This window comes from Cupressus sempervirens, chromosome 8 (genome assembly GCF_028749045.1).
Source record: "Cupressus sempervirens isolate cs-2001-9-10 chromosome 8, ASM2874904v1, whole genome shotgun sequence".
NCBI classification, from domain to species: domain Eukaryota; kingdom Viridiplantae; phylum Streptophyta; class Pinopsida; order Cupressales; family Cupressaceae; genus Cupressus; species Cupressus sempervirens.
This window is the reverse complement of record NC_143125.1, coordinates 666935763-667079941: the sequence shown is the minus strand read 5'-3', so window position 1 is coordinate 667079941 and position 144179 is coordinate 666935763. Positions and strand designations below refer to the sequence as shown.

The window sequence follows — 144179 nt, the reverse complement described above, 5'->3', positions numbered from 1 at the left end:
CCCTTGTTTTTGGTCACTTTTAATTTCAAAAACATAGGCTTTGATACTCTGTGTGGGAAAATGGTGAGAAATTATAGGATATAGATCACTCATTAAATACTTGGCCTATACATTAGGAATACAAATCCAACCTTAAATAAATGTGATTAGTGCAACCAAAAGCATGAATGGGTTCAAGTAAAATATGTAAAAGGAGTTATTCTACATACAAATGTATTGAAAATGTATCAAAGTAAGTGGAAAGGAAATGATGGTGGGTGTTGTTACAAAGGTTTACACCCTCATCCAAATTTTTTACCTAAGGACAACCTTGTGAAACATGGAAACAACCTCCAAGCTATGGGACTTGAACTATGAGGTTGAGTCTCCGAAGAAGGCTAGCTTCCTTTACTATCAGGGTGCACCTAACTACTCTTGGAGAGGAAAAGGGAGAAGAAATGCATGAAAATAAAATCTACCTATTCTAACCTAAGGGGGTGATGCACCAAAATAGAGTGTTCAAACCAATCTCTGCCCATACATGCACTATTGAACCTTCATGACACCAAAAGATATATACATTTAGACTTTCTTTACTCTAACAATCACATGCAGATCAAAAAACCCAAATGAATGACACAAGGAAAGAGAGGATTCACTTATATACCATTCATAGGCCAAAAGAGATATAGTCATGCAAAATTACAAATCTTTACAATACACCAATGAGAGGCAAATAGTTCTTGCACTTTACATCAATGGCTGAAGGAGATAAGGCAGAATGCCATACAGTTTAGAGGCAAAGGGAATTTACACATGAAATTGTAGAGCAATATCAAAGAAGTTAGAGAAGGGTCAACCTGAACAAAATCTACAAAAATTGCCTTTATAGTTTAAGCATAACTGAGATGTCCTCTAACTGAAATTACTCTACAACCACTCCCATTAAGCCCTTCAGAGAATAATCATGGAGATCTAAATAAAATTTGATCTGAGTACAGATCCAAGTGCAATGATATCTGATCTTGTTAGAACAAGGCCCTAAGAAGATAGAAATAGTGCCATAAATAGTTCTGACTAGGTAGATAGATTGGATCAGGGGTGGTAGAGTGTTCCTCTTTTTTTTGCATTCACTTGAAAGTGGTTGGAATCGATCATGACGGTCATATTCATGCAAAAATCCTAGTTCTCCTTAATTTATGTCTCGTGAATCAACAGGGTCAGCAAGTCAACTAAAATCTTTAAGCAGGGTAGGCCATGTGGACCAAAGAGTATTTTTCCTTTTACCACCTTGTGAGGTCCTCTCGAGTTGACCATGCCTTTTTAAATTAACGGCACCACCCCAAAGCCCTTACTGTGGCAGTCATATTAACTGTTTGCACCATTGATAACCTAGCCAAGCTGCTGAGACACATGTCTCTCTGACACTTTCTCACATTTTTTAACTTCCTCACAACTCCATAAAGTGGGAAAGCCTTGATCATTGATCTCTATGAGATCAACGATCGAGAAGATCTTCTATATTCTGTGCTTGTTCATATACCAGGCCCATGACACTTGGCACCACCTCAGCAACCCATACCACACTTAAAAACACCTAGCATCCAACTGGCAACACCTGATGACTCATGGAGAGACAAACCCCAAAGAGACACATGGCGGCAAAGTGCTTGCTTGCATTTCTTAAAGTCTTTGCATCTTGATAATGCAGGGAAGCCTCAGCCATGGATCTATTTGCATTGGATGGTCAAAACTCATCACATATCTCCCTGTGAGAACGGTGGGCCTGTGACATCATTTGGAATAGTTGTCACTAGGGCACTTGCCTACAATAATTAAAACTCTTGCACTTCCATCAAGTGAGAAAGCGCCAACCCTTGATCCTCGCAGATCTGACGATGGAATTTCCTCATGCATTATTCTTTGAACAAGGTGGGCTTGTGACATTGTTCCCTCCATGTGTCACAAGGAGGCATTCCCACAATAATTAAAACCCTCGCATCTTGATAATGCAGGGAAGCCTCGGCCATAGATCTGTGAAGATTTGATGGTGATCAAAACTCATGTCTTGCAGCTCACCGAGGGAAAAGGACCCACCATCCACGCGGTGAATGCTCACTATGTCACCATAAATAACCACCTTGCAGCTCTTTGAATGATGCAGTAACAACCATAGATCTTGGGAGATCTGATGGTGGGAAGGTTGTGAGCCAATGGAAAATGGGCTTTAGGAGGTATTAAATGATACAAGGTTTGATCGTTTATTTTTTAATATTTCCATGGCATTTAAATAATATTAAATATGGGAGCTAGTCGGTGGGCAGGCCGAATATTTGCATTCAAATTTGGCCAGGTTGAAATAAGATAATAGTGGACCTAATCTATGAAAGTAACTACAATAAAAAGGGGGAAAAAATATGTGTACCTTGAAACAAGATGAGGAGATTTGAATTTTTATCTAAATTGACTGCTATCATAATGTCAGAATCTATTGTAACTCTAAAGATAGGAACCTAATACCTCTAACCATCTATTGTACAATTTTTTGCCAAAAATAAGGGAATGGTTGATGGGTTGATTTGTCCTCTACTAGTCCAAATTTGATAAAAAATTGTGAGGAACTCTAATTTTATTTTACTTTTTTTCCAAATCAAAATTTGCAACTCCACAACTTGTTTCCATGCATAGAAAATAAGGGTAAAATTTTATGGAAAGTAGTTTTCCTTGTTCATATCCCTTGTTTAGTAATCACCTTTGAAATGAAGTTGAAATTGTATAAAGGAAAGTATTGTAAGAAATATAAAAGCTAGAATCACCTTGAATGAGAAACCCTCATAAAGAAATGTAGTAGTTTTTTAAATCCATGATGACACCTTAATGTATTGGGCTTGAAATGAGATGTAGAATCGAGGATGCCTTCACAAAAAATAGATCTTAATTGTCAAATCCTAAATCTTGAATGTATTTATTCTTGATAACCACATAAAGGAGAGAAAAAGAAGAATGGATGTGTGGATCTTCTTTCTTCAATTGAAAATTCCTCTACTTGGCAATAATGGGAGAGAAACCTGTATATATAAAATAATATTATATTTTCTAGAATTATTCTCCAATAAACAAAAATTGTAACTAGATGTTTTCCTTCAAATATTGAATCCAAATCCTTGGTGATATTTTTCACTTGGATAGCTCGCACTCTATTTGATATTGTTTTCATATAGTTGATATATATTATTTTCATAAGGGTTGTCATTTAAAAATGAAAGGATTAGATGTCATTTTATACTCATTTTAGGATTTAAATTAAATCTAGTGTAAGCACTAATAAAAGTCTTGAAGGAAAACCTCATCATCATGCTCCAACCTAAATCTAAGCTTAAAAACATAGGGATAAGTTGGTTGGTAGAATTTTTCTAGGAGAAATCACCTCAAAATTTACTAAGAACTTGGGTGGTGTGATAGGATATGGGAGAATAACATTTAGAATGTTGGGGTCAATCATAATAGACATTCAGACCTCAAAATAACCCAAATGGGGTCTAATAGGTCCTCAAGCCTTCAACTATGAGTACATATATAGTTTGGCATAGTTATCAAGGTTGGAGTTTGTAATGAAGTGATGCCCTTGTTGTTGAAGGGTGGACCCACAATAGGGGGTTATACATTTTTGCAAAAATTAACACTAAATAGTACATTTTTATTAAAAAAACTTCCACCTTTGGATGCATATTGTCATGTTAAGTTGTTACAATTTTGAAGATAAAGTAAAGGAGAGTCTTTCAAAAAAAATTTGTAGATTCTAAATATATTTTTTAATTTCTATTTTCTAACTTATTTTATTCAAATTTGTTTTCTCCCATAAAAATTGGTATGTTGGTGAAAACCTAATTTTTAAAGGGTGACACTATATTTGAATTTGATGCATGAAGGGATACTCATGTAATATAGGAATCTCACATATGGTAGAGTACACATATATAAACTAGAAGTAAATTTACACATATTTCAATGTAATAGAGAATATATGTTGATTTTATAAATGAATTGGATTTTGTGAATATCTATGAATTTATATGAAGTATGTTGCTAATAATGATAATTAGTGTGATGAGATACTTTTCAAGAGTAAACTTGCATCAATATGCCCAACTCCTAAAACTAATGGAGGTAGCATTGATAAAAGAAATAATCATGAAATGTGGGGTGGGAAAATCATTATTTTTACCACCCTTTGATGAATTTATTGATTAGGAGTAATTAAATCCATAAGATGGAGAATTTTATGAAGTGACATAACATTGCTCATAAGAGATCGTGTCATAGAGTTTTGTAGAGTGACATAACATAATTCATAAATCATCATTCCATGTTGTTGCATTTTTTTCCTTTATGATGCAAGAGTTTAAAGAGAATTGTGACACTCTTATCTCCACTCAATTAGATTCTTATTCTTGTTAAAAGTATATTAAGTCTTCTCCCCACTTTCACGGAATAATTGGCATTTGTAAATTAGTTATTTAGAGTTTACAAATAATGCAACTCTTGGAGTCCCATACATAAATATTGGATCCTAATATACTTTATCTCAGTTCCTAATTAGTCACTAGATTTTTTTGAATATCTTTAACAACAACAAGTTTTTTTAAAATTTACATAGACTCGTTTAATTTTCAATAGATTATGAATATTGATAATGAATCTCTTAGTTGAATATTGAATAATGGTCAAACAAGGGTAGCTTCAAGTTTTTTAATTTTCTTAATAGTTTTTATATTTTTTTTTTAATAATAGATTAGATCGTTGGATAGTTAATACAAAAATTTGTTAACTTATTTAGTTCATATTATTATGTTTAATTGTTAAGTAGTAAATTGTTCAAGATGAATGTGCATGAACATGTTGTAGTATAGTTAATCTCAATAGGAATAATTACCTACACGAAGTGTTGTAACAGTATAAAATTAGTTGGAACCATTGTTGTATAGTTATATTTTCTTTTAGCATAGTTATACTTTCAGTTAATTGTTTCATGGAGTTAATTTTAATATACAATCAATCAAATATATTAGTTTCTTCAATTGCACTTACATTAGCAACATCATCTAGAAAGAAGATATGCTTCCCTAGTTTATTGTTTATTGCAGTTCATGTAATATAATAAGTTAATATGTAAGGGATCTATTGGTCTATTGAAAAAGAAAATGTATCTTTTTGCATCAATATATTACTCTTAGAATTAGTCAAAGTGATTGTAGGGCATGTATTTAAAAGGTTTGTAGAAACTTTATCCTAACTAAAACTTGGGTCAATTTCAATACCATTTCTCCTAGTATAAAACTTGGGAGGACTTTAATAGCCTCTTGGACTTTCAAAGATGAATGAATCCTAATAACTTGTTAAGATGTTGAATGTGAGAGGAAAATGGTGACCTTTAAGAGAAGGAAATTGTTTAGTTCTTTTATTTTTTCTATTACCCTAGCCCATTACATTTTGACTTTTCTCTTAATATAAATTTAGAAATATGTTTCGTGTGTTTTTAGAGTCCTCTCTCTTCCATGCCCCATTTTTCATGTCATTTGCAATGTCTTTCCTAAGGTAGATTTCAATCTTTTACATGTTCTATCTGAAATAGAGCAAGGGTAGTGATATATTGTGTGTTATAACAATATACGCCTTAGTTTAATTACACAATTAAGTAATCCTATTTATTCATATCCTAAGGTATTATTGATTAAGAATTTAATATTAATTAACTTATGTCATCCCCTAGTCAATTAGTTCAATTAACTAACTATAGTCCAATTAATAATCAAATGGAAAACCTATAGCTTGATTTATTAATTTAGTCCCTTCCTTCTATTAAATTAAATAATTATATTAACAGATTTAATTTAATCTCATTTTCCTCTTTTGATTAAATAAATCAATCAATGAAATCCTCAAACAATAGCCTTAACCTCTAACCCAATCTTAACCCAAAGAATCTAACTTAACCCAACCCATTCACCCATACTAATCCATATTTTTAGCTAATTAAACCCACTTAATTAACCCACAAAATTATTTTCCTCTAACATACCCACTTTCTTCCTAATCCATTACCAATCCTAATCCTACCATAGTCATTTGCACAACTTTAAACATGGGATTAGCAATTTTGAAGCCAAACCTAAGCCCACCCCCTTGTCACATCACTCACATCCACTCTTACATATTTCTTACACACTCTAACCTTCTAATAACTCCTTTTTCTGTCATGCCCAAAATATAGGGCAAAAACACACCCAAAAAAAATTAAAGATTATTAATTCACTATATAAATGCATGTTACATTGAAAACCTTATGGAAAGTTTGACCAAGGATTAAAGTGAGTTTTGAATACACATCATAAGGATGTAGTGTTGGTATTCCAACACAATGCATAGGTTTGAAACCCCTAAGTCCTAATGTTACAAGAACACTTAGCTCGGGTTGAATGAGATGATTGATTAATATTTAGGTTCAATTTGCAAAGGTACTACTTTCAATTCAAATTACATTTTAGGGTTTCCAAGTTCATAATTTGACTACGATGTTATCCTTTTTAACACTATAGAAGATCAATCCTTAGGATAATCTAATTTTTCATTTAAAGGTTAATCTATCATGGCACACTAGTACTTAATTATGGATATTATTATAACCTATCTAGAACTAATTAAAAAAATTAAATATTTAACATGACATCGACCCATCTTCTAATTAAAACCCAAACCATTCTATCAAGCTATCTAGACAGCATTAAATCCATTACACATTTAAATCTTGATGTAGCCATTTGAACTAATTTAGAATTAAACACATAATATAACTTCTAAAGCATTTCTAGAATACTCAAAATAGAAAAATAGATAATTCAAATAATAATATTCTATAAAAAGATGTTTTAACTATACACCTAGTGATCAAACCACTAAACTTTACCAACAAATACAATTTGTTTCAAACATAAAATCTCAATCTTAATATAAATAAGTTAGTTAAACACTAACATTCGTATTCAACTTCAACCCATGACCCTATTCCATAACATAAGTACAATTTAATTATCCCCTAGCTAGAATAGTTTTAATTTTGAAAACTATAAAAGAAAAGAGATAATTCAAAATTATATAATACTTGAATTATATCCTAGTATATCTTAATCCATAATATTTATCTATAAAACCATATTATCAAACACTAACACTAACCTAGCCATATCAAAAAACATAAAACACTATAAGACCCTACTACTCAATAATACCTAAATGACTCAATAACTATATGAATAGTCACTAATAAAATAGTAATAACAAATATAATGTTACTAACCCAAAACAATTTCCTAATATTCTAATCTTTACTCTCCAAAATAATTTCCAACAAACTCTAATTACCTAATCCCCATCCCTTCCAAAGTGCTAAGCCTCATACTTTCCTTGGACAATGTGGAGGGGGCAAGGTTTGGGAACATGCACCTGTGTGGGAGGATGAGTGATGCCTAGGTAAGTGGGGGTTAGTTGGGGTTAGGACTTGTGGATAGGTGTTAGAGGTAGTTAGGTGCTAGGTGGAGTTAGTGTGTAGGTTAGATTTTATATGGTATTAACTTATTTATTAGGGGTAATTAAGGTTAGTTTAAATGGGTTTTCTAACTTAACCCTATCATTAAGGAAAACTTTATGGTGGAGTATAAACTTGTCAAACTCATGGTTCAGTTCCAATTTTCGCACTAAAGTAAAAATGGGATTTTTGGGTGGTGATAAAAGTCAACAAAAGGGGCTAGAGGGGTGAAAAATGCCCCCAACCCATACATATACCCCCTAGGCACTTGGTTTTCATAGTTTTTGGCCTCTAGGGCTAGTTGAGGACCTATTCATTTGCTTGAAATACTTGGAATTTCTAAAAAACCTAGGAGTACAAACTTACCACTAAACCCTAATTAGGGTAATTAATCCTTATTACCAACTAATTAGTATTAGGTTACTAACCTAGTCCATCACATAATATGAGGTTACTCGGCTAACCCTAATTTTTTCCCCTCACTTTCCTTCCATTTTTATCATCCTCTCACATCCTTTATCCTTGTGACACTTGTCACAAGGCTATGGATTTGAGAAATCATAATCCATGTGCTTTCATCCCATTGCATCCTAGCCCTCCCTCACAAATCCTCTACTTTTCATCTTTTCCCTCCATTTCACTACCCCTTGTATTATAAATTAGACCCTTCCCCTCTTAAAAATCATCCACCTTCATATGCAAACTTATGATGCTAATTTGAGATCTCAAATACTATAAAATTACCATTATTATGCCCATTTTCCTCCACAAATCCACACTTAAATCTATCACCCATCTTCATTGTTGAACCCATTGAAGTTGGAGCATATTTGAGCATACATCCACAATCTTGGACACATTCAAACATCAAGGTATTTCTTAGGTATTTTTATTTTGTTTGCATTCTTTGTTTTTCTCTCTTTGTCTTCTCATATATGTGGTTTCTTCTAAGTTTGTGAATGCTTAATTTAGCTTTGTATTCCTTTTGCACATAAAAAGTATATAATACAATTTAACATTTGATATTATGCTCATTTTTTATTTTTGGCAAAAAGTGGCATGCCACTGGAAATATATTTATTCATATAACCTAGTTCAATGGCTCATTTTTAATTTTAGTATGAAGTGTTTCATGTTTAATTCCCTTTCAAAAACAAGATTATTCCAATCGTAATGCTCTTGAGAGATGACTTTTAGAATTATAAGGTTTTTATCTCTTTGTGCATATTGTGTATTATTGTAGTTAATGCACAAGGAATGCCTTATCTAAAAAGATAATAAATTCTAAACCAAATGAAACTTTTCTTAGACTATTATTTTATTACATTCTATCACTCCCATATCCAAGAAAATGGCTACACAATACTTTTCTAGACTCAAATTGATTTAGATATTATTTATTTAATAATTCCATCAATGTAAATAGAATAAAATAATCACTTATTCCTCCAAATTTTTTAGGTTGGGATTCTTAAAAAATTTGGCTAATAGGCATGAGTGACCTAAACCATTTAGAAAATAGTTAAAAAATCTATTCTAAAATTGAAGCAATAGTTTGATGGTTCATGAACAAGCTCTGATTTATTAAAAAATGTTTTAACTTACTACTAGTTTGGATTTACTTCCTTGTATAATTTACCATTACATTGTGTTTCTACCTTGGGTTTAAATAAAAAATTCCATGTCACCTTCATATGCCTCCAATTAGCCTCAAACCACACACTTAGAATATTGATCACAAGACCTAGATGGTCCAGGATGCTTGAAAATTGTAAAGATGTTCATGTAATGTGCACTTGTTCTAGATATTTGCCAATGTGTAAAGTATCATTGAATCATATCAAATTTTAACCCTTGTAGTGTAACACCTCATTTTAGTACACAATGATGTCAAGCTTTGACCTTTTCCCATTATAGTTCCATTTTAAAGATTAATTTGGTCTTCTTCACAAATTTTCAAATTTTCTTACTTCCTTATCACTATCTTGTTATTTTATCCCTTGTATATTAACTTTACAATTTTCAATCACCTTTTATCATGTCTATATTAGTTTCACTATGGAGATAATACCAAAATAGGGATACAGTTGAGCCAAGTATCCAAATAGCCACCCAACTATTTTGTTTATCTTTATGTGTGTAGCTTGTTAAGAATAAAGTGATTTATTATTTATTTTACTCATATTCATTGTAATATCATTTATTTTCCTCTATTGGTTTAATTAAGTATTCCTATTTACACTTTACATAAGCTTACTATGGATAAACACTTAGGAATTTGTACCTTTACTTGTACATAGTGTAGTAAAAATTTCACTTCATGGGGTGATCTACTTTTTATTGTTAGAAACAATAGTCCACCAAGATAACTGAGAGGGGCCTGAATCAATTACCCAACAATTAAAACATTTATCAACCTTAAATAACCTTATACATTCAACCAAAGTAAATAGAAACCATAACAAAATGCTCATAGACAATTACACTAGATATGTTAACTAGGGGAACCCTTGATCAAAGGGAAAACCTCAATGGGAATGATGCCCACAAGATGGTATACCAATATAAATATTTCTTGTTAGAGGATGGACTCTGTAAGGATTCTATTACAATATTTAATACATATGAGTCCTTATTAGGAGACTGTGAATCCTTGTTAGAAGATTCTAACACTATTAGGAGTTCTGCCAACCATGTTAGGAGTTGTGCCAACCCTATTAAAAGTTGTAGTACGATGTATGCAAGAAGATCCCACTACCCAAATAATTACAAGAAGAGCTCACTGCCCAAACAAGAAATCTACTATTAAGTTTCTCTTTTCTCTATTCTATCAACTAAACCAATCAGTCTCAAACCTTGTAAACTAGGTCACAAACCTTAGCTCCAAATATTAAATCTCAGATCACATAATAGAACCTCATCAATGAATTTTCCTTCACTTATATTCTACTCTGCTCAACTTCACATTCTGCTCTCTCTACTACTTACAATTACTTCTCTTCAATTCCATTCCATACCACATGATAAAGGAAAATGACCTTCCTTTATATCGAGTCCATAAAAAAATTCCTTGAGTCAATTGTTAGACCTTCTCAATTAATTATTATAGGACGACATTAAGAACATGTTACACTTAGCGATAACATTAATCTTCCACCTTGAAACTTGAATTTGAGTTAGTGCAAGGTAGGAGAATCCCCAAAGGAGATGTCCTAGTCCTCATCAAATAAACACATAGTGGAAACACAATAACAATGCAAGATTTGAAGCCAAGTCACATTACATGCAATGTGCCAAATTGTAAGGCCTTCCCGATTACAACCAAATTCAAAGCAAGTAATAGTTCTATAAGATCCCTCAAGATCTAATCCAAACCCTAGCTAATCCAAATCCACACTCTAGTAGAAACCTCCAAGATCTCAACTTGTGCTTGCAAGCCCACCAAGCAATCTCCTTGTTTTCCAAGCCTCGGCTACTAGCCTTTCTCAAAATTCGCTCCTCTACCACCTCCTCTTTTCCAATATGGATGAATAATGACTAAAGACTCCACCACAACCCTACTCCACCACAACCCTACTTATACCAATCTAAGCCACAAGTTAGTGCAAAATGTGAAAAACTAAATAAACCTAACATTAAATACTTGAAGAGCCACAAGTTGGCCTCCAATAGAAATTAAATGTCAAATGCCTTTAAAGGCTTTCAATACTTATAAAATATATCAAAATTAACTACCCAAGACCCAAATAGGTCTACTCAACCCCACCAAAATCCCTTAAACATTCAGGATAGCCAACTACCCTAGGATGCTCCTACATCAAACTCCCCAGGTGCAAAAAGATGTTCTTAGTAGCTAGAAGAACATCTTCTAGGATTCAACATATAAATCCCAAATTGATTCTTCCATACATGTCCTCCAAGTCTTCAACTCATACACTCTTTCCCTTAGTCTTCTTCCACTTTTCCATCCTTGGTGCTCCACAAGTTTTCTATCCATACTGATTGTTAACCCTTTTAGAATCTACCAACTCAGCTTGGTTGCCAATACCCAAGTTCCTTCTACTGACCTCTTTATTCTAAAAAGGAATTAGAGAATGCTTCCTGCCACTTTTCTCAATTGTAAACACATTGTTAACACAATCATGCATAGCCTTGCAATCATACTACCAAGGTCTACCAAGAAACACATGACAATTGTTCATGTCAAAAATATCACAGAACACTTGATCCTTATACTCCCCAATCTCAAAATCAACAAGGCACTGCTCCTTCACTTCCAAAGAATGCTCACCTTACAACCAGCCAATCCTATAAGGATAAGGATGTCTCACTCTCTTCAAACCAAGTTTATGAACCATCTCCTCAACAAAAGGATTATTGGTACCACCACCATCCACAATCATGTTGCAGACTTTACCACTAGACTTACAATGAGTCCTAAAAAAATTACTCCTTTGACAAGATTCCCTTTGACCAACCAATACTTGTTGAGCCAATAAACTCTCTCCCTACTTAGTTTCAAGGTCTTCAACCTCATTTACAATAGCAACTCTTCTATTACCATCCTTCTGTAGACACTAATAAGATCTATGTCCTTCTTCATGACATCTAAAACAAGTATCCTTAAACTCACCTCTACCTATCCTTCTCTTCTACTCAATAGGCTTTGGTTCATCTTATACACTCAGTTTACCCTTTTCCAAGTAGTCCTACTTCTCCTTCCCTTGAGAATTACCTTGATTCTTCCTCTTCAACTTCTCCTCTTCTCTCAAAGCATATTGATAAGAATCCTCAACTGATGAAATATTCAGCATACCAAACTCATCCTAAAAATTGAATCTCAAACCATTAATGTACCACACTACCTTATCCTTTGACAACTCTTTATGCCCAGACTGAATAGTCAACTTGTAGAGCTCCTCAGTATAATATTTCATAGTCAAATCCATATGTTCCAGATTCCTCCTCTTAAACAACTCAAGTTCATAACCAGCAAGAATGAACTTAGCCTTCAACTTATTCACCATCAATCTCCATCTTCTAATCTTTATTTCACCTTCCTCTTCTCTATCCCTTTGCAGTTCCTTCAACCAAAAAGAAGCATGTCCCTTTAGCTTAGTTTGTGCCAACCTTACTTTAGGTGGATGTTCAATATCCTCAAGCTCAAATTAGTCTTCCAATTCACCAATTCAATCAATTAGGTATTTAGGATTCAAACTACCTAAGAAATTACAAACCTCCATCTTATGCTTCAACTTCAACTCCAAGTCTAGCAAAATGACCAACCCTAATTCCCATAGGTCTCACCACACAATTAGTTCTAGCCTCACCACTTGATTCAACAAATTCAAAGTCTTTAGTAGCTTCCTCATAACCATCTTCAGTACCCATATGTTGAGGTACACCACCTATAGCACTTATGATCTCAATGATCATATCACTCTTCATCAATGCCATCTTAGATTTGAAAGTGGCTTTAACCTCCTCTATTTCAGGTCTAAAAATCTTCTTTAACCCTCTCTGAGATCATTTCTTCCATAAAATAACTAATACCATCAATAGCCCTAGGTTCCAATGTTCTTGGAGGCATCTTGGCAAACCCTAATAAATCCCCTTCAGAAGATCCTGGTGCAAACTACCTCAACTTTAGTGCTTGGTCTACACATTTAGGAAAAACCTTCACTCTGATACCACCTGACATAGTGCAAGGTAGGAGAATCTCAAAAGGAGATGTCCTAGTCTCTAGCAAATGATCACACAATGGAAACACAACAATAATGCAAGATTTGAAGCCAAGTCACAATAATTTATTCATAGATATAACTAATTACATGCAATGTGTTAGGTTGTAAGGTCTTCCTAGTTATGGCCAAATACAAATCAAGTAATAGTTCTACAAGATCCCTCAAGATCCAATCCAAACCATAGCTAGTCCAAATCTACACTCTAGTAGAAACCTCCAAGATCTCAACTTGTGCTCACAAGCCCACCAAGTAATCTCCTTGTTTTCTAAGCCTCAACTACTATCCTTTCTCAAAATTTACTCCTCTACTACCTCCTCTTCTCCAAGATGGATGAATAATGACTAAAGACTCCAACACAACCCCTACTTATACCAATTTAACCCACAAGTTAGCCTAAAATGCTAAAAACTAAATAAGCCTAACATTAAATGCTTGAAGAGCTACAATTCAGCCTCCAATAGAAATTGAATGTCAAATTCTTTTGAAGGCTTACAATACTTATTAAATACATCAAAATTAACTACCCAAGACCCAAATAGGTCTACTCAACCCCACCAAAATCCCTTAACCATGCAGGATAGCCAACTACCCTAGGATGCTCCTGCATCAAAATTTCTCTTTGTACATATAACATTATGAGAAGAAAACTTAGCCACATCATCACCAACATGTCTTCTTCACATCCTCAACCTTTATTATCAAAATAATAATTTTTCTTAGAGATATAACAAGTTTACCAGAACATGCCTTTGTAAAATCGATCTATGAACAAACATCACCAAATTTTACACAAATTCTTCTAGACTTAACATTTCTTCATCCAAAGTTAAATGCTTATACTAGATACTCAAAAGTGTTTCCCATAACCTCAGATAGTGATAATACTCAACTAGCCATCCGTACCAACTTGATCTTTTTATTGTTCTTCCATCAGATACCACAGAAGACTGTTATATTGAAATCAATGAAAAACTTAATCATGAATTTAACATATCATCATATATAATATTCCCCCAAAAGAATATCATCATAATTCATGCTTCCAACAATCTCCCACTTTGGCATTAATGGAAACATAGATGAAAAAACATCTAGTTCCAGGAATACCAACTGCAAAAGATTGTTTATCTTTCTTTTCAAATCCTCTTCATCAATCATTCTCCCTTGTTGATATACCTCAATGCGGTTTCCATCAAACTATCATTTGATGTTGTACTTATTTTAAACATGTTGTACTTCTTCTTCATGCTAACTTATATTTTTCATGCTAACTTCTCCCCCATTGACATCAATGTCAAAAAATTTAGCAATCATCAAACTCTACAACAACTAATTCTTACTAGCTCAAGTGTCCAAAGGCACTATTCAAAACAACATCCAACAAGAGCCCTATATGACTCTATCCATCATAGATACTCCTCCACCTAGGAAGCATCAGCATTTAGTCCAAACAAACAATAGTACTCTAGTACACTGGACTAGGAAGGGGCATAGCCCCTAGCATACCTCGTAATACTCAAAAGTCTCTTTGGAAAGAGGCTTAGTGAAAATATCTTCAATCTTCTTTGAAGTGCTTACATACTTCAATCTAATTTCCTTTTCTACAACTTTCTCTCTCAACATGCGATACTTGATAGAAATGTGCTTGGTCTTAGAATGCAATACTAGTTTCTTAGACATATTTACTGTGCTTGTGTTGTCACAACATATGACAACAGGTTCACTGAATTCTATCCTTATATCCTTTAGCATATATTTCATCCAAACAACTTGATTACAATTGTTTGTTGCTGCAGCATATTCTACTTTTTTTGTACTTTGTGAGGCACAATCTTGCTTCTTGTTTAGCCAAGAAACCAATATTCCTCCAAGAAAGAAGGCTTCACCACTGGTGCTCTTTCTGTCATCCATATTGCCTAAATAATCAACATCAATATAAATATATAGAATGAAATCATCAAATTTCTCATACCACAATCCAAACTCTGATGTTCCTTTTAGGTATCTGAATATCTTGTTAAGTACTTCATAATGTGCTTCTCTAGGATTATCTTGGACTCTTGCAACAATTCCAACTACATTTACTATATGTGGGCTTGTGTGAGTTAGATATTACAAACCTCCAATCACTAATTTGTACTTCTTCTTAACAATGGGTGTCTCATCCTTTGTAGATAGCTTATGTCTAGTTACCATAGGTGTTCCAATAGGTTTACATGTTTCCAAACCAAACCTTTTCACTAAATCCTTCAAGTACTCAGTCTAACAAATAAAGATTCCTTCTTTTTCCTGTACAATCTATAATCCTAGAAAGTATTTCATTTCTCCTATAATACTCATTTCAAATTCCTTCTTCATTTTTTCTAAAAACTTGTCACTTTCATCATCATTTCCTCCAAATATGATATCATCAACAAATATTACCAAAATTATTAATCCATCATTAATTTCTTTCCAATAAAGATTGTTATCTGTCATACCTTTTCTATATCCAATCTTTGTCAAATTCTTGTCCAACATTGCATACCAAGTTCTAGGTGCTTGCTTTAAGCCATACAATATTTTCTTCAATTTGTATACTATATCCTTGTCATTTGTTAAAGGACAACCTTCAGACTACTCTATGTATACTTCCTCTTTAAGTTCTCCATTCAAAAATGATGATTTGACATCCATCTAATAGACTTTTCATTTCTTATATGTTGCATATGCTAAGAATGCCTATAGTAATTTCTTGTCACATGAGCATAAGTCTCATCACAGTCTATTTATTCTTCATGTGAGTAACATTTACATACCAATCTTGCCTTATTCCTTACAACTTCTCCTTGTTTATTTATCTTTTTTTCTAAATACTCATTTAGTTCCTATCACATTCTCATCTTCTAGTCTAGGGACCAATTCCCATGTCTTAGTCTTTACTATCTGGTCCAATTCCTCTTTCATAGCTTGCTTCCAATGATCATCTTTACATGCTTCATCTACATTCTTAGGTTCAATTTGAGATATCAAACATAGCTCTTCATTGACTCCTCTTTTTTTCATCACACATTTATCTCTGCTTCTAATGATTTGCTTAGGTGGATGATTCTTTGTCATATTTTTACCCAAAGTTGTTGTTGTTATCTCAACTCTTGGCTCTGTTGAAGGTTATGAGCTTTGTTTCTACCTTGGATCTCCTTTATTCTACAAATCATTGTTAGTCTCAAAAAATACTTCACCATTTTGTTTAAAAATTCCAAAATTTTCTTCTTCTTCAAAATCATCAATAACAGTTACCAAATTTTTCTCTTCTAATACTTCCTTTTTCAATTCACTCTTATCATCATAATCATTCAAGAATCTTTCCATACTTTCTTTAAATTCTTCATCTTCATCAGAAAGTGAACTCTTTCTAATTTTCCTTACTTTCTTGGGGCATGTAGATGAAAATGACCAAACTCATTACATGTCCAACAAGAAAAAATTTGTATACCTTCTTGTTCTCTTTTCATTAGAAGATCAATACCTTCCTTGATTTTCATGTCTTCTTCAAATCTGGATCTATCTTTACTTGTGCCTCTATCCAGAAACTCAATGCTCAATTCTGTACATAATTCAAATCTCTCACCAAGAAGATCCATCTTTTGGGTGTCAAAATTTCTTCCATCAGATTCAAGACTATCTTTTCTAAAATAACTTGCCATTGATCTCCCAAAGTTGTTAAGCTTTATCTTCAAGGACCTAATGCACTGATACCAATTGTTAGAAATAGTAGTCCACCAAGACAACTAAGAGATGGTGGGGGGGAGAGGGAGGAGGCAATGGTGAATCAGTCATCCAACAATTAAAACATTTATCAACCTTAAACAATCTTATCCATTGAACCAAAATAAAAAAACAACCATAACAAGATGCACATAGACAATTACATTAGATATGTTAACTAGGGAAACCATTGATTAGAGGGAAAACCCCAACGAGAATGATGCCCACAAGATGATGTGCTAATATAAATATTCCATGTTAGAGTATGGACCCTATTAGGAGTCTATTACAACATTTAGTACATATGAGTCCCTATTAGGAGACTTTGAATTCTTGTTAGGAGATTCCAACCATGTTAGGAGTTGTAGTATAATGTATGCAAGAAGAGCCCACTTCCCAAACATGCAATTTCAATTACAAAAAGAGCTCACTACCCAAACAAGTAATATAATGTGAATTTTAGCTTTCCTCTATTCTATCAACTAAACCAATCACTATCAAATCTTTTAGACTAGGTCACAAACCTTGGATCCAAATATCAAACCTCAGATCGCACAATAGAACCTCGGCAATGAAGTTTCCTTCACTTATGTTCTGCTCTGCTCAACTTTGCATTCCACTCTATCCATTGCTTATCACTTCTCTTTGATTCCATTCCATACACATGATAAAAGAAAATTTCCTTCCTTTATATCGAGTCCATAAAATAATTCCCTAAGTCAGCTATTAGACCTTCTCAATTAATTATTATAGGACCACATTAAGAACATGTTATACTTAGTGATAATATTATTCTTCCACCTTGCAACTTGAATATCTTTATGTACATGTAACAATATGATGAGTAAACTTAGCCATGTCATCACCAACATGTCTTCTTCATATCCTCAACCTCAATTCTTAGAATAACAACTCTGCTAAGAGATATAACAAGTTTACCAAAACATTCCTTTGTAAACTCTATCTTAGAATAGATATCACCAAAACTCATATTTCTTCTTCCAAACTTAACATTTCTTCATCTGAAATTAATTATATATACTAGATACTTAGAAGTATCTCCCATAAGCTCTAATAGTTATAATATTCAACTAGTTGTCCATACCAACTTGATCTTTCCATTGTTCTTCCTTCAGATACCACAGAAGATTGCTATGTTGACATCAATGAAAAACTCAGTCATGAATGTAACATATTATCATCTACAATATTCCCCCATAGGAATATCATCAGCATTCATTCTTCGAACAGTTATCACATCCGACTTTATATGTGAGATCTTCCTTTCATGCTCTTATCACATTATTGTCCTCCATATTTTGCACATACTTTTTATATAATGGAGAATGTTCCACCTTTGTTAGACATGTGAATCTACCTACTGTGGGTGAAAAGTTATGTCTTTTTTATCTCTTAGTTACTATGTCTTGTCTATATACAAGCACATCTTCATTGTACTTAATCATTATTATTATTCAATTAATCATACTGATGAGAATACAACTTATTCTTATCATATTATTTCTCCCTTTTGTACTATTCATTAGTATTTTGAATCCATTCATATTACCTTGGAAAATTATTACATCACATCAAGGATGCTATTACATGTGGCATCAAAGTCATTGGACCACCATTGTCCAATCTATTTGAAGATATTTTTCTTTGTTTATTGGAGGACTCAGACTCAGATTCATGGATCAAAATCTTTGGGAGCACCTAGAAAAAGACATGGACTCACAATTATATTTGATAGGTTCTTTTGATAAATTTTGACTATAAATTTACCTATTTGGGGAAACAGTCAAATATAAGGGAAACTTTTTTGTAAATTAGGTCATATGACCCAATCTATGTGTAATACCCACCAGTGGTTTTCTTTATATTATATATTTTGAACAGTTTTAGGTCTATCTCATTCATGTATTAATTTCAAAGATATATGGTATGATGTTATTTCATGACTTCAAAATATCATTTATGATTACAGAGTTGATTATATTTCACATGTTGTATAATGATTATGATTACTTACATGTTAATGTGGCTTTGATGATTCTTAGTTCGTAATTGGGATTTCTTTCATAGTGATGTGAGATGATATATCTTTAATGTTGATTTCTTTACATTCATAGTATTGCATTAATATATATGAGCATTTAATGAGTTGACTTGTGATTTGTTATGGTACTTACCCCATACTTGCATGTGTATGATGTGCGTGTCTATTTTACTTTTATGTTTGACATGGTTAAGGAAGGGAGTCGTAGTCACCTGCTAGTCAGCATCTACACGTTGTACCACTCCCTGACATTACATATTTTGTTTAGTTATATATATGGATATGTACATGCTCATCTTTTATGTAGGTTGCAGGTACTGGGCATTGAGTTCCCTAAATTAATAGGATGAGTGCGCCCCATCACAATAATTCAATGGTAAGAATGGAAAGTTAATGATCAGGTCCATTCTCATCCATAGCCTAAACACTTGTCTTGCAAGGAGGACTTCTATCTAACTTTGTACCCCTTTTTAAACCCGCAAGTTTATTTTTGTTTGTGTTGTTTGAGCTTGAGCTTTGAATGGTTTTACTTATGTGGATTTGACTATGTTATTTATTTGGTAAAAGGTTTAATTATAATATTTTGATCAATCACATAATATTAGAATTATTAAATATTATTTAAATAAATGAAAGATTTATAATATCATGATATTTAATTAATTGAGAATTAAATTAATTAAATGTTTATTTTTTATTTAAAAGACTTGATTTTAAAAGTCTAAATGAGAAAGTTGGAAAAAAAGATAAATTAAAACATTAAAGAGTAAATATTGATTTATCATGAATATTTAATCAATGATAATAAAAAAATTAGAGTTGCACATAATTAGTGGGCTTTAATTATTATTAATTATTAAACTAATTATTTGCAATTTAATTGCACATTAATTGATAAAATTAAAATAAGATTTTTGAGTGGGATATAAGTTATTTAATTTAAAAGAAAGGGTATTTATTTATTTTATTATAAAAAGATAAATCTATTTTGTGAAAAGAAAGTAAATAAATAAAGAGTATTTATTTATTTAATATTAAAAGAAATGGAGAAAAAAAAAATTATATTTTTTTTTTCTAAAAAAAAGTAAAGTGATTTAATTTTTTTTAAATATAAGAAAACAAAGAAAAATTATTATTTTATTTTACTTGAGTTACCTTCTTTTGTAAATTTACTCATTTTAGAAACTTTGGTTTCATTTATTTATTTATTTTGATTAAGAGGTGATTCTAGTCATTTTGAAAAAAAAAAAGATTTATGGAGAACAATTAAGATAATTTAGAACATAGATTTTATAAGACAAGTTACAAGTTATGCATTCAGATTTTGAAGTGCAAGATTTTTTCCAAAACTTGGGTTTTCTTCTTCTTCTTCTTAGCAAATCAACTAGGTGTTTGAAGGTAGGGGTTTTTAAATCTCTTTGCAATTTTTGTTGGAAAGAATGTATTTTCTGTATTTTCTTGATTGTGAATTTAGCTTTGAATTTGAATGATGATCTTTGATTTTCTGACAAATAGAGATTAGTAGAATTTTATTTAAATTTTGTGTTTGTGACACAATTGATATTCAAAAAAAGTTTGTTTGGAAACCCTAGGAAAGAAGATTTAAAATAAATTATGGTGCTATTATTTATAATCATTATTTTGTAATTTTTTATAAATTTAATTAAAATGTATGGTTATATTCTTGACTATGAATATATTTTTTGCAATTATTTGTGTCAATTTGATGGTTTGAAACATGTAATTTTTCTATAAATTTTATTTAATAGATTTTATCAAAAATGTAAAGATAGTTTTAAACACCCATTTGGATTTTATTTAACATATATAAAAAATCATATATGATTTTTTTGTACAAACATGGTCAAATATTGACTATCATGCTAAAACTACACCTATCTAAGCTTGATATTTCAATTAGAGACACGAATAGTCACTTCTAACTTTTACAAAATATATAGTTAGAAAAATATCTTCTTTTTGATTGGAGATAAGTTTATTATGAATACGTTTCTTAATTTTCATGAAGCTCCAATAGTTCAATCAAAAGTTATGCTCTTTCTTCTAAACTAGTAACCTTCAAATCTGAATAGTGTTGCTAGGAAGATTTATATTTTACATCATTCAAATGGAATTTTCTTTAGGAATGGTAATAAGTAAATAAATGCAAAATTGAATTATCTTTCCACAAATGTAGGTTGTGATCTATATCATTTCTTATGAGATTATAACATTGAAATTACCAACTGATTTACATAGAGAAAATGCATAAAGACTCACTTATTAGATAATTAACATACTAAATTTATCTACACTTATATACCCTTTATATAATCAAAGAAAACTTTTGAAACCAATCTAATCCAAATCATTCGATGGAACCTTGTATTATTTGATGTGTGTCTATTTGAGGTTTTGCAGTATTTTTTTTGTGATGGTTTTTGTAAATTTTAGTTTGATGTTTTATTTTATGATAACTTTTATGTGAACTATTTATTTGGCCAAAGTAGGATGTGCACCATAGGCTACTTTTAAGATTTCTTTTATGTTGGTTATTTGACTAGATGTCAAGATTTACTTTATGATTGGTGAGCACATATGATGACTTGAGTTTTAAGAACAAAATTATTTTTGGGTTGCCTATTAAGGAGCCAAGTTCTATCATTTTGGGTGCTATGATATGGGACACAACTATTATTTATGTTCTTAAGGGAGGTTTTTTGGGTACATGTCTTTGGGAGTGGCTTGCAATAGGGGTTTGAGACCCAAAGTGATCAATACTAGGGTAACCTATTGTTAGTTGTACAAGCTAAGGATGGGAATAGGATGATACCTAGTGAGAGGTATGAATAGTTTTCCTCATCTTCATGAGAGGGTATTTTAGTTCCACATGTGTCACGTTGACGATTTAGGGATCAAAGTGACCAATCTAGGGTAATTCAATGCTTGAGGGTTTGGGTTCTAATGAGAGACCAGTCTAGGGTAACTCAAGTAGCTTTTCCATGTGATGATACTCCCTAGTATGTAGTTTGAGTCTCTATAAAAAATTTATTTTTCTCTAGTGGTACAGCTATTGGTGTTGCACTTATTGTTGTATGTATTTATTGTTGGTGTTTACTTGCATTGATGGTGATTTGATGTATTTATTGTTGGTGTTTACTTTCATTGATGGTGATTGGTGATTCATGGTGATTTTACTTTTGACATGTGTCTTTTGACTTGAGGTGGATATCTTTTGTGGACTTTATCTCATGATTTTGGTATTCAATATATATATTTGGTATATGTATTTTGACTTGGTATGTGATGTCGGGATTGGATGAATGTTCTTTCAACTTTGGTTATCTTTTCTTCTTGAGTATTTTGTGTTTCTCTTGAGGTGGATTTGGCTATTAGAATTCTCTTCCTAGGAATGTTTTATGATTTGATTAGTTGTATGAGAATCATTCATTATCTTCCCTACATGGTGGAAGTGGAATCCTAACTAACCATGTGGTTGGGAGGTAGTGACTTCTTACCATTTGAGTCCCCCTCCGATTTACATATATTGGAAGATTGATGATGTAGTTGTACGTTTATCATTATTATCCCTATCTTGGAGACTTCTATTCAGTTTATGTATTTATATGCTATCATGTATCTTGTACTTTGATGTAATTATATCTATTCTTGCATACCTTGTGACATGTGCAGTGGATGCTATCAATTAGATGTATTTCATTAGATCTATTGTATTCATTCATTTTCTTATGAGATTCATATGTAATATTTTTATGATTATGGCCATTATACTTAAGATTTAAATAATTAATAATAATAAATTAAACATGACTTAACATGAAGGAACCCTTGAGGAATGAAATCTATACTGTAATTGCATGTGTAAATATTGTGTTTGTATATATTGCTTCGTCATTATTACTTTGATGTTGTATAAACTTTAGAAAAAAAATAGTTCAGTAAACTTTGTAATATATTAGGTTTATTTCTTTTAGGTTCTCGAGCAGGGCATTACACTACGCAAGAAATATGATTTTAGTTTTAAAAACTTTTTTGTAACATTTTAATTGACAATTTAGAATGGAGAAGACAAAGATACACTCATTTTGATTAGATTTGATTGATACAAAGAAAAACATTAATACAAAATCTAATGGACAAAAGAATGATGAACAACTCAAATTTATTTCTCTCTTGCCTCCAACTTAAGAGGATTTAGGTAAAGGTGTAAAGATAAAGTAGCGTTAGAATAGAAATTATGGAAATAGAAAGAAGAAGAGAATATCTTATGAAACAAAAACCTAAAAATATGCTTTGAATGATGTAGGAGACTATTGTTACCTAAGATTTGGGCTTAAATGTGCAAGGCAAACAAAACCCATAAATCTTTTGTCGATCTATCAAGGGAAAAATAATTCATCAATGGTGGAATAACTAATTAGGGGTGAATTTCGGCCTTGATTCATGGTGCCTATTGCTAATTTTGATTTTTTATTCTAATAAATAGAAAAAATGGTACGCTAATATGCAACCTATTTATCAATCCAAGATCTAAAATCTGCAAAATGAAAGGATTTGTTTTGTTTTTGTTGTGGGGTTTGCCTCAGTCAAACCTTGGTTTAAGAATTAACCATGAATTAAAATTGAATATTAGTAAGTATTAGGAAAATATCTAACATGAAATAATGTCAATCTATGAATATTCTCTTGAATTTGAAATATAATGAAGTGTGTTGGTGCAATGGCTTTGACTCAACTCCAAAACCCTAAAAAATGAAATCAAAGTAAGACAAAACCTTCTTGAATGTAAAAGCTTAAAAAATTTCTATGTATATATTGGAAGGATAGATGTATAATATGTAACAAAGGATCTTAAAAAATTTCAGTGGAGTAATTTCTTGAAGAATGCTTGAAGGCTTGAAGGCTTGAGTGCAAGTACTTGATCATATAATACTTGGGTATCTTCATGATGAGATGTGAAAATGGAGAAAATGTAATGGCATATAAAGGGCTCAGGATTAACTAACTCTCATAAAACAACCAACCTAGAAGTTAAAACTTAAACATCCTCGAACATGAGACCTAAAGAGAGGGGCCAAAACAGAGCCTTATTAGGGGAAAAATTTACCCTAATTGACCTATCAAAGTCTAACTTCACCCATGATGATCAGGAGTAGAAAACCATGAAGTTATCTCCAAGCTTCAGAACAGGTCTTGGAATTTTGAAATCATGTCAAAATTATGAGGAAAACCTATTTTCGTGTGAGGAGAAAATTCCAAGTGGATAGATTCATGAAAAGGAGGAACCTAGGGGAAATAGATCATACCTTGAGCTTAACACCATGAGAATAGAAGGTTTAAAGAGGATCTATTAGGTTTTACCCTAATTCCACCTAGGGGGAAGGACAAAAAAGGGAAGAAGAGATGAAAGAGAAGAGGAGATTGATGATATCACATGAAATAGGTGTTAAATCTTCATTAAATTAAATTTCTTCCTATTTAAGATAGTACATTTAGCCCCCAATTTGGTGAAAGTGTGAATCATCCCACACTTGCAATAAAGTAGAGAGAGGAAGAAGAAAGAAAGAAAGAGTTTGATGATTCTCATCAAGATAGGACATTACTTAATCAAAGAGAGAAATCCCCCAAGACTAAAGACCCTAACTCCACATACATGCGTGAGGGTACAAAATATGAAAGAAAAAAAGGTAAAATCACAACAAAGGGGTTAGTGCTAAATCCAAATCCACTAATAAGAAGAATATTAACTAAAGAAATATTTCTCCTACTAATATCATATTTTGAAATCCATTGTGAGATCATAAGTGATGTCATAAGAAATACAAGAATAATATCATTAATCAACATGGCTTCTAGATCTATCTCTACTAGCATGAAAGAAAAAGAGTTTTTTTTTTTTTTTAAAGGAAAAGAGAGTGATTATTGTTGGAATTACAATAGGAAAGGTAAACTTTTGGTGGGGTGAATCAGTGCTTCAAACTTTTAACCCATAAAATACTCACCACACATCCATCTTACATATTCAATAAGTAAACTAAAATACCATGTAAAGCATGTACATCTAAAGCATGTAAACAAGTAAGCATTCACACATATAACACAAGATATGATTACCCAAAAACCCTCCAATGAGAAGGTAAAACTGGGGTGGGGATGACACCCGCAAATCTTCACTACTACATTAATAAAGTGTATTCAATGAAGGTTACAATGTTTGATCATGAAACATGATCTACCCTGTGAAACCTCTTCCTTGTTAAAGGCTTACAAAGATTGTAAGGTCTTACCCTGTTAAAGGATTTCAAAACCATGTTAAGAGTGTGCCTTGTTAAAGGACTTCAAATCAAAATTAAGTAAGCACCTTGTTAGAGGATTTCAATATAGCCTATTAGGACTACTCCATTAAGAGATTTAATTGATTCACCACTTTGAATGTCTCAGCATTGATCTTGCAATCAGCACTTTGTTGCTTGATGAAAAATTACCTCTAAATTGATGTATACTTGATCCTTCTTGATTAGATGTCTCTCTATTATTCACTATTTTCTTTCTCTATTCTCTTTTAATTAATCCTATAATGTAATTTCAAATTATAATACCTTGGTCACCATGAATGTCTTGGTTTGTGCATGCAATACTCTCCTTGAACATTCATTCATTCCCCTTTCACTCTCTCTTGAAATTTAGGGTTGTTCCTCCTTGAATGTCTTGGTTTGTGCATGCAAAACTCTCCTTGAACATTCATTCATTCCCCTTTCATGCTCTCTTGAAATTTAGGGTTTTTCCTCCTTAATAAGACTAGCTAGGTGACTTATGGTTAGGTATGAATCAACAACTGTGATTCATCCATTTTTTTTCTTAAACCTTTCCTTTACCTGATTGGATGCATGTAATGCATTGGGATTCCAACTTAATATTTGTCCTTATCACCAAAATATCGTAATTCAATATATAAATTAGCTCAAAAATGGTTTACATAGTAGCTTGTGCCAATACAAACAACTATGACAAAATTGTGTTACTTGGCATCTGAATGACTCACCATGCATTGTTTGCTTGGTTCCTAAATCACTCGGCATATACTGTCTACTTAGCACTTAAGTGACTCAGCACATGAGTGACTCGGCATTCATTGTTGACTCGGGATGCTCAAACTTATACATGTTGTGCTCAGCATATACTACTTGTTCAGTATGAACTAAGTAAATGACTTAAGTGTACAAACACTCACTTGTCAAAACCAATCTGAGATCAAAAATCTCCCCCTTTGACATGAGTGTCAAAAACACTTGGTCATGCATTAATATTCTTATTCTTACTAGCATAACATAACTAATTGTTCAACTTCTATACAAAATTTCAAAATATCAAAACTTTGCAACAACTTATATACCTCAAAAATATTATAACTCCCCTTGATTTGTTTGATCTATTCTATTCAATCTCAATCTTACTTATGTTGTGTAGATTTGTTTCAACTGATACTCTATTTTTGGATTTTTCTACTCTTACTCCCCCTTTGCTCTTGCTCTCCCATGCTTGCTCCCCTATACTCTTATTCTCTCATGCTCTTACTCTCCCTTTTTGACACTGATGTTAATGGGTTATACACTAATAGTGTATTTGTCCAAAAAGGATTTATGGACCTCAAGAATAATTTTAAGAGTGGCATTCCAATTATCACAAGCTATCTCCAAAGAGTTAATTTGAATGGCCAACTCGGCAGCAAGGTGTACTAGGCCATCTAATGTAGAAAGATTGGGGTCTTTCTTCATAAATTTTTTGCATGGCCTAACTCCTTGTATAAAATCTCCATGGGAGGATTCAATATAGCCTAGGTGCTTGTTATTTTAGCCCTTATGTTGGCTTCATCTGTAGATAGTACTACTAACTAACTCTAGGTTTGCAATAGGGTCCTGAAGTGTTTCTCACTTTGAGTTGGAGTTATGGGAAATTTAGCTTTGGATGACTGCATTTGACTTTCCAAGCTCAAGACTATTCCTTATTTCTTGTGTGAATAGTGTAGGATTACATAGTTTGGTGTACAGATAGAAAATTCTCTCTAGTGCCTTCTTCACACTGTCTATCTTAGTTGCCAATGCAACTTGTGTAAGTTTTATATCATTAGATATCTTCTCATTCACTTTATGTTGAAACTTCATCTTAGGCCATTCTAATAATTTTGCATTAGTATCAAGGTCTGCATCACTTAGCTTTTCCATTATGTTTTTCAATTGTTCAATAATTGGCTTTGTTTCATCTAGAGTAGGTAGACTAAATGCATCCAAGAATATGTATTTAATATCAAGAAAATCTTGCTTCTACCTATGCTCCCTTCTAAGCAGTCCTTGGTGTTTCTTTCTTGCTAGGGCTTCTTGAAGTACACTCATGTACTTAATTGTTATCGTTGCAAGATCAAACTTGGGCAATATGATTTCTTCATCTAGGCTAACATCTCCATAGGTTATTATCTCTTTTTCCTTATATGAACTTGGACTCAAAATTGAGAATTGCAAAGGTGTTTCATCTATGCTCAGCCTCTAAAGAGTGTGACTGGAAGGAGTGCCAAATGCAGGTAAAGTTACTAGTGCTTCAATTTTTGCTTGCTCCTTTGGCTTAGGTGTCAACTCAATCTCTTTAAGCTTTTCCTTTTCTACCTCATTGATTTGAATTGCACCTTGAACTTTTGCGAGAGGTGTAGATGAATCTATCTGATCTATTTGACTCTATGGTTCATTAGTGACTTGTGTTTTCCATTTTATCTTTTCCAATTGTCTCAACCTTTTCTCGTGCAACTTCTGGTACATTTTCTAAAGGTTGTACACTAGTGACTTGAGGGGTGATTTTAGGTGGTTCTTGTGTTTTCACCTCCTCCCTTGTAGTTTTAGTCACTAATTTTTGAAGTTCATCTACACTCACCAATACAAAGTTGTTACACAATTTATCCTATAGTGTATATTGATCAAGTATCTTTTTCAAGTCTTCCTCTATTAAAGGATTGATGTTATAAATAGTGAGATTAGAAATATCCTTTGCTGTGATAATTTCAATACTTAAATTTATTATTTTTCGAGGCATAACATTCGGTATTTATGTATCTTGCACACTTAATTCTTGTTGCTATTCTTTCTCAATTTTTACTTGATCATCTACATTCATTTTAGTACCTCCCTCAATTGCTCCTTCATTATTGTCATCATATTCATCATCTTTAACCTCAATAGGCTCTTGTTCTCCTGCTTTGATTGTGGCTAGCCCATATTTAATTTTTCACATTTGTGTGGTCTTCTTTACAACATCTTCTATTTTATTCTGTAATATGTTGAATGCTCTATATTTAGGAACAAATCTAACAGCATATTTCTTTATGGCTTTAGCTATTTGTGCCTTGCTAAGTTCTGGCATAACTTGAGCGAGGGTTGTTTCTCTAATTTCCCTTTCTATATCTAAACAATAGTGTCATTTTTTCTCAACTCTCCCATATATTCTTTTGGGTATGGAGTTGGCAATCTATGGAGGAGCTCTCTAAAAGTAGCCATCATGGCATATATTGCCTCCTCCACTTGATTCTTTTCAACTTATCCAAGATTTTCAAAATCAATGTGAGAAAAACTTGATAAATCTACATTATTTTTAACATTCTCACATAATTTGTCTAGATCTGAGGATGGATTATGACTCACAACTTAGAATTAGTTGTTGTCATCAGATTTAGTTCTTTCCTCATTAGTTTCAGCCTAAGCAATATATTTTCTCCTTGGTCTTTTCTATGCTTCACCTTCTTACTTTATAGGCTTGGCTTTCGCTTTAGCCTTTTGTGCAATGACACATGTAATGGCCCTTGTGGTAGGTGATGTTAGTTTGGGATAGATTGTTTTAGCAACCTTCTTAGGTCTTGTCAATACTTGTACCTTAGCCTATCTCTTCTTCTAATTAGTAGGAATAGGTGCTTTCTTGGCTTCTTCTTCTTCGGCACCATTTGTAGTTTTTTTTCTTCCTCTTGCTAATCCTCACCCTATCCTTTTGTCAATGCAAGTGGTGCTTGAGTCTGAGTGTCTTCATCCTCTTCATCCTCTTCCTCTTCATCTTCCTACTCGATACCTTCACCAAATTTTTCTTTTAGTTTCTTTACCAATTTATCATTCTTTTTTATGATAGGGGTAGTCTTCAACTCCATAGCAATATTTGACTTTTCCATCTCATAGTTACCAAAGGCTTTGGCATCTTTGTCTACTTCTTATACAAGTAATGTTTTTATTATTGTAGAGGCCTCTTCAATATTAATTTCATAACCTAATGGCCTTAGCCATCTTACTCTAGGAATTTATGCATGAACAAATGTGTGATCAGCATCAACTAGCAAATAAACATCATCATAATATCTTTCCACTAATGATACTAGAATCCTTAGTCTCGTCTTCATGGATTGTTTGAAATCCTCAAAATAACTAATTATTTCTAACTCAAAATTTTCACCTAATTGTTCAATAAACTCTCCTATTTGAACTACCATAGACCTATTTGTCTTCCATGCAATAGTACCAAATGTAGGAAATGTGTTTTGTACATAAAAGAAGATACATATCAAATAGATCTATATTTACACTAAGTACTCTTTTTTTTCCTTATTGGTCCTAGGTTTCTAATCAATTGTTGTAGTTGCAGCTTGGCAAGATTATATGTATGATCCTTCTTTACAATCTTGTAGCTCATATATACGGCAATTCAGGGTACATTATTCAATCTGCTTGATTGATAAAATTTATGTGCAATTGCCCTTATTGTAAAATCTATCAAAGGATCTATGATAGTTTTTATGGTCATTCTTCTCGTGTTCCACACAGCTCCCTTGTTCTTTTCAATGACTTATTTGGACTCACTTCTCATATTATTTAGTTGATCTAGAGTTGGATAACCTATTACTCTATGGATTATTCTCTTTGTGATTTTTATTGGTTCATTATCTAACCACACTAAGCTATCATGAATTCTACTCAAAATAATCTTTGATCCATTCAGTTTTGAAAATGTTAGGGAAATCTAAGGCATGAGTTAACCCTTTCTTTTCTACTATCTTGAATTCTTCCCTCAACACACCATTTTCACATAGTTTTGCATATGCTTCTCTAATTTCATGTCACCAATAATACCAATCTTACAATTATAACATTTTCTAACATCTTGAATCATTAAAACTTTTGGTGGTATCATAGATAGTGCACCGGAGGGATCTTGTTTGTATGTTATGTCTAGAATGGCCTAGAAAACAAGTTGTTTTACCTCTTTACTAACCAACTGAACATTTAAAACCTCTTTTCTCACTACATATTTTTGCTTTCAAAGAACTAGATGCCATTTTATAAATCTAGGGTTTACAAAATTTAAAACAACATAGCTTGGCACATGATAAATACCTTGTAAAATTTGATGAAATGATGTCAAATAGCTGCTCAAATCTCATACAAACACTTCATATAAAATTTCTAAATTGTCTTTATCTCTTTTTGCTTTCTCTTGAATTTGAATGACATTAAATGAGTAGAAATTGATCAAATGCCCCTTTAAGATACTGTAATTAATGTTAGGTGCTTACACAGCTATAAGCTTAACATCAACTAATTTCTAGCTCACTCAGCATCCACTAGTCTTTCCATTCTTTCAGCAACCATTACAAGCTCAACAATAGCTAGACAGTCTATTAGCTTGACATTCACTAAGATTTCACTCAGAAATCATAGGAAACTTTTCATGCTCAACAATAACATGAAAAACTGATAAAACTTAAAGATTTTTCTTTGATTCCTAATAACTCCTTGCATCTTTATTCATGCTTAGGTGATCTTTTTATAACTAACTCCTTTGTAAGTGATGTATGGTATAACTTGTAAATATTAGTCCCACATACTTTCTAATTGCTTAATTTGATGAGGTGTGATCACCTGACCCATTGGGAGAAGAAATCCCTTCTCCACTTGATGTGTTACAATCCTCATTTCTTTTTCATGTCTTGTTCATTTCATTTCTAACATTTTCAATATCTACCTTACCTTTTCCTTTACTGAACTCACAACTTGGTGCCTTTGACCTTGTTGGACAATATTAACTAGTGTGACCAATCTTTAAACAGCTAAAACATGTGGTATGACTCAATCACATTTTGTAGTCACTATTGAAGTTTGTTCTAATATAGTTCTCAGGAATATGTCCATACTCTTGATAGTAGTAACAACTATACCTTGTATTATAGTCCTAATTGTAAAAGTTTCCATTATTCTTTACCTTTGTTTATTTGTTGGATGACCATATTGAGTTAGATCTGCACTCAAAAGCTTTATGTCCATATTTTTTATAGCTGTAACAATATCCTTCAAAACTTTGAGTGTACATGGTTTTGGTTCTACATTCATGTGTCTGATGACCTTATTTGTTGCACTTATGGCAATGACCCATGCTCTTCTGCCTATCATTCTGATTTATAGTTTTTCTCCTACACACATTGGTAGTATGTCCTTTCTCACCACAATTATGACAAGAAGGTTTAGAATTCTTTCCTTTGTTGCTCCTTTCTTCAGCACTTTTGGATGATTCTCATTCCTTAGTACTTGTGTATCCTAGTCCACATGTATCATTGTTAGATCTAGGGGATCTCATCAATTTTTCAAAGTACTTGATAGCTTCAGTAGGTTTATTGAAACTTTCAACAAATTCATTTTCCCTCTTTACGTCATTAGTCAACTTTTCTTTTTGTAGCTCTAGTGTTATTATCTCAATGTCCTTGATATTCAATTCATGGTTGGCATTCATCAGTAGACCCAAAGTTTCTAAGTGCATGTTAGCAATCCTGGTTACCTCTGATGATCTCTCTTCCAATCTACTTGTCAAAACTCTTTTTTCATCTTCAATCATGGCTTTTTCTTCCATTACTTTCTTTTTCTATTTGGTTACCTCACATAGTAATATGGCTTGTGATTCTTGCTCTAACTTGAGATTTTTAATTTCTTCAGCTTGGACTCTATTGTTTTCCATTAGATCTACAATTGTTGCATCAAATTCATTTGAGTCTCCATTTGCAAATAGCTTAGTAGTGTCCATCTCTTTGTATTTTCTATCATTATCCTCAATGGCAATTTCCTTTCTTCTCTTTAGTGATTTCTTTAGATCATCTCTTGCTTCATTCAACTAATGTAGAATGAGTTGTATTTCAATTCTTTGACTCTCAATGATCATTCCCAACTTGTATACTTCCATTTTGAAGATCTTTCCTCAAAGTTGCAAAGCTTCTCTTTCGGAGAACCAATGCTCTCATACCAATTGTTGGAATTACAATAGGAAAGGTAAACTTCTGAGAGGAGGCAAGGGGTGTGAATCAATGCTTCAAACTTTTAACCCATAAAATATTCACCACACATCCATCTCACATATTCAATAAGTAAACTAAAATACCATGTAAAGCATGTACATCTAAAGCATGTAAACAAGGAAGCATTCACACATATAACACAAGATATGATTACCCAGAAACCCTCCAATGAGAAGGTAAAACTAAGGTGGGGATGACACCCACAAATCTTCACTACTACAATAATAAGATGTATCCAATGAAGGTTACAATGTTTGATCATGAAACATGATCTACCATGTGAAAGGTCTTCCCTATTAAAGGCATACAAAGACTGTTAGGTCTTACCCTATTAAAGGATTTCAACACCCTATTAAAGGTGTGCCTTGTTAAGGGACTTCAACTAACAATTAAGTAAGCACCTTGTTAGAGGATTCCAATATAGCCTCTTAGGACTACTCTGTTAAGATATTTAACTAATTCACCTATTAGAATGTCTCAGCATTGATCCTAGTTTACTTGATCCTTCTTGATGAGATGACTCTCTATTGTTCACTATTTCCTTCCTCTATTCTCCTTTAATTGATTTTGCAAAGCAATTTCAGATAATAATACCTTAGTCATCATGAATGTCCTAGTTTGTGCATGAAAAACTCTCCTTGAACATTCATTCATTCCCCTTTCATGCTCTCTTAAAATTTAGGGTTTGTCCTCCTTAAGAAGACCTGGGTGACTTAGGGTTAGCTATGAATCAACAGCTGTGATTCATCTATTTTTCCACTTAAACCTTCCTTTTACCTAATTGGATGCATGTAATTCATAGGGATTCCAACTTAAGATTCGTCCTTATCACCAAAATATCATAATACAATTTGTAAGTTAGCTCGTAATTTGTGCCAATACAAACAACTATGACAAAACTATGTTACTCAACATCTGAATAACTTGGCATTCACTACTTGCTTGGCTCCTGAATCACTTGGCATATATTGTTTGATTATCACTTGAGTGACTTAGCACATGGGTGACTCAGCATTCATTGTTGACTTGACATGCTCTAACTTATACATGTTGTGCTCAACATATACTACTTATTCAGCATGAACTAAGCAAATGACTTAAGTGTACAAACACTCACTTATCAAAACCTATCTGAGATCAACAATTACCTCACCTAGTAGAGTGCCCACCCCACTATGAATCATGAAGAGAATTGATGTAAAAGATGGTATTTTAATAGTCTAAAAAGGTGGTAACCTACTAGTCAACCTACTAGAGTTCCATCCATAGACAAACATTCATCGTATCACCATGGCATGGCCATGTGTAAAAGACGCATCACTCGTGTGTAGGACTTAGCATGTTGTGTAGGACCTATATTTGCAATTAGAAAAAATTTATGTGTTACCCAAATATAAGATTTAGCATATATGTATATGGATTTGTTACCCATAAATGAGATTTAGATAGTTTGGTTGTGTGATCCATTATGAGATTTAGCATATGTATTTGTTTGTGCAAAAAAGTGTTATCCCCAACTGATATTGTAATTTATAGTGGGAGATTTTTAATTGATGATGCTATAAATATATGTAAAATAATCATATCATTTGTTTTATTGTCATTAATGTCAAATTCTTAGTTGGCTAGGCATTATGCTAACTCAGTAGAGTACCATATCATTTATATTGATGAAGAGGATTTTATTAAAGAAGAGGATTTGAAGAAAGTGTGATGAAGACAGAAGTGATATGTAAGGTATTCAATGGGTACTTGAATGAGTTGGACAATGATAATGTATTATTGGTTTGATTTTTTTACAATCATGTAAATTGTTGCAATGTATTTGTTAGTAAATACATTTTTCCTTTCGATTGTCATGCCCAAAATTTCTGGGCAAAAACATTATTTATTTATTATTTTTTTAAAGCTAAACTTAAGGAATCACATATTGATGTGTGCATGTTGCAACCAAGATATTGAATCATTTGGTGACCTCGTCAGATGATTCACTCATTTGATACCTTAGTGTCACTGCATAGATAATTTAATGGGAGGTCGTGAAGCATTTTTTGGAGTTCAAGTTTTGACCCTTGACTAGATTGCAATTGCTTCTAGTGCAAGAGGTTAGTCTCAAGGCCTTATTGTGACTGTGTGAGTGTTGGTAAGCAATATCACCTTAATTCCACATCCTAACTCATAGTGTTCATAAATGTGGATTATCAAGTCCTCATAGGGGATTCCCAACTTAATCACAATTATGTTTTGTTAATAGATAATCGTGCCTACTCTAGTGTTTGTGAGCATGTGTGTGCGTGTGTGTGGGCATGTGCATGTGTGTATGCGTGTGCGTGTTCTTGTGCGTGTGTGTGTGCATGTGCGTGTGCGCGTGCATGTGCGTGTGTGTGTGTCTATGCGTGTGTGTGTGCGTGTCCATGTGCGTGTGCATGTGCATGTGCGTGTGCATGTGCATGTGCATGTGCGTGTGCATGTGCATGTGCGTGTGCATGTGCATGTGCGTGTGCATGTGCGTGTGCGTGTGCATGTGCGTGTGCGTGTGCGTGTGCGTGTGCGTGTGCGTGTGCATGTGCGTGTGCGTGTGCGTGTGCGTGTGTGTATTTTTCAACATTTTAAGGCAACATCAATACGTTTCTATTATTATTTTATTTTTTATTTTTTTTCAATTTCCATATCTCAAATTAATGCTTAAAGGAACTCTTGCATTTCATGGATTCATAACCCTAACGTTATTAGATTGTACAGTATTGTATATGATTCCATAGGTGCATGGATTGATTATTTTAAAAATGTATTATAATGTAGAACCTTATGACTACCAACCCATTATTAACAACTTTTCCACACATTTTCATCTTACCTTTTAATTAAGTTATATCTATTAAATAACTTACTAAAATATTAAATCTTCTAGTCTTAGCAATGTTATTGCCAACTACTCTACTTACTAATACATTTTTTTTAGAAAAAAACAATTACCTAAGATCTTGTTTTATAAATACTACTAATAATGCACTAATATCTATTAACAACATTTTTCTATTGAATATGAGATTTGCATAAACTTGACTACTAATAGACTAAACTCTCTAGTAAATCATTCCTAACTCTATTTACTAATGCCAACAATACTCTCTAACATATTATATTTCACTCTGCTAATACTAACTATACTACTATCTTTTGCTTTTTCTACTAGCTCACTATTTTCTAACATTAACACCTTAGTAGACGAAATTAATTAATTAATTATCTACTATATACACATAGCCACACATGGTTATTAGACATCCTAGTGTTTAACACACACCTAACATTACTACCCAAACACTTCTTACTTTATTAAATAATTCTTATTGCTAACAAATTTTAAATTGACCATTTACTAACTATTACCTATTATATAAAACCTAATGTAAGATTCTGTCATTTCTAACTAATTCAAGTGTTATCCAAATTTCTAACCTTTTTCACTTTTCTAACTACTAACTTAATGATGTCTCTACTCCAACCAATATGTTACTATCATTCTAAATTTTTAACTAATCCTTACTAGGATTAGTTAAGCGCGCTCAGGCTGGAGTAGTACTGGGATGGGTGACCTCCCGGGAAGTCCCGGTGCTTCACCCCTGTGAGCATCACCTAGATCCAATGAGTGCTAAGTGTTCCATTTATACTCATGAGAGATGGATTCATGTTGAATCACTACTCATGAAACATGGGTCATCGAGTTTGACTCAAAATCACACAGTTAAATCCTGATATTCACATCATAATCCTTACTAATCTAACAACCTTGATCTCTAACCATTGTTGATAGATATTAAGTTACTAACCTAACCTACTAACTTTCACTAACTAATTAAACTACCTAATTTTCACTAACTAACCAACACTACCTAATTCTCCTCCATACTCCCTTCTACTTCCCACGTCCACGTGGCCCACCTTATACTTCCTTTGGTGCCAAAGTCCAAGTGCTTCTAACCTCCAAGGTTTGCAAACTAAAAAAAGTGCATGAAAAGGGGTACTTGCATGATGGGATGGGTGGTCGGCCCATGTCCTTGGGCAGCCCCTTTTGTAGTGCCTAGGGAGGAGAGAAGAGGGAAAGGTAGGGAATCACGTGATTCGCCTCCCTTAAAAAAACTAATTTACATGTCTTGCCTTGATTATTTAATTACTCCTTTTATTGTTTTATTATTTTATTTTAAGTGCATGCCCTATTGCCTTGTTTCTAGCATTGCAGTAGTTTTTAATTATTTTAGGTCCCTTTTTCCATAGACATAGGCGATGGTTTAGGTAATTGTACATAGTTTAAGATATTGTAATTTATAGGTATTTGAATGATTTTCACATCTCTACAAAAGTACTAGTCATGGGTATTTTATGAATTAGTCTCTTTTTAGTTGCTTTATAGGTTGCTATCTAAATTAGATTTTGACCCTTTATATTATTATTTTAATAACTAGAAGATTCTTAGGAATGTTCTTGATTATTTTATTAGTCTATAATTGGGGAGTGGATTATTTTCACTCACCATACATTTTCCAGAGAGTGAAGTGTGCATGTACAGGGTTATTCTCTCTTGAAGTTTATGCCATGAGATCCATATAACTCATATTTTCTATTCAAATATGGTTTATAACATATTGGGTTCATAGTAATATAATCCTACCCTCTCAATACCTAGATTAGGGATTCACTTATGAATCACTTGAATAATTATTTAAAACATGAAATAAATTGAAGCATGACCAAGTAGAAAGTTAATAAGTCACTAGTTTCCATGAATAATGGTATTTAAATGAAATTGTTTGATAATCTCATGTTAAAGGAGATTTCTTCACATGAACATTCCCATTGAAATATATTCTCATGTGTTACTTTGTGATTCAATTGGTCATGATACCAACTATGTCTATTCAATACATAATTATCAAAATATTGGTTATCCTTTGAACAAATCTACTTTACATTTGACCATAGCTATCTTTCATTTTCTTTCATCTAATGCATAGTATTAAATCCTTCAACACAAAAACATCACATATATTAAAAAATCTATTTACTTCCTCATGAGACCATTCTTCACAGTGTTATGCATAAAATCTAAAGAGCTTCTTTGTAACACAATACACAAAACAACAAATGGAAGCTTTGTCCTTACCAATGCAATGTTCCAAAACATGGAGGAATACATCACACAATACAACCATAGAGGTTTTAACTTTGCAAATACAATGCTCAAGGAGTAGAACGTCATCCTTCCAAATGTACTTCATAATTACATATCTTTTGCTTCTTCAGCAATGCAATGGGGAACCCATCATATCTTCATGGAACCAAATGGAATCAAAAGAAATTAAATTAAATTAAATTAAATAAATAAAAACATTGACACAAGAACCATGCTAGCTCGCCTCCCATCCTAGGCTTCTAAGAAGCCACCCACTGAGTTGGGGAAACAATACTCAAATGGGTTACACTCAAACATTTCACAATGTATGCAAATTCAACATCATAATTATTTACAACCCTCCAAGGTTCAACACAATGATTCACCATTGGAATCATGAAACAATGGGTGAAGGAGGGCTCTCCAAAGAGGAGAATGCCATATCCATATACATTTGCAATTTCATAATGCTTCTTCAAGGCTATCAAATATATCCTCCTCATCACATCAATACACTTATACCTCCCATAATACAAATGTCTCTTCAAGGCTATCAAAAAATGCATATGGCTTCAATGGAGCCCATACTCCATCAACAAAAAAACCCTCTCCAAGAGAAAATCTCTCAACTTCAATGTTGAGCCCAACTAACCCCTTCACCCAAGGCATCTCTTTTCTTGCAAGGATGAGTGAAGCCTCCACACCCATACAACATTTCATGCACAAAATCAAGAGAAAAAGCAAGAGAAATTTATCACAACATTTACAAATAACAACAAATACAACACCACATACATTACATGTTTCCATTCACAATATGAACAAGTATTGTATACAATGAACAAATGCAATGAGGATCATGGAATGGGCACCAACCTTTTCCCAAGCTAATGGCAAGGAAAGTTATTGAAGAGCTCTATATTTCCTTAGCTCCCTTTCCAAACCCTAATTGTCTCTAAACTTAGAGAGTGGGTGAGCACCCACTAGTTTGCCCAAGACTCTCTAAAAAGGCCTTCCCACTAACTACTTTAGCAAAAATACCAAGCCACTTCCTCTTACAAACTTGTCTCCCCCTAAGTGTTCTATTTTTGACTTAGTGGAAACATGGGGAAGAACTCATGTGACAACTCCATTTTCGAATTGGTGGAAGAATGCATGTGTAAAGGGGCCCTCTAGGCTACCTAGGCATTAACATGGTCAAAATTAGGTCCCTAATATGTTATACTATCATATGGGTAGCTCATTTTCACATAAAAGACACGTTGGGACCATCTAATGAGCCCTCAAAATGCTACTCAAGTCTAAATTCGAATTTCCTTTGATTGTGACCAATCCTATCCCTTGTCAAGTGGGTTTACTTAATCATTAACAAGGTAATTAGTTTTAGGGTAATCTGTTAACATGACCAAACCCTAGATGACATGTCATTAACACACAAAATCCACAACTGTCAAGTGACACATAAAAGCACATTCCACATCATCATGACATGTCCCTAATGTATCTTTATGATTAAAAATTTCACACACAACCAAGCTTACATTTACGAAACAAAATACATCACAATGAGGCTATTGAATCTTCCAAAGATTTGCCTTGGCTAAATCATGTTCACATAGGTTTGAACCTTGTTTCCCTCAAAAATTTCCATTATTCCACTTCCTGCACACTAAACTCGAGCATTAGCGGTCCAAGGAAGTCATATAAAATACATATCATAAATGCATATGAATTTAAATGTTACATAATCCATATTAACATAATTCAATGGAACTCCTTTACTTAATCATTTCAAGTAAGACATTCAAATCATTAAAATATCAAAATATGCACATCACATTTAATCATAACTCATCATAATCAATTTAACTTTTTGCATCACATCATAATCCACTTCCTATCATAATGATGAAATGTTGAACCTATATTGCTAAATCAACTAACATGAAAATTAGTTCTAATTACATACCTTAGATCAAAACCAACTAAATGTAGTCATCACAACTAGTATACTTGATTCAATTAAATATAGTTTGATTACTAACACTATCTCATTTTCATTATGAGATATTACATGATAAGGCGCATGTCTCTAAAATCACTAATGTCAGGAAATTAGGTTGTTTTCAAAATCATGTCTGCATAGGTTCAAAATTGGTCATTAGGTAAACCCATTATATCTGTTAGTCAATATATTATATTTTTATCTTAATCATCATTCATTGTAGCTTATCCACCTAATACTGCTTGTACAATAATTGACTTATAATATTTACATCATGTTGAGCTCTACCAAGTAGGCCTTTATCTAAATTGGTAACAATTTCTATGTATAATTATTATTAGCACTTAAAAGGGTGGGTGTTAATTCATCTTTTCACAATGGCCTCCTAAAACTACTATCCTAATAGATCATAACATAATGTGAACCCATGGGCATAGTTTTTCTAAGTTATAACATCTTTAATCTTTAATCCATAGGGTCTTCATTCACCAACTTGATAAAATTTTGAATACAGTACTTATAAAAATAATGACTACAATGTAAATCAGTCTTAATAAGATCGCAGGTCTAATATTAATAAGAAGGATGCCAAGCATGACATACCTAAATCCCAGAACTTAATTATCATCATTCTATCATAACGTGTATCGTAACAGTCTATAATTCACATACCTTGCATGAGAGACAAAGACATGACATCTCACCTCCTTATGCTTCCTAATTCTCACCATATTTTTGTTATTTAGGGTTTATAATATGGTAGTGGGGAAGGGGCCTTACACGGATAAAAACATAAATGAAAACTCAACATGCCTAAGTAGGAAAGAAAAAACACACTAACAATTGGATCAGTTATCATCGATTGATAACTATCCTCTAAATTAAGAGGTACAGCTCCCTCATATATAGATTTGCAATGAATTTATTAATAGGATATACCTTTAACCTAAAGGTACTAAGGTTTTCTAACATTCATCCATAGAGATAGGATGAATATGATTTCAAGATTTATAAACATGAATAGAAAGACAAAGACAAATAAGTAGCCATAGGACTACCTAACCAATATTTTGAATTACAGAAAAGAGAGAGAGAGAAAGCAATAAATATATTTATGCAAAAAAAAAGTGAGTGCATGACCCCAAGATTACATAAATCACATTTAACATAGTAATATAGGATTGTGTCTAAAACAAAAATAAAAGGACTTAGTATCCTTCCAAATAAAAAATATAACCACAAGACCAAGCACATGTATATTCATCTTTATTTCATAAACATGACAAAAGAATAATAGCATTGTTTCATCTCTTTATTACGATCCATCTACATAAAATAAATCTTCTTCCCCTATTACAAATTATACTCCTTCTTTGCAATCTCAACTTAAGAACTTACAGACTCCCAGAAAAAAGAAGAACCCTCCTCTTGCTTTTGGTAGCATATTTAACTTCATCCTTTGACGATAGTCTTGATCAATTTTAATAACTAATTATGGGGTAAATAATAACATAAATATCTTAGAAAAACTATATTCACCTTTAATATTTTGTAAGAGTCTCCATAAATGTGTAATCGAACTATTGTTTAAAGGGATTTTAACATCTATCTCAATAATAAGATACTTTATGGCATTAGGCAGGCATTCTTCATGCCAAAGTATTTCCAGATGTCATGCCCTCTTTACTTCATTACCATCATGACTCAGGTTCATTCATTTTCCCACTAAAAATTGAGCTATTTCATCAAGACCTGTAGAGAGCACGATCCCATAGACCTCTTGTGAAGTGTCTCTTCATATTTGTGCAAGGAGCATATTGAGCCTACACTTTAATTTTGAAGCATTTGGTCAAATATTTTATTGTTCTCCTTTACACCTCACCAAGATTAGGCTCATTGTTGTCCAATGGGAAACATTTCCTTATCTGAATTGATGTTGTTGAATACCTCTCATGACCATCATCAATAAACTAGCCTTGGGTTGACAATTTGGAGTCTTCATTAACATGTTTTGAGCTCCCAAGATGAGTAGTTGTTCGGATAACAATCAAGTATTGAGACTAAAATTTTAGCCGTGCCCCCAAAGACCAAAATATTGTCCACGATGAAGTTGATTAATCACTACATATAGATACTTTTCACAATTTACCACATGAAACATTTGATTCTGACCATCTAACCACATTTCCCTCTAGATCCAAGGGAATGAGGCTTCCCTTTGGAATGGGCATTGACAATGCCAAACCTAAATTTTAGGTTTGCACTTATAACATTCACTTCAGCAAGTACTTGGTGACTTCTATTTAGAAATTTGAGTTCAAGATAGCCTCAAATTTATTCCCGCTTTAGAGATGTTGTACATGCATTGGTATTATGTCAAACATTTGGTGAGCATCGTTACATACAGTTCCATATCATTTTTTTAATAGAGCTCTACTAAGACAAAACTCAAAACTAAAGTGAATCCCTTTTTACTTGTATTGTGCATAATTTGTGGTCTTCTATCACGTGGTTAGAATGTACTATGATGTTTTGACCATTGGCAATTAATTTATCAATCTTTTACATGAATATTCACTTTGCCAATGATGCCAATTTTTTACCCTTATGGCATTTCAATTCAGTTCTATATCTTACCATCGAGAAGACTAAGCGTGTTTTCTTTGAAATTAAAGGGAGGTTAATATTGGTACTTTTGAAAACATCATCCATAAGTGTCATGAACATTGGGACTGTGGTCGTGTCTACATAGACCAACTCCATGAGCTTAGGCATATATCATTTATCACTGCAACTTTCTCTCTCTTATAGAAAAAGGGCTCATAGATATCCCATCATGAAGATCGTGACTTCTATATTGAATTATTTTTTGGATACTTTTCCCTTCAAAAACATTACTTCCTCCTTCAACTGCATAGAGCCAACAACTAGGTCCATGTAAGTCAATGAGACTCTTTTGCTTGAGATATGAAACTTAAGACATATGATTCTGAATCCATAATACTAAATCCATTTTCTTCAATCCATATATCCAACTTTGTTTTGTAACCTATACCCTTGGATTTGGAAAGACCCAAATTATGAATTGCAATAATAATCATGCCTTTGAGATGGACTTGAACTTGAATCTATATTTTTTAAAAATTTGTAGATGTTAATCCTCTGATTTGAGACTCCTTAATCATGAATTTGTATCTGATCCCATATTTAGAATCTAACAAGAGTGGACATTTGAATCTAAACCTTGAAACTAAATGTGAACTCAGTTTTGGACTTTGAACTTGAAGTTGAACTTCAATTCTGTAGACTATAGCTTTAACTCAAACTTGAACCTGAACTTGAACTAAACTTGAGATTCATGTTCAACTTCAAAATAACTTCAAAGCATTACCTTCTATAAAAGTCAAAGTCTACAAAATTATCAATAGCAACAAAAAACCAACCAAAACATTAGGATGATTTGGAGATTCTTTTCATGGGAGCAATTTTTAAAATTTTTTTTAAAAAAGTGGGTGCTAAAAGCACGGTAGCAACTAGCTCTAACTGGGGATGTGGGTCATGAGGGACATGAAGAATCTAGAAGCCCCTAGTAGGAGATTAGTGCCTAGCCATTGGGAAACAGAGTCATAAAGCAAGGAATAATGAGGAGTTACTTTGTAGAGAAGGGAAGAGCAAGGGAAACACCAAAACCACAAGCAAGCAAAACAACCAACCAGCTACACTAAACACTACCAAAACAAAGAGCAACAAAATTTACAAATGTAAATAGGTGAGAATAACTCACCATAGGACCAGAGCTAAGGAAAAACTTACACAAAGCCATTCACTGGGTGTGAGAGGAAAGAGCCCTTCCTGAATAATGGGTTACATCGACATTGCACAACCCAACACCATCTCGATTTGAAAAATTATCCTTCTTGGCAACTTAGATTGACCATGCACAAGAAGTTTATCAACTAATCATCATGTCCAAAGAGCCACCTCTCATCACAAAATTCTGATTTTTTCCAGGCACCCTACAAAGAATTTCTAAGTCCTTTTCAAACACTCCACTAAAATAAAACTTGTTTGAAATTTTCCAAAGCGGGAATTATGTCATTTTCAGCACATATACTCTTGGGATCAGCACAAGCATGAGGCTTTTTAGAATTCAAAACACCCTTGAGGTAAAAGTGAGCCTTTTCAAGCATAAATCCAATCTTGATCTATATAAATCCATCATCCTTTGTTCTTAATAAGTTTGAAAACTCTTTATCTAAAACAAAGGAATTGAAAAGGCTTATACCTGCAATTTTCATGAGAGTGATTCCTTCTTCATTTGCTGAAAGTGGGATGAAACTTCTAATGGTCTTTGGGGCTTTCCTTTTAATGTACTTGTTTCATCATTCTCTATTCCAAAGGGAAGTAAATAATATTTCCCACCCAAAGGTGATCCTTGTATTTGGAAAAGAGGATTTTCTCTAATAGTGACATCCTCATGGAAACTAATGGGTAGGTATAGTGGGTTAAGCTCACTCCAAGTCCACTTATCATTCATCCCTTCAAACTTTTTTTTTATCTCACTCGTTGATCCCTCCATTGCTTGGAGAAAGTCTCCTTTAGTCGAGCATGTGAGAGGTTTTCCCTTTTGGGAATCCTTATTGTCATGAATGAATATGATAGCCTCTAGGTCTTGGGGATTACCCTACTAGGGTCTAACCTTAGGCTGCAAATCAGAATTTGATCCTTCTAAGCATCTCATAAGAGTGTAGAAGTCTCCTTGTGTGTCAGGTCGTGACCATTCCTCTTGAGATGATTGGTAATGAAACGAAAAGGTTTCATATTCTACCTTTTCATTAGCTTGAAAGATGTCTTTTGTTTCTTCTCCATGAATCCTTCCTTTGGCATACCGATCTATCATACTTCCCTGATTAATGGTGATGGTTGAAGCTACATTAGGAACTTCAAAAGAAAAAGATCCAAAAATGGGATAAGAGATAGCCATTGGTAAGCTTGCATTTAACTCATTTTCAGTTGGCTCTTCCTCTATAGGATGCATACTTAGATGGTTCATAAATTCATCTGATTAGATAATATTTTTGGTATTATTCTCAATTTATGAACAGCAACACCTTGTCACATCAAAAGAATTATCCTCCTTGAGTGTGACTTCTTGAGAATCTTCATCCTCATGGTTGACATGCAGATGATATGATCCCATTGTATTGTGAGGATTGCTTTCAAATAAAGGAGGCATTACCAAATCTTTTTCACCAAATACTATCATAATTATGATGATCAAAAATAGAGGGTGTTAGTTTTACTATTTTGAGGACAAGCCTTTTCATTCTGGGTTTTACTCCTAGATGATATTGTTGTTCATAAAGGGAAATTCTTCTCTGTGAAGGTTTATCAGTTATATGCTCATCTTTTAATTTCAAATATGGACCTAAGACTTTTGCAATTTTGTCTTGTTGAAACCAACTAGATAAAAATAAATCATATTCAATTCTAACAACCTCTCACTTAGCAATTTCAAGGTCATGTATCTTACTCCTTTTGAGATGAAATATGACTTCTAGATGCAATGTTGCAATAAATATCAACAACAAGTTAGCTTGGCTGGGTTTGTCAACTTGTGGAATCTTTTTCAAGGTCTAATTGAATCTATGCACAAAGCTTCTTATCTCTTCATCCTCTTCTTTCTAAATTTTGAAGAGTTGGCATAATAGGGAGCCCACATTAACTACTAGTTTAAATCTTGCAAGGAATTTATTCTCCAGCACACTCCAACCGGTGATGCACCCATCTTCCAAATGTTGAAACCAAATGGTAGCATCAAAGGATTTAACAAATAGGTGAACATACACATCTTCTAAAACACCAAGAACCCCACAGGCTGTATGGAATGCTTGAATGTGGTTGTCTGGATCCTGATCACCCCCTCTGGCATACTCAGGAAAGTATTTCTTTGATCTGGCGGGCATGATTATGAAATGAGATAGGCCAAAAGGACCAAAATGTAGATGCCATGGTTGAGTCACAGTGAAGGCCATGATTATATTGGACTCCTTTTACCAAAAAGATTAGAGTTGCCAACCTCCATCCTCGGGGAGGTAACCTTTGAATATCCAAGAAAAGAAAGCACTAGAACTTTGCTTTCTTTCCCCATTAGAGTCACCAAAAACCTATTAGTAAACAGATTTGTCCTTCAAATAAAAACATAAACAAAAAAACTCAACATTCCCATTTAGAAAAGACAAAACACACTAACAATTGGATCAATTATCATTGATTGATAACTATCTCACTCATATATAGATTTGCAATGAATTTATTAATAGGATATACCTTTAACCTAAAGGTACTAAGGTTTTCTAACATTCATGCATAGACATAGGATGAATACAATTTCAATATTTATAAACATGAATAGAAAGAGAAACACGAATAAGCAGCAACAGGACTACCCAATCTTTCAAATTATAGAAGAGAGAGAGAGAGAGAGAGAGAGAGAGAGAGAGAGAGAGAGAGCTATAAATGTGTTTATGCAAAAAAAATGTGAGTACATGACTGCAAGATTACATACATCACATTCAATGTGGTAATACAAGACTATGTCTAAAATAGAAATAAAAGGACTTAGTATCCTTCCAAATTAGAAATATAAATGTCCAAACCACAAGACCAAGCACATATATATTCGTCTTTATTTCAAAAACATGACAAAACAATAATAGTATTGTTTCATCTCTTTTTTACAATCCATTTGCATAAAACAAATCTTCTTCCCCTATTACAAATTGTACAACTCCCAAAAAAAAAAGAACCCCTCCTCTTTCTTTTGGTAGCATATTTAACTTCATCCCTTGATGATAGTCTTGATCAATTTTAATAACTGATTCTGGGGTAACTTCTAACATAAATATTTTTAAAAAAACTATATTCACCTTTAATACTTTGTAAGAGTCTCAATAAATGTGTAATCAAACTATTGTGTAAAGGGATTTTAACATCTATCTCAATAATAAGATACTTCATGGCATTAGGGAGGCATTCTTCATGCCAAAGTATTTCTAGATGTCACACACTCTTTACTTCATTACCATCATGACTTGGGTTCATTCATTTTCCCACTGCAAATTGAGCTATTTCATCAAGACCTATAGAGAGCACAAGCCCATAGAGCTCTTGTGAAGCATCTCTTCATATTTGTGCAAGGAGCATACTAAGCCTGTACTTTTTGGTCAAACATTTGATTGGTCTCCTTTACACCTCACCAAGATCAGGCTCATTGTTGTCCAATGGGAGGCATTTCCTTATTTGTAGTGATGTTGTTGAATACCTTTCATGACCATTGTGAATAAACTAGCCTCGGGTTGACATTTTTGAGTCTTCATTAACATGTTTCAAGCTCCCAAGATGAATAGTTGTTCGGATAACAATTGAGTATTGAGACTGAAATTTTAGTCATGCCACCAAAGACCATTATATCATCCACGATGAAGTTGATTAATAATTACATATAGATACTTTTCATGATTTACCACATGAAACATTTGATTCTAACCATCTAACCATATTTCCTCTAGATCCAAGGGCTTGAGGCTTCACTTTGAAATGGGCATCGGCAATGCCAAACCCACATTTCATGTCTGCACTTATAACATTCACTTCAGCAAGTGCTTGATAACTATTGTTTACAAATCTAAGTTCAAGATAGCCTCACATTCATTCCCACTCTAGAGATGATGTACATGCATTGATATTTTGTCAAACATTTGGTAAGTGTTGTTAAATACAGTTCCATATCAGCATTTTCATGGAGCTCTCCTCGGATGAAACTCAAAACTAAAGAGAATCCCTTCTTACTTGTATTGTGCATAACCTATGGTCTTCTATCACATCGTTAAAATGTATTATGTTGTTTTGACTATTGGCAACTAATTTATCAATCTTTTACAGGGATTGTCATTTTGCTGATGAGACCAATTTTTGGCCCTTATGGCATTTCAATTCACTTTTGTATCTTACCATTGGGAAGACTAAGTGTGTTTTCTTTGAAATCAAAGGGAGGTTAATATTGGTACTTCACAAAACATCATCCATGAGTGTCATGAACATTGGGACTATGCTCATGTCTATAGAGACCAACTCCATGAACTTAGGCATATATCAATTATCACTACAACTTTCTCTCTCTTATAGCAAAAGGGCTCATAGATATCCCATCATGAAGATCGTGACTTCTATACTAAATTAGTTTTTGGATACTTTTCCCTTCAAAAACATTACTTCCTCCTTCAACTGAATGGGGCCAAAAACTAGGTTCGTATAAGTCAATGAGACTCTTTTGCTTGAGATATGAAACTTAAGACATATGATTCTAAATCCATAACACTAAGTCGATTTTCTTCAATCCATATATCCAACTTTATTTTTTAACCTATACCCTTGGATTTGGCAAGACCCAAATTATGAATTGCGATAGTAATCATGTCTTTGAGATGGACTTGAACTTGAATTTGCATTTTTCTTAAATTTGTAGATGCTAAGCCTTTGATTCGAAACTCCTAAACCATGAATTTGTATCTGATCCCATATTTAGAATCTAACAAGGGTGGACATCTGAATCTAAACCTTGAAACTAAATGTGAACTTAGTTTTGGACTCTGAACTTGAAGTTGAACTTCAATTCTGTAGACTAAAGCTTTAACTCAAAAGTGAACTTGAACTTGAACTGATCTTGAGGTTCATGTTCAACTTCAAAATAACTTCAGAACATCACCTTCTATACAAGTCAAAGTCTACAAAATCATCATTACCGAAAAAAAACCAACCAAAACATCAGGATGATTTGGAGATTCTTTTCATGGGACCAATTTTCAAAATTTTAAAAAAAGTGGGTGCTAAAAGTAGGGTAATAGTATTGAAGAGCACAAGCTTAAATGGATCACAATGTTATAAAGGGAGATTGTATTCACCGCGTAACTACATTATTGCTTGAACAATTAGTAAAAGAAGTAAAAACATAATGTTAACCAAGTGAGTCAGTATTAATCGATTTATATGGTTCTTGAGTAAATGTTGTGGTTATCTTGTAATGGTTGGATGAACAAGTTTGGAAAATTGGAATATAAGGTTGACTTTTGACAAAAATTTGGAAAGATTGAGAAGGCATAAAGAACGAGTCAAGTTTTGTTGCAAGATCTATCACTGATAAAATTCAAGAAGGATCTGATGATAGAAATTGAATAAAGATAAGGATGGACATAAATTTCTATACAAGCTATATTTTCTAAGTGTCTAAACTCATTGTATAAAGGAATTATGATGTAAACCTAAGATCAATGATGTTGATTAAGTGGCGAAAGATGAAAGGATTCTAGAAGCATTAATAAAATATTTGAGAAGAAAAAGATAGTTTTAGGTTGTTGGTTCAAAGTTGATGCTAGTTAATGTTATTGAGTTTTCTACAGATCATAAAAACTCTATGAAAACCTATGTGGTAATATCAATTAGTGGCGTTTGGAAATATTTTAAATTAGACCACTCTTTTTAGTCAAGGATAGTGAGTGATAAGGTCTAGATGATCTTTTCATGAAATTCTCTAACAACGTCACTTTAACAAAGTGTGTGTGACCTTTAACAAGGTTTTCTCTTTGCAGAGCTCGCTTGAGAAGAGTGAAATGTTTGGGTTGGTAGTCCTAGATGGTTTTTCCCTTAACAAGGTTTTCTCATTAAAATATTTGTGTTAATTGTGTGATTGTCATTTTTGTTGCAAGTTGTTTTATATATTTTATAATTTACTACAACTGGGTAATAACTAAGATATTACTAGGTAATAATTAGAAATTGACTGCCAGTTGGTAATGCAAGGAATAGTTTGATAATAGTTTGTAAAGAAGTTAATGAATGGGTTAAGTATTGAGCTGTGTGATTATACTAAGTAATTTAAGTTATCGGTGTTGATGTTTATGATGCTTTTATGGTATTGAAATGGTAAAAGTGACTATAAGATAACTGGACATAACTAATTCACCCCCCCTAGTTATATAACAAAAAGGATGAAGTAACAATGCATAGATTTGAGAATAACCTAGAAAGGCTACTTAACATCTAGCACTAGAAATTATTCCAAGTCATGATCATAATCTATATTTTCTACCCCATGAAATAAAAACTATAAAATTATTCCAAGTCATGATCATAATCTATATTTTCTACCCCATGAAATAAAAACGATGTACAAGGAGGGAATATGGTGTAGGAGCACCTTCAATTCCATCCACTGCAAGCACATTTGGAGGATGAAAGGAAAAGGGTTAGGGTGGTAACTAGATCTAGAATCCAATGCTAGGGAAAATGTCCAAGTTGAAGGCAAGGAGGCATTAGGTGTGTTATAAACCTAATTGTCTACCTTAGTCATTTTATAGACAATTTCTAGGTAGAAATGAGATAAAGTAGTTTAAAAGGTTGAATAATAGTTATTTTATGATCAAAACCTTCCTAAGTTCCTAGGTAGAGTCTAGGATTGAAGAATGGTAGAGTTTGGAGAAATTTGAAAACTTTTCTAAAAAGTTGTCCAAGTTGTCAATGTTGCATAATGCAACTTTTGTGCAAAAATGCAACTCTTTGAATCCCAACATTGAAAACCGCCTTTATCAGTTGGAATTGATTGGAAATGGCATAAATAAGGTTGAGAAACCTTTGTCAACATGAAGGAGAAGAATATAATGTACTCATTGCATTGAAATCAATAAAATATGTTGTTTTCCAATCAATTATGTTTGAAAAATTGTTTGTACAAAATTGTACAGATTTACATGAGACTCTGAAGAATTAGAAAAGTTGAAGAAATTTCATATGAAGTTTGTTCAATTTTTTTGAGGTTTTTAATTCATATTGGTTAAGATAAATTGATTTGTGTTTGCTTGTTGGTCCCAAGAAGGCCCTAACTAGGGTTTCGAGAGAAAATCTCTCTTTCCTAGAGATTCCACCATGGGAAAAATATGAGCCTTGGTAAAAATAAAGCGGGGGGGGGGGGGGGGGGGGGGGCGATGTAATTTAAGAATATTTGGGTCTTATATTAGGAGGCAGGAGATGTTGGGAGAAATCACTAAACCCTCTAGACAGGCATCAAAACATAACTGTCTAGTTTTGGGTTTTTGAGGCACAACTTGGCCCAGGGGTGGAATAGAAACATAAGAACTTTGATTTAGATGTTTTGACACATATCTAAGGTATTCCAATAGGTTTGGTTAAAATAAGTGTTGAATTCCTCGCATTTTCTTTGTAAAAGAGACTTAATTAACCTTATTAGGCCTAGGAGAGTTTTTGCAAACAAATTGAGTTAGGAGATTGTTAAAGGGTCCTAACTTGGTGAGGATTCTTGATTAAGGGATTGGAGTGTATGAAAGTGTTTAAGACTCTGTGTGGTGGAGTTCCAAGAAGGTTGCCTTCACAAATCCTCATTTTCTCTTTATAGCCCTATTTGGATTTTTAGGTATGTAGTTTGATTTCCTAAGCAAGTATTGTGAAGTTTGTGTTTGAAAACATTTGTGAACTACATCTAAGGTTGAATGAAGCCATATTTCATCCCAAAATATTTGGCTTAAGTTTTTGTCCTGTTAGGCCTCAAGGAGGTGTTCTAGACTTTGAAATTGATCTAGTCTACATAGTGTGGGTATTGGGTATCATACTATGGAGCCTAGGTTGTATTGTTGGAGAATGGCTTTGTGTACACCTAAGTAACATATTTTGTTATAATCAAGGGTCTCTTCTCCAAGTAGTATCAAAGAAACTTATTAGATCTTTGGATAAAGACAAGTTGCAACTATGTCAGATGGTGAAGAAGAAAGTGAAAATGAACTTCCTAACAGAATGACAAATGTTGAACTATTGAGGGTGGTGAAGGAGCATGATGCTGAGAGGAAGAAAATGAAGAGAGGGAAGGAAAAACTAAAAGATCAAGTCAGGAAAGAATTTAGTGGTAACTCTGAGAATGAGAAAGAGGGGAGTGATGAGGAAACCCCTTGTCAAAAGGAAGAAGAATAAATCCTTGCAGAATAGAGGTTGTTCTTATAGACTTTCAAATCCATGGAAAGAAGGACCATGGACACCAAACTTGATCTTCCTGTCTAAAGTGGGAAGATGGATCCTAAAGAAGTGATGGATTATATTGATTCATTCATTAGTTTCTTTGACTATGAGGAGATAGTACAGCATTAGAAGGTGAATATAGAAAATAATCAGTTGAAGGTATCTGCTCTAACTTGGTGGAATTTCACTCAAGTAGAGAGGGCGGAGATGGACAAAAATCAGATAAGTACACAGAAGAATATGGTGACCTTGATAAAGGAAGCCTAAGTACTAATGACTATGAGATTCTACTTCATAAAAAGAGGCAAAGTTTGAGGCAAAAGGAGATGGATGTCTCTAGTTACATTGGGGAGTTCCTCAAACTCACTATGAAGTCCAAACTGGTGGAACTAGAGTGTGCCAAACTTGCTAGGTATATTCAAGTGTTGAGGATGAATATCCAAGATGAACTAAGTCTGTGTTCATCTAACATGGTCCAGAAATGCTTTCAAATTAAATTGAAAGTGGAGGATAATATTAAGAGGAAACAAGACCAAGGAGGGAAAGGAAGAAGCCAAAGAGATTTTGGAAATAGAGGAAGAGGAACAAGTGGTGGCATAGGACAAACTCCTAGACTATATAGAGACTAGTCAGGACAATTCCTTTAGTCGAGCAATTCTGGAGGATCCCATCGGGGAAGAAGAGGAGACTCAAGGGGTATATTTGGATGGATATCATCAAGACCTCCAAGGTGTTACAAATGTAACCAACCAGGGCACTTGGCATCCAAGTATCCTAGAAAGGAAAATAATCAGACTCATAGGAGATCAAACCTAGTCAAAGAAGAGGGCAGTCAAGAAGAGGAAGCCCAAGGATCTTATTCAGCAACTGAGAAGGGAGAATCCCTTATGATGAGGAGGACACTATTGAATGCCCCAATAACTCATGAACCACCTTAGAGGAAGAATTTTTTCAAAACCACATGCAAGTGTGGAGACAAATTCTGCAAGATTTTGATTGATAGTGGATCTATTGACAACTCAGTATCTAAGGAGGTAGTAAAGAAGTTTAAATTGAGAATGGTACAAATCCAAACCCTTATAAGGTGTCTTGGCTCACAAACAAGAAGTGAATTGTCATAAAGGAGCAAGCTTGGTTGGAATTGCATATTGGAAAGTACAAGGATAAAGTTCTCTATGATATTGTACCAATGGATGCATGTTATTTTCTATTAGGGAGACCATGTTAATATGATATGGAGATACACTATGATGGAAGGTTGAACACATATACCATCAACCACAAAGGTGAAAAGGTAACTCTCTTACCCTTATCAAATTCTGTAGAAGAACAAAAGGGAGGAGTTTCTAAAAGTTGTGAAGCGGGAAATAGCTCTATGTTATACCCTTGTCATTTTGCCTAAGGATGGCAGACCTAAGAATGTTGTGAAGGAAGTGAAACCCTTGAGATATGTAGGTCCTAAGGAGGTTGCAGACCTATTAGACTAGTATAAGGACATTATCACCAAAGAATAGCCAAGTGAGTTGCCCCCAATTAGAGACATAAGCCATAACATAGATATGATCCCAGGAGCAACATTGCCTAATAAAGCAACATATAAACTGATCCCATAGAAGAATCAGGAAATGGAAAGACAAATAAAAGAAATCCTAAATAAGGGATTCATTTCAAAAATCCTCAATCCTTGTGCAGTACCTTCCCTGGTGGCTCCTAAGAAGGAAGGCACATGGAGATTGTGCAATGATTCTAGAGCAATAAATAGAATCACTATTATGTATAGATTCTCTATGCCTAGGATAAAAGACCTACTGGATCAACTAGGGGGATAAGGGTACTATACCAAGATAGACTTGAAAAGTGGCTATCACCAAATAAGTATTAGGGATGGTGATGAGTGGAAGATTGCATTTAAAACCAATGAGGGTTTGTATGAATGGAGGTTGATGTATTTTGACTTGTCAAATGCTGCAAGAACATTCATGAGACTCATGAATGAAGTGCTCAAGCCATTCCTTGGAAAAAATTTCATATTGTGATATGAATATCAGGATTTAACTGTGTGATTTTGAGTCAAACTCAATGACCCATGTTTCATGAGTAGTGATTCAACATGAATCCATCTCTCATGAGAATAAATGGAACACTTAGCACTCATTGGATCTAGGTGATGCTCACAGGGGTGAAGCACCGAGACTTCCCGGGAGGTCACCCATCCCAGTACTACTCCAGCCTGAGCGCGCTTAACTACAGAGTTTCCTCCATAGTTAAACCCAAAGCTTGCAACCCCATTTGCAAAACCTTCACCAAGTGTTGTGCCTTATGAACCATTCATTAGAAAGCCCCTTAAGCTCATCAATTGATAAGTAGGAGATAATTTCCACAGCTAGTCAAATTGTGATATGAATATCAGGATTTAACTGTGTGATTTTGAGTCAAACTCGATGACCCATGTTTCATGAGTAGTGATTCAACATGAATCCATCTCTCATGAGAATAAATGGAACACTTAGCACTCATTGGATCTAGGTGATGCTCACAGGGGTGAAGCACAGGGTGCAAACATGGGTCATCGAGTTTGACTCAAAATCACACAGTTAAATCCTGATATTCATATCACAATTTGACTAGCTGTGGAAATTATCTCCTACTTATCAAAAATTTCATAGCCTTGAGGACATCCTTATTTTGAGTAAGAGTAAGGAGGAACATTTAGAACATCTTAACTTGGTGTTAAAAAGATTGCATGAAGAAAATGTTATCGTAAACTTGGACTTGAATTGATTACAAATCCCAAATAAACAAGTTCTCCTTGTAGGCTTGAATTGATTCTACCCATTTCATGTGTTTTTGGCTTAGTTTCTCTTGGCTATTCAAGACACTTAAGGCTTGGTTGTTGGTGAAAAAAAATAATTCTTTTGGAAGGAGGTAGTGCATCCATTTCTTCAATGACTGGACTAAGGCATACAATTCCAATTCATAAGAGGAGTGTTTCCTTTTTGCTTCATTTAGTTTCTCACTAAACAAGGCTATTGGCCTCCCTTACTAACTCAAGACAACCCCTATAGCCAAGTTAGAAGCATCACATTCAATAGTAAAAATCCACTAAAAATCAAGGAACACCAGGATAGGTTTCTCCATTACCTTCTTCTTCGGCATTTGAAAGGCCTCCTTTGCATCCTTGTTCCACGCAAATTTAAATTTCTACCCACCCTTGATGGTCTCAAGGATAGGAGGACACAACTGGTTGAAGCCCCTAATGAACCTTCTATAGAAGGAATCAAGCCCATGAAAGCTTCTAACTTCAATCATGGTCCTAGGAGAAGGCCAACTCAACATGGCTTCCACCTTCTTAGGATCCATTTTTATATTATCTTTTTTATACAAGGAGAACTTGTTTATTTGGGATTTGTAATCTCAGAAGATAATATTTGGTTCAATGGTAAGGATATCCTAAAGAAGAGTCTTTGTGGATGGATAAACAAGAGATCCAAAAAAATGACCTAAGTTTGCAAGAGCTTATTTCAAGAGGACTTGAGATCAATGCACCCCAGGAGTATGGTGCATGAGTACCTTCAATTTCATACATTGTAAGCACATATGGAGGATCAAAGGCAAAGAGTTACGGTAGTAATTGGATCTAGAATCCAATCCTAGAAAAAATGTCCGAGTTGTAAGGCAAGGAGGCAGTAGGGGTGTTATAAACCTAATTGTCTACCTTAGTTATTTCATGGATAATTTCTAGGTAGAAATGGGATAAACTAGCTTAGAAGGTTGAATAATGGTTGTTTTATGATCAAAACCTTCCTAAGTTCCTAGGTAGAGTCTAGGATTAAATTTTGGTAGAGTTTGGAGACATTTGACAACTCTAGCAAAAAGTTGCCAAAGTCGTCAATGTTGCATAATGCAACATTCATGCAAAAATGCAACTTTTTGAATCCCAACATTCATAACCACCTTTATTGTTTGGAAGTAATTGGGAATGGCATAAAATAATTTGAGAAGCCTTTCTCAACATGAAGGAGAAGAATCTAATGTACTCATTGCATTAAAATCAATAAAAACAGTTGTTTTCCTATCAAATCTAGCTGAAAACTGTTTATATGGAATTGTACAAATTCACATGAGACTCTTAAGAATTGGAAAAGTTGAAGAAATTTCATATGAAGGTTAACCAAGTGTTTTGAGGTCTTCAAGTCACATTGGTTAAGAGATATCAATTTTTGTTTGCTTGTTGGTAGTAGGAAGGCCCTAACTAGGGTTTCGAGAGAAAATCTCTCTTTCCCAGAGATTCCTCTATGGGAAATATGAGCCTTAGTGGAAAGAAAGGGGGGAGGATGTAACTTAAGAATGTTTGGGTCTCAGATCAAGAGGCAAGAGATGTTGGGAGAAATCACTAAACCCTCTGGAGAGGCATCTAAATGTGACTATCTAGTTTTGAGTTTTTGAGGCACAAGGCCCAAGGGTGGAATAGAAACACAAGAACTTGGAATTAGATGTTTTGGCATGTCCCTAAGATATTCTAATAGGTTTGGTTGGAATAAATATTGAATTTCTCAAGTACTTTATTTGTAAAAGAGACCTAATTATCCCTATTAAGCCTAAGAGAGTTTTTGTAAACAAATTGAGTTAGGAGATTGGTCAAGGGTCCTAACTTGGTGAAGGGTCCTAACTTGGTGAGGGTTGTTGATTAATGGATTGGATTTTCTGAAGGTGTTTAAGACATTTTTTTGGTGGAGTTTCAAGAAGGATTGGAGAGATTGCTAGCCTATCTAACAATTGCATCAAGTAGCCCTTCTGCAAGACAGTAGGAGCAATATAGAAGAGATATTGGCTCAGCACCACCAAGTCAAAGATTGGATCCATGTTATAATTCAAAATGAGTGTAATTTCTTGCCTTCCTTTATCTCAACATTTAAGTCATTGGTGGCTATTAGAGACAAATTTAGAACATTTGAAGGTGAGTGGAAGGATTTCCTTCTAGTCAATGACTTAGCCATTCCCAAGCTACAAGCATTCATTGAGCTATCGAAGAAATATTTGGAGAGAAATAAGTTGGTAGATGGAGGAATGAGTACAGTGACCATCAGATCGGAGATACGAAATGAGATTGCACAACACAGCCCAAGCGTTGACACTTCCATTTCAACCATGACGAGCGATGTTGGGGCTGCACTTGATTTTGAAGATATCAAAGAGGAGAACATCAATGAGATAGAATTTGGATTGAGATTTTGTGGGTTGGGGAAGGTTGCCATCAAAAAGAAGCATTTGGGCACCCTTGCCTCCCTCAATGCCTTTATTGGATATGTGAAAGAATATGAGAAAGATCATGAGAAGACACTGCAAGTAGAAAGCAACATGATGAATTTAGCTGAGCTCAAGATGAGGCATATGATTTTCCCTCCCATGAAGGAAGTCAATGACAGGCTAGCCAAGTTCATTGCCTTGGCTAAAAAGATGAAAGAAAAGAGTAGAATTATATTTGAAGATCATTTGATGTAAGCCCAAGTGGCAAATTTTTCCTTCTTCTTGGGTAGGATAGGTGTCTGATTCTGATTAGCTACCATTTGGTGTCTTCTCATTGGTTGCCACTTTTCCTATTTTTTCATTGGTCCATTGATGAGGTGGCATCTTCTCATTGGCCGATGGGTGGCAACCCTAATTAGGATTTTTGGGATTTGATTTGGGTCGTTGATTTTGCCTCTTAATCTCTACCGATGGTTGTAATTTTGCCTCTATATAAGGCCATTTGCTCTCATTTGTAAAGGGTTGAAGAAAATAGTTGTTTAAGATAATACCAAAATTGCTTTTTGTGACTTGCATGGTGATTAAGAACACTTGGTGTTATTGTATGGTTTCTACTTCCAATAGTAGAGTTAAATTTCACTGAAGTTGTTAAAGTAGATTTTATTTCAAAAAAATTGTTAAGAGTGAGAATAGATGGATAGTTGTATAGTGATATTAGTGGATGTTTGATAGGGATCTAAAAACTAGGCCACTAGCATCCTAGCGGCTGGTTAGGAAGCATTGCATGGTAATCTAGTCTTTTTTCCTTGAATCATTGCATCTATAGAAGTAGAGCCGCGGGTAAGCTTTCATCAGATCTGATCCCTGTCGATTTGCTAGTCTTTCCATTCATAGGAGTAGGAATAAGGCATCAAGTAGTATAGTAGTTGTTCAATCGAGAAGTAAGGAGAAGTATCATTGGCAGACATACACCCCCCAACCCCCCCGTCCCCCCATCACCATCACCATCAACATCATTTGGCACTCATATACTTCACAAAGCTAGACATCATCACCATCACAAAGAGAGTTCGACAATCCTTGAATGAAAAACGTAAGGCCACCTATGTGATTAACCAGCAAATCACATTAATATAACTGAGTTAGTATCCACTGATGTAAGGAACATTAGAGTTGTTCTCATGTCTTCATGAGTGTTTACTTTTCAAGAGAGGGACTGAGTGTTTGATATTCTATATCAAGTATTCAATCGCTATATGTTATGTAGTGGTACAAAATTGACATCAACAAGTTCCCATGGCAGCATTTGCGCCCATATTAGCCAACATGTTTGCCACCCTATTTGCTTCTCTGTAGGTGTGGGAGACCTTGAAATCATCAAATTCCAATAGCAGTTCTTTGATCTGCTAAATATATTTATGTAGTTGCCATGCTTCTAGCCTCCCTTTTTTGATGTTGTTGATGATAATCTCTGAGTCTCCTTCTAGATAGAGTTTTTGAATGCCCAATTTAGCTCCTAACACAAGAGCCTCTCTTGCTACATAGCATTCGACCACATTATTCGTGCCATCATTCAGACGTTGCGTCATAAATGCAAGAGTGTTGCCCTTGTAATCTCTTGCGACACAACCAGACCCTGAGACCCCCCAGATTTCCTCTAGCAGCCCTATCAAAACCTATCTTGACCCATCCTTCCTTCAATGGCAACCAGCATACCTTTTCCCTATTTGAAATAGGATTAGCCCGACCAATACCATCAACGAACCTGATTTCAATAAATTTTTACCCCTCTTTTAATTTAAAAATTAATTTACTGTCATAATATTTTACAACTTTATAAATTTAACTTTAAAACTTCTTTTTCCATATCAACGCCGAGGAGGATATAGGGAAAAAAACATTGGTACAAAAGATATTTTGTTTTTAAACCAAACAATATTTTTACATGCCAATTTCTTCACATATATATTTTTATCTGGACGGATACTATTCATACTAAGCGAAATAAATATTTATTCTCTACTTTTGCCTGTATTTCTTTGAGTTTCCAATGGGAAACACGGCAATGGGATATTGAGCACAGTTGTGATTATAATGTGCTGCATTTGCAATTATAGTCCACCCAATTTTAGTTTTTGGAAGGTTTTTGGTGGGCTTGTTATTCTTTCCATGTTGAGATATTAATTTTTTTAATGATCTAAATTGACCAGGGTTTCTGTCCTGAAAAAAGGGAACGTCACCTACCAATTATTAGTCCTTGTCTTAGGCAGGGAACTAATGTTTTCATAGGCAGGGAACTAATGTTTTCATAGACCTTCTGTATTTAATTTTTATGAATGATCATATGTCATATCTGCAATTCTGAAATGTTAAATTTAAAAATTAATTACAAGATGCTAATTGCTAATTTTGTAGAAAAGACAGTGACAGATAAGATGCATAATAAATGCATCTGACATGGGAAAAAATCAGCGAACTAAATTAATAGCGGGAGGAAAATAACGGCGACGAGATGTCGTGATCGCCTCGTGCATGACGCCGCCGGACGGAATATTCAATGAACATCCCGGCGAGTCGTTCCGGAGCATTTGTCGGAGATAAGGCGAGTCGTCTTCCCGGCGGGAGATCGTTGCCGGAATGAACTTGGAAGCCCGGCAGATCAAAAGAAACTACGTCGGAGTTCCTACAGGTTTCATAATTTCCATTTTGCAATTGCTTGAGAACTTTTTCAACTATACATTTTGCAAGCGTGTAAAATAGTTTTATAAATGTGAGTTGAATATAAAGATCTAAAGCACTGAAACTTACATTGCTCTCAGTTTCGAGCACATCAACTATATTAGTGCTATTTTTATTAGCCATAACGTTTTCATTTCGTCCATCTCTCACATTATTTTAAAGCAACTAATTTTATTTTTTATTTTTTTTACGCTAACGTAAAGTGCTACCTAGTTATTTTTATTTTATTTCCGAGAGTTTTCTATTAAATTTTTTTTTTTTTTTTGTTGACTACAAGATTTAAGATATTTTTTTAAATTTTAGTTGAGTATTAAAAGATTGAAGAAGAATGTTCTTATACATTTTAAACATTTATAGTAATGTAAAAATAATCCATCTATAATGTTCTATTAATGTAAAATAAATTGACTACAACACACAAAATTATAAAATTAATAAAATTTAAATTGATTAAAAATTATAGAAATTCATTTAGAATTACAAAGCTATGTAGAGGTAGTGTGCATTTTCATTCTTACCTATAAATTTAATCTTTCTATTCTATATTTTATGTTTTAGATAAATCATTACAAATTGTACAAAATTAGTTTCAAAAAAATGTTAGTTATTAATAAAAATTTATAAGCAAACTACTCAACTTAAAAAAATTTTATACTTTCATTTGATTGAAAGTTGTGGTTTTCCTAAATGCAAGTTGTGGTCTTCTCTTTTCCTCTTTCTTGCATTCAATTTCTACCGAAAGGCAGACTCTTTCAGAGCTCTTGTTCAGTTTTCAGTTTTTTATTTCTCAAGCTGAGTATTTAAATAATATTTACGCTTCTACCAATTTTTACCAGTTCCAATGCTGTGTAAATAGAATGTTACTATAGGTTTAAGGAAATTATAGACCAAAAGAAAACTTTCCTGACAGAAGCCGTAAATAGTTGGATGAAATATTTTTTATTAAATCTTGAAGCTTACAGTAACAAAAAGGACATTTTACTAAATATGAGAATATATTCTATCCACTCAGAATATCTGCATCAAAATATGTTGAGATGGTTGGAAGAAACTAGTGCAAGGTGCATCAACCATCTTAGATTTTTCTCCAGACGAAGTACTAAGTCTGATATACAAGTTCAACAGAACGTTTTACATCGGTAGACTGGATATTCACCTGCTTGCATTGGAATAGCATCCAACTTGTATACATATGCACATTGAACTGAAGAATGTACACCGTAGATGGTATGAAAAATTTTACCAGATAGAACTTAATTGCCCTGTGAATGATTCTTCGGCCTCCAAGTTTTCCTATATGGTACAGCGGCTGGAGTTGGTTGTGTCCTTTCTGAAGGATAATACTGTTGTGGAAGGGTTTGGCTAGCACCATATGTAACTGAGGGTTGCGCCTGATGCCTATAAATTGAAGACGATGTAGATACAATGTTTGGCTGTCCAATCATCCTCCTCTCCTGCAATGAACCCTGGCCAAAGGTTGCTGATGGTGAATCCACAGATTGAGCTGCAAATGTCGGTCGATTCCTTTGAATTGCTGGATGATATGTTCGCTGAGAAGCTTGTATAAATCTACTCCTACTTGTAGTATCTTCATTAATTGTCCTCGATGTCTTCACTAGTGTTTCCTGAGACGGTAAAATATATGGCCTTGACCTCTGCCGAGGTAAACCAAACAAACTTTTGTGTAGGTAATCCATATCAGATAACATGGGAAGCCTTTGCAGTAATTGATATGTTTTCAAAAATTCATCAGATATTATCTTGAGTGTTGATTCAGTCACACTTCTTGCACAATTTTCTGTACGATCAAAAGGGTCTTCAACCTACATTCACCAACCAAAGAAAAAGGTTGTTCTCAGTATAACAGGGAATTAGTTTCAAATTGTCAACTACAAAAAAAAAAAATCCAGATGTTCAATCTTACAACTATTGCATATTTTTTGGCAATCCGATATTCACTACTCGATGTATTTCCCCACTTGCCAGTGAATGTGCATACTGTCAATCCTTTTAACCATTTATCTCCAGCAGAGGCGTACTGCTTGATAAAAAGGCACAGAACCATACAAACCATCAGATGAGCAGCAAACGTGTACAAGGAACCTACGCTTGTTTCTCAAAGTTGTAGAGAAAAATTCCTAAAGCGTCATAAATTCAGAACAAAAACAATAAATATAAGTAATAAATGCATGTTTCATAAACATAAAGAAAGAAACTGCTCCCCGAAAAAATTGGAGATGGAGACCTTCACTACAATATAAGTAATAAATGTATGATTCATAAACGTAAAGAAACTGCTCCCCAAAAAAATTGGAGATGGAGACCTTCACACTAGCTCAAGAAATTGAAAATATCTTTGAGCAGGAATTAACTCGGTAAATTAACAGAAAAAAAAAAAAAATTGAATGAAAAATATGCAAAAAGATAAGCTTTATATTTTGCTAAAGAAACTGAAATTTTGGACAAAGTAAGAATATAACTTCAGATTGAATATGGAACTATATTTTATCAAGGAAAATTAATGAGGCTAAAACTCACGATGAAGAATATTCTGCAACATTTAAGGTACACATATTTACTGGTTAGTTTCGAGGAAAAATATTTGGCGTTCAGCTGATTACCAGAGTAAAGAATGATACGAACAGATCAGAAACAGAACTGTTATTCTGATTGCTAAATGCTTGCTGTTTGAATTTTTCAACATTCCATAAACATTTCTGTTCAACTTCCATCTCATCCGTTCCTTTTCCCCCTACAAAAAGTAATCACAAGCTGAACATTATATTGCAGCACACAAATCAGAGACCTGCAATGTATATGAACAGCATATGCTTGGATACATTTGTTCTCAGCTCCATTTCATTTCTACGTTTTCTCCCTTCAGAAAGTACTAAAAAACTAAAACTAAATATTATATTGCTGCAGACAATAAAAGACTTGAACTGTCTACAAACACCATTTGTTGGGACAAATTACACACTTGTCAAACAAATGACCATAAGTAAAGGAAAAAGCCCAAACCTGAAAATTAAAAAATTAAAAAGTTTAGTAGAAAAATGCATCCTTGCCTGCTAAGTCACCAGCAATGTCTCCATCATATATATCCTTAATTGGAGGAAGTATTGGAGGAGACTGTGTCTGTAAAATAAATTGACAACCATCATGCTAAAAACACAAACTATCTATGCATTAAACTTCAAATCACCAAACTAGTACTTCCAATATGTTTCATAGTTTAATATATGCTGCACTGGACAAAAATCCAGCAAAAGAAATAGACAAGAAATTCAAAAAGCAACTAACTTGTAGATGGAAAATAACCAACAAGCTAAGGGAAAATGAATTCAATGTCCCACTCTTCGGATCATTTATGTCGTGTGCCTTTGCCCAGTGTTTTATCTGCAGTGAAAACATATCATTAGAGGATGGAACAAAATCTCTGCAACACAAAACATATGCAGAATCTTGAAGACCTACCAGGTAAACCAGTTCTCTAAATCTTGTGTCTATTTGACATATCCAATAAAGGAATTTAGACTTGAACAGGCCGGACCCATTGTTGATAGAGATATCACAAGAAATCTTTGAATCTAAATCCTCAAAGATGAGCAAGGGAACCCTTGCAGATGGTATACATTGTACTGATTGAGGTCGCGCAACCCCTGCATCTTAAAAGTAAGAGTATTAAATTAAGCTAGAAATGTGATCAAGGAAAGCTATGAATATTGCATGCCAGTTGCTATTTTCAGCAATCCAGGTTAACTTTCTGTCTTCAAGGACAGAACATTCTGTTGAAGTTGATAAAAAATCAACCCCACAGCTCCCAAGAATCACTTGCATGCAAACACCTGTCACAGAAAGAGAACATTCTGTTCTCATTCTAAACTATAATTATTGTATTCTTGTATAATTAATACAATCTGTGTAGTTAACTAATTTATGCACTCACATTGTTTATATCAAGGGGAACTAATTTATGCACTCACATTGATTATATCAAGGGGTGTCGAGAACAATTGGCCAAATGACCTTGAAAAGATCAATTCAAACTCAGAATACACGTGCATATATATTTCAGTCTTCCACCACCTGGTGGGGACATGGAAATATGGACATTGGGACAGGCTTTGGGAACGGGGAGACAAAGGGCCTAAGTCCAATGATGGCAGGGGGATAGCGGAGGGGTGGGGTGGTGCTGATGTACATATAATACTTGAAAAACTAGTTATGAAAAGAAGTGTAAGAATTTAATTTCAAATGAAACTTAAGCAAATTACTAAAATAGCAAAATTGCAAGTACTAAATACTGTCATGAATTGTATGTGTCGAATACGTCAAATATGACTGCCAATTATGTCTGATATTTTATGGACTGATACTGCCAATTCACAGCTGTTTATATGAAACCCTTATATGTAGAAATTAACCATATATGAAAATGGAACTGGAAGTTGAATTGTTGGATAAATATACAGTAGCAATAAACATGGGAACACCAACATAGGCACCCCAGTTCTGATTTTAATTTAGGGTCACCAGCATAGTCAGCAATAATGTATGCAATATCAGCTACAGACCCTTGTTAATTGCCCATATGAGGGTAGCAAATGATCTGAAAGTGTTTTTCAGTGAGGCATATATATGTACATATTCTGCATACATGTAAATATTAAAGAAAATACACTTTTGAGATGTCTGAAAATGGCAGAATTTCAGACATACCCACCATGCTCAAGGGAAACTTGGGCATCCCGGATACCTCCTAGAAATGCTGGGAAGTCTCCATTGTCTCTAGATGTCTCAGTGACAAAGGCGGGATTCCCCGTCTCTGTTCCCATCCCCAAGTCTCCAGGACATCCCCATACCAAAAACACAAAGCTCTGGGGGGAATGCCTCCCCATGTTTCATTGTACACGCACACATATGCATGCATCTATATACACACACACACACAAATGCATGCATATTCATACATACATATATACACATGCATATATATGCATACATATATATATACATACAAGGGTGTATATATATACACACATATTATGTAGATACATATACATAACACATTCAGATAGGCACATACCTACATATGTATGTAAATATTACCTACATACATACCTACTTTAAAAGAGTGATTGATTGTTCTTAAAGAGTTACTCTCACTAAATATGTACCTAATTGGATGCTCCCCATGGTGACACTTAGTGTTTTTTTGGTACATGGGGCAGTGGTCCCATTACCCAAGGCTAGTATAAAGCACTCAAAGTCTTTTGATTCTAATTTTATTTTTCTACAAAAAAAAAAGAATTGAAGATAAAGTTTTGTTGCCCCACCATCCATGAGGGTGGTGAGGGCATTTCCCTTTTGTTTGCCAATTGTATTGTTGTGAGTGGAGTTAATGTTCGATGCAAGCTTCTTCTTTTCTCTCTCTAAAGCCCTTTGAGCTCTTTGGCCAGGTTACATTAACTATCTGTTGTCCCTCTGACTCGTAAGACTGATGCTCAAATACCAATTGCAATGTCCCCTTTTGATATTGCCTTATATTTTTTACCAAGATCACGAATTTAATTGAAACAAGAGGTGTAATGTGGTTCGAATAATAACTTTACCAATAATATATGTCTTCAGCAAGATAAACTGTAGAATAGGTCTTGAAATCATTTTAGGTAATATATGCAACGCCATAAGGAAGATCAAATATTTCTACTATTACTAATCATTTCAATTTATTTAAATAATTCATGTAATAGCTCTTGAACTTAAGAAGCCAAACGTCAATAGTTTCATTCTAGTAATCAACCATAATAGGGGTTGGCGAAGAAGCATGCTAGGAGCGTTGAGTATTCAAACTTGATATCTTGGCCCCAAGTGGTAGGCATGAGGGGCTACTTAGAAGGGGAATATATGTCTGCTCCCTCAATCATGAAATTACAAAAAGATGCCCTAAATTCACCACAACAAAGTCCAAGAGCACGAAGTATCCACGCTTGACCTCTTGGCCCCAAGTGGCACGAGCTCTTGTTCAACCAACATGAGGTGGGCTACATAGAAGGGGAATATGTACTCGATATCCTTATTGATCCCTCCCTAATCCGTACTACCATTATCTTGCATATGACAAATGAATAATCTGTAATCAATATATATTTGATTGATTGTTGCATTTGATAACAATTTGAGTGCCAATGCTGATTAGTGTGGTGCCTTCCATTGTGGTTCCTCCTTATGTATCCTTTTTAGGGCTATCTTTTTGTGGCAGTCCCCTTCTCTTCAAGAATCGCATCTCTTACCCATGAATAGGTTTGGTGAGGTTAATCTCACTCTTGCGCTTGGGATGCTTGTTATTTGGGAAAATCCACAAGCTGGATGGTGGAAATGTAATTTCGATCAGGCTTCAAAAGAAAATCCAAGTCTTTTAGGTGTCGGGTTTATCATCAGAGATGCAAATGGGGAGCTTATTGCACTAGGTGGCAAAAGACCCTAGGATGGTACCAATAATGTTGCAGAAGCAAAGGCCGCCCTACTAGCAATAAGAGCCTCTAAAACATTGGGAGCTTCTAAACTTCATAGAAGGGGACTCCCTCATCATCATCAATGCTATCATGAAGGGCTCTATGGCAGTGTAACACTTTCAAAACTACACCAATATAACTCAGGATTTGACTTCATTGGAGGACTTAAAAACTACACGCATTAATAGAATGGGTAACATTGAATCTGGCTAAATGTCCAACTGGGCACTAAATTTGAAATTGAATGAAGTTGTTATTGACAATTTTAGAGATGTAATCCCACATGCAGTTAATGAACCAAATCCTTGGACTTAACTTTGGAAAGAGTGACATTTTAAAAACTCTTAACCGTGTGAAGTTTATTCTTGTTGTGGTTCATGCTGCGTGCAACATTTAATGGTTGATGGGACAGTTCTTTATTAGCACCGGTTGTCCTTGTTGGAGTTAATGTTCCAATAGTAATCAATAATAATGTTGCAAATGTGGCAAAACTTGTTGAGTTTCTGGTAACACAAGTTTAGTTTAGGTGTGAGTCAAAGAGTTTTAGTTTGAATCAAGTTCTTATTGTAGATGTGTTGAGTTAGATGTCAATAAGTTTTAGTTAGCTGTCAAGTTTAGGTGTGTTGTCAATCATGAAGTTGTTTGTTGTCAATCTAATTAGCAGTCATTTAGGAATGTTGTTGAGTCAAGCTATTGTATTAATTTGCATCTATTATTCAATTAAATTAAGGTGGAAGTTCTTTCTTTCTCTGTTTTGTTTTTGTTGTTCTATTTTTCCAATATGGTATCAGAGCTATCTTCCTATTAAGTTTTGTTTGTTAGAGAAGTTGTTAAGAAAATGAGGCTAAGAGAAGAACCATCAAATGATTATGATTTCATTGAAGAATTTGTTTGATTTTGAAGAGATCAATGCTTTGTTAAATAGGAAAAGATGTGGTAGAGTCTAGATGGATGCTTGAATAGTTTGAGGTGCTATAGGATCGTAGAAGCTATACCTTTACAAGGGTTATGAGGCATTCCATGTGGAGATAGTGTGTCCAATTGTTCAGGGAGATCTGAAAGTCTGGAAGCTTGGCATCGTACCTTTACGAGGGTTGTGAGACATTTCATGTGGAGATAGTGTGTCCGATGGTGTTTCGAAGCTAGATGATAGTTGCATAACTATGAGAAAGTCTTACTCCTCTATGACATATTTTCAAAGTATAATTTCTACATAATGTTTCCTTTAGTTGTCATATTAAGTGGGGGTGTTGGAGTTGATGTTCCAACAGTAGTCAATAATAATGTTGCACATGTGGCAAACCTTGTTGAGTTGCTGACAACACAAGTTTAGTTTAGGTGTGAGTCAAAGAATTTTAGTTTGAATCAAGTTCTTATTGTAGATGTGTTGAGTTAGGTGTCCATAAGTTTCAGTTAGCTATCAAGTTTATGAGTGTGTTGTCAATCATGAAGTTGTTTGTTGTCAATCTAATTAGCAATCATTTAGGAATGTTGCTGAGTCAAGCTATTGCATAAATTTGCATCTATTATTCAATAAAATTAAGATGGAAGTTCTTTCATTCTCTGTTTTGTTTCTGTTGTTCTATTTTTCCAATAATGCCACCCTTCAACACAGTTTAACTGTTCTCCTAAACCAAAATTTCTCTCATTCCAGAGTTGTTTGAGTGAATTGAAGGGTGTTTACGTGAAGTTGTCTTTCACTCTTACTTGTGACAGGCAACAACACCCTTTTCATGGAGTAGCTAGGAAGGCAAGGATGGACCAAATGTTTGAGTTTAAACACAAGCAATTCACATATGTGATTGAGCTCCTATTAGGGGATATGTTCTTTATGGTGAACTAGATAGAGGGCCAACACAGATGTTTACTCGATAATCATGGCATAGGCGCTGCAAACTTGGGGAGTCTAAAGAAAGAGTAAGGTTTATTATGCAGAAAATTATTCCTGCTAATGCCCTCCTAGGCATGGAAGAAATCCTTGCAATGTCAATTCCAGGGTGGGGTTTTCTTTTAAGGGAGAAAGAAACAAGGATTGAAAAAATCCCAAACATGAAAATTACACCCTTTGTTTGGCACTTCATAGAAAGTAAGAGGCGCATAAAGTTAAAACAAGCAAGACGAGGATGGGCGGATTGGAGACCGGAGGATGATGCTGACATGGAGACAAGGCTCGGACTAAGGATCCACAAGCTACTAATGAAGACAAGTCATGGCTAGAACACACACTAAATGCCCTATTGGATGAGAGAATTGGGGGCTTCATTCCTCCAGATCTAAGGTGATGCTATAAGCTCCTGGCTAGCCCTTAAGCAGGTTTATGTTGTTGTTTTTTCTAGGTTTTGATCAGTTTGGTGCTTATTGTCTTGGTTGCTAAGACGCAAAGGGGCTCCCAACAAAGACAAAACAATCAAGTGAAGACATTCATCTGTGTCTCTCCCCTGTAATGATGCTCATAACCCTCAATTTTTTCGCTGGAAGCACAATGAAATTTGGTCTGCTGTAGGGTTTGCCCTTGATGATGGGAGATGAAAGAAAATATGGGTTTTAATGGTTGTTTCTAGAAGGGCACCCAGTGGAATTTTGGCCTACTTGAATTCATGCAACCCAGTTGATGGCTAAGGTGAATGAAGACCAGCAAAGTTATCAAAAAGGCTTCCGTTTGCAGCTGTTTCTTTCAGAATAGGAAAGAAGGGGATTTTTGATAATTGTACTTGTTTTTTGTCTTTTCTGGAAACAGGTACTAAATGATGTGCTGGATCACAATTATGTTTTATCGGTTGGGTTTAAAGGAGCTTGTAATGTAAATCTATAATCAGACCCTTGTGAAAGTCTAGTCCAAGGTGTTTTTCATTGTACTCAAAACTACTTTTTTTATTAATAAAGTTAAAAAATCATTACCCAGAAAAAAAAAGGCATCTCTTCAAGTTCCTTTGTCCTTAAATAATTGCTGTTATCCCCATATGAGATCACTTAACTGATCTTGATCACATATCGTTAATACATTAGATCTCAAAAGGAATCGTTTTTCAATAATAACTCACTCATTGTGGGTTCCCTTGTATTCATTCCTTGGTAAGGAAGATATGGATCGATTGCTGATATTCTATGGAGAGGAATCACTACTTCTTCTTGTCTGGTTTAATCTGGGTTATAGGAAATTGTAAATTCTTAAAATAGAGACAATTTTCTTGTACTAATCATGGTGGGGGCATGACAGCTGTCCCAAATATAGTGTTCTTCTCCTAAGAGGAATTAGTCCATTTATAGCTTCATCCACTCTATTAAGTGGAACAAGCATACCTCTAGGAGAGCAAAGAAGCTTACAGCTATAGATAGCACCTTACATCTCATTTATCAAAACACTCTTACATACAGGAGAGTCTATAGAGCCAAAGCAGCCAACACAAATTGATGCCGAACCATTTAGCATAGACTTTGGGGATGGTTAAAGATTTGGACTATTAACCAATTGAATTCGAATTTTGAATATAATCATCATTTTGACCTAAAAATAAATATACTGTATTCGACATTTTCATTATTCCATTCAATATGTTTAGTATTTGAAAGTTTCATTTTATTATTCCTTATACACTTCTTATAATTATTTTTCGAAGTACTATAAATACTTGCAATGTCATCTCACTATCATCCTTGTGTCATCCCCAATCTAAGCCCTTAGTCACCCCATCCCCTTGTTCCCCATTAAGAGACTCCATGGAATGTAGGCTGTTCATTTGGTTTCAAGGTTTGGAATCATAGATTCAAACAAAAAATTATTTATATATATGGGCAAACCTAACACCCACCCCAACCAAAAATTTTTGACTATATCTGTGAATCTAAACCTTGAAACCAGACTATACACAAACACACACACATACATATACATAGAGCCTAAGCTGTCAATTCAGTTTCAAGGTATGGAAACACGGTTTTGATCAAAAAAATATTGGGGAGTTAGGTTCATCCATACAACACTACACACACACACACACACACAACGAACCTTGTTTTTTTGAAATTCCTAAGCATGCATGTCTTTTCAAAATCTATATAAACTGTTGAAGACATGTGAGAAATAGAAGATTGATTAAATGATAACTATTGTTAAAATATGTTAATATAATTCATATCATACAATATTAATAATGAACCTCACCTACATAAAACAATATAATTAAAAAATTATTATATTTAATATAAGCATCCTAATTAAAAATTAAATTTTAAAACATAATAAAATAAAATCTAAGTTACCGTATTCGCTCTGGCAACTGAAAATTCGCAAGTTGGCTTGCTATATATGCGAAGTCAATTTGTATTCAATTCCAAATCGCAATTTGAATGCAAAATTCGATGTCAATTCGGTTATATGGACCCGGGTTGAATACTGGTCCATTTTGAGCGAATGTGAAACCACACGGGTGAATTTAAAACGAATCTCATTTTGGTTGACTTCAACAGCAATAGTTTTAATTTATTTTATTAATCTTATAATGTAAAGACTAAAGTTGTAAATGATAAACCTAAAAAGCACAGCTTGTAAAGTCGATTTTGCAATCAGACATTTCAATGATTCATTCCACTGTGATTTTGCAATTAGAGGCTAAGTCAAATGGTATAACTGTGAACACAATACCCAAGCTAAGTCATTTGTAAAGTCCTCCAATGACTTCACCATTAACGGCAGCAGCACCAGTCAACATTGAAGGCAGTGGCACCAATCACCATTCAAGGCAGCGGCACATCAGGTTAACGGCAAAGGCACCAATCACCATTCACAGCAGTGGCACCAAACACCATTCACGGCAAAGGCACACAGGTTACAAGTCAGTCACCATTCACAACAGAGGCACAAGTTAATAAATAAATATTATAATCTAACATTTATATTTGTTATTCAATTTTTTGTTGATGGGATGCACCAGCCTAACTACCTAAGACATTGCAAACACACCAAGCCCGTGTGACTGCAATCAATCTCAGATTCTCAAATAGAGAAATGTATTTACTATTTCAATTTGTGAATCTGAATGTATTATACTATTATTTGAAGCTAAGTTGTGTATCAAACTCAAGACTATTTAGCCATTTATCTATATATACAAATTTATTGTGTTATAGTTTATTTTAAAGGTTGTTGTGAGGGGATCTTGAATTTTAATTTTTTGCACATCCAAATCAAAGAAATTTACTTTTTTTGTTTTTTTCTATTTGTAGATTCTGTCATTCTAAGAATGGTTGCAACTGGTTTTGGCACTAGAAATGCCCACTTCAAAATTGACAAATGCTCCCTGTTATGGAAATACGTGGAAATACTTCAATGAATGCCGGGTGGAGGAGGTTGTGTATGGATTTGCAGTCATTGCAAAGAGGAATCAAGTAGTTCCTATAGTAAAGTTAAAGCACATTTGTGCTTTATTGCTCAGAAAGGCATTAAATTCTTTACAGGAAAGCCGAGAGTAAACGGAAAGCTACCTAAAACCCTCCTTCCAAATCACATTGTGAACAAATACATTTAAAAACAAAAGCAAGCAAATGAAGTTGCTGGAAGGGCAAGTGCTGCTCATCTGTTGCGAAGTGGTAAGCCTTCAAAGAAACAGAATCTCATCTATCTCTTCAACTTTTGTTACCAATGAACCACTGGCTAAGAGTCATCCATGTTTACCGTACTGGTAAAGAAATTGAACGCATACAGACAATGAACACGAACAGCAGAATTATATTCGCAATAGTAGATGAATGATGATTTACAATGATCCCAGACGGGATATAAATACTACCGCCGAACCTTCCCGAAGGAGTCCGTCGGCCACAATTATTCTATCCGTTACAACCCATTTACCGCCGGACCGTCGGCTACAGAAACACCGCCGGACCGTCGGCTAACACCATCCCCCCCAAAAAACAGTCGTCTCCTGACGACTCACAAAATTAGGAGACAACTTACATACTACAGAAAGAACTAGAGAGAAGGGGGCGTCCCAGAAGTGTGTTGCTGGCGACGTAACTCATACACTTGCTCTGTCCTGATACGGAGATCTGTCTGGATCTGAGAGTTCACTTCGACGGCCTCCTTTAGAAGAAGTGCCGCGTCCATGGCCTGCGTCCTGGCTAACTGCATCTCATACTCAGCCGCATCCTTATCTCGAACCGCTGCCTCCATACTTTGCTTAGCCAAGTCCTTCTCCTACACCGCGGCTGCCAAATCTGCTAGTAGTGCTGTCCGCTCTGTGGCCCATGCTGCCTGCTGGGCGGTCAAGTCGGTGGCTAGTTTCTGTCTAGTCTCAGTTTCAGCTGCCAATGACTGCTCTGCTGCGACTCTGTTCGCCTCCGCACACTGACGACCGTAGTAAACATCTTTGTACAGTCCCACAATCTCATGCGCTAGTTTCATCATAGGAGTGTCAATGGGTCCCAATTCCGGCTCCGTGTCCCAATCTGTCAGCATCTCCTCTGTCTCCGTTGCCGGCCAGCCCCTATCTATAAAGCAAGTCTCGAATCGCCGAGGACAAATCCCACGGATATATGCTCTGATCAAGTGCCATTCCCTCCGCCGAGTCAGGGCCTGAATTGCCACATCGTGGCCCTTCTTTAATGCAGATTTCATAGTCCTGAGGTAATCCCGACACCTGTCTTCATCTGACCCATAGTCCTCCTTGGCGAAAGCCTCCAATGACCATTCAGCATCACTGTGTCCCCCCTCGCCAGTGGGAGCCATGCCCACATCCGGTGCTGTCGTCTGTGTTGTTGGCGCAACCACGGCATGTGGCATTCCCTCCTCCTGAGGCTGAGGCTGGGGTTCCGCCGGCCATGTTTCGAAACGCCCAGGAGACTGAATGGAGGGACCCCGCTTCGCCGGAGTGAGTCGGAACTGCTGCCTCAGAAACTCACTAGCTCTATCCATCACCTCCGGTTGTTCGACCCGCGCAGGCTCCATATTCATCTTCTGTACTGGCTGAGCTGACTCGGCCTCTGCTAAAAAAGATGATGAAACGGTGACCACTGCGTCACAATCAATGACCTCCAACCGAACCTGCGGCTCAGACTGTGGTAGTGGTGGCTCTGCGACAGTGACATTCGTTGGTGCAGCTGAAACCACTTCTACTACAGCCGTCAGCAGTGGCTCGGCAACTATCTGTGGGACGGTATCCGGTACTGCGTGCGGAACCACCTCAGCCACTGTCCGTGGGACATCTACCTCCGCTGGAGGAGTCATAAGAACTAGGGCATGGCGCTGACCAAAGGCCGGAATGACCGTAGAAGAGGTAGTCAAGTGCGTTGAGGTTGACAGCTGAGGCGGGGTAAAGAATGTAGGCCCACCTCCTGCTGTCTCTCCGTCAACTTCAGCCGATGTGCTCTCCTCTTCTTCCCCAGATTCAGCCCCGTCACTCATTGAAGTGCCCTCCCTCCCGCTATTTGTTTCTCCGGAAAGGGCTAATTCGCGGAGTACTTTCCTGTGTCCAGCAGCTGACCCTCCTGTATCCAGGTGTCGCCAGTAGAATATGGGAGACTCCCCGTCTGCCAGCTTGCCCCGTGGAGGAGCCTCAAAGCCATCCATAGGGATCTGATTAGCTGCTGCCTCTAAAAACAACCCGATGGCATGGTGAGGCATAAAAAATGTTCGGTGCTGAAGCGTCATGAATTCTTCCATTCTGTCGGCAAGCACTGAGGCCCAATCATAGACCACTCCCTGCATGATACCATTTATAAACACAATCTGTGGCAGTGCGATATCTGAAGCTCGAGTGGCACCGGTCAACCTGCTCTTGATGACGTCCATGATACAACGCCAATGGCCCTCTCGAATAAAGTCCCTGCGAAGCCCTCTGCACTTTGTCCCCTGAACTACTGCCTCCTTCTCCATAGGTGTAAGGTCCCTGCATACTAGGGCTATCCAATGCTCCTTCCGTTCCTGCGACAGTTTATGATTCTTTATTTCCACTTTCTTCCCGCCGGGGCCAGGAATGCCGAAGACCCTGGTGAAATCTCTCAGTTTAAAGGACACCGTCATCCGCTGCCTTTTGTACAAGAATGTACTTGTTCTGCTCTGGACACTGTATCTTTCTATCATGGTGCGCAATACTGATTCAAACATCCGAATGGAAAAGATGGGAAGCTGAATAGCCCAATGTATCTGTGCCCGCATCAAAATCTGTTTAATTTGGTCTGCCTCCGGGGTCTCCTGCCACCACTTCCGGCATTCGCTTCCACTAAGGCTCTCAAACTGGATGGTGAGATAAGTGAGTTCTTCCTTGGTCTTCTGTTTCTTGCTGCTGGAACCGGAGGGGCCTGCAACTCGAATTCCCGATGCCAAAACTCTTGAAGTCTTCTCCATATTTGCCAACTGACTCTTCCATGGCTTCCGCTTGCCCGCTAACTCCATGCCAAAAAATGATTTATTCTTCCTATTGCCGGCTTCTTAAATTTCCCGCAGAAATACTCTGACTGACGGCGAAGGTTGAAGTTTTCTCCCGCGGCGATCTTCTTGTCTATCTGCAGCGTTGAAGTTTTTCCTGCGGCTGCAGTCCTCTGAGGCCTCAATATCCGTCACAGAAACTTTGAAGTTATTACTTACTGGCAATGCTATAACTCCTGCAAATCTCCAACCATCACCGTCTTCCCGGATCTCCTATACTAAGTTGTAAACCGCAACTCAATCTCATGGACTGACAAAATCGGATGTTATCACAATTAATCTCGACCAAATTTCCCAACAACGGCCTTATGCTGATCAAATTCTGAGACACCTCGCACTTTTGCATAGCAGTACACAAACTGGAAACATATAAACAAATAGAATCTGAATAAATCTATTATAGGCCTACCTTCACCAAATTCTTCAATATGCCCACCCAAAACTGTCCGAGAGAAGATAAATCACGACTGATTTTATCATAAAATGAATTAATCTCCACCGAATTTGTCAGGTGTAGCTGAATGAGCACCAAATTTGGAGTATCTGGGTTAAATCACGACCAAATCTGTGCGAAAACTGGGTTAATTTTATCCTGCTGTCGACGCCAACTGCCGCGGAAGTCTTTCGTCCGCGGACCCGCGGGGCTTTAAGTGCCCGCGGACAGGCAGTTGCCCGCGGGACTTTCAGTCCGCGGGCCTTCCTTCCCGCGGGACTTCTAGTCCGCGGGGTCTGCGGGGCCCGCGGGACTGTCAGGCCGCGGAAATTTTTTTTTATTTTTTTATTTTTTTTTTAATAAAAATGGGATACATTAATCAACAGCAGTACCTCTGAGTGACGTCATCGCCAGGGAATGTTGTACTGACGACACGGAAGAATTCAACGCCGGGGAGTACTTCCTTACACGATATGGTTTCAACTTAGATCCGTTAACTGGCTGAGTTATCTCTTGTCCGTCCAAGGTTGCTAATTTCATTGTCCCCGTGTCGCCAATTTCTCGGATTTGATATGGTCCAATCCATCGCACTTTGAATTTGCCCGGCTTGATTTCGTTACGGCCATCATACTTCAGTACTAACTGTCCTGTCTGGAATCTGTTATGTCTCAGATGCTTGTCATGCCAGAGTTTGCGTCTGTTCTATGCCACTTCTGTTGCCCACTGTGCCAACAACCGTTTCTCCTCCAGTTTATTCAAATTAGTCAATCGCTCTTGTAGACTTCCGTCATCATCCAGTTTGTTTTCCAACGCTATTCGAAGACTTGGAATCATGAATTCTGCGGGGACCACTGCTTCTTGTCCAAACATTAACTGGAATGGTGTGTACTCGGTCGTCACTTTGTATGCCGTGCGGTACGCCCAGAGAGTAGCAGGTAAGTTCTCTTCCCAATCCGCTCCTTCCACCGCACAGGATTTGTAGATGATGGATACTAGAATTTTATTGGTGGCTTCTACCTGCCCGTTTTCTCTTGGATAGTACGGACTTGACAGCGAATGATAAATCTTGAACTGAGTAGTGAGCAGTCGAATAACATGATTGACGAAATGACCTCCCCTATCACTTGTTAATTGTAATGGAATTCCATACCTTGTGATGATTTGTTCATAAATAAACTTCGCGGTACTGACGGCCGAGTTATCCGGTAACGCACGGGCCTCCACCCACTTGGTCAGGTACTCCGTTGCAACAATGATGTAGCGACACCGTCGAGTCGTGCTCACCCTCAATGGTCCAACGAAATCTAGTCCCCATCGCTCAAAAAGTTCCTGCGCATGAGAAGGTTGAAGTGGCATGAAATCTTTCTTCAGCGGTTTCCCAGTCCGTTGGCAAGTGTCACATCCGACGACCCATTCCCGTGCATCATTGTACACCATTGGCCACCAAAGTCCTGCAAGCAATATCTTCCGTGCAGTGGTGTCAGGCCCCATGTGGCCTCCTGCAGGGCCCTCATGGGCTTCTTTTAACACCTGCGGTATCTCTTCTTCCAGCACACATCATCGAAGAATGTGATCCGGCCCCATTTTGTAGAGCAACCCATTGATTAATTGGAATGTACGACTCCTGATTATCAATTTGCATCTATCGTTTGGTGACATCCCCGTGGGAAATTGTCCTGTTGATAGGTATTCACCAATACTCTTTTACCATTCCGGCAGTATCCCAATCTGAAACAGCTGTGCGTCAGGAAAGTCGTCATTCACACCATCCGCTGATTCCCCCGTTTTGATCCGTGACAGGTGGTCGGCACTGACGTGTTTCTTTCCTGGCCGGACACTGATTTTGAAAGTAAATTCTTGCAACAGTAGCAACCATCGGCTGATCCTCCCTTGGATGACGGGTTTGTTAATCAGGTACAACAGGGCCTGGTGATCAACATAAAACACAAACGGTGTAGCAAGCAAATAATGGCGGAATTTTTGTACGGCATAAACCATTCCCAAAGCTTCTCTTTCAGTCGTGCTGTAGTTTTGCTCGGCCTTTGATAACAACCGGCTGGCAAAGTATATTGGATGATCCAATCCGTGATTACCAGTCTGTGCCAGGGTTGCGCCGATCGCATAATTAGAGGCATCCACATGAACATGAAATTCTTTATTCCAATCCGGATATGCCAGGATGGGTGCCGTAGCCAGTCGTACCTTTAGCCCTTCAAATGCCTCATCCTGCTCTTTCTCCCATCTAAATGCTTCTTTCTTGCATGTTAGCTTATCTAACGACTGGGACACCTTGGCAAAGTTTTTAATAAATCTCCGGTATTACCCAATGTGTTCGAGAAAAGATTTTACCTCTGTGACATTAGTGGATGGCTGCATTTCTAGAATGACTCTCACTTTGTCGGGATCCGTCTTTAATCCTTCCTTACAGACAATGTGTCCGAGCAGTCTGCCATGTGGAACCATGAATCGGCACTTCTTGGGGTTCAATGCTAGCCGGGCTCTGCGACATCTCTCCATACATTCACCAAGTGCTGCCAGGTGTCCATCTTCTGCGCTGAATATTGACCAATCATCCAAGAAGGCCTTGAAATTTCCCACAGACATCTTGTCGAAGATATGCAGCACATTTCCGTTGGAATGTGGCCGGTGCATTACGCAACCCAAAAGGCATCCGATTGTACGCGTAGACTCCATCTTCAACAACAAACGTCGTCTTCAACTTATCTTCCTCCGCTATAGAAATCTGATTATATCCGGAAAACCCGTCCATGAACGAGTATATTTCATGTCCCGCGACCTCCTCCAGAATGCTATCTGTGAATGGAATTGGAAAAGGATCTTTGATTGTTACTGCATTTAGGCATCTGAAATCAACGCATATCCGAATCTGAATAGTATCCTTCTTTAAGGAAATGACTATTGGTGACACCCATTCGCTGGTCTGTACTTTGAAGATAATGCCAGCGTCTAGCATCCGGTTGATTTCCTCCGTAACGCGTGCGGCATAGTTCTTATTCATCCTGTAGGGTCGCTTCCGTACAGGGACAGCTCCATCCATCAGCGGAATGCGGTGCACACATAATTCTGGCGGTACTCCTTTGAGGTCCTTGTATGTCCATGCAAACACATCCTTGTAGTCCATAAATATCTTAAATGCCGCGGCTTTGAGTACTGGATCCCAATTATCTCCCACTAGGATGTTCTTCGGTTCTGCCTCATCCCCTAGATTCATCGTTTGCAGTGTAGCTTCATTATATTTGATCAGCTCTCCTTCACCGAATGCATGAGCGGGTGTAATATGCAATGGTGATTCCCCCTCCTTAACTTTAGTAAACTCCTTCGGATATTCGTTCTCAATTGACAGAACATTGCAACTCGGAAATAACTCATAGTCCTCCAGTTGCCAGTGGTATAAACCGTTGACGGAATCCAAGTCGTCATCCGTTATTCCCCCGTCCAATCGGAGAACGCCTTCTTGATCTGGTTCCATCCGTCGTCTCCCTCCGTCCTCCTCGCCCTCAGAATCGGATGACAATGCCTCTTCCCCTACCATTTGGGTATGCAAATCGATGACGAATCGACGGCCTTTACTTTCAAGGGATATAGTGTTCTTCTTCCAGTCGTGTCGGGCTCTTGCTTCTATAAGCCAACCGCGGCCTAGGATGGCGTCATAACCTTTCTTTTTCAATGGAATCACTACGAAATCCATTAGAAACGGCTGGGTGCCAATGGTTACCGGCTGTGCCATGAGAATACCCAGTGGTTTAATACCATGTTGATCAGCGGTTAGGAGCTGAAAACTTGGAGGCCATAATGTTGGCTGTCCAAGTTTCCTCCAAGTTTCTTCTGGCAATACATTCACGCCGGACCCTCCGTCCACTATGGTGTCCGTGAGAACATGTCCAAGTATCCCCATTTCGACAACTACAGGGTGTCGTCCTGATGTCAGTGCCAACAACATCTGGTCTTCTCCTTCGTTAACAATTTCCTTTTCTTTCCGTCGACTTGGTTCTCCTGGTGGCTTTTCCTTCTCAAGGCTTGCTTCCCCTGTCATATTTGAAAAAGCAGATCGAAGTTGGGGCATGGTAAGAAGCAAATCACTTACCTTTACTTGCACCTCTGTTTGCAAAATTTGGCGTATTATGTTTTGTTCAGCGGAATTCCTTGCTGAGGTGGCGGCAGTGGTCGGAGGTGTTACTGCTTGAGATACTTTGCCAACCTCTGCCCGTGCTGCCGCAAACTTCTTTTTTTCTTCGGCGGGGTCCGGATATCCTTTTGCTTGTTGCCGCGTAATGGCCAGAACTTCTTCATTGGTTCCAACCGTGATTAAGTTCACTCCGGATTTTGGGCATTTTGAGTCATCGTGGTCGTCGGGTCCGCACCATTGGCACAATAGGTGAGGTGTATTTGCTGTTGGACATTCTCGCGCAAAATGCCCCCATAAGTTACATGCTCGGCACTGAATAATTGGTCGTCCGTTTGCATCATACTGAATCCGGCTTCTGCTCGTATTGGTGTTGTTATTGTTGTTGTTATTCTGTCCACGGCGATTATTTCTGTATCCTCCAGATGTAGCGCCTGCGTTGGTGTTTCCGTTACCTCCTGACGGGGAAGCCTCCTGTGTGAGAAGCACCTGTGAAGATCCTCTTGTTTTCATGTTAAAGGGACAGTCCTTTGTCGAATGGCCCATGATCTGACAGATGTCACAAAATTGGTTCTTCGGACATGATCCCTTAGTATGACCGTCGGTCTTACATTCCGTGCACCACAGTTCACTACTTTTTGGCTCCTTCTGCATATTTTTAAACTCCTTCATCATTCGAACCATATCCTTTTGTAAGGCACGAACCTTTTTGTTACTACCTTCGTCGTCGCTGCTATCATCCTGAGCGGATTCATCATCATCAGAGTCAGAGGAGCTGGTTTTCTTCTTCTTTGTCTTCTGCGCACTTTCAAGGTCCAGTGCTCTGTTATACACGTCCACATATGATGACGGTGGCACAATTTTCATTTTTTCCGCAACTTCGAGCGGAGGCCGTCCACAAACCACCTTTTTTGCAACCCATCCGCTGGCTTGCTATCCATTTTGTTTATTAAGTCTTTCAATCTCCTAGCGTAGACACGGACAGTTTCGTGCTTCCCTTGCTTGGTATTGAAAATTTCCGCTACGATTTCATTATCATCCCGTAAGAGTTTAAATTCCGTCAAGAACTCCTTTTTAATGTTATCCCATGTATCCATCTTCTGCGGATCCATATCCGAAAACCAATCAATCGCGACACCCCGTAGGGTTGCCGGAAATTGCCTGGCCCATTCGTCGGCATCTGTGATTCCATTTGCCCGCCAGATCGTCTCACATGTCTTACAATGTCGGAGGGGGTCGGCTGTACCATCGCCTTCAAATTTTGGTAATTTTTCTTTGGGTCCCGCCATAATTTCTGGAGGTCTGCACTCCTACAGTGGTCGGCACTCCCACACCGGCAGTCTGTACTCCCACACCGGCAGTCTGCACTCCCACACCGGAGGTGTCGACAGCTGCAACCCTTGGTGAAGACGGAGGATCCTCCAAAATTGTTTCCCACGGAAGTCTATCCTAGACGAAGAGGTCACTCCACGCTCGTGCTCCGTCGGCACCGCGAGCCGTGCGAGTTGATGCTCTCCCGTCTGAATTTTCTTCCCTCGGCGAACACAAATTCAAGAACTCCTCCCGTGCTTCTTCCACCAATTCCACCCGCTGTCGAGTCTCCTCCAACAATTCTTCCGCACTTCAGTTTCCATCGGCGATCCTCTGAAATCTTCGTCGGCGTTCGGCTTGCTGTGCTAGAATTAAATTCTCTTGCGCAATACGGATTCCATCTTTTCCCTTCGCCTTATTTCGATCCTTGTTAAGCTGATTTGGCATTAATCTTCATTCCTCCCACCTTCCAAATTCATAAGGCAACGGCGCCAAATGTTTACCGTACTGGTAAAGAAATTGAACGCATACAGACAATGAACACGAACAGCAAAATTATATTCGCAATAGTAGATGAATGATGATTTACAATGATCCCAGACGGGATATAAATACTACCGCCGAACCTTCCCGAAGGAGTCCGTCGGCCACAATTATTCTATCCGTTACAACCCATTTACCGCCGGACCATCGGCTACAGAAACACCGCCGGACCGTCGGCTAATAATCCATTCTTACGTACTTCTCAACAACTTGTAAGTAAGAAAGCAATGGGACAATTGGAAGCATCATTTCAAAATGAAGCTACAGACATTGTCAATCAAGCCATAGCGAGATGTGTATATGCAAATGGACTATCATTTAATGTTGTCCACTCACCATATTGGCAATACATGATGAGAGCACTTAATGAGGCTCCAAGTGGGTTCAAAGGCCATATTATGAGAAGATACTCACCACTTTACTTGATGATGAGGTGGCCCATGTAGAGGCTGCCATGCCGCCCATCAAGGATTCATGCACCAGAACAAATGTCACAATAGTATCAAATGGATGGAAAGATGCGAGGAACCATCCACTGGTGAATGTTATTGCAGTCTCTACAAGAGGTGCAATGTTTTTGAGAGTTGTGGATTGTGAAGGTCAGGTAAAGGACAGTCCTTTCATTGCAAACATTCTCATCCAAGCCATTGAGCAAGTTGGCCCTCAGAATGTTGTTCAAGTAGTAACCGACAATGCAAAAAATTGTAGGGCTATCGGCTTATTGGTTGAGGAGTGGTACGAACACATTTTTTGGACACCTTGTGCTGTGCACTCACTCAACCAAATGCTGCAAAAAATTGGCACTAAGGTTGAGTGGATTAAAAAATTATATGAAGAGGCACAAGATATCCAAATGTTTGTCACAAACCACCATATGACACAAGCCATATTTAGACAATTCTAGAAATTGGAGCTCTTGAAGGTAAGTTCAATTGTTTAAAATTTAAACATGTTTAGAACTCTAGTTGCATTAGTTTAGTAAACTTTTATGTTTTTAAATTTAATTAGATTAGTTGATTTTTTACAAAAATTCTACAATTGTTTTGATCTTAAAATAGATTATTGAGACCCGCTTTGCCTCCAACACTATTGTTTTGAGACGCCTTATCAAAGTGAAAGAGGCATTGTCTAGAATAGTAACCAGCACTAATTGGAGCGTATGAAGGCAATCTAGTAGTAGAAGGGCAGCTGTCATTAAGGAAAGGATATTATGAGACTCTTGGTGGGATCGTGTTGAGTACCTTCTGAAGTTCACTAAGCCTATATTGAGCATGATCCGATACACTAACATGGATAGGTCTTGCTTGGGTGGGGTATATGATGCCATTGACTCCATGATTGAAGATATTGGAGCCATGATAAATGGGGAAGAGCAAGACCCTGATGAAAAGTTCTTCAAGGAGCTAAAACTAATCATGGAAGAGAGATGGAATAAAATGACTACCCCTTTGCATCTACTTGCCTTTGCATGAACCCCAGGTTCTATAGCCAAAATGTCCTCAAGGGGAATGGCACTAGAGTTGCTCCATATAGAGATCTTGAAGTTTCTAAAGGGTACAAGGCAGCCCTCCAAAGACTCTTTCCAGAGCACCTACGATCAATAGTGAGGTCTGAATTTATGAGTTTTGAAAGCACTGATGATTGTGGTCTTAATGCTCTTGAAGATGAGAACAATGTTGATACTCATAAATGGTGGTACTTCCATGGACAAAAGTACCAACTCTTGCAGCCCATTGCCATCAAAATTTTATCACAAGTTCTTTAATCTTAAGATTTTAATAAGTAATTTATTGTTCATAAATATTCAAAACTCTTCACTCTATAATTTCAAATTTGTAAATCTTTATAGGTTGCTAGTTCATCATTGTCTAAGAGAAATTGGAGTGCATACTCCTTTATCCACTCAATAGAATTGTTAGCACCTGATATGGATATGATTTTAAAACTTGTAATTCATAGCTTCGACCTGCTTTGGACCTCAGTCAAAGAAGTACGAAGTGGTTCAATTATTCAAGTTGATCCATCCTGCAGGTTCAATACAAGAAAAATTCAGACTCATAGTTCAAAGCGGTTCAAATGATCCTACAGGCTTGTTGGTTCAATGTGACTTATTCTATGTTCAGAAAAGTTCATGCGATGTGACAGGATCAAGGCAGCCCAAATCAGTTCAATAGTTCAATAGTTTGAAATGGCTCGAAGCAGAATGCCTTGCAAGTTCATGGTCTATTCTGAGAAGATCACATATGTTGTTCAATGATCTGGGTTTGGTGATTCATTTTCAGTTCAGATATACAGTCTATCAGGGCGCAAATATTGAGTGGCTTAGTTTCAGTAGTTCATATAGTCATCTTGCGGGTTCAATGCAAAAGTTCATATTATTCAGAGATTCAAGACTTATAGTATGATCAATCAAGGAGTCATACATGCACTTTCAATTCAACCAATTCAGAAATTTGGAAAATTAGTCTCTCTCTCTAATACCTTTTGGTACAGTCAAAGAATGATCCTGTGAGTTATTAAGTAAGAAACTGTATAAAGAGCCTTCTAATTTATATACCCAAATTGATATGAAGTAATTTGGGGTTTGAATGCAAGTATCACTCATCATAAAAGGACAATTATATTTGCAATATCAGGTGGCGTTGATATAAATCTAACACTGACTATGTTGGAGAACTATCTGATTAAATGTTTGAAATCTATTTGCAATATCAGGTGGCGTTGATATAAATCTAACACTGACTATGTTGGAGAACTATCTGATTAAATGTTTGAAATCTAGTAAACACAAAAGTTTGTGCGACAACTATGGTAGTGTCATTCTCTCATTTCCTCATTGGCCTCTAAGACATAGCAATTCATAGATAAAGGCGAGAGCTTACATTTTAATGCATTGAGTTGAGAAATAAAAGTGAATGTGAGAGAACTAAAAAGTGGGTATGTGGGCACAACGCCTACTATTCATATATATTAGTGACCCGAGATCATCACATGATGGTACAGATTTGGGACATTATCGGGTCATGGGGATCCACCTGTGAATGAAGATTGCTACCATTGGGGTCTCATTCTCCATCGGCGGTGGGTTGTTCAGTCACAAAACACACTCAAAATCACATTTCATGCAATCCGAGTAACATCACATTCACCATAGCCGCCAGTTCACATAAACAAAGTCAAAGAGCTTGGTCTAATTGCATATGTAGAATCCTCATCAGAAATACCGACAACTACACCCATCAAGTCCCAGGCATATCTACAACGTGCACAATATATCTCTTTGTCATTATGGTGGTGATCATAAAAAATTGATGAGATACATGCAAATGATGTCATGGGTGGACGAATTGATAAAAAAAATTTAGAAGTTGGTGTACTTTGCCAAATGTAATGCCACCAACCCGATGGTTCAAATGTCCAATGAATTGCTCGCAGGTGAATATGATTAAAGAACTATGAAGATGTGAAACCCGAGTCACCCTGAATCTGTGTCTCATTATATGTCGTATACTCGATATACGAATGGTGATAAGGATTTAAATCTGCAAGCTGCTTGTAGGAAAATCTGAGATTGACGGAGACATGTAATACCTTCTCAGTATCAAGTGATAAAGTCCCTCTGTAATGCAAAATCTGAATGCTCTTCTCTCTGGTTGCTCGGCTATAAAGATCCCGGAACAGTTATAACAGAGGCTGTGAGCTGTTTGATGAGATACATCGTTGGTGACAAATGTTTCTTAGTAAAAGAGCCTGCTACAAAGGTTCCCCCGAGGACCAATAGGAGATGAATATATCACATATTCATATATGAGAACAGGTGTAGTGCACAACCAAAATTAATTTTGAAGCCTCACACACCCCCTATTGAGTAGCTCGATGCAAATTTAGAGAAGGAAAGGAAATCTCTTTTTGGTGGGGCATGACCACGTGAATTCATCCTGCAAGATGAGGAGACATCGAATGATAGTTATAGTGATAAAATTGGGTTCTCCCTCATTGCAATCGGCATAAGTAGACTCTTTAGAAGAAGGATCAACTCCAACACAAGCAGGCTGCGAGCAGAGCAATTGAACATCTATCGACATGGAGCCAGCTAATAAAGATTATTGTGAACAGAGATGGGATAAGTTCAGGCATGTAAAGGATAGGAGTTTGTGAGTGCATTGAACCAACATATGCAGATAAAAAGCCACGGGTTTTTGAGGAGACAATATGGGCAACGACATTCTCCCTTATACAAAATGGGTGATATTTTGATCAAAAGAGAGGACCAAGCTTTGACAACACATTATGATATCCACAAGTGTCAATGAGAAAGAATATGCATTCTAAATTAAGAATAGTGAGTGGTCACCCATCTTAAAGGTCTAACATGTCATTTTCATAAAGGAACATCTGCACATCTTTAAAATGACAGGTTGATCTAAAGTCACTCGTGACTTTAAAACTTATAAAATATTATAAGCCCAATTTGAAAGATGGAAGGTTACGCGTCAGTTTTAATAACTGAAAAGTGAGTGGAATCATGGGGGTCTCAAGGAATTCTATTAAAACATGATGCTATGAAATGGAAGAGTTACGAAAACTGAACGGCCACCAACAATAGAGAAAGATAAATACATCTTAGCAAAGGTACGAGGGGGTGGGAATTCTTCTAGTTTCCAAAACTGCAAACTTTGGGCTTCAGGCAAGGAAGGAGGAAATTTTGACAGAATAGTTTCATCTTCTTGAGGGACAGAGAGAAGCAGAGTATGGGCATAGTTCCTTTCTTATCAAAACTCTGTATCTGAGATAGGGTTATATTTTTTATGTCTGATGTAATATGGTGGAAAGAATTTCTATTTTCTTTGAATGATGGTTGGATTGTAATGTGTGAAAGAGGCTTTGTAACCTTTACAGTCAGGGAAGGGAGGCTGGAGGTTGAATACATTTAACTTTGGCTATAATGTGTTTTTCCTTCCACTGAATTCGATCTTTGAGTCATTTTCAGTTTTCTCTGAAAAGTTACAGTTTCATATCATTGTTCCTTTATTATGTTGTCATTTCTTAATATCTTACGAGGCTCTAATTTTAATTCTCCCAAGAAGGTGAAAGGCACAGTTTTATCCTTGTTACATAATGTAGCATTCAGCAAATGAACTTTGCATCATTTGTTGTTCTTTATTCTCTTTTTATGCAGTAGCGTAAGTTTTCACATCTACATTGTATTTACAGGTAGATGTCTGATATCCTTTCGTGCTTTCTGGTTAAAAGCATCCACATTTAATTCATTGGATATCTTGTGCAGGGAGCTGTACCCGATAAAATTCAGAGAAAGGTTATCAATCCCATGATAACCTATCCAACTGTTGGTGTTAGTTTGTTCTTTCATTTGGGCATTCAAGGTCAAATTTGCGTGCATTTCTTCAAAGGACAATCTGTTCACTAACAAGAACGCAACCGACTAAACTCCAAGAAGGCAGAGAACTTGGTCTTTGTGCATTCCAACTTGAGGCTCACAACTCACAAAGAGAACACCTACCAAAAAGGGGAGGCAAAACAATGGGATGTTGAACCAGAGTCTCCAAAGTTGGAATCCCACTTTGATGCACTAGCAATTGATGATGGTGAACATAATGATGAGATACATAGTGATGTTGAAGCTGATCTTGAGGCTACAGCTGAGAATACTGATGCTAGTGGCACTAATTGTGCTTCTAATCTACATCTTCCTAATGATGAGGAATTCTTTGATGATTTTTTATCACATGACTGATAGTATTTACTGATTACTGATTACTGATTAGTAATGTTGGCATTACTGTTTTTGAATTGAAACATTGATATACTGGTGTATTTTGACATTTTGTCATGCTATTCAAACTAAATCGTGAATATATATGGTGGTGTATTTTGCTAAATTGCTATAATATTAGCATAGAGGTGTATAAATTTATTTGCTGCAGCATATGTTTACATATATATAATTTTTCTTTTAAAAAAAAACGTCTATGAACGAACCCAAAACGAACCGAACCCAGCCCAAAAAAACAACCAGTGAATATCAAACCCGAATATCGAACCCACATACAAACCAAAATCCGAACCAGCAACTTAGAATAAAAACAGAAAATTAAACCTAAATTCTAAACTCTAACCTAAAACTTTAAAAAAACATTAATAAAGAAACAATCATCATAATTCATGGGGAATATAAGGGTGGTGGGCAGAATGATATTCTAGTAGTAGGTTTTGTTTGGCATGGCCTTTGTTGACAGCACCAAGAATAGAAGGCCTAAGGAATGAAAGGGGGACCCTCTTTTATTTTGTACAGATAAAATATAATATTCATGCCTTTCGCACCTCTCTTTCCTCGTTTGAGCCTACAAATTCTTCACCTTTGTTTGTCAATTCAGCCCACCAACACTGCAAAAAATGGTAGAAATTCTGCTGTTTCATAAAAAAATACAGTAAAATTTTGTGACGTGTAAACCTGGGTTCATCTCAGAAGAACCCACAGACTTTAATGAACCCTAGAAGAATCCAGAACGAACTGCCCCTGAACCCAGACCTGGTTTGAACCGAACCAAGACCTAAGGGGTATATGGGAGGGGTCTGGTAACATAGCATGGAACTTAGTGAATAACTAGATGTCCATGTCCCTATGCGGGTATACATGATCATATCATAAAGTCCCCAAAATGACTGAAATATCCATGTTCTATAATAGTAGCTTAAGGTTAGAAGCAATAAATAAAACCAGTCCTAGCTTAAAAAAGTTTAGCCTAGATTTAAACAAAAATTGTGGCACAATTAGGTATTCTGCCAAAATGAGGAAATTTAAATTCAGTTTTATATTTCTAAATCCTAGCTTGTACATGGTTAAGGTAGATATTCAAGAAATATGTGTTGTTCAAAGTCCACAGACAAACAAAGTGAATTGATGAATTGACCTTGTATATGGCTGACATATTAGCTTATCTTGCTTGAAATCTCCAAAGCTCTCCAACCTTGTGTCAAGCCTCTTAGCTCTGTTTGTGCATTCAATATTGTACTATCTCTTAGAATAAATCTAATGCATAATGATGGTAAATCTGAAACCTTCCCCGAAACCAAGTACTCATTGAAAAAAACCTAGTCGGATATCTCTTGAACCAATCCAATGCAAATAGGAAGATTCATAGGCATCCTCCCTAAATATAAAGGTAAACCATTACTTCATACGATAATAGAAATAAACTAGCTAACATCCCATACTAATTTAAGGAAAAGAAGCGAGAGAGAGAGAGAGATACCAACAATGAGAGGATAGGCATCACAAATATAACAAGAGCACATTTCATACTTTTGTATTGTAACTTATAACTGCTGTCTATTGCAGTTTTCTATCCACCCAAGGTTCATTTCCTACTTTGATGCTTAAGGAATACTTAATTTTATTTAGTTTGTTTTTTCTTCTGGAGAATTTCCACATATTTAAAACTGTCATGATCTCAAAATTGACAAGCGCCTTGCTAATAACACCAAGCTTTTTGTTTTTCAAAATGATATATAGGTATCTCTGATCTTCAAATTTATTTTAACCATTTTACTTACTAGGTTTTTGGCAGGATGTGCTAAAAATAGACACCATTAACTTATCTACATGTGATAAAGTCTATATACAGAAGGCATATGGAATCTGCACAGAGTACCATCATTTTCAGCCCTTCAATAGCAAAGATAATCATTTATCAAACAACTTTCAAGATTGGTGACATATAACAATTCCTTCATCTTACCTCTTATTAGGAGAACTTGTTTTATACTGTTCAGAATTTTCCTTTTCTTATTTTTTCCCACTTCCAAGGATTGTTGTCCATTAGCAGGCAACTCGATAGAAATATCTAGGTCTCCAAAGCGCGTGTAGAGGTTAGAGACAAATGATCCAAATGGTTTTATGGAGGCACCTACAAAAGTTTAAAAAGCTAACAGTCAGACATCCTCCTTGTAATCTCAAGAGTGAAACTGAGCTCGAATGAGATTTTATTAACTGCAATGCCAAATATAACAAAGAAATCCCTTCAAAAATGATATAGTATGATAAGGGATTTAAAGACCATAGGTATTCATTATAGCTCTAAAATTTCAATTTTTCACTTGTAAATCATATTATTTCTTCTACCTTAGTTGACAACTGCAGCAAAATATAAGCTTATAAAACTGGCTAATGGTTTCAGTAACAACAAAACTTAACCCAATATCATTGATATAACTCCCACATACATCATTAAATAAAGCTTATAAAAGAAAGCATAGAAAACTGGAACTCAATCAAAAAGCATGCATCTACAATTTTAATGTTAGGCACGGACATTTGAGTCCTTCAGATCTAAAAATTATGTTATTTGAATCTACACCAATAAACAATACTAACAAAACAACAATATGAAAGAAATATCATACAGGGAATGATGGTTCATATTGGAAAAACAATAATTAAAGTATGAGACCTACATTCCTGCATTTTATAACATTGATTGCATTCCTACTTCAAGAAAAAATTATGTTTTCTCTTTTTCTACTATATAAAAAAAGAGAAACCTGCAACATAAAACTCAATGCATTTCAGGACAGCTGTCAGCCAAGAAAAGACAAAAAATTAAGAGTAATAGCTTCAAGTCTCTAATGGATTTAATATCAAGCAAAAACTATGATTTAACTTTTGAATGGAAAGGATGAAAAATCAGCTGAAATACTATTTCCCCAGCAAACTTATCATAATTTCACCATTATTAGGTACTCTGCCAAAATGAGGAAATTTAAATCAGTTTTATATTTCAAAATCCTAGCTTGTAAATGGTTAAGGTAGATAATCAAGAATTATGGGTTGTTAAAAGTCCACAGACAAACAAAGTGAATCGATAAATTGACCTTGTATGTGGCTGAAGTATTAGCTTATCTCGCTTGAAATCTCCAAAACTCTCCACCCTTGCACCAAACCCCTTAGTTATGTTTATGCATTCAATATTGTACTATCTCTTAAAAGAAATCTAATGCATAAGGATGGTAAATCCGAAACCTTCCTCAAAACCAAGACAAAATATAACTGCAAGCACTCATTGAAAAAACTAGTCAAATATCTCTTAAAGCAATCCAATGCAAATGGGAAGGTGCATAGGCGTCCTCCCTAACTATAAAGGAAAACCATTACTTCATACAACAATAGAAATAAACTAGCTAACATCCCATACTAAATTGAGGAAAAGAAGAGAGGGAGCAGGGGACAGAGGAGGGGGGGTGCGGGGGGAGAGAGTGAGGGATGATAGGCATCACAAGGTTAACAAGAACACATTTCATACTTTTGTACTGTCTTATAATTGCTGCTTAATGCAGTTTTCTGTCCACCCAAGGTTCATTTCCTACTTTGATGCTTCAGGAATACTTAATTTTATTTAGTTTGTTCTTTCTTCTTGAGAATTTCTACATATTTACAATTGTTGTGATCTCAAAATTGACATGTGCCTTGCTAATAACACCAAGCTTTTGTTTTTCAAAATTATATATAGGTATCTCTGATTTTCAGATTTATTTTTACCATTTTAATTACTAGGTTTTTGGCAGGATATGATAAAAATAGACACCATTAACTTATCAAGCTACATGTGATAAAGTCTATATACAGAAGGCATATAGAATCTGCAAAGAATACTATCATTTCCAGCCCTTTCAATAGCAAAGATAATCAGTTATCGAACAGCTTTCAAAATTGGTGGCGTATAACAATTCCTTTGTCTTACATCTTATTATGGAACTTGTTTTATACTGTTCCTGCCACAATCTTTTTTTCTCCAGTAATAAGATTGGTATTTATTTAAATAGTAAGAACATTACATAAAGTCAGTACATCAAAGTAAACTTGATAATTCTACAGCTGAGTCATTGTGCTGAACCCTCCATCCAAGAAAAACCCTAACCTCTAACCATCCTTGCACACTCAATTACATAATGCTGCCATTGTCATTACATAGGTTTACAAAAATTTACAGAATTACAAATTTTACAATGGGACCCAAAAAGAGTGTTCAATGAAGTCTTAACACTTCAAGACATGAGCAGGAGTAAAACCATTAAAGATACTTCGCAAAAAATATTTTGTAACCAAACCAAAATTGGCAACCTTTGATTGGCATCATTTCTGCCTTTTCATTCTGATTATCACTTTGCCATTAAGTATAGTGAAAATGAAGGGAAGCCCTACTTGCTTCTGGATAGTTCACCGTGACAGACCTTTACCCCTTTATCCAATTGTAAATAAAATTTGGCAGTTTAATACGCTTCCCTGAAGAGTAGATTCAAAAACAACTCGACCAACACCAAAATAATTTCACAATTGGTGTAAAAGATAACAAAAAAAAGGACTAAAAAATTGAACAAGAGACATCAACTCACATAAACCATCACTACAGCACCAATGGAAAAGGGAAGCACAACCTAGCTTCATCAAAGGGCACACGGAACAAACCCCTAGATCCTCGCTCTGAGCATTGCATTGATTTTGGCTCCTGACCAGTGTTTGTCGCATTTATTTGTCTCTTCCCTAGCTCTCCTCAGCTCTTGCAAACATTCCTCATCTTTTGCAGACCACCCCACTCGAGTTTTCATCTGTGCAATGTCCATTTCAATTTTGAGTTGCATAACTAATAGTTTTAGGGTGTACTAGTCTTTTCCTGCCTCCTTGAAACATTTGTGTCTTAGCCTCTCATCAATTTTCTAAACAAATGGAGTGTATTTTGTGTCTGGAATTTTTTCAATGCCAATTTGTTTCTTGGCCAATTTTATGCCAATACCAAGAATTGAGGCATCTAAAATTTCATCTAAAGCTAGAAAAGCATCCCAAGGAACCAAATGAATCATCATGAACCTGACAATGTCCTTACCTTCTCCTATTGCAAAGCCCGTGCCATAATCATGGAATAATGTATGTGTTGGTGTGATGGCAATTTTCCAATAGGTAAAGCATTTCTCCAAGCTACCAATCAACCACATCAGCAAGTCTTTGGTGAGTGAATTTAAACATTTTGTCCACATGGATTCTTCTGCTATGACCATGAAAGGGATTCTGCCATTTCCTACACTAGAGGGTGAAAGTTGTTTCCATTTTTTGCAGCACCCAAGTTGTTTCCTCTGCAAGTCCTCTGCAACTTACAAGGCTTGTAGGTTCGGGGGCAAACACTTCTATTTTTTAAGGTAGTTAGCGATGCAGTGGATTTAAATTTTGTCACATCCATCACACTACTTATGAGGAATCGCAGCTCCTCACCACCATCGGCTATATGCCGCATTAATGGTTGAGAAAGGTGGCTAGATGAGGGAATAGGAGGATAATTGTTATGTTACTTCATTCCTCCCATCTGACATTGGAATAATTCTTCATGACAAGTTCAAGGATGTTAAGGTTTAATGCCCAATTTGACCTTGTGCAATCCTCTTTGTTCCAAGTGCTTTTCATGTGCGAGGTCTTGTAGTCCTCCAGGGATGACAACTCATCACTGATTCTAAAGATGTAGCTTTTAAGGTGCCAGGTCTCCATGTCACTTTAATAATGGCATTAATAATTATTTGAGTTACCTACAACATGCAACTTTGTCACTTCTAATTTTTTTGAGGCTCTAATGGCCAAAAAAGCCGCTTCAGCTTCAGCAACATTATTTGTTCCATCTAGAAGACATTTGCCTCCACATGCAATGAGATCTTCCTTTGCATCTCTAATTATGAATCCCGGGTTAGAAGGGTCAACATTCCCTTTAGAGGCACCATCAAAGTTACACTTTTGCCACCCTTCTTGGGGTCTTTCCCATTGGATCACCTTAGGAGCCAAGGGGGGAGAAGGATGAACCCCAGAATGCCCATTCGTGTGTCTAAAGGGTTTGTGGTAATCTAGGTGCAACTCAAACCGAAGTTGATGTGTAGCACTGAGATCATTAGTCTAACACTACTCCTCACGACTTGCCTTCACACCAAATTTGTTATACACTCGCCCTTATAAAGGGTATGTGGTAATCTAGGTGTAACTCGAGCCAAAGTTGATGTGTAGTACTGGGATCATTAGCCTAATACTATGCCTCATGACTCACCTTCACACCAACTTGGCTACACACTCGCCCTTAAAGGGTTTGTGGTAATCTAGGTGTGACCCAATTCAAAGTTGATGCATAGCACCAGGATCATTAGCCTATCAATACGCCTCATAACTCACCTTCACACCAACTCAACTACACATTGGCCCTTAAAAGGGTTTGTGGTAATCTAGGTGTGACTCAAATCGGAGTCGATGTGTAACATCGGGATCATTACCTTAACACTATGCCTCACGACTCGCCTTCACACCAACTCGGCCACACACTCACCCTTTTCCAACCATAATCTTATGACACACTAAATCTTGTAGAACCTTTTGGTCCTTGCCAAAAATTACCATTAGCATGCTTCTTTTGATTGCTGCCAGCCACATAGATTAACCATCCTAAAGCAAAGGGATAGTAAACATACTAAATAAAAAGTGTGAAAGTCTACATTACCCAGGGACACGTCACCAACTCTAGTATCGTTGTTGTCATACTAGAAACGATCCATGGCCATTTTACAATATGCTTGGGAAGATAAAGCAAACAACTTTGGCTAGGGATCCTACTTTGAGGTTATATGAGTAGCATATTAGGCCAATTATGATACATAGGTGGAACACAATGAACGTCCCTCTTCAACTAGATGGAAGGGTGCCTCTGTGTGATGATCTAGAGGTATTAGATGGGTTCACAAGAGCCATTGATAAGATGTAGCCAAAGGGTTGGCTACCTATTGTGACCTTTTCAAACATTGCCCCATCACAAATGGGGACACCCTCTTTTTGCTCTTGGCCTTGTCTTTTTGGCTTTCCTTCTTGGTAGCTTTTGGCTCAGTCCCCTACATTCCTCGTGTTTCGAATAAGAATCGGCAAAATTGGCCGTCTAGAAAAGTGTTAATCCAACTTGCACCTATAATGAAAACTATGTGTTTGCATGTGAATTAGGTCAAGTATGAATGAGACTTGACCTTTTAGAAAGAGCGTTAATGAAATTTTGAACATCTTGACATAATAGCTATTTTGTTTAATTTCTATTTTTAGTAAGCCTATTTTTAGTAAGTTTCACATCTCTCAGATTGGCCATAATTTGACTTTGGAATAACTCACTATTTTTAGTGAGTCTATTTTTAGTAAATTTTACTGCCTCCCAAATTGGCCTTATTTTGACTTTGAAACAACTTACTATTTTAGAAAGCTTATTTTTGGCAAATCTATTTTGGCCACAAGTAAGCTATGGTTGTTAAAGAGACAAAAGAGTATAAAATTTTATATTCAAAAGAATGAGAAAGCGAGGTAGTCAATCAGAAAATGTTAAGTTTGGAAACACACTAGAAATATCTAAAAGTGGTAAGACGTGCAAAACACCAAAAAAAGCAAAGTTTGAAGAGTGCCTTAAGATATATATATATATATATATATATATATATAGAGAGAGAGAGAGAGAGACAGATGTTGAAAGAAATACGATGCCCACAGTTCAACGAAATGAAAGAAAATCCTCCAAAAGCATGGTTACCAGGAGACCCGTCTCCCCCCTAAAAGTGGCGTCTCGGAGACCGAGACGCGTCTCGGAGACTTTTCGCGTCTCCGGAGACCTCAAAAAAGGTTGGAGACTTCATGACGAAGTCTCCTGAAGTCTCCCCGTCTCCTAATTCAAAAAGTGAAGTCTCCCCGAAGTCTCCTGATAAAATATAAATGTAAAATATAATATTAAATAATTTTATATATTTTAGCCCTCATTTAAATGTTTTTAATGCAAAAATCTAAGGTACTATATGAATTTTGTAACAACTGCTTGGTGATGTACGTCACCTACTGGAACACGATACAAGTCTAAGACAACATATTGGAAGCTGTGCAGGATTGCAGTAAAGATCCCAAATCACATAAATTTATGCGGCTGAGGAATTAGGGTGCAAAAACTGTTGTTAGTGCATTAGAAGATAGTATTACGTATGTTACAGAAATCTGATATGCAAATGCTTGATAATAGTATTATTCCTCATGAAAACCAAGCATCTATTTGTTGATAAAGACTCAGCGATAACAGTGATAGACTAGAGGTTTTATGTATGTTAACATGAATGTATTTGGTCCCATATTTCTGTTTTTTCAAGAGGATATCATGTTTCAATTTGATGTATAAGTCGTATTTGTTATTCGTACCTGTTTATCTGCTGTTGGCAATATCCTAGTACCAATATGGGAATCTTTGTTATTTGAATCTGTGTAACTGGAAAAAAAACACTATTACAAAATGATTTACTCCCTCTTAAACTAAGCAATCCTAACTCTTAGTTAGAAAATAGAAATCCTAAGTGTGTCTTTATGCATGCATCGATTTTGAATAATTCAATAATTTTCACAAATTTTTTGTAGCAATGCCAATTTGTCAGGTTTTAAAATCTATTTCAGTAATGTGCTTCTGTATCTGACCGCTTATTATTATTATAATCTTTGATAGTTTGACTCTATGAATCTATTTTAATTTTTAATGTGACAACACTAGTATTATTAATTTATTATTTACTTTAGTCTTTTAGTCTTACGGTATTACTATTTTGAAAATTTGAAATTTTGTATTTACTTTTAGTATTAGACTCTTTTAAGTTTAAACTATTAAAATTTAAAAATTAAAAAAAAAATTTAAAAAAAAAAAAAAAAATTGCCGTCTCCAAGTACCCCCGTCTCCTATTTGAAAAATTGCCGTACCAGTACCGGAGACCTCAAAGTCTCCCCGTCTCCCGGTGACCTTGTCCAAAAGCAAAATATCCTCCAAAAGAAAAGAAATCCTTCAAAAGCAGAAGGATCCCCATTGAAGAAAAAATCTTTCAAAAGTAGAAAAATCCTCCAAAAGAAAAAAAGAAAAAAAATCCTCCAAATGAAACGAAATCCTACAAAAGCAAAAAAATTCTCCAAATGAAGGAAATCCCTACAAAAGCAAAAAAAATCCTCCAAATGAAGGAAAATCCTTCAAAAGAAGAAAAATCGTCCAAATGAAGAAAAAACGGTCATAAGTGAGAAAATGCTCCAAATAGAGGACAATCCTTCAAAAGCAAAAAAATCCCGCAAATGAAGAAAAATCCTTCAAAAGCAAAAAAATCCTTCAAAAGCACAAAATTCCTCCAAAAGCAGAAAAATTCTTCAAAAACAAAAATTTCCACCAATTGGGGGAAATCATCGAAAACAAGAAAGTGTTACAAACGTAAATGGCAGAATACTTGATTGATTAAACAGAGATCAAAATGATCTATATATACAAAGAGGAGAGTCAAATAGAATAGAAACATTCTATTCTAGACTATACCTAAATATTAGAAACATTCTAATATTTATAGAGATACAATAAGATACAATAGAGAGCATTAAAAATATCGAGATTACTCTAATACCCCCCCTTAATGCTCAATCTATTTACTACGCCAATAGATCCCCTAAATTTAACAAACTTGTCAGGACCAAGGGGTTTTGTCAAAATATCTGCTGGTTGCTCTGAGGTAGGGGCATAGAGTAACTAAATAGATCCATCTTCTACTAACTGTCGGATATAATGGCAATGAAGCTCTATGTGCTTGGTTCATCCATGAAACACTCGATTCTTGGCAAGTTTGAGTACTCCCTGATTGTCTGAAAACAAAGAAGTAGAACTTGCTTGAGGAATATGCATATCTGCAAGCATTTGACAGAGCCAAACTGCTTCACAAGCTGCCTTGACAGCTCCTTTATATTCTGCTTGTATAGAGGAGAGTGTTTGTGCCTATTGCTTCTTACTGGTCCAAGTAACTGTTGCAGATCCAATACTGAACACAGCCAAAAGCAGATTTCTTGTCATCAATTGAGCTGGCCCAATCGAAGTTGGTGAAATCCACTGAGCTGAGGAGTAGTGCTCCTTGTGTAAAGAAGACCATAATCTGAAGTACCATGTACATAGCATAACACACGTTTCACTGCAATCCAATGATCAATCTTGGGGTTCGTCATGAACCGTGAGATGTAGCTGACTGCAAAACTGAGATCAAGTTTAGTAGTAGTAAGGTAGATAAGACTACCTACTAGCTACTTGAAGAGTGTTTCATCTACAGGAGGAGAATTAGATTGTGCGACAATTTCAGACCAGTCTCCATAGGAGTGGAGGCAAGTTTGCAATCCTGCATTCGAAACCTGTCAAGCAAATTTTTGGCATACTTGGACTGAGACAAAAAAATACTGTTGTCAATTTGCCAAACCTCAATACCTAAACAATAATGAAGCAATATGAGATCTATCATATCAAAAGTTCTGCATAGATCTTGTTTGATTTATGAAATCAAATGTTTTGATCTCCCAATAATGATCAAATCATCCACATAGACAAGAAGAAAAAAGAATATCATTACCAAAGTGTTTAATATACAGATTATTGTCTAATGGGCTATGCTGAAATCCCTGAGCAACCAAGTACTGATCAATCTTTATGTACCAAGCCCGAGGGGCCTGTTTAAGACCATAGATGGCCTCTAGAGCCTACATACTTTTGGTTCTGAACCGGCAACCTTGAAACCTAAAGGCTGCATCATGTAGACTTCTTCCTGTAATTCACCATTGAGAAAAGCACTCTTCACGTCCATCTAATGAACTTTCCAGCCATATTGAGCTGCAATGGCAAGAAGAATGCGAATAGTGCTCATCTTGGCTGTCGAGGCAAAGTTCTCCTCATAGTCAATGCCTTCGTGCTGGGTGAATCCTCGAGCAACAAGTTTGTCTTTGTATTTGTCCAAGGTACCATCCGCATGGTACTTGACTTTATAGACCCATTTACAGCTAATAGGTTTCTTCCCAGGAGGGAAATCTGAAAGAACCCAAGTGTGATTCTTTTGAAGACTTTGAAGCTCAGCATCCATTGCCTGTTCCCATTCTGGAATTCTTTTGGCCTCCACATATGTATGGGGCTCAGGGATACTGTGGATGTTGGCCATAAGTGCAACATTAACTGTGTTGTGTTGAATGCTCTTATTTTTGGAGGTTCTACCCTCAATGAGTTCATCAGGACGAAGATCACTAATCGTTTGAGACCACCATTTTAGCTGAAGAGTAGAGAAGCCAATATCAGATGCTGTCAGAATAGCTGGATGAGGAACAAGAGCAGGAGCTGTATTATCTGGAGGTGGGTAAGGTGGTGTATCACTAGCATTAGATGACTCATATAAAATAGGACCCAAGTCAGAGATTACTAAAGACTAAATCTCGGAATGCGGTGAGGAGGCAGAGAGCTGAAATGGTCCAAGTTCCTCATCAAACACAACATCACGACTGAAGATTAAACGATCAGTGTTTACATGAATCAATCTGTAGGCCTTATGTGTGTGACTGTATCCTGTAAACATGAGTTTCTGGCTTTTGGAATCCAACTTAGTGCATTTGGCATTAGGAATCCATACATATGCTAGAGAGCCAAAAACTTTCAAATAGTTGATCCTAGGTTTGCAACCAGACTAGGCTTCCTCAGGAGTCTTACGGTTAACTGCAAGGGTGGGTGACTGGTTAAGAAGGTAGACAGATGTGGATATTGCTTCTGCCCAATATTTTCTAAGAACATTTCTATGTTCTAGCATAGCTCTAGCTATTTCTGTGATGGTACGATTTTGACGCTCTACAACACGATTTTGCTGAGGGGTGTGAGGTGTGGTGAACTGATGTAATGCCATGAGTACTATAGAAGGCAGAGAAAGCAGAAGAACAAAATTCCCCCCCATTATTGGTCCTAAGAGTACGAATGGGGGAACTAGACTCTTTTTCTACTAGGGCTTTAAACTGCTGAAATACAGGAAAAGCATCTGATTTTTGCTTGAGAAAATATACCCACATTTTGCGACTAAAATCATCCACAAAGAGTAAGAAGTCCCTGTTCCCAGTAACAGAAGGAGTATTCATAGGACCACATACATCAACGTGGATCAACTACACTACTTTAGATGCCCGCCATGATTCACCATCCTTATATGGTGTCCTATGTTGCTTCCCTGCTTGGCAAGCTCCACAAACATGATGGTTCTGAGTCTGGATATCAGGTAGGCCATGGACTAAATTATCCCGAGCAAGTTGTGCTAGATATTGAATGCTCAGGTGACCATATTGTTGATGCCAGAGGCTACTGAGAGCGGATGATTTTGCGATAAAGGCACGCTCAAGGGAATCGCCTAAATCTACAAGCCTATAAATACCATGATCCTCAAGACCGACACCAAGTGTAGTGCGAGAAGCACGATCAATAATCGAACACTTGTTTCCACTGAAAATGACATCCAACTGAGGGGAGTGCTTCATAATCTAACTAATAGACAGAAGATTATGTTTCATGCCAAGAACATAACATACATTGAGGAACATGAGTCTTCTTCCTCCGGACTGAATCTGAACATTGCCCTTGCCAACAATATTGTATTCTTTGCCGCCTCCAAAGATTACTAAGTCAAAATAGGGAGTGAATTCAACAGACCAATCACGCCTGTGAGTGAAATGTCAGAAGGCACCAAAATCTATGTACCAAGCAGAAGATTTCACATGATCTATAGGTATGTTGGCCATAAAGGCATGGTAGATAGATTCTTTCTGCTCTGAGTGTTGGGCAGCATCGACTTGCTTTTTACTTGAGTTCGACTTTTGATGCTCATAAAATGTGAATATCTCAAATGGAAAAAAAATTAGAGGTGAGAAAATGAAAGACCCAAAAAAAATCGAAGTACCCAGAAGAGAGCTCGAAATACCTAGAAATAATATGTTGTCGAAATCTAGATCCACTGGTTTGAAAATTGAGGCACAGAAAACAAGGCACCCACAAAAAACTGATGAAGACACATTTGAGATCTCGAAAAACCCACCAAGAATATATGTTCAAAAAAAATTTACCGAGCAAAAAAGTTAGGGTTTTCGAACAAAACCCTAGTCGACAGATTGGAAGGTCGAAGTTGCAAAAAAATGGCGGATACAAGGTGGACTGAAGGTATTTTTGTCTTGACATCTTCTACAAAGAACCTAAACATCGTAGATGAAGTCGTGCAGACCAAGAAATGGAGGTAAAAACAATCTAAAAAATAATAAAAAGCCCAAGAAGTCGTGAGCTACTTCAGACGCAAGAATGGAGGTAAAACAATTTGAAAAAAACGTGAGCTGCTTCAAACTTTTGCTTGCGTCCAGAACAAAAAACCGCCCACCCTGAGCTATTTAGACGCAAAGAGAAAAAAAAAACGTTTATTTGCTTCCTCATAAAAAAGCCCAATCTCGAGCCGTTTTTGAAAAATTGCTCAACAAACATACGCAAATGCATTTTGAAAATCGTGAACAGATGTAGGCAAACACAAATGCGTTTTGAAGTCATGGTTTTTCAACTCTTCCAAGACACGAGTTGCAATTTTAACAGCTTCAGACAAAAAAAAAAATTAGTCAAAAATCTCAAGGTTTGAGATTAGAAAGCAAGGATCGCCGAATAATTTTGAAAAATGGGTCTAATAATTTCAGAAAAGAAATTATAATTTTTCGAAAAAATTAAGAACTTGCTCTGATACCATGTTACAAACGTAAATGGCAAAATACTTGATTGATTTAACAAAGATCAAAATGATCTATATATACAAAGAGGAGAGTCGAATAGAATAGAAACATTCTATTACAGACTATGCCTAAATATTAAAAACATTCTAGTATTTACAGAGATACAATAAGATACAATAAAGAGCATTAAAAATATAGAGATTATTCTAATAGGAAGAGGTTCTCTTTATTGGTTCCTGTAGACCCGTGCATTAATTGTAGATTCTTTCTCTTTCCCTAACCCTATTTAGGGCTGATGTAACATAGTTTGGACCTTTGATTCTGTTTAAATCTGGGTCATTCAGCCCTAATTAGGGCTGATGTAGCCTAATTTCTCATTTGTAAGGCAGTGGAATTTCGAGATTGTTGCTAACATTTACCAAAATAAAAGAGTTTTCATTGTTGGTTTCTTGCTTGATATATTTTAGTGCTTGCTTGGATTCATTATTCCCTCATTTAGATTAGATTGGTTAGATAAGTGTTGTATATCAATGGAGAATTCGATGGGGTTTTAATACATTACTTGGTTCATACTTTTGACAGTTTACTGACGTAAGTCATTGTGCAAAGTTAGCCTAAACCTATTTCTATGTATGCTTAACTTCTATCATTCAATGTGCATTGTTCATTTTAATGGTGTCTGTTTTGGTGTGAAAATCATTTGTAGAACCCCTCAAAGAATGCACTGGTTCCTACATAGTTGTAGTTTAACTTGGCAAAGCATAGCTTGGTTATTTGGGAATTTGTCCATCGAAGCAGCATTTTTTGTTGTCATTACCTTGTGAGTAGAGTAGAATTTATTCACCAACCTCCTTTGCTTTCTGCATATTTCTGAAAACCCAAAAAAAGTACCATGTTACAAAATCTTTCGATAGCCCCCATCTAGTATAACTTGAGATCAAACCAAGTGAAACAAATGCAAGGCCACTCCTGACTATCAACATATCACATCCACCATTAAGCTTATCCACTGTCAAGACTTGACACAAGAAGAACCCTGGGGTAACCAATGTTATCCTTTTGCAATCTTAGCATACACAATGCCTTGATTAAGAGAGGATAAGATACCTTGGTATTCTGTTCTACTGTTTGTGTGCCATAAAACACACATCAACAGTACCACACTTCGCACTCAATTCCTTGACTTCACAAATCTTTGTGGCCCAACATTGAGTAAACCAGAGACAAGGTTGGATAGAGTTATATTAGCTTATCAAAATCATAGTGTATGGTGGTCATGGCATGGGAGGGATACACCACTGAAGGTGCTTGCCTCTCGCCTCCTTGCAGAGGTTACTGATTCCTCTGCTACAGAAAAGAATTGGTATACATGTGGCATTATCTACTCCATCAAAAAGAATAGACTTACGTCTAGAGAACTGAAGAAACTAGAGGCCATGCATAGTGCTCTTCAACTTTGAGATTGTCGAACTACAAAGTATCAACAGACTCCAACTTTATGGTGGGATGTTGATCTTGAAATGTGGCCTAGGTTAATGAGGAGACACCATAGGGACTGCTTTGGGTTCCAATTGGATGTGGTGAAGCATGATGGTGGCAGTGACTCAAAGGACTCTGATATTGATGCAGTGTTGGGAAATGCAGAATAGAAGCGGCAGTGTGCTTTGTTTTTTGTTTTTTGTTTTTTGATTTTTATATTGTAATTCAACATGAAATAGTGTAGCCTTTGGGCATTTCACATGTTTTTTTAATAGCATGCATGTTGACGATAAATTCCGAACTATGAATGCATATTGACTATTGAAATGTTGTATGTTAAGGTTCTATGATGCTTGAATAGCAAGTATCCCTGTTTTTTATACGAGTGTAATACATTGCAAATTTCCCAATATATTTCAAATTTTCCCTATATTTTATCTAGTCATCAACCTAGTAGTAGCTCTTTCCTCCATAAAACATTTACAAATGAACTACTTGGTAGACAATTCCAGTCTGTTACTTATAGGATTACTGGATTAATTTCAAAGACTAGAACTCATTTATGTTTTTGACATAATAACGCTAGAATTTTTGGAGGTTCTACCAGAAAGTGGTATCGAAGCCGACTGTGTAATTGTTCCTTTAGATCACCAGTATTTTAAAAGGAGCAGAATATTTCGGTTTACAAATCAAACAGAGCTGAATTTACAATATTTATGACAGCTATCAGTGATGTCTGTGAATCGAACAATCTTAATGACCAAATCATTTTCATTGAATGATATTTACAAACCCAAAAGCAACTTTTGTTAAAATATCTCTTGTAATCATTAACTCCAGTTGAAGAAACAACTTAAAGAATACAGTAATTGAAACAATGAATCCAAGCTCGAATGCAGTAGGTTGACAAGGGATACAAATAGTGAACCTTGTAAAGTTACGCGATGAATTTTAGTCAGCTTTAAATTGAAACAATATCCTTAATTTAATTAAACAAACTCAAAATGCAAATTTATCACATCTCTTTGACGTGGAATCTGAAGCCTCTATGGTACTTTGATGCATCCAATCAAGGTGATTTATTTATGACTATTTTATTAAATCGAGCTGGGCAAATTTACTTGTCTATTTTCTCAGAAGCTCCCTACTTTAGCATATCATTAATCATAAATAAGCAAACCGAACATACAAAACACTCATCAAGAACTGAAGAGACATGCAAGTAAAAGGAATAAACTTGCTAGGAAAATATCCACATGCTATTACTATGAGCAAATAAAGACTCAAAAGTAGCAACCCTTCTCTATCAGATCCATTAAATTTATACATGCCTGTGTATTTTGAAGAATTTTATATTACAGAAAAGGTCAAATGGATATTCATAATTTGAAAAGACAGATTTTTCATATGCATGATCACTACAAAACCATTAATGTTCCAGCATTTCAACCTCTCACTACAGTTTGCCTGACTTATCTGCTTGCACCATAATCACCAGGCACATAAAGCATAGTATTAAAATTTGGTAAAAACAAGCCAACCTACAGGCATTCAGAAGTTACTTGGCAAGTTTCTGCTGTCAATCAATTGGAGTTGGTGATCCAATACAAGAAAATCAGCTGCCACACAAAACCTTTTTTTTGTCAACTTTTGTTATTTTGTCATTGGCAATTTGTATTTCAGTGAGCATGATTGGAAGGACATATTAACAGGTAAAAACTTGAAAGCAATAAAGTAAAAATTGTTTTTGCCAGCACTGGATGAAAAAACAGTGTTCCTTCCCTTTATTTGGCTTGAAATGTCTTTATCGATATTTCATTATTTTGTAGTTTCCCAAATTATCCCAAGCAATTGAACTCCATTTGTACTTTTGGTTTGGCAAGTCAATCCTAGTTCCAAATAATGCTACTATGATGTTTTCTCTATGTCCATTGTTTATGCTTCATTAGTTTTTTTGAGTTAGTTACAGTTTTTTATAATTTTTAATATGCCAAGTTTTTGTTGAGTACTGCTCCGAGTCCAAGTCAAATTTGATGTTTCTGCTGAGTAAGGAATTTTTTAGTACTCTTATGGTAAAAAGCATAGAGCCATTGTAACATGTGATCAATTTTTTAGGTTTCAAGCAAGGTTGCATGGGTACGTGGGTACAGGAATGGGAACGGGTACAGGAGCAGGTACGAGTACGCATATTTTTCAAAATAGGGGACGGGGGTACGTGTGTAAGCCTAATTTTTTCTATATAATTAATATTTTATAGAAAATATAAAAATCAAAATATCTGTCATGAGTCATGACATTGAGCATTCAAAACAAGAAATTTGAAAATATAAGCCATTAGTCAAATATATATATATGCTATTGCTGAATGTTTAAAGTATTTTTCATAATTGGGGACGGAGGTACTTAGGTATGTCAAACTTACTTAAAAATTACACTTTTATATTTATAAAAAATTTGATTTTATGAGTCATGACAATGGTTTTTCAAAACAAGAACAGTGATAAAGTTTGCAAATGTAATGTACTGTTTTCAGTTTCAGATTTGCTATATGTTTGAAATAATAATACATGATAAATGCTTAGATGCATAACAAAGAAGGCAGACTTTAAACATGAACAAGAAGATCCTAAACCATATGACAATGACATATTGCAAATGATAAACTTTTAACTTGAACAGTGATAAAGTTTATTGTTAATGAGTATCAAAGTTTCAAACTGATTTGGTATTGAATTAAGTTTGATAAACAACAAGCTAATACAAAAACAAAAAACCAAAAAAAAAAATCAGAATCTTAATCAAGGTCCTTAGCTATGATGCTCTCCACTGAGTACCCGGTACGTGGGATACGTGTACCCAGTACTTGGGTACGTGGGTACGAGTACCAGGGGTGTGGGTACGAGTATCCATGCAACCTTGCTTTCAAGATTATAATTTCAATTTTAACTTAATATTTATGTTGTAGTAATGTAGATTATAAATATTTGCAGGTGTCTTCTGTTGGAAGATGCAGGGAGTAACTAAGCTGCTTCCCCAATTGTTGTCTTTTGTGTCCATTTGAAAATTGACTGCTGACACGATTCATCACTTACATGAACAAGGAACAGACACATCTTTGCAAGTCTTAATACAGACTGTAGCTATTTTGTTCTACAACTTCTATTACAGAAACAACCACCTAAGCAGCATCATTACACACCGTATTTTAGTGTGGAGTTTAAACAAAAAATCCCAACAGAATTCCGAACAATAGAAATAATCAGGCTTCCTATTTATTTGAATAGACATCACTGCATGGTCAGAAAATGAAATTTCATGCTTAAGAATTATAAGGTCTAACTATCTCTCTTGTTCAGCATTTCTTCAAAAACCCTTTCCAGATGGTAGTCATTACCTTTCAATTGCTCTAAATCTTTGAGGACCATTGTAATTCTAGTGATCATCCTTGATCGTTTCTCACAATCATCCTGTGAAGGTTGAATATGGGATATAACCTCCTGAAGCAGTAACTCCAGAGCAGCAGCACCATCTAAATCCCTGATGCCATTTGGAACCAGAGGTTGTTGCACTACCTTACCTGCATATGCAGATGGTACAGAAACACATCCTGGATTATTCATATCTTTCAGTTTCTAGTGTTCACGAATGATATAATTACCCTCAGTATAGAGCATGAGACACCACAGAGTCTTCCACGGCAACTTATAATGCTTAATACAGTTTCCAATTTTGCAAATGATACGATAAACCTCAGTATAGAGCACAAGATACCAATCTTTCACAGTAGCTTGTAACCATTAAAAATGAGCAATAAACTGAGGTTGCTAGCTCAAATTCTTTCACAAAGGTTAAGATGCATATATCATCCCACCAAATAATGTCAAAAGAAATTGGCTGATGAAATAAGATAAGTATGCTAGCTGTAGTGATGCTTCAGATAAACGTATTTATTGCCTTATATAGCTTTCCTTCTTAAATATAGCACCATTCTGTAGTCAAATCAAGTATACGTGAGCCAATCTCACAAATGGAGCAGCTTCCTTTAACCTGAAAGACATTGGACGATTCCTGATATTGTAAGACCATCTGATGCATCTTTCATAACAAAACATAAATAAAAATTAATTCATTTTACTTGATGACTTCTTTGTTGTATTCCTCCCCAATACAAAATTAAAACTTTCTTCAGTTAATTAATTGTATAACAAGAACATTTAAGTCAAAACAACTAGAATATACCATAACAAAGTCAAAGACTAAAATCAGTTGTCACTAAGAAATTAATTACCATTTATTTCCCTAATATTGGACCCAAAAACTGTCAAAGAGCTTATTTATAGCTTTTCTGATATAGATCAAATTGAGATTTTTGAAGGAACTCTACCAAAAGATAAGCGATCTTTGCTATTTAATTATGAATGACTGAGATCTGTAAAGTTATATGTCAGTTGTGATCTTGATTGGTGTAAATCTCAATTATATTAGTCTTGCTTCTGAAGATTGAGTTTCTTGAACTGGATATATGTAGATTTTATGTATTATGATCTGCAAGTTTGAAGGTAAGATTACCGCTGTTATTGATCTACCTTTACTGCAGAATATAATCATATTATATATATATATGTGACATGAGCAGTGAAGGGACGTGACGAAGAATCACGTATCAAACTAATTATGCATCCATGTTCCTGGGACAGGTCACGACCTTATACCATATTAATAATAATATGTCTGCTGTTTGTTAAGCAGAAGGTGGAGTATTACGTCAGAAGATATATATCCTAATCTTTGGTGGTAAAAGATTTATAATCGCCAACGACAGTATAACATACTGTTTTACTTACGTAAGTAATAAGGTTGTTATCGGCAGATCACAATATAGTGAACTATCGATAATATGAATAATAATGAACTGATTACGTTATACAAAATAATCACAATTATGTATATATGTATATAATATTATATATATATATATATATATATATATATAATAGTAATAATGATATATATATATAATATTATATATGTGTGTGTATAATATTATATGTTTATATAAATATATATATGATTACGTAATCAGTTTAAACTTTGATTGAAAATAATCATAGGAAATGATAAATTCAATTTCACATGGCTAACATTCTTAACACTCCGTCTTTAGCAAGGGAAATTGAATTACACAATAACATATAATCAACATTATGTTTTAGACAAAGGGGGAGAAAGCAAAAAGAAAAAACATAATAGATTTTCATGGTGTCCGGCTATCGCCCAAAAGAGCCATGAAGGTTATCATTGTGTCCGGCAGAATCCGGCCCAAAGAACAAAGGATAACCCAAACTTTCAAAACAATGGGTTTTCATGGTACCCGGCTATCGCCCAAAAGATCCATGAAGGTTATCAATGTGTCCGGCAAGATCCGGCCCAAAAGATAACAACAATCTCAACCATTGTTTGAAAATAGATCAACTAAAATAAAGTCGTCACTTTATCATAGGATTAGAACACATGAAAGGTCATCACCTTTCTCAAGAAAAGTCGTCACTTTTCACAATACAAGCTTGCAAGCAAAAAATTAGAAAATAATTTGTATTCATTAATAACAAAGTCATTTACAACAATATCATACCAAGTTTTTCTCGGAAGTACACAATTTTCAACTTCGCAAGAGGTTTGGTGAAAATATCAGCATTCTGTTCATTTGTATTGATATAACTCATTTTAATGATATCTCTGCTAACCATGTCTCTTATGTAGTGATAGGGAGTCTCAATATGCTTAGATCAATTGTGAAAAACTGGATTTTCTGATAGCTTGATACAACTTTGGTTATCACAATGGATCACAATTGGTTTTAGAGGTTTTCCAAATAGCCCAAATAGAAGTTTTCTTAACCAAACTGCTTCACGTGCTCCCACGGAAGCGGCTACATACTCGGCTTTGGTAGAACTTAAGGCAACAACTGGTTGTTTTCTGCTGAACCAAGATACCATTGCTGACCCAAGGCTGAAGCAACAACCTGTAGTGCTTTTGCGGTTAGAGGAACATCCTGCCCAATCTGAATCAATATATCCTTCCAAATTTATTTCAACCTTTTCATATTTTAGTCCAAAACCAATAGATCCTCGTAAATATCTTAATATATGTTTTGCAGCCATAAGATGGATCTTCTTGGGTTTAAACATGAAGTGACTAAGAACATTTGTAGCATAGCATATATCGGGTCTGGAATTCACAAGATACATAAGGGATCCAATTATTTGTCTGAAGAGAGTAGGATCAATGTCCTCAGATTTTGATGCTTCTTCTTTTAGCTTGTATAAGTTTGTTTCCATTGGGGTAGATAAGGGCTTACTATCCATCATTCCAAATCTGGTCAAAATATCTTGAGTGTACTTTCCTTGATGTAAGAAGATGTAGTCTTCTTTCTGATTAACTTCTAGTGCCAAGAAGTAGTGTAGTAACCCTAAATCTTTCATTTCAAATTCAGCTATCAGATCTTGCTTACAATTTTCAATTAATTTATCATCACCTGTTATCAACAAGTCATCAACATAGAGAACAAGTATTACGATTCCATCACTTGTGGTTTTGAAGTATATGTTAGAATCAGCTTCATTTTTTGAGTATCCGAGTTTGGAAAGGTAGTTATATATTCTTTCATACCAGGCTCGAGGAGCTTGTTTGAGACCATAGAGTGCTTTCTTGAGTTTACATACATATAAATTTTTATCTTTTATGATGAACCCTTCAGGTTGTTCTATGTAGACTTCTTCATCAATGACCCCATTTAGAAAAGCAGTTTTTACATCCATTTGATGAATCTTCCAACCTTTTGAAGCTGCAATTGCATATAATTGTTCTTACAGAAGTGTAACGAGCTACTGGTGCAAAGGTTTCTTCATAGTCAATGCCAGCTTTCTGGGAGAATCCTCGAGCAACAAATCTAGCTTTGTGTTTTTCAATACTTCCATCAGCAGCATATTTGATTTTGTATAACCATTTTGAAGATACAACTGTTTTGTCTTTGGGCCTAGGAACAATATCCCAAACATCGTTCTGAATTATGGAATTGTATTCTTCTTCCATGGCATATTTCCACTCTTGTGACATTAGGGCTTCTTCAGTTGTAGATGGTTCAATTTTGTTTGTCTCAGTTATAAGAGCAGTATAACATGATTGATTTCGAGTTCTCTTGTTTTCTTTTGAGATCTCATCTAGTACCACATTGTTTTCTTCAAGCATCTTCCTTGCCCATAATGGTCTTTTCTTTCCATTAGTTATATCTGGTTCTCTCTCTTCAGGTGTATGCTCCCTCTGATTTTCAATTTGTCTAATTTCCTCATCATCTAGGGTTGGTTCATCTTCCATGCTAGTTGAAAGTTTTAAAGCAGAATCCTCTTCAAAAATTACATCTCTACTTATTTCAACTGATCTTTGTCCAAGAATGTAGATTCTATAACCTTTGGAATTTTCACAATATCCTATAAATATACCTCTCTTCCCACAAGGTTCAAGCTTAGTCCTCTTTTCTTTGGGTATGTGAATGTATACTGGACATCCGAATATTCTAAGATGACTTAGATTTGGTTTGATCCCTGAGAAGACTTCTTCAAGTGTGGTATTCTTTAGAAATGAATGTGGACATCTGTTTTGAATATATACTGCAGTCTTAGAAGCTTCTGCCCAAAAAGAGGCATGCATATTTCTATCATGTAACATAGCTTTTGCAGCTTCAATAATGGTTCTGTTTTTTCTTTCTGCGATTCCATTTTGTTGAGGAATATAAGGTACTGTATACTCCCTCTTAATCCCAACAGAATTACAAAAACTTTTGAAGATGTCAGATGTATATTCTCCTCCATTGTCTGACCTTAATGTTTTAATCCTTTTGCTTGTTTGATTTTCTACTAATGCTCTGAAGGTTTTTAATTTTGATAGAACTTCATTTGATTCTTTGACTTTCAAGAAATAGATCCAAGTCTTCCTAGAAAAGTCATCAATAAAGGATATGTAGTAAAGGAAACCTCCTAGAGAAGGCGTGGGCATGGGTCCACAAAGCTCTGAATGAACTAGTTCCAAAACTGATTTTGACTCATGTTCACTAGAGGGAAAAGGTTTTTTTATGATTTTCCCTAAAGCACACCCTTTGCAAGTTCCTCTATGAGATGAGTCTAGTTTAGGAGTACCAGAGGTTATCTTATCTAAATTTGGAGGTGAACTAAACCCAATGTGCCCAAGTCGTCTATGCCATAATTCATTAACATTGGATGTTTCAAGACTAAGAGCTTGAGTTTGAATGTTACTTAATCTATATAATGTTCCAAATCTGGACCCTATGATAATAGCATTTTTCATATTTGAGTTATTATGCCAATATAGTACTTTGTTTTGTTGAAGGTGACATGATATCCATCATCTGTTAACTTAGAGATAGAAATAAGGTTCCTTTTTATGCCTGGTACAAATAAGACATCTTTAAGATTAAGTGTAGTTCCATCCTTCAAATTTATAGAACATGTCCCAATACCTTTTACAGGATAGGTAGAATTGTCTCCAATAGTAACTCCTTCAGTGATACGAGTTCCAAATGTATCAAACATATCTCTAAATCCGGATATGTGACGGGATGCACCACTGTCTATAATCCAAGCTTCTTTATTTGAATTTACTTCACTTGAAAGTGCAGAATAGTAGAGTTGATTTTCATCTTCCTTTGTTTCAGCAAGGGAGACTAGAATTTTTTCTCTTTCAGACAGTTTCTGAATGTGTGTCTTATTTTCTCACACTTAAAACACTTAACATGAGAATAGTCTTTCTTAAACTTCTTTTTATTATTGTTATTGAATTTCCTTTTATTGAATTTCTTCTTCCTTTTGTTTGAGACAGTGTGAAGAGCCTGATTTTCTTCCTCTTGATTTGAAGTGATCCCTCTGGAGATTAGCCTTGATTCTTCTGCTATGCATTCATTTTTCAATTGATCAAAAGTAGGAATAGAGGGTCTACTTACAACTTGTATGAAAGTATCCCAAGACATTGGAAGCCCTCTCAGAGCTATTAATGAGAGTTCTTGATCATCAATTTTGTTTCCAATGGAAGATAATTGTTTTTTCGTTTTAGAGATTTTCTCAAAATAAGAGTGAATAGAATCTCCTTTTTCCATTTTAGTATTCAGTAATTTGGATTTTAAGGTGATTAGTCTACTTGAGTTATTTATCTCAAATGTATTTTTTATGGTCTTGAATACTTCATATGCACTTTTGATCTCTGATATGGAAGGAAGGATGTGATCTTTAACTGAATCAACAATGATTTTCCTTGCCTTGTTATTTTGTCTTTTCCAGGTAAGTTTTTCGGTTTCATCTTGAAGTATTGGAATATCTTTTTCAATATATTCTTCAAGTTCCAGTTCTTCCAGAATTGTAATAATACGGGTTTTCCAAGAGAAGAAGTTTGATGCACCTTCAAGTCTATCTTCCACCCTCACATTATTTGCCATTATTTCTTCTTTTTTAAAAATTGAGATTTCTCTACCAATTTGGCTCTAATACCATGTAAAGTTATATGTCAGTTGTGATCTTGATTGGTGTAAATCTCAATTATATTAGTCTTGCTTCTGAAGATTGAGTTTCTTGAACTGGATATACGTAGATTTTATGTATTATAATCTGCAAGTTTGAAGGTAAGATTACCGCTGTTATTGATCTACCTTTACTGCAGATTATAATCATATTATATATATGTGACATGAGCAGTGAAGGGACGTGATGAAGAATCACGTATCAAACTAATTATGCATCCACGTTCCTGGGACAGGTCACGACCTTATACCATATTAATAATAATATGTCTGCGGTTTGTTAAGCGGAAGGTGGAGTATTACGTCAGAAGATATATATAATAATCTTTGGTGGTAAAAGATTTATAATCGCCAACGACAGTATAACATACTGTTCTTACTTACGTTAGTAATAAGGTTGTAATCGGCAGATCACAATATAGTGATCTATCGATAATATGAATAATAATGAACTGATTACATTATACAAAATAATCACAATTATATATATATATGTGTGTGTGTGTGTGTGTGTGTGTGTGTATAATATTATATGTATATACAAATATATATATGATTACGTAATCAGTTTAAACTTTGATTGAAAATAATCATAGGAAATTATAAATTCAATTTCACATGGCTAACATTCTTAACAAGATCAGAAAATATATATACTCAAGATAAAAGGAATCCAATTTTATACCAAAATGCTACCTTTGTGTGAGCACTAGCTTCATTTTTGCTCACATATATGTATTATGAACTATTTAAACTTCACACCAACACATTCCCAAAATATTATGGGCCATCCCAAAAGAAAGATTTAGCTACAAATTAGCAAATAAAAATTCAGAATCTAGAAGCCAAACATCTCTGTGCAATCAACACGGTCCTCATTAAGTTTGGCAATAATAGAATGGATCAGGAAGTAATTTAGTTCAATCCATGACAGTTGGTGGTTACTTGGTTACTGACGGTTGCCAAATATCTCTGACTGCCAAGTAACCACCAACTGTCGTGGAGTAAACTAAATTACATTTTGACTCATTTTATTATCTGCTGAACTACACCTCATATTATTGGAGAAGATTCTCAAGTTCAACATTTGTCAAAATGTGGTTTAAGGAAAAAAATAAGGTTATTATGTCTAAATATTAAAAGTAAATATAGATAAAACTACTATCAATAATTACAGATATTAAACCTAATAAATATGAATTGATTAAAGATAATTAAAATATTTATATAAGAAAGAGTAAAAACAATTGCTCATGACCAGAATATTGCCCTTAAATACAGAGAAGAAGAAGATAAGAAAGAATCTGGCAAAGAGTTTGAAAGGAGACATCAGAATTCAGGAAGATTTGGAAAATGGAACACATAGAAGCAGAATCACCATGTAGCCACAGGCACTAAAAGCATAACATTAGGCATGCGACCACGGACAAAAAAGTACAAGGCAATTCATCAAGTAAATTTAGGGAAAAGAAAAACCCCTAGCTACAAAGACAAGTGGATCCCTAAAAACAGGAGGAAGAGAGACAATTACAGTCAGACCCAGCATAGGAAATCCATGGCAATCACCAACAATTCAAAGGTATTGTAACCAACCACAGACATTTGAAGGAGTGCATCTTCTTTATGATGTAGGTAGGATTAGTGGCTAGACAAGGCAAGAATCCGAATGTGTTGGGCAGAATAGATGAGAAGTGAAGATCAAAAAATTACCAAACAGCCTCTTAATTGAACATAAATCAGCTAGAATGGAAGGAGCAGTTCTAACCAAGGGTCCAGTAATGATTGATGGATTAGTACTTTACATTTAGGAGTGGATTCCTAACTTCAACCCCTTAACACATGAAATCAGTGAACCGCCATTGTGGGTAACAATCTACAATTACCTAGAGAAGTGGAACTCTAGGTTTCTTCAAGCACTACTCTTCGTTTTTTGGATGCTATGTTTCAGAAATTCTCTGAGTACTATCGAGCAGAATTATTTTAATGTTATCATTCTGAGCCTGACAGAACACATTTGTATCAAGTATTATATCAAAGATAGGCATTGCACAATCTTGGAAATGATCTCTGTCATTAATGTCAAAGTCAAAAACCCTGACTTGCCAGGAGTTCTAACACTGCCGCTTGTGCTATCGTTCTGATCATTTTCAAGAATTCTATTATATACGTTTGTTCTATATGCAGACTTGTTCAACAGTCAACCAGGTGCTGTCATAAACGTCTGAAACAATGATAGAAAATTTCACTGCTCAAAAATTGTGGCACTCTTATTGTTTGCAACAAATGTAGACCTCTGCTTATTTTCTTGAACTTCTTCTCTTCTATTGATGCACACATTATTGAGGTTTGCTGGCAGAAGCTCTTGCTAGGCCTGAAAGTGATATACAATTAGTTGATTTTGCTATACCAAAAGAACCTGAAGCTCTAGATTCTTCTGAGCTGAATGGCTTAGCCAAAATGGAATTATTCTAGCAAATACTATCAGGCTGTAATAGCTGATACATAGGGTAATCTCACGCGCATCTAATTTGCCAAGCCCAGATAGAATGAAACCTGCAGATAGTTGGATTTCCATTGCCATGACTTGGGAAAGTTGTAACTGTTCATGCAGATTGTGAATATTTGCATTGGTATAGAGTTTGCAGGTGTGAGCTGTATTTTGACTGTAACGTCACTTGAAGGAGGAGGTCAAACTAGGATAGCCACAAGATTCAAATTGAAATTTTTTTTTACTGTCTGTGAATCTAGAGACGCTGGTTCAGAATGGTGACAATATATGGTTGACAGATAAGTTTTTTCATCAGTTAGTTATCATATTTACCCTTGGTAATTTTTGTTATATTTCTTGCTCCGTTGCTTCATGGTATTCTGATCATTTTTGGACATTGTGTCACTCTTATTGAACATATCGGCAGAGATTTCTTGTCTTCTTGTTCCTATTCATCAGTTTTTTGAGAGTCTGATTCTTTTGTTGTGCTCATCATGTCTGGGACTTAATTATTATTTCAGTTTCATTATTTAATGTATCTCCTTCTGTCTTAAGATATCTTGACAGGCATTTGATAAATTTAGTGTGAGAGCACTGCTTTAAGATGTCATGTGTATTGGCTATCACCGCTGCTGAAGTACAAGCAAATCTCTGCTAATATCACAGGTGTTATGGTTCCTTGACATTATGAGAGAATGTTGTTTTCTTTCTTCTGCTGGCACTTTGGAAATCACTGTCTCTATTTCTTTAACTATTTGCACTGGAGAGATGGACTATAAAAAGATAAGTATTTGGCTTGACATTTTGTTATATTACTGCCACTGGGAATAATATATAGCATTGATTTGTATATTTGATCTCTCCTGGTTGCAGGGCAGATCGATGGGATAATCAGAGATTGCGTGCAAAATCATGTAGTCTTGGACTGACTTGATGATACAAAAAAAAAACTCAGAGAAAGTATCTTTAGCTTCAGAGGGAGCTTATGTGACAGAGGGAGATAACAAAACTTTTGCAAGCTTATGTGAAAGTAAAACAATTAGAATCAACTATCTTACTTTGGTGATCAAAGTTGTCCCTACGAAGAGGAAGTCCCTATTGAGATTGAATCTCAGTCATTCTTACATGCTGTTAATGCATCCTTCTCTGAGAGAAGATTAGGTAAAAGCACTCATTCCACTCTCTACAAGTAGGTGTGGTGGACCACCCTGTGCAAGTAGGTATGGTGGACAATGTATTCTTCTCTAGGAGAAGTGTGAGGTGAAAGTCCTCATTCCACTCTCTGCAAATAGGTATGATGGACCACCCTCTGTGAGTAAGCATGGTGGAAATGCATTCTTCTCTGGGAGAAGTCTGATGTGAAAACCTTGTTCCACTACAAGTAGGTATGGTAGACCAACCTCTACAACTAGGCATGGTGGAGTCATGTGTGTAACTCCATGACTATAATTTTATGTGCTTATAAAGTAACTAAAGTGAATTATGTTATGCTGAGATAGCATGTCTTATGTGATGTAAGTTTATGAGTGTCATTTTTGGCTGCAGCTATGTGTGCCTACCATACTAAAGATTGCTCTCTTGCTAAGAGGGAGTGTTGATGATTGTAGCTGTGATAGAGATGTTTATCTCTGTTTTTACAAAATAGAAATGAGACAGTTATGATCGTTATGGTCATATTCAGCCGAAGAAGACATTTGTAATAATATTTTAGATAATATGAAGTGTTGAATATTTGAAAATATGAAGGGTCTCATATTTGAAATTTGAAGAAACCTTCATGTGTAATATGAAGAGTCTCAATTGAATCTATTTATGTGATTGCTCATTGTATTGTGAAGCAATCAAGTGAAAGCTTTATACTCGAACATTTTATTATCAATAAAAGGTATATTTTGCTTGTGTGGGTGGGTTTTTTCCCCTTCGAGTGGAAGGGTTTTCCCAAGATAAAGTTGTTGTGTCTTCTTGTGCAATTTTCTATTTTCATATTGCTGTTTATCATTATTTTCTGGGTCAAAGCATTAACAAAACCATTGAATTCTCAAAGTGAAGACCCAAGTTCAAATGTGGAAGGACATCTAGAATGGAGTTCTAAGTGGTGATTCTAGGTATTCCATGTCAGTTTCTAGTATGGAGTTTGTTTCTAAATAGGTGGACTCTTAAGTTGTGACCTAAGTTGCCAGTTTGGGTTCGGGGACAGGTTTGGATTCGGTTACAGGTTCATGGGTTCAGGCGAAAAAAAAAAATCCATTTGGTTCATGGAGGGTTTGTGAAAATGTATATATACGGAGAGAAAAGAGAGATAGAAAGTGGTGGTTTAGTGTCAGTTCCAAGGGTGCTCATTTTTGCGTTTAATTTTCTTGACTGTCTTTTCATCATATTGGTGTGCAACCTATAAAGAAAAACTCTAGCTAGATGAACATGTTTATGTCAGACTTGGTAGCAAAATTGAATGTTCTCCCTGTTTATTGATCAGAGAAAAGACAACAAAGTGAATAAAATCTGTTTGTTGGATCAGAGAAGAGGAAGCCAATACAATGTTCTTTCAAAAGTCAATTATTAATAGGAAATTTCTTGACACTGTTTAGTGGATCAAGAAATCAGAATGCTGGATAGTTAAAAATATTCCATATATTACAACCACAACCGGCTTAGCATTTCAGACATAGATATAACCCATGTTCAGGCTTGTTATAATATATTCCTTAGGATATTTTTACAAAAAGAAAATTTCTACTGTGGCATTCCAGAATCTGAAGTTGAATTGGAGGAGTTGATTTTAGCAGTGTTTAAAGTGAAATTACTGTCTCCAGAATTACCATCTCAATGATTCCAAGCTTACTGGGACATTTCCGATTGTACCATTTGTGTACTAGGTGATTCTATATCATCCTCAAATTTATAACTCACTGAAACCAGCCACTGTAGCAAGTATGCGGACCCACAGTTTGTGGTGCGAACCCTGCCCAGACCCGCCACGGACCCAGACCCAGCTGGCAGGATCCAAATCCTGCAACATAGGTTGTGACTCTTGGTCTTCAATAGGTGGTCTACTCATAAAGAGCTGATATTAGTCTCATGCTTGTGTGTTGGTTTCTAGTGTGGACAGGGTTACTAGATAAGTGGACTTCCGAGTTGTTACTCTTGGCTTTCGAACGATGGCTTCAAGTGTGGTTACTCAAAAAGAACTGATATTAGTCTCATGGTTGTGCTTGCAAGAGTTTGCATTGGTCTCACGTTAATACTTGTATGAGCAGAGTATTTGTAAACATTGGGCAATCTAAAATAATCAGATTTTGATTAACAATTCAATGTAGATCACATCCTAGAAAGCAACCCCTTCTTCCCACTCAACCATAGATCTGCGCAAAAATACTACCAATCTAATCTTGTACACCACATTCACTCATCTTACAATGTATGCAAAGTATGCTTTCCAAATGACATTTCATTTGTTCCAATCACAAGAAACCTCCTCAATAACGCTATCATTTTCATTTCAATCATAGAAAATCTCATCAATACGGCAATCAAGGCATTGTACAAGCATAAAAAAGGCAAATAAAAGGAGGAGAACCATTGCCCCAAAATGTCAAATTCCCATATAATATGCAAAGGTGAAACTATATGAATGTATAAGAGCATGAACAATTAAATTTACCTTGTAAGCTAAGCATGCATAAACACGCCCCAATGCACACACACACACACCACCCTCACACAACCCCACCCAAACATAGGCAGGTGCACGTGCACCCAAACATCTGCCCCCACACACATGACTTTTGTTGCAAAGTATTGACATCCTTAGTTACACAGTCATACTTAGCTAGGATATTTACTTGGGTTAGGGCAAAATTCATGCACATTGTTAGGATGAAGGTGCCAATTACCTCACCACCCTATGTATACATTTATTATAACTCCAACACTCATGGAAAGTGTACTTGAACACCTGAGCCGTAATTAGAGAAAAAAGATTTTAACTTAAGTTCCATGGATTCTTGGCATTTGTTGGCATATGCATTCATGATGGAGGTGGAGCACAATAGTAGCTGTTATGGCTGACTTTGAAATCATTTAAGGCCCTTTCCCATTCCTCGACACTACAAGAAGGCAAGAATAATTCTCACAAACGGACTCAAAAATGACATAGTGGACTTGAAGATGTGAGTTGTCAAGGAGTAATGGGCAAAGATACTTAACAATTTAAATTTCTATTGAGGCAATGTGATATGCATGCAAAGTCATTTGATATGTTTAATATTTTCTAAAAGTGCTCTCCAAGGCAGCATGGGGTTTTGGCATCCATTGTTTTGATAAAAACATTAGTTTTCGCCACTCTTCTTACCTATATGTCGTATGTATGATGTTGGGACTCAAAATTGAAGCCCCAATTTTGAATACCATTGAAGAAATTAAGCCCTATAAACGCTTTTAATGCATATGTACCTGGCTGTCCACTCAAGGCCTAAGAGGTGTTTAATGTTTCTAACACCTTCCATTTAGTGCGTCTATGTGTTTCATGAAGTTAAATTGCCATTTCGAGTCATTTCGTGAAGTCCCATTTTGAGTAATTGCCAAATCTGCATTTTTTGCTTGAGTGTCAAATAGTGACAGGAGGCTGTGTTTGACATTGAATATCTAGCACCCAGAAATGTTTCATGACTTGCCGCTTTGGGAGTATTTAGTGTCCATACCTAAGAGCCTATGTTTCAGATTTTGACTCGTTTCGAATCCATTTGACTAGGTTTTGAATCCCTCAAAGTTGGTCATTTACTGTTGTCATGCTGATGCACATTGCTCATAATTCTGGAAAGCCCTATTTGACGTGTTGTAACTTTGACCCAATTGATCGAAATGATGAAATTCCTTTTGCGTTGCATTTTAGAGGTCAGAGACTTGCTATGTTTCAAGCTTGAGCTTATGACGAATCCGTTTGATCAGTTTTCAAACGTGATTCCAAATGCAATTTCTAACTTTTTACTGGTGTCAAGAAAGGCAGATTGGTCGGTACCCCTGTTCAGGACGTTATAACTTGAGATCCGTAATAGGTGAAGTCGAATGGATTGTACCACTGTATTCTCCTCTGAAAATATTTTAAGTTTGCCAATTTTCAAGTCATGAAAAATCCATCTGCACACTTTCCTAGGTCAATTCCATTTGCAAAAAATGCTTTTCTGCCACTGTTTCCAGTCATCAAATTCTGTGTAGCTTACTTTGACCACTTGCCATTTGCATCCTATTATTCGTCATGAACCCAAATCCTAGATTTATATTCTTCTCGTAACAGAGAATCAACGCTCCAGTTTTCGTGTCCCCAAGTGTCAGTTTACCTAGTTTTTGAAGCCAAATCCAAACACGATTTAGTGTTTTCTGACATGTTTTCTTGCAGACAGTTCTATGAGGTCAAATTTGACAATCAATATCTTTTGACCCCGAATTCGTCATGAGACGAGATTCGACAGGGTAAAAGTGTGTGGAACAAAGAATCAATGTGTCTGATTTCAAAGCCCGGTCAGAGGTTCAAATCAGTTTTTAAGGCCAGTCAAAGGACCTCCTGATGCAAAATTGACTGTTTACAAAAGAGTTAAAATGAGTTTTATTTGATTATTCAGTGTTCGAATTTGTTTCAATTTAGTGCTAGATGGTGAATAGGTCAGTTTTGCGGTTCAATTGTTCAGAAACAAAAAAAAATTTAGCTGGGCCCGCTTTGGGGTCCGACTGATTGCATAAGATTGATAAAATGTGCGGATTATAAATAGTATAGCATCCACATAGTGAAAATGGTCTCATACTGGTCATTGAAATGTGACGAGGGTTTTTATGCTACATGCCGCTAATTTTTAAGGCAAACTAATATGATCAGGCAAAATGGATTCAAACCTAATTGTAAAATCACTATTAGAGCCCCAATTGTGCTTTTTGTATTTCCAAAGGCCTCCGAATTGAAAGATTTACATCACCTTTTGTTCCTCTATTGGTAAGAATCCAACTAAGCCTTAGATTAACTGAAAACTTGGTTCTCTTTACATTTTTCTTCCCATTACTTGAAAATGAAAAGCAAATGCCAAAAAAAAATCGAACCAAGTGACTTATGATATAAAAGCTTCCTCAAGGAAATCAATTATGTCAAGTGATGATTGCTTTTGAATTGGTTTGAGCTTGTTCTCAGGTATCATCAAGTTACCAGCAACAAAGAAAAGGCAGCCAGTGTTGTCAAATCAGCATCTTTGAGCAGAGGTCACCATTGTGGTTAATCAAATATGTCAATGCATCTATTTGCTAAGGGGAGCTGACATGGGATAGAGAAGCATGAACTCTAAGAAAAGTTGTTGAAAATTGGTTTTTTACTTGCAGAGTTTTTATAATGCTATTAAATCATCCTCCATTTATTATTGCGCACAACAATTCTAAGCAAATTGTTAAAACCTTGTTAGCAAGGTTGGAGAGTTTGGTTGGAATTCATTGGGAACATTGTAGTGACAACAGCAGCCCTGAATCTCGAGATACTCAGATAGGAAGTAATGGGGTGTGTGATACCATTGAAGATATGAAAACTTTAACTCCTATTGCAAGTTGTGGACAGCTATCAAACTTTGCACCTAATATAGTTTTTCTCTCAACTGATAAACTTATGCATCACTTTGCAATTGGAGGAGAAAGATCTATAGATGAGCAAGATATGGCTTGCCAAAATAGGAGCCTCAAAAATGGAGACACTAGTAAAGAGCACAGCCGCGGATTATAAACAGCAAGGGAGCAGACCACTGTCCCACGCCAGGAAGGAGATTTGAAGCAGCCATGGCGTTAAAAAAGGAAGCCCACGCTATTGAAGATAAGACGTGGCAATAAAACAAGCACCCATGTGGAAGTGTGCAACCCCCCGCGCTAAGGAAAAAGCAGAGGTTCAGAAGCGATGGGGTAATAGTTCATGGGGAAGGAAATTAATTGCGCATAGGCAAAGAGGCACTAACATGAAGAATTTGAAGCAAGTGGCAAAAAGTGTGAAGAAGGATTTGTCTAGGAGAGTTTTTGTGTCGAAAGAAGGAAGATCTGGCGTGAATAAAAGCCGCCGGTTACAAAAAAAAGCCAGAAAGCAAAGGAAGAAGCCACATATAGAAGGAACAGCCCACACCATGTGAGAAGGCCCATGCAAGGAATGGGGAGGCACCAAATCCATAAGACAAAGTTAAAAGCTTTGTGGCAGCTGCTGCCAGAATTAATAAGCGAGGCAGCCTTAACCGCATTGCTCACTAGAATGTATTTTTTGAGTGTATATGTTCATATGTGGTTGAGCTCTCCTTGCGGTCCTTGTTTCCAACTATGAAGGCTATGTAGCATGTCTTTTTGACTGGAGTTTTTCTTGAGAAACTGTCTGATCTGTTTTATGTCGATGGATTGAAGTTGGGTGACAGCGATATGTTGTAAAGTTTTTGAGATTGACTGACTCGCTGAACAATCTGATGAGAAATATGTTGTACAAAAATGTTCCAAGATCTCGCTTTCTCCCTATGAAGGCTACTTCTGATCTTCTACTTGTTCAATCTGATCTTTACACTTTGGATCAGCCACGGTATTTTAAAAGGAGCCACTTTAAAGGGAGTCAACAGCGGGGAAGCCGCCAAGTAACCCAAAGGCCATCAGTAGCAGGCAGAGCAAAAGACCATGAAACCACATTTATCCCACATTCATCATGGGAGGGTTTTTTCCATTGTTTAAATACAAAGGTGCACAATAGACTTAATGTCAATAAGACAGTGCTTTTTGAGAAGGCAAGCTTCGCGTGAGGACCCCACCACCAACTTAGTCGTTGATAGCTGGATTCGACTAAAGACAAATTTTAAACAAAGACGCATGTGAGCTGATGTGGCGAGATGCGCTTAGATCGTGACACGTGTCCGCATCGGAGGGCTGGTGCATGCCCGCAAAATGGAGATGCTCGCTAGATAAATAATGCGGGCATGTGGGTGATCGCCACATGGCAACGGGTCCCAACTGGTGGTGAGGTGGCGCCACAAGAGTAGATCATGACAAAGGCACCAGACGTCGACACGTAGACAGATCAACGGTCAACACATCCTCGCAAGATGGAAGTGCTCGAAAGTTAAGGAATGCGGGGATGCAGAAAAGTGACACATGGTAGATGCAAGTTTCGGGCCAATCAAAAGATGACACGTGGCGCCCGATAGTAGGGGTCGACCAATCACGAAGCGACACGTGGCAGTCGATCAAAGCCTAGTTGACCCAAATGGAGACAAGGAAAAAATAAAATAATTTTACAAATTGTCATTTTAAAATGTTTTCTCAAAATGGGTGCACGTACAAAGGCTTTTAAATCAACAGGTCATTTATTCTAAAGTTTAAACTTTAGATATTTTAAATTTTTGAAAATTTAAAATTTAAAGTTGCAGACATCAGTTATTTAGCAGGGGGGACTTTTTTTTTCAAACTAAGATTCTGGAGGTTCCCAATAGGTGAATATAACGATGTTATATATCGCTAGAACCAAAAGAAGACAAACTATCCGATTATGGAGTTCATTTCTGAACAGGAATTCATTGGTTCAAGTTATAGCCAGAAACGTAAAATTTGGGGCCTTCTCAATGAAATGAGCTAAAATTGAAAATGCAGTTATAAGATTGGTAAAACATGGTAAAAATGCAGTTGGGGTCAATTTTGATCAAATTCAATCAGTTTAAACTTAAATTTTTACCAACATTTCATGAGGATTTTCAGATTTTGGTGACTCAAAACGTTTTCATCATTCAGCAGGAGATATTTTCAGATCAGTAACATAAGATTAATGAAAACCAAATCAGATCAAAGGGGAGAGAGATTAGAGAGAGTCTTTTCATTGTTAGGAGAGGTTTTTCAAGTGGACAAATGTCAGACATAGAACAGATCCAGGAGTTCTTTCTCTCCTATATCATTCTTTCTCTCTTTCATTGTAGTGGTTGGCAGTTTTCTCTGTGATACCAGCAGCGTTCCAGTGTTCTACTGTGAAACCAGGGTTGTAGTTGGTTTTGCTTCCTGTCTATTGAGCTGAGCTCTAGCAATGAAGGCCACACATCCATTCTTGTGCAGATTTTCATTTCATTTTCATGTATTGTTATTTTGAGATATCGGAAATTGACGCTAGATTATGTGAAGTATCTTGAGTTACATTCAGTATTACCAATTTATGTATTCAATGTTTCCAAGGATGAAAATAAAAGGGGATTTACAATGAATTATCTGAGTTTTCTTATTCTTCATATGCTATTGACTTTGAGATTAAATGAATAAGGTTCATTTGGTTTAAGACATCTTGGATGAGTTGTGTATTAGATTTCTTGTTGCTTTTGATTCAAGGAGTCGAGTAAATGCTTCAATGTTCTGATAGGATTTATGGGTGTATGAAGGGGATATTTTATAAGAATGGGATTTGGGGATTTCAGTTGATAAACTTGATTGTAATGCAATCAAGTTAGGTCATCCTGCTGGTAATGACTATGTTTCAATGGATAAGGCACTGATCACTAAATCTGATGCAAGCTGATATGAATTGTCATTTGCACAAATCATTTTAATCAAATAAATTCAGTATTTCACGTTTTGTGGTGGGCTGAAAAGAATTGACCCTCACTTAGCTTATGGTTTCATAGGTTACAATCTATAGCTATTTCATTCCTATGTCATTGCATAAGTATTAGAAGATGAAAGGGGTTCCATCTGCTACTAATAGGTTCATATTTATGTTTAATAGCACTGGTACCATATATTAGAACCTGAAGGTTAACCCGCCTAGGTCTGGCAGAGCCTGAAGTGAAGAAGGAATTATGCCTTATAGTTGGCCCAAGATTGCAGTCTAGTGTATCCATCAGAGGAATTTGCTAGCCTTAGATGCACTGGTCTGGTTTCTTGGTTAATTTCAAAACTGTTAAATCAGGAGCCAACATATGAAATGATGGTTTCATATAATTGTTTACAGGTACACAAGTGCTGTCAGAATGTTATCAATGTGTGGAGAGTTAATGTCTCCATATCGTATTATCCATATTGAAGATTAATACAGACTTGTCCTCTTTCTCATATGGAGTTTCTTTTGTTAGGGTTTCTCCAAAGAATCCTATGTTTATATGGTTTGATGATTTTGTTGTTATTAACTTATTATTGATTTATGCATCTACATAGTATTCATTTATGGTATCCTGGGTAAAGAAACGTATTTCAGATTTGTATACACATTGTAGAAGATTATATTGCAGTAGTTTCACCTTGTTTCTCAACAGATACTGGTGAAAAAAAATAGCGAAAGACTCTACCATTCCAATTTAGGTCATCGACTTGAAACTGCTTTTGCTTTTTCTTGGTGGCTGAGAGCCTGGGCTTCATTCTCAGACTCAAAGCCTCTTGCAAAAACTCCAAAAGACTGGATGAAACTCAGAATTTCAGAATCCTAGAGAATCTTTTCGTTTCAACTGATATTGGGTCACCCACCAATTGGCAGTTTTTGACTGACTCGAAGACTAACAATTATATCTAAATGCATTTCCTTGTCAACCGAAAGGGAGATCTAGTATCGTGCTTCAAAGTACTGCCGAGTTCAAAAACCAAGACAAAGAGACCATACTCAACAGAACATGAATTTGATCACCATCATAAACAAAGCAACACTCCGTCTTATGGCCAAACCACCTCTACCTAAAGACCATAACACTCTACAGTAAAGTATGAATGCAGGTGTTCCCAAGACAATGGCAGGGTCATCCACATTAACCAAAATCAAGCACAATTTAGACATCCATAAAATACACATTCCACAAAGATCTTAAAAGATGTAACTCATTTGTTGCTTCCTTATCAGCCAGGTAAGCCCATTTCTTTCTGCTTAACAACGTACACCGTTTCCTCTCAAAAAAGTTTGAATCCTTTGATGAAAGCAATACTTTCATAAATCAAAGTTGCTTACGTTGGTAACTTTGTCCATCTACTCTACTCATTCTCTTATTCTTCCTCCACAATCCTCAAACAATTTTCTCCAAATTGAAATGCTAAACATAAGAATCCGCTTCATCAAATGTCCAGACAATGGGTAGGGAAACGTGAACCCGATCATTGATGACAACAAACAGGTACAAGCCCACTTTGTTTACAAACTATTCTAAAGGCAAGTTCTAAATTTAAAATACACTAATTTTACAATTCTCCACCATCAAGTGGCACCCTCCATTATTCACTATAATGGTCAGCCAGAACAGTCCCCGGGTTTTTACACACTATGTCACGGATGCGATTTGTCATCGTTTATCCAACACAAGTAATCATGTCTATCAAATTTAGCAGGGATAAAAAAGTAAAGCATCTCCTGCACCTAAAATCCATACCACCTACGAAATTGAACGTAGGACCTCAAATTGCAGTTCGGTCCATGCGTCTCGCAATTTAACCCTATAGGACAACAAAATTCGAAATTTAAGTCTAAAACTAGGTTGATCTAATATACATTCACCTCATTGCAATGGGCAATTCTCAAAGTCGACTATTATTATCCGCATATAGTGATCTTAACAATCAAGCTTTCAGTGTCATCTATAACAATCACCATTGCATATCCTCCATAGCTATTTCAAGGTCCATTCAGTTTTTTCATTAATACCCAAAGTCACATTTCCATATGCTACTCGCACACTTTCGACTATTTCTTCTCATGACGAACTAAATTCAAGCACAACGTACATAAAAATCTAAAAGCCGTGCTTTCATAGATTCACATTGTATAAAAACACGCGCGCACACACACATTAGTATAAAGTAGGCACCTCGTAGCTGGTGTGCTCCATAGATTTTGGGTTGAAAAGAGGTCTGTAGGATTAAGCAAAGTCACCAAATCTATGAATTAAATTTACTTGAATAATTTTTAGAAAACAAAAACCGTACAGCTGTATACACCTTCTGAGAATCAAGAAAGACCGCAGATTTTACCTCGTTTGTTGGAAGCTCTTGTAATCCTCTTCTCCCCTCAATAGAATGGAACAATAAATGTTTATAAGCAGGCAGATAATTAAGATCTTACATTCTCTGCCCGACTGCTGAAGAAAGTCTAAAGACTATATATGTCCTTCATGCTTCCTCCGCAGCCGTCGATCTCTCTTCGCTCAATCCGGTTCGTTGATTTTCACTAAGCTAAGGCGTTCTTGACAAGATCAATCCACGATGCATTCTTCCATATGGTGCCATCGAATATTTATTATTTTTTTTTTAATTTTGTCTTTTTGTTTAATTTTTAAATGGGCCTTTTGTTTTAAAGAAGTCTTGGACAAGTGAATGGGATAGATACCTCTCTACATTGAAATGAATTGATGATTCCTCTTGTATGTTGAGTTCACACTTTATTGGTTTATTAGTCCGTGCTTGCACTAAATTGAATTAATTTTTTTCTTGGAAATTGCGGAGCTTGCTTTTATCCTATGGCTTACATGAATTTCTCTTTTAAAATGAAATTACTATTTTTCATTTCTATTTTGCTATTGGCTATCCTCTCTATTTTCTTCGTGGTATTTATCTTTTCTTTCTTTGAAAAATTTGCCCAAGATCTAAATTGGTGTCAAGTGGCTTTTTCTAAAACGTGGCTAGTGTGACTACCAATAATGCATGTGGTGGCTTTCCAAAATAGTATACATGTTTCATTTATAATTTTACATTTTTCAAACATGCATGGAGAATAGATCTATCCATTTTACTTCCTAGAAATGCCATACAACTATGCATATTTCTTATGGCAGGTAACTAGCTGGTGCAAAAATCAATCCCAAATGCAACGATTAAGAAATGAAGGAACAATCACAACTAGATTCCTTGTTACTCAAGAGATTATGTGATTTTATTTAGAAATTTATATTTACAAGCAGGTACATTAGGTATAGGGTTATACCAAAATTGATATTGTCGATTCCCACTTCGATTCATTGTTCGTTGCAAAATCAAAATTGTGAAAACTCGATTAAATTTAAAATTTGTTCCTTGCTTTACATTTCGTTTTGTATGATGAATGTTTCTATTTGTAGTTCAAATGCCTTTATTTTAGCTTAGAATATAATAAGCTAAAGCGTTTCCTCAGATGGCTCTATTTTAGATTAGTATATGATGAAATGAATCTCTTTAGATTTGGCTATTTTTTCATTTTTTTGGGCCAGATACAATTAAACCTGAATGTAAATCACACACCAACAAATAACATGCATAATATAACTTGTACAATCATGTTGTTTTGAAATATATTTTATTCCACACAGTCTGAAGGATATCAACTTTATGATACATTGTATGTTCCTTTTATATTTTAATTCAAGTTCTATATTTGTAAAGATACCATATGCTTGCACTTTGAATTCATTGTTCTTGTTTACCACTTATTTTATGCAATATATTTTATCTTTAGTTATCTACAATAAATTCTGAAGGCAACTTGAATTCATTACTATTATTTTAGATTACTTTTATGCAAGACATTTCACCTATACAATAATACGTCATAGAAAGTTTTCTAATTTTCTTTTCATGTAATTCTAGTTTCAGTTTTGCGCATTGTTTAACCGAGTTCAGTAAAGTTTTGTGTTATTTACAACTAGGAGTGTGACTTTCCACTTTATGCTCTATTTGAGGATTTACTTTATGATGGTGAAATCTGAACCTATCCATCACTCCACCTGAACATTGTATGAAAAAGAATTTAGCAACCCATGACTTCGGCATCTTCTTTCTATTTTTAACATGTATTAAAATAGAGAATTTTAAGCTTCAAGACACTCTCTTTTGATTATATGTAAACTAAAACAAGTAAATTATAATTTCATTTATTAGACAAGTTTGAAGGATCAAATTTTTTATCAGTGAACATGTATAAAAATAGAGAATTTTAAGCTTCAAGACACTCTCTTTTGATTGTATTTAAACTAAAACAAGTAAATTATAATTTCATTTTTTAGACAGGTTTGAAGGATCAATTTTTTATTTATTTTTTATCAGTAAATGGCCAAAGCCTTGATTATATTAATTTACTAAAAAACAAAATACGAAGGATCAAATTTTTTATTAGTGTGCACATAGGAGACTATATTTTTGTTTTCAGTTTTATGTTAATAATATCAATATTTAATTTTGATATTAAAGATTATTATTGTTCCATGATGTACTACCCTAATCTATAATAGAATTGATCCCCTTAACATCTCTTTGGATAATTATGTGGTGGTCATATGTAGCTTCCCCTTAACGTATCTTTGGATAATTTTGTGGTGGTCATAGCTTTTAATGATTTAGATCTTATTTATTTACACAATCAAATCATTATACTCAATTGTTGTGCTCATTACTATTACTTATACCTTAGTTCCTTTGTTCCTCCATAATCAATGATCACCTATCATTTTCTGCATACCCCTCCATTTGTCCTCCTTGTCAAACTTTGTGTTACACCTTACCTCATGGAAACATCATTGATTCTCTTTTTAATTATTTGAAACTACGCCACTATTTTCTTCCCCTAACTTCCTTCTTCATTTACTCCCTTACATAAGGTAGGGACTGTAGTTGCATACAACTCTTGTTTAGGAGGTCATTTACATTTAGACTATGAGAAAAAGAGGTTAAATTATCATTTATGTTTTAAATTCTATTATATTATATAACTAATATTGATATCATAAATAAATTTATCTAAAGAAATGTCCATAGCTATCAATTATAAAATATTTAAATTTTCAATAATGCAATTTTTTCTATCTGAAATAAAAAACCTTCTTCCAAGGTAGCATACATGGCATTGAATTCTAGGGTTAATTAGTAGATTGCAAAAAATTCAAGTACATACCTGTGTCGATCACCATAGTAGCCGTAGCAAATCTACGACCAATAGCATAATGAAGGTTTGTAAAAATATCAACCCTTCTAATAAAATACAAATATGCTCAATTGTTATTAATTGTATGGCAATGTCTGTACAACACTTAACATTTCACAATTTGATCAAATTCAAGCAGAGAATACAAGGCAGAGAGTAGAACAAAGAAAAACTTCTACATATTCAATCAAAAAGGCAAAGTTGAAGAATAAACACCAGCAAATATCAATCAAATTCCAAAGCATCAACACTCTGAGCTGATCATACTGGGCGCAAATTCAAAGGAGGACCATTAGAGATAACACTAATTTCCAGCAAAAAGATTTGACTCAAAATGCATCCTTTTTTCGCTCCACTATGAAACCCTAATGTCGATGGCACCAAAATTTTGAAGAAAGATATGCATTGAGTGAGGGAAATTTAGATAAGATGGTTGCAAATATAGATTCTTAATACCTTCTCCTACCACAACTGTCAGGATTGGAAATGATGAAAAAAGGGCAAGCTTCACTCAACTTTGTCTAAAGAAGTCGTCGAAACAGATTTTTGATTTACGGTGGAGATGTCAAATCAATTTGTGGCCCTAATTGGGCATGATGATCTTGAACAGAATGTTACACCGTAGGAAATTTGCAATCATCAAATTAGTAATAAAAAGGTAGGTGCTACCAGTCAAGAGTTATCAGCGAAATCTACGAAAAGATTAGGATTTTGGCTAGTGGGAAAATTCAATAAGAATAATAGAGAGAGACTCAAATTGGAAACAAACTAGACCAATACACTCCAATGCTCATTAGATCATAAGAAGTCAAGCTTTGTCCCTAATATCATTTGCTCCATTACAAGCTTAGACAAACAAATTTTCTTCTTTAATCATACTAAATATGCAGCCCAAAATAGATTACCCTTTATTCACAGCAAATAGGATTTCTATCTGAATCCATTGTAAGGCCAATCAATATTCATGAAGCCCTTCTCCAAAAGATAGAAAATTCAAAGCCCAAATCACTTCTTAACCTTGCATATATCCCCCCACATCGCAAGAATGGTTCCCTCAAGTCTCCTTTTTATTCCCCCAATCAAACCCTCATGGCTCCTCGAACCTTTAATGATAAAATTGAAGAACGAATCCTAATTATCAGCAATCAAGTCAGCAAAGATCGCTGGCAGGAATGTCAAAATCTTGGTGTATTTGCATTTTGGAATGGGCCAAGACAAAAAATAACCAATCACCTTAGTTGGTTAAAGGAATTATGTAAAAATTAGGTAAGTATATCTCACCATTCTGATAGATTATTATATATACACTATAGTAATGAATATGTGAAAAAAGATTTCCTCTTTGTCTCTGATTGTTATTATAAAGGTTATGCTATTAAATTCTTTGAATGGATTCCAGATTGTAAGGAAGAACAATTAAACTTCCCTACGCCAACTTGTATTTCCATTCAATACCCCCCTCCTAAACTTATGCATTTAGAGATTCTTAGGAAAATTATACTTTCAATTGGTAATTTGATAGGAATAGATGCTTCTTATAAATATTGCAATAATGTTAAAAAAAATTATTAACGATAAGAATAAAAATCTGAAACTCAATACCATTAAGTTAATTTCAAACAACTCTATATATAAATTGAAATATTATAGATTTGAAGGCAAAATCTCATAAATAATCAGATTATATAATGAGAGAAAGATCTCATTTAAAAATGTTCAACTTACGTTGAATCTTAAAGATACCTTTCTTGTGATGAACATTAGAAATAAAAAAGAAAACCAAGGGAAGATCATAAATGAGATAGCTCTTATGGAGCCTAGTAAGGTTACAATAGGAAAAGTAGCTACATAATTGGAGGATGGTGAAATCAAATCAGAAAAAACATCATCTACAACTGCAAATAAAGGGATGTGAAACAGTTTCACATCTAACACCAAGGAAGATTTGAAGAAAGAAATGGAGACACTACAAGATTCAAAAGAAAAAGGATCCCAAAGAAAAGAAAAGGAAAAGGTTTTAACCACAAAAAATAGTAAATAAATTATTCCATTGTTAGATTTGAAAGACTATAAAGACACTACTCTACAAATGACTTTAAATCTTATGCATGAAGATCAAAACTATAAAGAAATCAACATGAGAAAAGAAGGAATAACAAAATATAATATTTATAATATAAAGAAGCTAAGGACAGTCAACAATAGCAAAAGACTAAACAAAAAACAAAAGAAAATAGAAAAAAAACTAAGAATAGAGCAATAAGTGGAAAAGAAAAATTGTTAGAAAAGGAATTTAGATTGCATGATAAAAAGATCTTGGTGAATAACAATAAGACTCTTGAAGAAACAGAAAATAAATGTCTTTTCTAGATGATGAGTCTCCAAAGCAAAGAAATGTGAATTGCATAAAAGAAATAATGGAAACTCCACTGCAAAAGATGGAAGAGCCAATGAAAAAGAACATAGATGCCAAAAAAGAGGCAATAAATCAATGCATCAAATTTTGGCAGACACCAACCACAACACAAGAATCACCTATTTATAAGATGAGTGAGCACAATGCAAGGGAGAAGGATTAGAGTAAGACAAAAGGAATTATAATACAAGATTTTCATGACTTCTTGATTAATGATTCATCAAAAAATGAAGATATGGAAATGATAATTTCAGATGAGATAGAGAAAGAGAACTTGGAACTTTTAACTAATGAATTGATCCAAGTTTTTAACTTCGACAATATTGATAAAAGTAGTGACTTACAAAATGAGGATTTAATACAACGAGTACTGAAAATAGGTGGAGATAATTACACCTTTGATGATTTGAGAAGAGATATGTTACTCATTGAGGATGAAGATAAGAGAAATAAAGATTTATAAACAAATGAATCTAGAACAATAACAGGTCAAGGAGATAGTAATGATTTAGGTAGAACATGGAGTAGACTAGAATTAGCAAATGATATACATACAGACAATCAGATAAGACTTGCATAACAGATAATGAAAGAATTAGAAAATGAAGAAAAATGTGAGAAAGAAGGAAAACGATATGAGAGTGCTTTAAATGCACAAGAGAACATAGAACAATTGGGTATTTGATGAATCAAGAAGGAATTAATACTCCTAAACATGGCAGATTAAAAGCTAAAAGAGGAAGGAAGTTGCTTAAATAACTTAGAGAATTAAATGGGCAGGCAAAAGAACAAAAAAAGATTAGTCAATTACTTAACATAGGGAAGGGGAAGAACCTTCCCAAGGTAGCATGAAGATCACTACTTGGAATGTTAGGGGCTTAAATGCGCCTAGCAAGAAACAATTACTAAAACATTTTAAAACAATTTGATTATGAAATTATAATGTTACAAGAAACAAAATTGAATAAGGAAGAAGGAATTAAGCTAGAAAAGATACTTAGTAGTTGAAACATTAACTTACATGAATCGAGAGGAGCCTCAGGGGGATTAGGAATGATTTGGAATCCTAGGAAAATAATTCTAAATGGACTAAATTCAAATAATTCATGGATGAATAATAGAATTAAAAGCATAAAGACTAACTTACAACTAATTTTAATAAACATATATGGACCAACCCATAACATAGATAAAAAAAAATTGTGGGAAGAAATAAGTTTATTTTTAAAAAACCATAGTAATGAACACATTCTTATAGGTGGAGATTTTAATACTATCATGAATATAGATGAAAAATTTGGAGGCATCTAGCAAAGTTCCCAAGCATCTATGGAATTTTAAAAATGGATAGATCTTTAAAACCTAATTGATATTTCCATTAACAATGGTAAATACACTTGGAATAATAGAAGGAAAGATTTTTCATTTATAGCTGAGAAACTGGACAGACTCTTGTTCAAAGGAGAACTAAGTGAATTAGATTTAGATTTACAAGCCTCAATTTTACCTATAGTAGGATCTAATCACTGTTTTGGTTAGAATTGAATTTATTAAACCTATCAAAAATCTTTTTAAATGTGAAAAATGTGGTTTTTAGACAAAAGATTTATGGAACTCATAAGAAAATGGTGGAATCAAGGCAAGTTTAAAGGCTCCAAAATGTACATTTTTGTATCTAAGATGAAAATGACTAAAGAAAATATACTTAAATGGAATAAAGAACAATTCAACAACATATTTAAAGAAAAAATAAATATCGAAGAAAGCCTAAAAAAATTAAACACAGAATTAATTTAAAAAGGTATGAATAACAAGACCTTTTTTCTAGAAAAAAAACTACTCGCCAGGCAAGAAAACATTCTAGCAAAGGAAGAAGTCTTTTGGAGGCAAAAATCAAGAGAAAGATGGCTAGAAGAAGGAGACCATAATACAAAATATTTTCATAATAGAGCTATGTACACCAAAGCTAAAAGCAAAATTATAAAAATTAAAGACACGTCAGGCTCTATCATTGAAAATCCTAAGAATATAGCAAAGAATTTTGTAGAGCATTTCACTAAACTATTAAATAATTTTGATAGTTTGAATATGATAGCGCAAGTAAAGATGCTTGAAAACATACCAAAAGTGGTGTCTATAGAAGAAAATAAGGCATTAAATTCACCCATATCATTGGAAGAAGTCAAATCTGTGCTATTCAACATGAATCCTAATAGTTCCCTAGGTCTAGACAGATTCGAGGCTTTCTTTTTCCAAAAATGTTGGGATATTATTGGAATTGATCTCTGGAAAGCCATTGAAGCATCAAGAAATGGTGGATCATTACTTTCAGAATTCAATAATACCTTTCTCACCTTGATACCCAAAAAAGATGTTCTTGAAATCCCTAGGGATTTTAGACCTATAGCTCTCTGCAACAATACTTATAAAACCATATCCAATATTTTAGCAAATCAAATGAAACTGATTCTCCATAAGATTATATTAGAAGAACAAATTGTTTTTGTACCAAGAAGATCAATTCTAGATGGGATACTCCTTATACAAGAAATGTTACACACAACCAATAAGAATAAAATGGCAAGCATGTTCATGAATCTGGACATTCATAAAGCATATGCCATGGTTGATTGGAGGTTTTTATGCAAAAAAATAGAAGCCTTCATATTCTTGCACCAATGGATTAACTTTATATACCAATGCATCTCAACAAATAAAATTTCAATTCTTATTAATGGAACTCCCGAAGGATTCTTTGACACATCAAGGGGTATAAGATAAGGAGATCTCCTTTCCCCATTCCTATACATCATCATGACAGAAACCTTCAATAGAGCAATTTCCAAAGACCACTCTAACGGTAAAATTAGTATAATTATAGTAATTGGGAATGTTCCTAATATAACACATCAACAATATGCAGATGATACCATTCTCCCAACAGAAAGTTCAATAAAGGAGGCCCTAAACTTCAAATCAATCATTCAACAATATATGGAAGCTTCAGGGCAAAGAGTGAATGTTGAAAAATTAGAATTTTTTTTCATTAACACTAAACTTGAAAGAGAAAAATAGATTTGTAATATTTTGGGATATAAAAGAGGAACATTCTGATGTAAATACTTGGGAATAGAGTTAGAAAAAGGTAGTAAAACTAACATGGGATGGCATAATATACTTAATAGAATGGATAAGAAGATAGGAGGTTGGAAAGATAAATGGCTAACAAAATCTGGTAAAGTGACAAAAATCAAAGCAGTCTTATCAACCCTTCCAACCTACCATATTTCTTGTTTACCTCTATCTAAAAGTCTTAATAAGAAGATTGAGGCAAAACTCAAAAGCTTCTTTTGGAATGACACTTAAGATCAGAAAAAATTGGCTCTTATAAAATGGGAGAAATTATGTAAACCAAAGGAATTCGGAGGTCCTGGTGAAATGAAGCATTAGGGGCCAAACTGACATGGAGACTATTCATAGAAAGAAATAAAAAATGGCTAAAAATTTTGTACAACAAATACCTAAATGTAGTTGATCCTTACTCCTTGTTTAGAATAAGGATCCTTCCTAAAGGATCCTATAGCTGGAATTTTATAGTTCAAAGCAAAGCCCTAATTAGTAAATATCTCACTTGGGATGTTGGTAATGGTTATGAAGATTTATTCTAGGAGGACTCGTGGGATGGTCTCCCCCCATTAGATAAAATGGGTATCCCAGCTAGTTTTAAAGACCAATTAGTCAAACTCTAGGAGTGTAAGGTCAACAATTATAAAATAAAAAAAGATATTAATGGTAGTATAAGTTGGGAATGGAAAACCTTGGATAATATTGACCTATAACCAGAAGTAAAAAAGGTGAATAAAAACATCACTGATGAGAGGAAAATAAAGCAATTACAAACTCATATGGACAACATCAAAAGATGGTAGGTATATCATAAAAAATGAATATAGAGTAATCACTCATTCCCAAAGATGGAAAGAAGTTAATACTCCTTTAAAACTTTGTTGGGATTCCTCTTGCCTACCAAAGGCAGGCTTCTTTCTATGGACTGCCTCTCAGAATAGGATTCTAATTGCTGATAGATTGAGAAAGATGGGCATTGAGAGACCTTTAAGATATGTGCTATGTAAGAACGACAATAAAGATACTAATCATCTATTATATAAGTGTTCATAAACACAATATTGTGGGAATGGCTCCGACATATGTTGGATTGGATTGCACCCTTGCCAGAATCTTTGGACAATCTACTTAGGGGTTGGCCAACTGATAATAGTAGATGTATCTATGGTAAACTTTGGAATATGTGTTCATCTATTCTTGTTTAGGAAGTATGGAAAGAAAGGAACAAAAGAATATTTCATGATCAAGATATGATGGTATGTGAGATTACTAATAAAATTGAGGCATGTATTGTTGAAACCTTAAACTCTCACCTTAGGAAAATACCAAAAGAGGAGGATCATTTTTAGGATGGGATGATCTAATGAAATAAAGTTGGAAAAACCTAATTAACCCCCCACTTATGTATATAAAAAAAAAAAGAATAAAGAGGCAAGGAACAAATGTAGTTGGATTCCACCCTTGAGTGGATGGACAAAATTAAATTTTGATGGAGCCTTGAGAGGCAATCCTGGTATTGCTAGAATAGGATGCATCATTAACAATGATTATGGAAATTGGATCACTAAAAGGGCTAAATCTATAGGATCAACCACTAACAACCTTGCTAAATTAGAAGCCCTTTAAGAAGGTATCCAAATTTTTCGGGATCTTAGTATATCTAAACTTATTGTTGAAGGAGATTTGCAGATTGTTCTAAATGCCATTAGGAAAATGGAGACACCAAATTGGGTTTTAAATTGTCATGCCACAATTTTACAAGGTCAAACATACCAACATTATTCAGGTAAATCATAACATTTTTTTAAAAAAATGTCATGCCATAACTTTGCAAGCATAGTATAAAGCACAACAAAACAACAATTTTTGTTTCTATTATTAAATTGATATATTTCCAGACTAAAGGTAAGGAAGCAAGGCATGACTATGAACCTAAAACAAAGAAGTTTTATTCTTTCATCCTATAATTCTTCTAAAATTGAGTTACCTATGCTCGAGTAATTTTTGTTTTGATATTAACTCACCATTAAATTATAGACTTAGATACACTCATACCCTCTACTTGACTATGCAATATCCCTGTTAAACAACTTATATTATTACTTCACATCTAATATTTGTCTAGTCATCAATTAAATTATCATTATTTTATTCCACCTATATTTGTCTCTTTAATTAAAATTACCTAAATCAAAATATAAGATCACTAGGATATTTTACAATAGAATATAACATATATGGGGTCTAAGTTAATGGATTTAATTGGTTCCTTTTAATTAACTTATGATTTTAAATGTGATATATATATCACATTTAAAATCATAAGTTAATTAAAAGGAACCAATTAAATCCATTAACTTAGACCCCATTCCTAATACCACTTTATTGGTTTAACATAACCCTCTCATTTTTTAGTCCCTACCTATCTATAGGTAGGGAACTAATGTTTTCACTGAGGGTGACAATTAATTTTTATAATCAAAACTTACCTATTCTTAAAGTTTAAAATCACTTTATTTTTTAATTCATTTTTCACCTAACAATTCCTAATTTATGATTGGCTAATAACATTTTTCCCAAGGATAAAATTAATTTCTCCCCATCAAAAATTGGAGAAACAAATCTCTGGAATGTTCTTGAATTCTCCATAGCATAACCGTTATCATAGTCAATTCATAGGAAACACTATATATCCCGCATGTGCGAGTGCAAATGGGGGAAAGCTGAAGAATGGGTTGCTATGTTTCTGTGTGGAGAGAGTGAGAGGCGATGGGCAGAGTGAGCAATGACTATGTTCGGTCGACCATTGATTGGTTGTAGGTAAACAAGGGAATTCATCGCACTGAGGGAGTCATTTTTCTATCCTCATGGTTGAGGCTTGGAATTGAGGATGTGGAATACCCATGGGGGAAACCACTGTATTATGGGCCTCTTCTCCATGAAAGGGTGAATCTTGTTCTGCTGCTTCCCAACAATGTTGACAAAAATGGCATTCATGTCTTCCTCGCTCTGCCACCGCATCAGATGCTCAAGTTTGAACATCTCTTTCTCACTCCTCCAACACTTGTACATAATTTACTCACTGAAACTTGCCTCCAACAAAATACACTATCTAGTATCTCTCCCACTGTTTCAGTTGTAACCAAGTAACAATGTTCTTCTTCCCCAATTTCCTCCCGCAATCTTCTTTATTTTGTTGTATCCTTGGCTGCTTTGCTTGTGCACCATGATAAGTATGCATTTATTAATTGTTGGCAGTAGATACCTTATCGTGTCTGGTAAGTACATCATTGTGTCAGCTAGCAGGAAATGTTCTAACAAATGGGAGAATGTAAAGTCAAATTAAATTTATAACCTGTATAAAATAAAACAATGAGGAAGAGGCCCAATTTTTTTCAAAGAATTTCAATCTGCAGATAAAAAATCAGAATCAATATACTTTTAGTATCATCATTCCCTACCTTTGCCATCACTATGACATTTCCAGACAAGTTTAATAAATAATAAAAAAATTCCATATTGAGGTTAAGTTGTACCCCTTGTCATTTAGCTGGTTAATTTTTTTTGGCTCTTTTCCTTTAAAATATCCTTTCCTTAAATTGATAGGTCTTGAGCTTCAAAAGATTATAAAACAGATATACACTATTTAACAAATTTAACCAAATTCCATATAATATAGTTTCTAGATTAGTAATTAATAATTTGGTATATTATTTAATTTTAAATAAATTTATAATATAAATATAAAATATAATAAATTCATATAATTATAATTATAACTATCAAACTACTACATTCATTATTTTTAATAAAAATTATCTCTTAACATATTTTTAAAATATTTTAAATAAATAAAATTACTATTTTAAAAATATTTTAAATAAATAAAGTTACTATAATAACATTAAATATTAATTATAAAAAAGATGTGGGATTCATGATATTAATACAAAATTGTTGGTGTTCAAATATGAACAAGGACCACGTGACTTTCACAAAATAATTTTGTTGCCTTTATTTTTCTTCTTATTCAATCAATGGCAAGGACTATAGCTCCCTAGAGCTCTTGTTTTAATAGGTCTCATTAACTTATCCCCTATCTATCTCCTAGGACACAACTTTTGAAAAACCCCCTTAAATATATCCAAGTTTTTTTCTTTTTCTTTTTGAATCTACTTGTTCCCTTGCTGCTCGTGCCATGTCTTTTCTGGCACTGGCTAAATAGCCACGATAATGCACCGGCTAGCCAGTGCCGTTACATTTTCGTCCGTTAACTATTCGGAAGAAAACGTACTCTGACCTGCCAAACGTACTCTGACAGTCCTGTTCGATCCAAACGTACTCTGACAGTCCACATCAGAAATCCAAGGCATGGAACGTCTCTCGTGCCCAACGAAAGAAGCCACGGAGGGACGTACAAGCAGAATCAGTAAAGCGCCCTGAATTGCCTTCGCATTTGATATGTTATTTTTAAGGTTCACTGCATTTATTTAATTAAAATTAATACACTTGTTTTTTTAAAGTGTAGAAAGTAAGATTATTAAAAGTAAAATGAATATATTTACATATAATAAATAATAAGATTACCATTACTTATATTGTATTAACGTTTTAACATAATAATTAAAATGTAAAATAATATCTAAGTCAAAGTTTGTAGAATAATGAATTTACATAATGTGTCAATTGAATTTTTAAATTAAACAATAAATATATATTTTTTAATAATAAAATTGGTAAGAAAAATAATAATAAATAATTTTAATAGCTATCTTGGCTATTCTAGAAGTGATTTTTTTTGTAAACTAATGAGTAATTGATATATTAAATGAAAACATGTGCTAGCATCTTCGACAAGGTCTATATATCTCACTAGATTTGTAGTGATCTACGAAACTTTATGAACATAGCCAAATTTGAAAGTATTTGGGGTTGTCAAGTAAATATTTTATGAGGTAATTTCCAATGTATGTTAAGATTGATTCAAGAAGCCATGAACAAATAATCAAAGTGTTCCTCATTAATTTGGTGTTTGTTCATCGATATATGAATTGTTGAGCATTGTTCAATTCATAATGAAACAACCATTTACTTAAAATGTGCCATAACCACCAAAAGTTATCAAAACATAAGATTTAAATTAACAGTTTTTCAATGTACATCATAATGCAACAACCATAAATTTGCAATGTACCACAACTATCAAGAGTTAAATCAAAATATAAGATTTAAATTAATTATTTTATAGTGTACATCATACGCAACAAGCACAAACCAATATTGTACCACAACCATCAAGAGTTATTAAAACATAAGATTTTAATTAATTATTTTCGAGTGTGCATCATATTACATCAACCATAGACATGAAATATACCATAACTATTACAATTTATCAATTTAACATCAGATTTATATTTATTGTTTTTCAATGTACATCATAATGCAATAACCATGAACTTAACATTATCATATTTCTACAATCCATGTGATTAAATTTCTAGATTCGATTGTGTGTATTTTTAGCATCAATATTTTAGATCACACTCAGTGATCCATCTTCAGGAAGAGAGAGTGAAAGAATAGAAAAAGAAAGGAGTAGACCAAGCCTGACTCAACAACTATACTTTTTAAATGTTAATCAAACAATCAATATGATCAAATGTACATTCAAAATGATAAATTAACAAAACATAGTTTTCTCCTATTCATTCTATGATACTATTAATAGTTCAAAATTCTTTTGTAGAAGACCTATAACAATAAAAAATAAATTAATTTTATCTTATAGATAATTTTAAAAAATTATCAGAAAAATAAAATAAAATAAGTGTTATTAAAAAGTTATCAATGCACAGCAAGATTTTTCAAAATTAATTTTATTTTAAGCAATATGCTAGTAAATATAGTGGCTAGTAGTTTGCAATTTTTCATTAAGAACAATCAATTTTTCATGGACTTTCCAGTGGTCTTTTACACTGTGAAATCTAAAGAATGTTAGGAATCTATGTTAGAAATATCATTTTTGAGTTTTGTAGAGAGCAAGTGACAATTAGAGAAGTGCCCATTACTATGAAATTAAATTTGTCTATATCTATTGTCAGATGTTCTTTGAGCTTAGTAGTGGGAAAAATTTTATGGTCATGACCATTAGCCTAGAAAGATAGTGGTGTCCTTAATCATCTTTCAATGAAAAAGGGGAAGGTAATCCACCAGGTTCCACAGATGAAAATTTGTGTAGTGGTACCAATGTTAATCAAATGGGGTTGCTCTTCAAAGTGGTGTTCTGGTACTTTCAAGGTGACTATGTATTTGGGCTTCACTGACATTAGCAATATGAGCTCCAAATGATATTGACAATTCATTTAAAACCCATCTGGTTGTTGAAATGGAAAGTTCAAATATCGCAATTCCCAAATTTGCAGTTTATTCTTTAAAAAAAAATAAAAAATGATAGATTTTCCAAATTCTAATGTTTGCCTAAAATGAACATATGATTCTACCACCTGTAAAGGTAGAAATAGAAAACTAATTCCAACTCCACTTTTTTATAAATCAAAATTTATAAAGTTTTTGGGTCTGTTTGCTTATGTTTACCCTTGTGTATATGTACACATCATATTATCCCAAAAATAAAAGTTTTTGTCTACAACTATTGGAGATTTTGAAAGTTTTGTTTGCTTAAGTGCTTTAGGTTAGGTTTGTGAGAGTTGAATTTGTCAACTCCTAGAGATTATATGTTGTTAGTTGTATAATGGGGTTTGATTTTTTGAGGTTTTCAAGCATTTATTTGTAGGTATGTTCATTGGATAATATCCTCTCTTCAGTTGTATTAATCTCCACAAAAAAGATCACACAGTCTACCTTGAAAATGTCATCGTGTAATGTGGTATTTCATGATGGGTTTTTTTATTTTGTCTTATAGGTCGTTGGTGTTTTGTTCCTATTAATTAAGTCAAATTAAATGATTTAATTTAAAGAAAAATTGTTATGATATTTTTTTTATATTTAATTATATTTAATTAATTTGAAAATTAATTAAATAAAAATAATCAAATTTAAAGAGATAATTATAGTTTAATTTTGGAGTGTAATAATATTAATTTAATTTAATAATAATATATATTTAGGAGATCATTTTTAAATAAATGTTAAATATTATTATTACTTGACTTGATAAATATTTTATCAATTAGCACTTCAAAAATAAATTAAAGAGTGGAAAAGATAATAATTTATTAAAGAGTTTTAATATTGCATAAAGTATGCATGAGATTAAAATATAATAAATTAATTTAAAAAAGAAGGCAAGTAAATTTAAATAAAGATATTTTATATTGCAATAAGCGTGCATGAAAACATTAAAAAAAAAGTTAATAAAGAGTTAAAGAGTTTAAGAATTTTCCTTAAGGAAAAATCACCCAAAACCAAGAAGGACAATAACTAGCACAAAATAGACCAATAGAGTATGATCAGAATAATAATATGATATTCAATTGATGTGTTGATTGATGTTCAAGTATGCTAGAGGTGCCTATATATAAAGGTCTCTAAGAAGCATCTAGAATGTCTAGAGTTAGTAATTTGATAAGCCTCACAATTAAGCACATGTCCACCAAGAGTGGGTTATCCTCCATTAAGCACAGGAGTTAGTGTGATGATAAGAGGATAAGGCTACAAAGGTGTCTCACATAAAATTATGTTGTAGACACCATGTGCTAAATAAGAGTGTGAATAACTGTGTTGTCAACATGACAACTCAGTTGATTATGCAAACTCCAGTGCTATAGACAACATGTGCATGACAACTCATATGAGTATGCAAACTCCTAAGTGTCTAACCTATGAAATAATAAAATAATGCATTTATCAAGTAATTAAACTTAAGAAAAGCATAAATAATAATTATCCATTTGATGAACAACCCATCGTTGAGCTACTACTATAGCTAGTGTCAAATGAATGGAATTCATCTTTTCCACTAGTGCAAATGTCTCAGTGTAATCAATGCCAAGTACCTAAGAGAAACCTTCTGCAACAAGTCAAGCTTTATGTTTGTCAACACTTCCATCCACTGCGAATTTGGTCTGATAGATCCACTTACACCAAACCAATTTTCTTCCCTTAGAAGAGAGACTAAGTCTCATGTATCATTTCTCATAAGAGAATTATATTCTTCCTCCATTGCTCTATCCCATTATGGAATACTCGATGCTTCTTTAAAGGATTGTGGATCTGAAGCAACTACAATATAAGCATGTGGGAGTGAGTTGTGTTGTGATCTTGTCCTCCTATTATCAAAAGGATTCCCTGCCAATGGTCTTGTTGCATCCAATGTCTACTTAGCCCATCTAGGTATATTGGAAGAAGATGTAGAAGGAGTATCCTCAAACTCTGATGGTTGATGCCTCTGTTTGGGTTAGGGATGAACATCTTCCAAGTCATTATTATCACTATCACTCTCTTCAATGGAGGAAGAAGGAGGAATCGAAGAAGTAGAGCTTGGACAACTTTCTTCAAAATGTAAACTCCTCTCATCGAATATATCGTGTGTACATAGAACATATCGTGTGTCTCTGGATCCATTAATATGTAGGCTTTATGCGAGTCCACATATCCAACAAAGATGCAAGGTTTTTCTTTGAGCTTCTAATGGCTTGCATTTCTGTGGAGGTATTCATGCCCATGCTAGACAACCAGAGACTCTAAAGTGCTTAACCGTAGGTTTCCTGCCAGTCCATGCTTCAAAAGGAGTTACACAATCCAAATCTTTATGAGGAATCCTATTCTGGATATAGTTAGCACAATCCATAGCTTCAGCCCAAAAGACTTGATCAATAGATTTTTTTAGTAGCATGTAAGTGGTCATCTCTTTGAGAGTTTTGTTTTTCCTTTCAACAACACCATTTTTTTGTGGTGTATATGGTAATGAATGCTGAAGGTCAATGCCCTCTTGAGTGCAAAAGTCTATTAGTCTTGAGTTCACATACTCCCCCCCATTATCTATTCGAAGAACTTTGATTGCTTTCCCTAACTTCTTTTCCACTTGAGCCTTGAAGCTAAGAATTTTTTCAAACACTTCACTCTTATGAGCCACAAAGAAAACCCAAGTAAAGTGAGAGTAGTATCTATGAAGGTGAGTGCATAGTGAGACTTTCCAAATGATGGCACTGGAAATGGTCCCGCTACATCACTATGAACTAATTCAAGAACACATTGTGCTTTGCAAGACTTCTCCTTTTCATATAATTTTTATAGATGTTTTCCAAGTGAGCAACCTGAACAAACACATTTTGAAAACGGGATTTGAGGTAGACCATTGACCATTGACTATTTTCTTGTTGCTAAGCTGCTGAAGATATATGTAGTTGAGATGTCCAAATCTCTCATGCCACAGTTTTATTTTTGCATTTGAATGTAATAACAAGGCTTGTGCATTTGATTTTGGCACAAAGGAGGAGAAAATATAAAGCCTTCAGTCAT

General features: G+C 35.2%; 1 protein-coding gene across 5 annotated transcripts; it reads right to left on the bottom strand.

The window, feature by feature from the left end:
- Window positions 1-60660: 60660 nt before the first annotated feature.
- Window positions 60661-126451, bottom strand: LOC149544217 (protein HESO1-like). 5 transcript variants are annotated; one of them, XM_089798737.1, is made up of 10 exons: window positions 126238-126312; window positions 126075-126117; window positions 105597-106249; window positions 88872-89039; window positions 63218-63402; window positions 63044-63139; window positions 62809-62878; window positions 62362-62492; window positions 61665-61778; window positions 60661-61563 (listed from the first exon to the last, which is right to left on the bottom strand). In XM_089798737.1, exons 3-10 carry the CDS (start codon window positions 105820-105822, stop codon window positions 60994-60996), a joined length of 1560 nt encoding a protein of 519 aa, XP_089654863.1. In that variant the 5' UTR covers window positions 105823-106249; window positions 126075-126117; window positions 126238-126312; the 3' UTR covers window positions 60661-60993. The 5 variants fall into 5 exon arrangements, with proteins under 5 accessions (XP_089654863.1, XP_089654862.1, XP_089654861.1 ...); XM_089798736.1 differs by lacking the exon at window positions 126075-126117 and having other exon boundaries at window positions 126238-126451; XM_089798735.1 differs by lacking the exon at window positions 126075-126117 and having other exon boundaries at window positions 61665-61781; window positions 126238-126364.
- Window positions 126452-144179: the final 17728 nt, after the last annotated feature.

What these genes read in the sequence shown, in the direction of transcription:
- LOC149544217 (XM_089798735.1), bottom strand. Translation starts at nt 105,822, where the DNA reads ATGAATAATCCAGGATGTGTTTCTGTACCATCTGCATATGCAGGTAAG. An exon ending in TTAGAGAACTGGTTTACCTG is followed by an intron (nt 63,140 to 63,217) that starts GTAGGTCTTCAA and finishes TTTTCACTGCAG; the next exon opens with ATAAAACACTGGGCAAAGGC. An exon ending in TGGTTATTTTCCATCTACAA is followed by an intron (nt 62,879 to 63,043) that starts GTTAGTTGCTTT and finishes TTTATTTTACAG; the next exon opens with ACACAGTCTCCTCCAATACT.